The 144,179-nt window shown below is 37.8% G+C and overlaps 8 protein-coding genes across 15 annotated transcripts in view; 4 read left to right on the top strand and 4 right to left on the bottom strand.

The window, feature by feature from the left end:
• Positions 1-10,044: 10,044 nt before the first annotated feature.
• Positions 10,045-15,828, bottom strand: LOC139763061 (calcyclin-binding protein). The gene is made up of 7 exons (XM_071688647.1): positions 15,703-15,828; positions 14,532-14,633; positions 13,625-13,721; positions 13,105-13,201; positions 12,682-12,791; positions 11,517-11,692; positions 10,045-10,448 (listed from the first exon to the last, which is right to left on the bottom strand). The coding sequence occupies exons 1-7, from the start codon at positions 15,721-15,723 to the stop codon at positions 10,362-10,364; spliced, it is 690 nt and encodes a 229-aa protein (XP_071544748.1). The 5' UTR covers positions 15,724-15,828; the 3' UTR covers positions 10,045-10,361.
• Positions 15,829-16,002: 174 nt separating this feature from the next.
• LOC139763060 (glycosylated lysosomal membrane protein B-like) lies at positions 16,003-43,767 on the top strand. Of its 4 annotated transcripts, none has more exons than XM_071688645.1 (9): positions 16,003-16,076; positions 25,497-25,587; positions 28,797-29,057; positions 32,604-32,660; positions 32,985-33,182; positions 34,625-34,749; positions 37,188-37,353; positions 37,569-37,849; positions 40,745-43,767. In XM_071688645.1, exons 3-9 carry the CDS (start codon positions 28,854-28,856, stop codon positions 40,911-40,913), a joined length of 1,200 nt encoding a protein of 399 aa, XP_071544746.1. In that variant the 5' UTR covers positions 16,003-16,076; positions 25,497-25,587; positions 28,797-28,853; the 3' UTR covers positions 40,914-43,767. The 4 variants fall into 4 exon arrangements, with proteins under 4 accessions (XP_071544746.1, XP_071544747.1, XP_071544743.1 ...); XM_071688646.1 differs by having other exon boundaries at positions 25,497-25,574; XM_071688642.1 differs by lacking the exons at positions 16,003-16,076; positions 25,497-25,587 and adding an exon at positions 26,778-27,092.
• An 899-nt stretch (positions 43,768-44,666) lies between these two features.
• On the bottom strand, positions 44,667-58,485 carry Ppox (protoporphyrinogen oxidase). 3 transcript variants are annotated; one of them, XM_071688641.1, is made up of 4 exons: positions 58,463-58,485; positions 53,584-53,772; positions 47,511-47,625; positions 44,667-46,578 (listed from the first exon to the last, which is right to left on the bottom strand). In XM_071688641.1, exons 2-4 carry the CDS (start codon positions 53,757-53,759, stop codon positions 45,478-45,480), a joined length of 1,392 nt encoding a protein of 463 aa, XP_071544742.1. In that variant the 5' UTR covers positions 53,760-53,772; positions 58,463-58,485; the 3' UTR covers positions 44,667-45,477. The 3 variants fall into 3 exon arrangements, with proteins under 3 accessions (XP_071544742.1, XP_071544740.1, XP_071544741.1); XM_071688639.1 differs by having other exon boundaries at positions 58,385-58,480; XM_071688640.1 differs by having other exon boundaries at positions 58,373-58,473.
• Positions 58,486-58,637: 152 nt separating this feature from the next.
• On the top strand, positions 58,638-70,286 carry LOC139763062 (uncharacterized). Of its 2 annotated transcripts, none has more exons than XM_071688648.1 (6): positions 58,638-58,735; positions 59,277-59,435; positions 61,786-61,938; positions 63,619-63,845; positions 65,932-66,844; positions 68,911-70,286. In XM_071688648.1, exons 2-6 carry the CDS (start codon positions 59,302-59,304, stop codon positions 69,515-69,517), a joined length of 2,034 nt encoding a protein of 677 aa, XP_071544749.1. In that variant the 5' UTR covers positions 58,638-58,735; positions 59,277-59,301; the 3' UTR covers positions 69,518-70,286. The 2 variants fall into 2 exon arrangements, with proteins under 2 accessions (XP_071544749.1, XP_071544750.1); XM_071688649.1 differs by having other exon boundaries at positions 58,680-58,740.
• Positions 70,287-70,442: 156 nt separating this feature from the next.
• On the top strand, positions 70,443-91,418 carry Crz (Corazonin). 2 transcript variants are annotated; one of them, XM_071688651.1, is made up of 4 exons: positions 70,443-72,511; positions 87,996-88,090; positions 89,288-89,427; positions 89,578-91,418. In XM_071688651.1, the coding sequence occupies exons 2-4, from the start codon at positions 87,997-87,999 to the stop codon at positions 89,686-89,688; spliced, it is 345 nt and encodes a 114-aa protein (XP_071544752.1). In that variant the 5' UTR covers positions 70,443-72,511; position 87,996; the 3' UTR covers positions 89,689-91,418. The 2 variants fall into 2 exon arrangements, with proteins under 2 accessions (XP_071544752.1, XP_071544751.1); XM_071688650.1 differs by lacking the exon at positions 70,443-72,511 and adding an exon at positions 80,279-80,382.
• A 5,101-nt stretch (positions 91,419-96,519) lies between these two features.
• LOC139763064 (probable ATP-dependent RNA helicase DHX34) lies at positions 96,520-103,356 on the bottom strand. Its single transcript, XM_071688653.1, has 3 exons — positions 100,724-103,356; positions 99,704-99,849; positions 96,520-99,238 (listed from the first exon to the last, which is right to left on the bottom strand). Exons 1-3 carry the CDS (start codon positions 103,208-103,210, stop codon positions 97,786-97,788), a joined length of 4,086 nt encoding a protein of 1,361 aa, XP_071544754.1. The 5' UTR covers positions 103,211-103,356; the 3' UTR covers positions 96,520-97,785.
• Positions 103,357-105,886: 2,530 nt separating this feature from the next.
• Mfap1 (Microfibril-associated protein 1) lies at positions 105,887-122,229 on the top strand. The gene is made up of 12 exons (XM_071689400.1): positions 105,887-106,084; positions 107,430-107,701; positions 107,997-108,413; positions 109,858-110,031; positions 111,198-111,401; positions 111,639-111,737; positions 112,702-112,857; positions 114,285-114,458; positions 115,625-115,828; positions 116,066-116,164; positions 117,087-117,242; positions 120,682-122,229. The coding sequence occupies exons 1-12, from the start codon at positions 105,991-105,993 to the stop codon at positions 120,901-120,903; spliced, it is 2,271 nt and encodes a 756-aa protein (XP_071545501.1). The 5' UTR covers positions 105,887-105,990; the 3' UTR covers positions 120,904-122,229.
• A 1,078-nt stretch (positions 122,230-123,307) lies between these two features.
• The window catches only part of LOC139763066 (sodium/glucose cotransporter 4-like), a 32,132-nt gene continuing 11,260 nt past the window's right edge, over positions 123,308-144,179 (bottom strand). Inside the window, exons 2-14 of the mRNA XM_071688659.1 lie at positions 138,130-138,201; positions 137,898-138,002; positions 137,279-137,443; positions 136,731-136,932; positions 136,117-136,328; positions 134,968-135,211; positions 131,803-132,037; positions 130,604-130,718; positions 129,565-129,655; positions 128,543-128,685; positions 127,350-127,494; positions 126,208-126,361; positions 123,308-125,887 (exon numbers count right to left, since the gene is read on the bottom strand). Coding sequence (XP_071544760.1) covers positions 125,821-125,887; positions 126,208-126,361; positions 127,350-127,494; positions 128,543-128,685; positions 129,565-129,655; positions 130,604-130,718; positions 131,803-132,037; positions 134,968-135,211; positions 136,117-136,328; positions 136,731-136,932; positions 137,279-137,443; positions 137,898-138,002; positions 138,130-138,201 — 1,950 coding nt within the window. The 3' untranslated portion in view covers positions 123,308-125,820. The remainder of the gene's footprint in view (positions 125,888-126,207; positions 126,362-127,349; positions 127,495-128,542; positions 128,686-129,564; positions 129,656-130,603; positions 130,719-131,802; positions 132,038-134,967; positions 135,212-136,116; positions 136,329-136,730; positions 136,933-137,278; positions 137,444-137,897; positions 138,003-138,129; positions 138,202-144,179) is intronic.

Consider the following 144,179-nt stretch of genomic DNA (forward strand, 5'->3'; position numbering starts at 1 on the left):
ATACATAATTACAAGTCTCTCTATCTTCATTGCAGTCCCAGACTTCCTTTACCTGAGGTAATCAGAAGAATACAGTCTTAAAAAATATGAGCCTCGGAGAGTAAATGGATGGTCACACGTGCAGGTTCATTTCCGAGAGAGAAAAAAATTCTACACACCTCTGCCTATTGTTTTATTTCCGTTCGGAAGTCTGCACGGCTTTACCATCATGGTGAGCGACGTCTTCCACGTCCTTCCGTTTGGACTGTGGTGCTTCCACGTCCTTCCGTTTGGACTGTGGTAAGCCACAAGGCGACTCACACATCTGCTGGATCCCCTGTTCACCCGCTGTACCACACGACCGCGCGCCGTCCCCCCCCCCCCCCCCCAAAAAAAAAATAAGTCATGGGAGTCAATTCTAAATTGATCGGGTCTCTAGTGGGGTGCCGTTAGGTAAGCTGCTGTTCCTCAGTGTTCACAATTAACCAGAAACACTGAACAATCGCAACTGAAGACCTGTTCACTTGTCTGCTCTTACAAAACCAGAGCGGGCCAGGAAAACACACACACACAAGGAAATTGAACATACAAAAGCCAAGGTTCACGTACACCCTGCCCGTACTGTGTGGCCGTGATTACGTTCGTGTAATCAGTCTTGTCTGCTTATCAGAAAACAATCGACAAAAATCTCAATGCAATAGGAAAAGCATTTGTTTTAATTATCAAGTGTAGTGATCTTATCTCAGAAAAATATAATACAGATAAGAAAAATAAGAGTAAAATACCCCAATCGGCATATTCATCTCTATTTCTCACCTTGAAGACTACAGATCAGATGTGCTGATCAATGCATATATCATAACTGTCTTAAATGGTTTCATTATCATTGCTTTATTTCGTAAACTCCTTACCCGATACATCGCACTGGTAATGCTGGGGCGGGGGGGGGGATACCTTAGGGTCATGCAGGAGTTCAAAAGGTCAAAGGTCAAGGTCAGGTGATGGAATGATGTATGTGGTACACTAGCAGATGCCGCCTCTCACCTCCCACCCATCCCCCAAACACCAACACCTGCCTGGAAATGTCAAGCGACAGATCGGGCCATGACATTCCGCACATAGGCTCTCTCCCTCTGTCCCTCTTTCTGACATTCACCCTCATATTCAACCACTAAATTATATATATATATATATATATATATATATATATATATATATATATATATATATATATATATATATATATATTGCTTTTGATTTACCGAGTAGCTCCAGGAATAACCTTATCAGCAAACACCCAATTTGCAGCCGTGTCTTTATATATATATATATATATATATATATATATATATATATATATATATATATATATATATATATGTATATATATATATATATATATATATATATATATATATATATATATATATATATATATATATATGTATATATATATATATATATATATATATATATATATATATATATATATATATATATATATTAGAAATTAATCTGCTGATCCCAAAAGGACAGACAAACAGATAGGGTGGCTGTTAGCCAGACGACCCCAACCAAGAGTCGAACACGGGTCCTAGAGATTCGTGGTTCGCATTACTGAACTCTTTTAACTCCAGGGAGCAGTGGTGTCATTTACTACGTGGCCGTGCAAGGACCAGACGAGATGGAAATGATATGCAACTCTGCGAAACCCATTTTCCCGCATCGCCACCACCGCCGCCTTTTAAGTGTCCCGCAGACCTAGGGTTCTACTATATATAAAATCAATAATATGCAAATTTCGAGTAAGTCCATCCCCGACTCCACCTTATGCTTCAGTAGTCAATACATTTTACACCGAAAAAAAAGGCAAAACAATTCTAATTACACAGCAAAAAATGCAAAAACAAAAATGTATTACTTTTCCTCGTTACGTTTGATCATTTTTTTTCCCGAAATCAAACTTGACGTGGCCGCTCTTGGGCCAAGACTGGATCACGAACGCATGTAATGCTGCTTCGAAGTGATATCACCCGACAGGCGAGGGTCGAATACCCTACACGGCTGAAGCAACGCAGTAACGTACCCAAGGTCGACATCGGCGGGGCAACAGCCTCATCTGCCCTCACACTCCTCCGTCTCTCCACCTGTTATATGCTATATATATATATATATATATATATATATATATATATATATATATATATATATATATATATAGCATGGGGTCTTGGAGTAGCTCTGGTGGACCATTTCATGAGAGTGGCGGGAAATCATGTATTCATACAAAAACCTCAGGACCCCTCTTTTACGGTTCCTGCACTTCGAGGCTGCACTTCAAAAGGGAGAAGAGTTAGGTGGGCTGCTTTGGGAGTTGAAAAGTCTGTTCCTGGCGCTCCTTTGCTAACGCGGGTAAAGGCGAGCAAATACACACACATACACGCACACACACACACACACACACACATATATATATATATATATATATATATATATATATATATATATATATATATATATTATCCCTGGGGATAGGGGATTAAGAGTACTTCCCACGTATTCCCTCCGTGTCGTAGGAGGCGACTAAAAGGGGAGGGAGCGGGGGGCTGGAAATCCTACCCTCTCTTTTTTTTTTTTTTTAATTTTCTAAAAGAAGGAACAGAGGGGGCCAGGTGAGGATATTCCAAAAAAGGCCCAGTCCTCTGTTCTTAACGCTACCTCGATAACGCGGGAAATGGCGAATAGTTTAAAAGAAAAAAAGAATATATATATATATATATATATATATATATATATATATATATATATATATATATATATATATATATATACCTAATCAATGAAAAGCAGGAACACAACTGGTAAATAAGTGAATAAATAAGACCATAAAAAGGGTAGCAAGCAGCCATAAAGTTGCCACGGAGGAGGAGACGAGCCAGGTGCACCTGATGCATTAGCTGCCCAGAAAAAAAAAAAAAAATCGCAAGTTGCCGAACTTGTAACCCAGCGGGTCGCCTACGTAAGTTAAGGCTTAAAAAGGATGGGAAGTCCGTAGCTCAACAAGGTAATCTATGACTGAGGATAGGATTCTAGGAAGCTATGACGAGTCTTACGGTGGAGCACTTCTTGGCATTCACCCCTTACGGGATAGAAGATAAAAGAATTACGATTCTGCAAGAAACCGTGATACACTAAGCAGAATTTCAGAGGAGCGCATCGGCTCACCCATGACGCGAGATGATGGCGTGCGAGGCTACCGTACTAAGTGAACAACAATACGTCAACGAAACTTGTTATGTAAGGTAAATGGCAGTGAATACTCCCGCTTGTTTCACACGGCACCGGACAGTGAAAATGACGAACAGAGATTTCGGGGTATTCCCCCGTAACAACCTGGCAAATGAAACTTTTCATTAAAATCCCGACCGCGCTTTAAGAAACAATAACCAATTTTGTTGTGTGTTCTAAAAATGGAAAAAGGTTGACAAAAAGCTACTTATCACAGGAAAAGGAACATGGAAAAGATGTGGTAGACTGAGTGTTGGAGTGTCCTCAATATGACTCATAAGTAATTCTAAATATCCCCTTGGCCAATTGAATACAGAGGATGCCTTACATGTTTAAAAAGGAGAGTTAGATGCAGTGTTGGGGATAAAGAGGGAACTTAAGGAAAGAAAAGACATTAAAGAAAACAGTATTAGTAAAAACTGGTATGATGAAACATATATAAAGATATGTAAGCTATCTATATGAAAGGAACAGGCGTATAGATAAAGCGTTGGTAGGTAATGAATAAACTGTGGGAAATCAAATATGCATGACGTATTTTGCTGAAGGCTACACATGAGTATCATATTCCAGAATAAACTTACTTCGTCTAGAATGAGACATGGTAAATAAGACAACTAGGTAGACAGAAAGGACGTACTAATGTGGACATAATCAAAGATCTTCACATATCCAAATAATATAAATCGCTTGTTAAAAACATAAGCTTTTCTTGCAGAGATAATGATTGTTCTTTCATTACGTAAACAATACTTTTAATTCGGCACCATGAAATGACTCACTGAGAGAAGGTAGCGCGAGACATCGTTAAAATCAAATAATGTTCATCAAACACCGTTGAGGGAATAAATGGTAAAACATATGTAAATCAAATGAAGTTTACCAACAGAGGAAAGGTTTTGAATAAAAAGCTAAATTTCTTCTGATATATGGCTTCCCACCCACAGTTAAGCGATCGGTATAGGTAAGGATGGTGGCGCCATCTTCATTAAAAGAAGCTACTGATTTGTCTGAGTCGTTCACAACTCGTTCATTTTACGGTCTGGTACGGGATAATCAAGTCGAGGTTAGAATACTCGTGTAAAGTGTGTCTTTAAGTACTATAAAGGACGAATTATCTGAACTAACAACGCATGACTCTCTCACACTCCATCTACGACTATCAATGTGTATAATGTCTACCAAAAAGGTTCAAAAGTACGCTCTACTTACCCAACCAAATGACTGAGGTTGTAAGGGGATACATTCGATAATCTCAGACATGCTAAAGGCATCACGTTGCAGAGGCAATCGACGATTTGAAAGATATCAGAACTAAACAGCGTGCATCTTTGGCGAATGGCAGGTAGACGCGGACGACTCAATCGTGGATTTAGGAACATACAAACGTTTTCTGAAAGCATAATAGAAGTATAGAAAGATCTTTAAGGAGGAATCTGTGGATCTACAATTTGCCATCAAACGCTCATTTCACCTGTTAATTTAAAGTGGGGGCAACTGACGCTTTGCGTACTTCTAAACTTGGAATGTTAATTAGCAGCTCGGAGCTTTGCATATATCGTGAATGACAACCGTTTCCACTCATTGTAGATAATCGTACGTTATATATATATATATATATATATATATATATATATATATATATATATATATATATATATATATATATACATATAATATATATATATATATATATATATATATATATATATATATATATATATATATATATATATATATATATATCCGTTTGTAACTTTGCTGTCACCCAATTAAGAGCTTTTGTAATTTTCTTTAGTAAGTTTCTTCCCTTCTCTCATAACCATAGCATCATCTGCAAGCATATTTGAATTATATTCATACTGACATGTTCTTTTGTATCCCTGGGGATAGGGGAGAAAGAATACTTCCCACGTATTCCCTGCGTGTCGTAGAAGGCGACTAAAAGGGAAGGGAGCAGGGGGCTGGAAATCCTCCCCTCTCGTTTCTTTTTTTTTTCTCCCAAAGAAGGAACAGAGAAGGGGGCCAGATGAGGATATTCCCTCAAAGGCCCAGTCCTCTGTTCTTAATGCTACCTCGCTAACGCGGGAAATGGCAAATAGTATGAAAGAAATATATATATATATATATATATATATATATATATATATATATATATATATATATATATATATAATGGGGACTCATGCTCAAAAATGCTTTCACACCATACGAAACACCTACACCTAAAGTCGCCTCTCCCAGATACAGATAAAAAAATGACTACTTTATGGCCTATGGTCCCGACTGGGGAACGTGGCTGACTTCCTGAGCACTGCGGGCTCCCCATGAAAGGATCAACCTGAGGGTGGTGGGAAAGTTTATAAACTTCAGGAGTAACATGGCAGACCAAATGAACCTCTTATCACACTTCTTATTGGAAGGATTTCCATGACCATTATCAACATCCACAGGAAACAGTGGGGAAAATATTAGCACATACATCAGTTACAATTACTGGGATTGTTTTTTTCCAACAGAGGGAACACATTTCTCAGTACGCCCGTTATCCCGTCATTACTTCACTTACATATTTTGGTAGCCATAACGTAACGCAAAAAAGAAAAAAAAATAAAAACGAATGTAATATAGAAAAAAATAGAGACGTCATATGAAAATATGGTGACCGTCATAAAATTCAAATTTTACCATAAGTTGACTGAAAATGAAATACGATCCCAAAAGTCCAGACGATAGAGACAGTAATTAACAATGCCATGAAAACAATGAAATACATTTATTCATTATATTTTGGCTTAATTTGCCCTGACTCACCAACAAAAGCTATTACAAGCTTCTTGTGAATAATGATAATAATAATAATAATAATAATAATAATAATAATAATAATAATAATAATAATGACAAGGAACGATAAAATTATACAAAAAATGAAATTATATACACTAGCAGTTACCACTTATGGGTTCACCGCGATGGGCCTCATTTCCTGAGATTAAGAATTCATCAAAGACAAAGTTTATTTGCAGTGACTTCGAAGTATAATAATCTATCCATACCGCCTGAGTCTTCCCTTGCAACTACGCTAGTATCACTACTCATCACTTTTCTATTTCGTAGTTATACTTTGTGATGCTCTTGTTAATAAATTTCAGAACGGCGTCACTTTTCTATTTCGTAGTTATACTTTGTGATGCTCTTGTTAATAAATTTCAGAACGGCGCAACAATAGAAGGTAATCCATGTTTGTTTGTTTGTTTCGTTTGTATGCTCGAGTGATGACAAAATATTGTTAGATTTTAAAAGCAATGTTGGGAGGAGGATGGGGTAACCATTCGCTCGACGCTGGGGAAGATGTACAGATTTAAAGTCCCGATTTCCTGCCCAACTCGTGCAACGTTTTACCATGACATTAATATTAGAGGCGAGGGAATACATTCCGAAAGAAGCTGTCAAGGACGTTACTTATTTTGACTCAGGGTCAAGTGCAGGTCCTTCCAGATGCAAATGAATTATTTTGCTAAAGAGTGGTACTAAGCTAGTGACGTCAAGTCCAATATCCTAGAGAAAATTAAAATGGTTCATTGATATAAATCTCTAAGAGCAATGTGGCAATACACCATGTCACGACCTTTGGGAATAACGATTTGGCCTTTTAACCTAAAGGCGAAACCACCATTCCCAAGGGTCGTATCAAGTTCAAAGGTCGTAAAGTCCAGCTCAACCCTCGACCTGTCGTGCTCAAGGGTAGAACAGTCGTGTTCATGGGCCACAATTCATTCAGTACTGCTCAAATAATAGTACTGTCGAGCTTAACGCAAGACCTCCCGAGCAACCAGGAGCTGTGAGAAGGCTGCTTATTACCGTTGAGGATCACTACGCCCTCATATCTGGTTCACAAATACAATTTTAATCACTAAACCATTTTAACTGAGCGGCGTACGAAGTTGCCAAAAGCCCTTAAATGTGCTATAAGTGCATGAAGGACACGCTAACAAATTTCGTCTAGTTAAGGGAACGAGTGATGATACATTTTTATTCCCAGAGACATATTTTGGCAGAATCAAGGTGGGTTCAGGGAGAAATAATAAGTGCTGTTGTAATTCACTATACTGACAGAGACGGCAGGGCGTTGGCCGTGTGGAGGACCAGTCAGGAATGTTACTGACGTCATGGACCACGCAGCTGTTGCCATCAGCTGAGCTCCTTTACACATTATGAGAATTTATCGTCGAAACTCTTGGGGTGTTCGTTTCTTAAACTATAGTTGTTTTTGGTCAGTGATAATTCTACTTTACATCAACTAAATTATCTCTTGACACTGATATTTTTATCAACAGTTTTAAAGGTAAAGTAGAATATCGGAAAATACGTATTTGTATAAATCTAATGTCCTATCAGGAAAAAATAAAAAATCAATTGATGGACAATTAGATTCTATGACGGCCCTCACGCTCAATGCCTAATAACGTCAATAATTATCTCCAAGTATTTTCTTTTTTTTTTTTTGCGAAGCGTCGCACCTCTAACCATCCACAAATAAATCGTACCTTTTTTCCCTTGTGATGATCTAAACTCAAATGAACTCTGACTAGATGACTGTAAAAGTTTACTCGTGAAGTCGATGTCTAAGTTTAATCAAAAACCAAAATTAGCTTCGCTTGTAAAAAAAAAAAAAAAAAAAAATAGCGCTAAAAAGTAAAGGGGGGGACATATACGTGTTTCGTCTAAAGATACTAGAACATTCCACCGTAATATGGAGGAACACACTTGTACCAATATTAGTAAACATTCAACGATTATGGCACTAGCTCAGACGGTACTGGTAGCTGAATGCCCTGATCATAGTACATTTCATGTGCAGGGGAAAATAATAATGCCTCCTGCATGTCATAGAAGGTGTCTAAGTGGGGCAGGAAGGGTACTGAAAATCACCCCTTCTTGTGTTACTTTCCAAAAGAAGAAACTGAGGAAGGAGCCAAGAGAGGATTTTTCCCCTTCTGAGGCCAATTTATCTGTTCGATACGGCACTTCGCTCACGCGGGAAATAGCGAACACATATGAAAAAAGTGTGTATATGAATATATCCAGACTAAGTCTGGCAACAATTTACCTACCCGAGGGGATGAACAGCTGGGTTGGCTGTGGGCCAACTGCCAAGCCCAAAAGTCGAAACCTGGTGGGGCCTGCGCATAACTCTGTCAACCATGGTAACCACTAAACCAACCAAATCCAGCATACACCATATCAAAAATCCTAAACACAGACCCAATCACCCTCTCTTCCTGTTTGCACACGTGTCTTACTCTCCTGGTAAAAATTCCCCACTGCTAATATTTCAATTACCCTTTATTTCTTAGCACCTTCCACGAAGACTCTCTGTCAACCCCATCATAAACTTTCTCCACATCCAATATTGCCATGTACAATTTACTCTTTCTCTAGTATCTCTCACAGACACTCTCCACACAACCTCAACATTTCCCGTATCCTTCCCAGTTAGATGTTCTGTGCATCATGTCAACATCCTTTCAATCACCTTTCTCCCATACACCTTACCAAGTATGCTCAACAGACTTATGCCTCTGGAAATCAAGCATTTGTTTTGAATCGCGTGCCTTGTACATGGATATCTTAGGGTTTATACATGCATGTATTCTACTAACCAATTAACAGCACCCCTTCTTTAGAAACTCAACTACAATCCCATACACTCCTACTTTGCAATACTTCATTGTATGCAAGGTTAACATCATTGGCCAAGACTCTCAATTCACATGTTATGAGGTGACATCTACCACATTCAAGTCCTTTAAAATACTCATTCCATCTTTTTTCACCTCTTTTTTGCAAGTTACCATCTCCCATCCACTCTCCTCATTGTCATTCCCATGAGTTCACTTGCTCTCACACTATTCACCTTCTTCCATAACATTTTCCTACTTTCTCTTAAGTTCATCAGCACTCTGATGTCATCTCTCATTCGCCCTCTTTTTCAGCTCTCATATCTTTATACCCGGTGAATAAATGTCTTGTACTCCTCCCAATCAGTCTCATTTCATGCAAATACTAGTCATCCACTCTTTTTCTATCACTAGAAATTCAACTTCCATATTCCAACACCCACTATCCTTTCTCATGCACCTTCATCCTACTACTCACTATCCTTTCTCATGCTTGTACATCCTACTACTCACCAACCATTCTCATGCATATACATCCTAGCTTTTGCATGCCACACACTTCACCAGCATATATATGCACTTCCCTCCTAAATACCTTTAACTCCTGTTTTATTCACTCTCACCCTGTTGCACTCTTCACTTAATATCTGTTATCTCTCTGCACACACACTCTGTTATCTCTGCAAACCATATCTGCATCCAGTAAATCAAATGTGGAAGACTAATTTCTTCACTAGCAGGGTCTGAACATACATAAATGAACCAAAAAATTCATTTCAGGAGGACTAGTTTATCATAAAAATGGAAATGGACTGTATCATGTATTTAGGGCAACATTAGGTTAGCTTTCTTAATCAACCTCATTTACTTTGTGCTTCAAAGACCTCTATTGTTTTATTTTGAACCACAAGGAAAATGCGAGGTTAAATGAATAAAACCTACCTTTGCCCAGGAAGATGACTACAACATAGCCCTCCACACACCAATATATATGCCTTTTATATGATTTTTCCCTGTCATGTCCCATAATTACTTTCGTTCCAACTCCTACCAAAATATCTCAGTATGAAACAATGTAACACCAAACACTACATTCATATCAACAGATTTATTTACTGTAATTGAAAAATTTCAATCGTTATTTTCCAAGTCAGGCAGTTTTGCTACCAGTCCAACAATTTAGAAAGCATATGGAAAAATGTTTAATCAATGCTGTGCTTATCAGAAGAGTAAACATAAAGTTACAGGACTTTCCACTGATCTATGCTTCTAAATCACTGAAATAAAAGATATTGGTGACATACTGTCTTCTGTGAGGACAAACTACTCAACAGGCAACATAAGCCAACTATTACCTTTACCAATATCCTGACTTTTCCTCTTAAACTTATTTAGAGTGAAAACAGCAAATTAAACATCATAGTTGTCCATATCAGGGACGGTGTTTTCACCTCTCAATGTCTTCTGTTGACTTTCATACCATGTTTTATTCAGCATCTGTAAGAGAAGAAAAGGGAATAAATGGATATTCAGATGTAACAAAATATACTCTTTTAACTTAAAGATATTCACATTAGTGTGAGACTCAGAAATATCCCTTAAAAATGATTCAGACTTTTCTGAAAAAGTCCAATTTTGGGAAAAATGTAAAAAATGATCAAAAACTATAACAGTACAATGGATATCATATGAAGCAGGAACATCATCAAAGTGATTATCATTCCACCCACCTCCCACTGTTTCAGCTGACAAAAAGCGTTATCTGCAAACAACTGTGCAAGCTTCCCGTTTGTTCTATCAGTTCAGTTTCATATTGATATTAGCCCATGTCCCTTGCGTTGATTAAGGATGCAAGCAATGCATGGAAAGGAGTATATGAAGGAGACATGTAAGGCCAGGGATAAGTGGCCATCCCAGTGATGGGAGTTCCCAGAAGGAATGGGCATCAGAGGTATCGATAGATGGGTAGACATATGACGAGATTATCACTGGCAATAATACCAATGTTTAAGAAATTTTGGATTTTTAAGGAAAGGTAACATAAAGCAGCTGTCAACCAAGACAACAAATGTTAACAAGAGTAGAAATGGGTGAGACAGGAATGCAGAGCATATGTAAGCACCTGTTTAACTATGATAAACAGCTTTCTAAATTCCACAAAATTCTACACAGCTGGTACAGTGTGTTAACAATTCACTTATCTATCACTATGCAGTTCCAGCCCCAAGGGGTCCCATCTATCTTTACAGGCTCCAGTAGTGCTCAAGGAAACCAGCCACATCCACCAAACACAGCCACTGGTCATAAAATGCAGTTATGTTGTGTGTCTTTACAGGGAGACTGTAGGCAACGGTCAGCAGCTCTTCTACTTACATATAAGTGTCAGGTCTATATGACTTGGGAATCAGTGATCAGCCATAATGCCAACCACAATAGTCTTTAAGCTATGAAACAGGTGCACTTTAACCATGCCAAACTTTTGGGGAAAAATCTTTGGAAAGTTAATTCATCATTAATAATATTCAAATAAGTTTCAGGGAGTAAAAATGCCACATTTGAACATACCTGCTTCATCTTATCATCTCCTTCCTCATACATTTGCTTCATGAGATCCATCATTCCAGCACTAGGGTCATCATTGTTAACCTTGGGTTTGCGTGCTTCACTAGCTCGAACATCCTCCTGAGTGACACCCACCCACTTCTGTTGTTCACTCTTGGATAAAAACACAACTAACATATCTAAAGTGAAGTAGAGAAATAGTTATAATTAGCACACTGATTCTTTGACAAATAAACTATGACCAATAAATAAGAAAATGAACATGAACAACTGAAATGGGTTAAAAAATTCTGAAGCAAAAACTAACCCTTGTGGTGTTCAGAGAACCATTAATTAGAACTATGTTTGTCAGCACAGTGTTTCTAAAGGCTTCTACCTAATGTCCCTACTGACTACTTCAACTCACTGTCTACCTATTGTTCCTACCTAATATTCCAACCTACAACTTCTACCTAATGCTCCTGTTTAATGTTCCTAACAACTACTTTTACCTTATGTTTCTAACTAATGCTAACTAATACTTCTATCAACTGCTCCAACCATTTTGTTAAATGACAAGGCTAGAACACAGCACTCACTGCAGGGAAAACCTAGTTATAAAGAATGAGTTGTGTGAGTTAAGTGATGTCAAGTGTTACGTTTGACATGGGGAGAGTGTATGTTTGTGGAGTACAACATAACCACCGAAGTGCTAGCTCACACCACAGCCATCACTAACCCTGCCAGCATCCAGGTGGGCAGTACAGGTTATATATTCCCTGGTCATGGGCTACCTACCAACTGCTACCTACCTCATGACTATGTAATTACCAATGTAACAAGACAAGGTATTCAAATGAAAAAAGGAGAGAAAACTCTATTTAATATGCTATCAATTTCCACTTGTCTAATCCAGTGTTCACACCAAGGTAAGAAAAAATGGTAAAATAAAATTCACAGCAACTGATGATAACTGTAAGTTGCATTCAAAAACTGCTCTAAAAGGTTTCCAACACAAGATCACATTTACTTTGTGAGTTTTACTATAGCAAATTCATTTTCTAAAAGCTGATGGGCTCCACAGTCACCTGTCAGTCAGTACCTATATACTGAATCAAATCCGACCTTCTAAATTTTGAACAAAACCTCATATAAATCATTTTAATATCATCTGGACTTAATAACTAACCTGTTTTAACTTTGTGATAACTAGCATCAGGTTTAATGTCTCCTGCAAGTTTGGTTATGTTAAGATGATAATTTTTACCATCTAGCTCCTGTACCATCACCTGTACACTTCTGTAAATATAAATCAAACAGTTAAAAATAAACTCAAATCCACGGAAGAGCCCTGCAAACTTGCCATATGAAATCATATTCTGAAATACACTTCTTATCCTTAAGCTAAATTGCAAACAATAATAAGAATGAATAATTTCCCAGTACAGGAGTCAAATCAAGAAGTAAAATTTCAAACTTATTTACTTAAATATATGATGTAGCAAACACATATCAAAAGATTATTTTGTTCTCTGTTAGGGAACATAAAAAAGGCACTTAAACATTATCAAAAACTAAAACTTAGTATCAATTAACACACACGAAATTTTACCTCTTTCCAAATGTTGTCGTAACTGCATCTTTTCCTAAACCATGTATATTTTTCAGGCTGATATATATCTTCATGAACTTGTCTGACTGATCCCATGCTGAAAGGCAAATTTCTTCATTAGTCTGCAGCAACTGCCCATCTTAGTCTTTTATCAAAATCAAATGAAATCAATAACAAATAAAGGCTGTACACATATTGGCCTCCTAGCAGTATAATGTCAGCTATGATAACAAAAGACAGTAAGCAGGGGGGATATGGAGCTGTGGGTGAAACAGGCAAGAGAGTAATGAGTACAGAGGAAAGAAGAGTAGGGAGACACTTGATGCACTAATTGACACTCCACACACTGTAGCCACCATCTTTCATTAGAGGACAGGTATATATAAGGGTATAATTTCTGTAACACAGTCCAAAACCCTAGACATAAGAAATGATATTCATAACCTACATCTATTCTTTGGCATAAATTTGCACATTCACAGAAAACATATGGAACAAGCTTTTCAGTATCAATACTTACAGTAATTCCTGATGTTCACTGTATATGTAGTGTTGCCTGCAGGTTTCGGCTTTGGATCACTAGGTTTTAAGAGAGCTGCTTCCTGAAGCTGTGTAACCTGAAAAAAATATGAATTGAAAAGACAATTACTTGGGAAATATCTTTCAGTAACAACTTATCAATCTGTAAATAATCAATAATCTATGATTATTAATTCTATTCCTAATTTGACATCACTCATATATATCAAAATAATACAATAAAGCAGTAATGTTAAGTATACTTTAATTTCTAACATCTATGAATATCAATTCCACTCCTAATTTGACATCATAAATATCAAAATACAATGAATCGGTAATGTTAGGTATAAAGTTTTTTACAACACCATCAATGGCATTAACATAGGATCCTTAACATGTCTGCCAAGGGGAAAGGCAGACATAAACTGATAGGAGAAAGAAAGAGAATAAAATAAAACGATAGGTGTTCTCCAATCAAGAAGTACAACTATGAAGTGTTACAATAAAGGTAAGGGTGACCTTCTTTTGTCAGGGTATTGAAGCACTATGCACACTTTAAATGAAACTAAGAAAACTATCATATACATATATCTATCCATCTATCTATATCTCTGATGCCTGTTCCCTCCAGAAACTCCCATCAAAGGGATGGCAAAAAAAAAAAAAAAAAAATCCACTTATCCCTATCCTTGCATGCCTCCCTCACATACACCATTCCATGCATTCTTCCATTTCTCTCCTTCCAATACTCTTTCACTCTATTTTCCCATGTTACAGGTGGTCTTCCTCATATCAACCAATATGATATACAAGATTTGCATGGTAATCATCTTGCCACTCTTACCATACCTGAAAGAGAACATAAAATCACTTCACAAGCATAATTATAGTGTATGCAACTTTACCTCAATTTCCATTTTCCACAGCTCTTGGGAAATTATATCCTGAATACGCTTGCGTGTGGCAGAAGCCAATAGTGTGCGCAGTTCTTCAACATCTTTCAACACCTGCCAACAAAGCTATCATTAGGTATAATACAACTTAGTTAAATTAATCTAATCAAAGATTTCAGACTGAGAAAACTATTCTAACCATTCAAAATACAATATCTTTATATTCAAATATCATAAATTCTCATTTTCTGCTTAAGAATAGGACTGCTGACATGAATTCTAAAATCAAGAGTTTGATCAGTCTGTCTAATCAAGTTTTATAATACATTTAGGTCATCATTTAATGCATCTGTTTAAGCCCTGTTCCACACCAGCATCCAATGCGCATAAACACTGGCCAAGAGGAAAACGATGCAAAAATACTGTTTGTTGACCATTTGCAAGATTCCAACAAAAAAACTTGCAACTGCATCAGGTAAAATGTCAACTGTTGATTTTAAGTGTTTTTACCCCACTACTTCCTTCTATCTCAAATCCCGATCCACTTTAGGAACACTTATAACATAGAATTATAGAAGTAACGTAAAAAATCCCACACCCTCTATCACATCTAAATAGTAAAGATCCCTTGGTAGAAATACTAGTGGTTGCTATCATCTAAATAAATGGCGTCCGTTTTCTATAAAATTACCAAAACCGAAATGCAAAGAAATTAGAAAAAAAATAAATATAACTCTGAAATCTAACATATTATATAAAATGTGTTATGTGATTAAGTGTACATTGAGAAACATAAAAAATCAAAGACCTAAAATTTTCGTACTTACTGTAACTAATAAGATATGTCCATACAGTCATGGTTGACCCTCCCCGTCCACTCAACACCTTCCCACGCCACCATTAAGTCTACTAGATTTGGAGGTAATTTCAATGTGTTGAATTATATCATCATTCAGAATGGAATATAAGTATTTGTATCTGTATCTTCTGCGCACATGAGGATTAACAGGAGAGAAAATGCTGCTGTCTAAAGTACATAACTAACCACAAATTTGGATCACGTACCTGCATCACGGAGAGCCTTCAGCTCAATCATTAACACACACAACTTACGACTTCCTGAGACGTGCGTCTACCACCTAATTAACACCACAGTCTTCTCTACCATACAATACAACTTTACCTCTTCGATTTTGTTAGACATGATGTAGAGGATATTTATATAGTTCTCGTGGTTGTAGAAGCGTGTCGTGCCCTCAACAATGTCAGGCGGCTCAGGCCTATGTTTACCGGATAACAGACGCAAAAGAATTATAATATTGGTTTATTACCTTTTCTACATACTCAATAAAATGCAGATTTTAATTTTGGATGATGGCGTCGATATGATATTTGATATTAGTGTGATTTAATTTATTTTTAGATTCGTAATGTATCACTAAATTTCATAGAAGTTTCGAGAAATCAATGTGAGCGGGAAAAACATCTTGCTAACATCACAGTTCTTCATCTCATGTTCAGTTTTTGTACTAGTGTGTGTCATTAATTCCGTCCAGGGTGAGTACTATAATGCCATCATGTGCCCTGGTTTCATTCCTGTGCATTTGGATCACTTTCAAGGTTGTTACAGAGGCAACAAGTCTAATTTATATCATTAGTTCTGCATCACAGGCAGACATTCAAGCACAACCAGTGATATGTTCATTTTAGTTAATGTATAGATATCCCTATCACCAGGGATAGTAGTATCTGAAATATGATACCAAGTCCAAAAATCCAGTGTGGTCCTCATAATATACATTTATTTGCTTATTTATGGTAGATAATGGTAATAAGGGAGAACAAAAATACGGTTGAACTGGTTATAGTATATAACGATTTCATGACTGTTGGCAAATGATAAAGAGCTAAGCATAGTTATCATCACCCATGTAATAGAATTAAAAATTATTTCCCTATAAGTCATTTGCATAATCATTATACATCACCAAGAGTAACAGGATTTGAGATCCAGCTCTTGACAGACATAGCTCCTTTTTTTCACCGAGTTTATCTGTGCACTACTGACATGGCCTCTGTGAGTCTTTAGCTTAGAGATTATTATTTATTATCTCAGAAACAGTATCTTCTTACCCTTTATTTCTCTTATTCCATGAGCCATGGTAAAGTCTCGAGGAATATCTTTGTCCTGTGTCCTTTCATCAGTCTTTGCTCACAAGTGTATATAAATGTCCGCATGAATCATTGTGCATGTATGAGTATTTCCTTACTTTCCTCATGAGTTTATTTATATTTCCTTGTGATTGAATGAATTACATAATGTCAACATTATTTTTTTCTGCTTAGCTAGCAGCTGATTTTAAGTGTATTTCGAAAAAAATTTTATAATCAGCCATTTTTGTTGTATCATTGCTAGCAATTCTATAACTGATCATTGTCAGTAAACGCTATCATCATGATCTGTATATTGCTTTTTGGGTAGGGTATTTGTATAATTGATTACAGCTAGAAGTTAGAATATCCTTCCATGTGAAATACATTTGAATTTCGATTACGTTAGGAATGCGCCCTTGTAGTGTTGTCTGCTGGTATAGTTGTAAGCATTTATTCAACATGAGGAAGTGATTCCTTATCAGTTTTCTCCGTTAATGCAGAAGTAGGGATAGAAGTACAAGATCATATTAGGGGAATTTACAAAGTAAATTCATGCTGAGTATTCATGGCTTGCTATAGGATAGCCAAGGCAAATTTCTACGAGTTCTGCCACTAGTGATATCAAGGTCTGTGCTTGTTGCACACGCAGCTTAAAGGAAAATACAAGACACAGATATTTTCCGTACGATTGTATGTGTGTGTGTGATCATACATTTGTACAGTGAGAATAATGGAAGCTTTTATTGAATATTGTGTTATTACACGTTATTGATATGTACAACAGGAGGAGGTAGGTTTAGTCGTGGGTAATTAATACTATTTCTACAATATAGGGAGGAATTTATATACTCATAGAGGCCCATTCTCTCTCTCTCTCTCTCTCTCTCTCTCTCTCTCTCTCTCTCTCTCTCTCTCTCTCTCTCTCTCATGTCTATTATATATGATAGTGGTCATTTTGCTGACACATTCGACAAATGTTGGGAGATTGGGTCAGACATTGTTATGCTGACTTCGTGTATTTTGGTAATTATTTCCTAAAGGTGCATTACTCTACTACTGGATTTATGGAAATGTCCCTGGGATATGTTAGCGTAATGCAGGGTTACAGTGAGTTATGTTAGGGTCAAGAAGCCAAGGGGCTCTTCCTTGTGGGGTTAGGTAAGGATTATTGTTTGACTGTTTAACCCAATACTTTCCTTACATTTCAAAATAGAAATGGTAAAGAGTTCTCTAAAGCTCTCTGACGAGGCCTCTAGACTTGTTAAAATTGATATTAATCTTTTCATTCGTCAGTATTAAAATTTATATGGATCTTGGTATTTGACAAATTTTGATTTTTTAGGGAAAGTCAGTAAAGCAGAAATAAAGGATTAGATAATGGCGTGGTACTGTTAACCCATCATTGGTGGCACGGCAATATAATCCCAGCTTAATGTACTTTGTACTTTTACAGGTAATTCGTAATAAGAGAATGTTTCTTTTATATTTCCAGAAATATTAGTTTATTGACATTTACCATAAAGCACTGGTAGTAAACATGTCTATGTTAGGGTCTGTGCAAAGAACATTTACTACATCCTCAAAACAACTTGGTCGTTTTTCGTGTGAATCATTAGTCATCAGACACCCAAATCATTTGAGTGGCAGCCTGAAAACAAACAATGCTGTATATTCAAGTTCATCTTCTCGAGAAAACTTTATTAGTGAACCGGTTCATCAAATTTTGACTGGGAATGATTTAAGATATCCTTCAGACAGTGACACTTCACAAAGCAACCAGAAAACACCACAAGTATTGGAGAAAGTTCCTCAAATTCAAGATACAGGGATTTCTGTAAACTCATCACCTGTTTCACATACTCAAGCCTGTGAGCAAGCTGCTGCTCCACCTGCAGTACCTACCACCTGCTGTATGTCTGGGTGTGCCAACTGTGTTTGGATTGATTATGCAGAGGAACTTGGAAAATACTACTGTGATGGAGGGTTAGAGGCACAAAAAGCAATTGAGAGGGAGGTTGCTGACCCTAGTCTTAAAGCTTATTTGCTGATGGAAATTAGACTTAAAGGATTGGGAAAATAGGAATTTGAGTGTTTAATTTTTGTGTATGATCGTTAGCATTTTAATATCGATTTGTTAAAATCATGTCGTCTTTCCCTTCAAAGCTTGATGGCATATTCAGAATTCCCCTTAATTTTAGTGTTGTCCATATCAACTCCTTCAGGTGTCAAAGAATATTCATTTGTGCCTGAAACAGTTGCTGATGAATTATACATGATGGTTTGGTTATGAACTATTGAACAGGCAACACTTGCTTTTGGTAGGAACAGTATGAAAAAAGCACCAGGAATACTTCAGGAAGTACACACAGTAGGGGAAAGTATTGATTAGGAAGGCAGAAAAAAAAGTCTAAAAGCAAGGAAAATGCATTAATAAGGAAGGCACAAAGAAAGTCTAAAAGCAAGGAAAATGTATTAGATGCCGATGAGAGTAATCTCTAATAGTCTGGATCTTTATAGCCTGTTAGCCTAAAGTAAGAATAAACACAGAAGAAAATATTCACCAGTAGGAGACAGAATGCATTCACTCACAAGAGCACTGAAGAACATTTATAGATATCCTGTAATCTTTACCCACCAAAGTTAAAGTGCTAGAAACTCTTGAAGCAAATCTTGATGTCCTGTATACATCCTTTCACAATTTTTTCTTGTTATAGATAATAGATGAATGAAACTAATTAACAGTAATGATGAAATAACAGTTTTTTACCATGATTTGATCAGGTTAGAGTAGATTTGAGTTGTTAGGAAATGGAAGCTTAATTTGTGAAATGCATATGTATTTTTTTTTCTACATGAAAGCCATATGGCAGACAGTTTTAGTGTTATTATAATTTGATGAGTTAATGCTTAATTTGGATAAAATGTGAGCCCTTTTGTCATAGATTTTTTTTTTTCAGAACTTAGATTACTTATGAATGAAAAACTTTGGTTTTTGATACAAAAATTAATGATTAGGCATGGTTATGTAGAAAATTTGTGAATAGTTGTAATTAGATGTACATTACTGATTAGACATGTTATGTCTGGGAGGTCATTATTTGGTTCAACCTCACAAACAGCAAGTTTAGTCATTATTTGGTCTAATATCGTAATGACAGACACTGAACATAGCAGCAACCTGATTCACATAAAAGAACAGACTGATTCAGTAACTTTCACCCACCTTGTTGCTTAGTAAGTTTCTTGTCATGTGAGAGGGAAGAAAATATATGTTATAATGACATTTTACCATTTGCTGTAGACAAATAATTTTGATGTTTATTTGATATGGTATTAGATAACTATGTAGTAAAGATGATTTTTATGGTTTCAGTATATTGAAAGAGATAAAGTCACAGGTACATCAAAATTCCAGAATAACTGTGTAAAGATTTGTCAAAAGAAGGCTGGGCTTGGGCTCTTGTCAGCAACAGTGTGCTTCTGACCAGGACGTTCCTAAACTTTTTATTTTTCCAATTTTTTTGTGTACATAGAATGTATTTTAAAAACTTAACTGAGCATTATTCTGTATATGTATGTGTCCCATTGCTCATATTCGTGGAAGTTTGAAATCTAAGATTCCTCCGGGTAACAAAGGGTGCAAATGCATAGTTTGGGGTGGTCAAGTGTGCTGTTTTGATTTTGGGCGCATCTTTGTAACAGCTTCTTTTACTGGTTAAAGTTTTCTTCTGTATATTCTTTCTGGTTGAAAGTAAAAAATAAATACTAATGTGATTGATGTAGTATATATTAAAGATACAGAAAAAAAATTCAATGATGCAGTCAACTTTGTGAATCAAGTAGTTGTACAGATTTTGAATGTATCCTCAGACTGTATCCTTAGTTAATAAAAAATTGAATGTTTAAAGAAATTTGATTTCAAAATATGACCTGTTAACTTCTATAATAGATGATATTTTTTCTGGCATTTTTCTTGTGATTAACATGTTCCAGCAATAGAACACTGAGTGGTGCTGCAGTGTGGATGTAACCTGTAAATGTGAATCCTAAATAGAAAGAGAAATCAGATGAAAGTTTAATTCTTGGTTCATGATGCTTTTCACCTTATTTTGTCTCTTATTTCGCATCATTTCATATGGTTATGATGGAGTCAACTCAGCATGAACATATACATGGCATTGTGTCATGACACTGTATAGTTGCCTTGGTTATAAACTGATTTTTGGGAAAGTATTAAATAAGTGAGGTAAGGTGATTGTTGTGTACTGTTGAACCATATGTAAAATGTAAAAGTTACTTTAGTTGTTGTGTACATGTGTTGCAAATGTGATGCAGTAACATGCATGAATCAATTATCTTCTAATAGTATGTGTAGCCTCCTTGTAAACATAGAGTGCTTGAGCTAACAACTTAGTGCTTGGAAAGTTTGGTTCATCTTGTAAAATAAGCATAAGGGAATGAATAAACATCTCTTATCAGCTTACATTCTTTATTTTTTTATGTTTTTGTATCACATATAGTATTATCAAAGCGTAAAGTATATAAAAGGTAAACCAGTTATATGATATTAGAAAGAACAGAAAGTATAAAACATACATGATTTAATCCAAGTCAACAGAAATATATTTTATTTAAATCAAATTCAATAAAAAAAAAGCAGAGAAGCTTAGGATCTCATTTATTATTCCTGAAAAATATGTAATGCAATTATGTAATTTTGCAGTACCATACAGTATTATAATTATGAAGTACAGTACTGTAATTACAATTAGGTAGTACCTTTGACAGTACATGCATTCCTTATTTTCTTAGATTTTACTTAATTTCAAAAGGAAGAAAAGTCATTAAAGACAATATTTTAACAGCTTCCAAAAGAATTTTTTTGATAATATAATGAAAAGATTATTTAATCTTTTGAGAAAATAAACCATTTAAGATGTTACTGTATTATTTGTTAGTCACTTCTTTTGATAATGCTTATTTTAATACCATCCTAGGAAGTGATGGATTCCTTTGCAGGAAGGAGGTCCTTGATGAGATTGTATTCCTTTCCATCTATTTGTGATGACAGGCATTAGCTTTAGTTACTAAGGTTGTATGAGTTTATCATGAATGACTTTTATTTGGAACATGCTTTAATGAATTACATTATTGTTTATACGGTTACACTACTCAACATAAACGTCAAACTTTTCATCTAAGTGTTTCAAGCAAATGATACAACGCTTTTTCACTGGATATTTAAGAAAGACAGTGTGCCGACATACCTATAAATACCTATGATGAGATTCTGATGTGAGGTAGGGTTTGTGCATACCACTCATCTCTTGTCCTGCTTGCTTTACAATACTTTTGCTCTCTCCTGCCACACACATTGCACAGTTGTCTATATTTGGTTCCTCTTTTAAAAATTTTAATTGTGCCTACAGTTCTCATAAAAGATTCAGTATTAACTGGAGCTATAGAAGAGCCCTTCTTGCTGGGCTATCAAATGCTTATTTGTTTGTTTGTTTTTGTGTGTGTCTTTTTGATAAATTCCATGAAATTCATGTACTTCTCATTACCCTATTTTATTCTTATAATGTTTTATCCAAAAATTGTTTACCTCATTCTATTGATTGTTATGCATATCATATATATATTGCTCTTTGAATCTAGTGTTGTATTCTCCCAGTTTTATATGTAAAATGTTTCTGTATTCTTTTAAACTTATTGATTTCAACTTGCTGAGGGGGTGACCTTGCAACACAGCTTTTTTTTTTTTTTTTTTTTTTTTTTTTTTGAGAGAGAGAGAGAGAGAGAGAGAGAGAGAGAGAGAGAGAGAGAGAGAGAGAGCATGGGCAGCTGAAGCCCTAATCAAGGTCATCCAATTAATGCTATATATGTATATATTTATACTATGCCCTAGCCTGAGCCAGGTACCCATTTTATTAACCAACCCCTAGAGGGGGATGAACAACTGAGTTGACTGAGGACCAAATTGCTTCAACCAGAATTTGAACCTGTGTGCTGGACCCTGGGAGGCCCATGAATGCTTCACTCAGGAACGCTAACTGCTACACCACTGATCATATTCCTCAGTTTTATTCCTTGGTGAAAATTTTCATCTTCACACTAATCATTACCTATAATACAGTTTATCTGAGTACAAATAAAAGATTGTTATTTTGAGTAATCAATATATAATTAAAAAGTGATGCCACTTATACCATGTGAAGCATATTTTCAAATGGTGGTGATGTTCCCTCTTAGATCTGATTTATTTGAAGGCCTCTGTGATGGGTGTACCTTTGACCATATATTGTGAACACGTACCAGTGAGCTGTATTCCTTTCAAGAAGATTTCACAAACAGGCTGATTTGAAAAAAAAGAAAATGAACAAATATTAGTAAAATATTATTGAGAAGTGTATAGAATATCAGTAGATGTTACTTATTTTGCATTTTTAACATGAAAAATATGGTGAACTTACATTTAAACTTTCTACACATGCAGCAAATATGTTGAATATTATGTAGAGAAAGGCACAGAGACCTGCCACCCAAATGCCAATGAAGAGCAGAATAATGAGCCACACAAGAGACCAGCAGGCATTGCCATTTCCCTGTCCTGAACCTTCACCTGATCCTTCACCAACACCCATTGTGTTTCACCTGGGGAAAAATACAATATCTCAATCTCTTGTTACTTAAACCTGATTTATGCCAATGTCTTTCAAGGCATTCCATCCCCTTGGTCTCCTTTCCCCATACCTATCTGTCTGTCTGTCTCCATATCTCTGATCCCATTCCCTCTGGGAACTCACATCAAGAGGGTGGCCACAGCAAGTTTCCACTTATCCCCATCTGTGTATACCTCCCTCAATTTGCCATTCCACACATTTTTCCACCATTTCTCTCCCCTCAGTACTCTTCCATGTTACAAGTGGTCTTTCTGTAACATCACCCCTTTTAATCATACTATCATATACTCCTTGTGAACTCCATGTCTTACATTCTTTCCACAAGCCCAAACCACCTCAAAGTATTATGTTTTACCTGCTCTACCACTCGACAATTCGTTCCCTTTGCATACCTGGGCAAACCACCACTCATCCACCCCCCCTCGTTTCTTTTCTCATTTCATCCTCTCCCCTTTACTCCCTGTGTATTTGACATGTAGATCTTCTTAATCTTTTTTCATGCCTCTTCATAAGTTGGAATGACAATGGAACATCTTTTTCTCTCTCTCAAGTACTCAGGATGCAACAGATCCACACATCCAATTCCCTACACTCAGGTACTGAGTCTGAATCACAAAAAGCATGATCATAGATAAATATTCTGTGGTAAGAGCAACTGACTGCCTAGTTTTGAATTGTGGGTTTGTTGTGGTTATGCCAGCTCTAGGTCTGCCTCTGGTTCACTTAGCTGTAAGTGAAGGGAATCAATCTTAGCCATTTATTTCAATTTATGACTTAGGCTAAGAAGCTGTAATGTGCCAAAGAACTGGTTCAAGAACTTAAAGATATGAGTGGTAATGAAGATCAAGATGAGTACAGTGAACAGTAGCTCAGTGTAAACTCTACACACTTCAGCAGCAACTTCATAGGGGCTCCCTCCAGGAGCAGAAATACCATATTAACTCGGCAACTCCCCTATCCAGCAGTACAACCAAAGTACCCCGGTAACGCTTCACCTGTTCTGCAGCAACAGCACAAGACCAGGCAACGACTCACCCTTTCATGAAGAAGTAGCCCAGTCCTTGTGCTTCACTTCTTTTCTTTTTGCTGCACCAGCATTTGCCATTCCACCCTGAGGTGCACTTTCATCTATATATCTGTCTAATATTACTATCTTACCCATGTTTCTGTGTCCCTCTCTCAGTACTCACCCAAGAAAAGAGATTAGGTATTGACACCCACTAAGACCTTTTTTCAGTTATTTGTAATCCACCTTGTAAGTATTGTTTCTTTAGACATACGAGTTGGACAAGAATCTAATGTAATCCATATTAACTAAATGAAATTATATGTACTGCAAAAACTTGCCTGACTTGTAGTTTACAACAATATGTCACTGGTGCCTCCCAGAATACAATGCTGCAGTTTAACCCTTAGAATGAAATTAAATAGTCCCTTATCTTTCGTTATCAGGATATTGTTAGTCCTCTCTTACTGATACCAACGTGAACAATATTTTCTATTTGATTTGGTGATGAATTATTTACTCTACAATTGATAATATGTAAATAAAGCTGTGCACTTATTTCAACAACCGAAGTAGTTACGTGTGCCATGTGGAGCCTTTGCATCTTCAATCTTGACAAAAGGAGGAAATGGTTACTGCTATTCGTAAGCCGCGGATGAAGCGGTAAAGGGATTGAGTGTGCGTATCTATGGGAGCTATGGCTCATAGCGGATATAAAACTCATTGCACAACTTTCATGAACCATTTGAACTAGCCCAACGTACTCAACACAGCCCTAATTGATTTAGCTACATTAGCCTTGCATTTAATTGGTTTCGCACATGTTATGTTTTTTAGTTGGATTACGTTGTAATATGTTTTTAAGGATACTGATACGTTACATTATTTATTGAGGTACTACGTTTACATTATTTATTGGTACACAACAACGTTATATTAAATTAGGTTACTATATATTATTTACTGGAGTACTATTACGTTACGCTATGTACTGGAATACCCTACGTTACATTATGCACTGGGGTACTCTTGAGTCACTCGATATTTACTGGTGTATTAAAATTGAAAAGGGGTATTAATATAGCATCAGCTAAACCGAAGCGAACTCAACTAATTTCTTTTTCTGTTAACTAGGACTTGGACCTACTTCGATGACGGGAAAGATGTCATTTCTGAGATCTGCACCCAAACTCATGCATCTGGTCTTATAGTGTATGTATTTGAAGTACGTATTAATACTACTATGTGAAATATTTGTTGGCATTGTGGCTAGGCGTACGATTCAATAACTGGTGGTCGTATGTTATGGCTAATATTGGTTAAGCGTAGAATAAATTGTCAACACATCACTGATGTAATCGTGTTCCAATACTTAGGTAAGTTCATCATTATCCAAAATGATAACACTAGCATGATGTGGCCAGTGATTATTTGGCAGATACGTAGTTCTTGATATTGTTCCTCCAGAACTTATCCAGAAATTGGCTTATTCTCTTCAGACTTTTTTGTTCTTTGCAGGACTGCTCTGTATCTAGGAATCATATGTACCAAAATATGTTGCGAAAAGAAATCACTCCTTTTTTCCACCTAGTTTCTCAACCGTACTTTTTTCTTGCCCTTTTGCAATTGGAGTTCACTGGATTCCCTTGCCTATCGGGTACGGCATGTCTGTTTTATTGCTGATGCTGAGATTTGAAATTTTATTATTTCTTTTTCAGCTGTTGAGGCAAAATGTCTCCGTGAAAGATGTGGATTGTAAAGTAACAATGAATCCCTAGTAATGAGCGATTTTACGTTTGTTATCAATGACTGGTATATAAGTATTAAGTATAAGTTCGTCGTATTTGCTAAGATGATGGCTTGTATTCAAATTACGTGCATAGTCTTTGGCCTATCCATAGCGTGACATTCAGCCCTCCATTCTAAGTAGAGTATGCAGACAGGAATAATGACTAAAACAGTTTACTATGGAAAACAAATGGACGGAGGAGGAGAGGAGTGGAGCAGAGTTGCTTAATTTTAGGTGTTGCTTTGATTATTATAAAGAAGCACAAAGTACGGTGGCAGCATGAATTATGAGACATTAGTAACTGAGAAGTAAGAACAAATTAAAAGTTCAGGAGAAGGCAACTCGGGGCAAGATGAATGCGGGACAACTCGAGTTAGAATAAGGTAAGTTACTAGTTATCATGTTGGGCAAGATGAATTAGAGTGATAGGAGCGAAATAAGTGCAAGTTATAAGGATATATTTGGATTATTGAGTTAGCAAGTGTGTGCAAGATGTTTCCGATGTTTATGTTCATGTAACATGAATTAGTACGGGCACAGTAAATCTGAGTTATAAGAACGAATCATCAAATTTCGTGGATTCGAGTGTACGAACAGTAAATGCCGTTATATGAACGAATTATGAAAGTTCGTGAATTAGAGAGTACGCACTAATAACAAATCCCCAAATTTCGTAAAAGTATAATGTGAGTTACAAGAATAAATCGTATGATTCATGAGTCACCGGATCCAAACAATGTGAATCCGTGACAATCCACAGCAGTAGAGAGGGTTGGTGGCTGCTTATCGTGATATCATTATCATCTGACTACACATGACTCAGAAAAAGAGTTCATCTTGATACACCAGGAGTACAGCAGTCAACTGAGATGTCACGGCGGATATTGCTGCTGTTGGTCGTGCTGTGCGTGGGGCTGGCTGCTGCCGAGCCATCGAGAAATGTAAGCTGTTAATATTATCTAAGGTCGTGGAAAGATGGGTAGGCAGAGCTTTAGGATGAGGTTTGCGTTTTGTGACAGCCCTTAGGGATCTTGATGAGGTTGTTTGGCTTAAGTTTGGGGTGCCAAAGCCCTAAGCCGGGTGATGAGCTGATGTTTTGGGGTTTGTCAAAGTTTTAATGAATCTTGATAAGGTTGATGGGTGGAGGTGTCATGTGTGCCAGACCCCTAAGGGATCATGGAGAAAAGGAGAACAATTTACTTAGTTCTGCCCGGTACTATCCAGTACCTTCCCATTCCAGTGCATATAAGATATTACTATAAAACTTTTTCACCATATGAAAATCATCACAGAATTGTAGTATAAAATTTTTTCACCGTGTAAAAATCATCACTATTTTATGCCCTTTGAATAGTATATTGCCAGAGATTTCAACATTTTTTAAAGTGATCAGGTCATGTTGGGATAGATTACATTGGATGTAATTTAGCAAAGAAAAAAAAAAAATTCCAGTATTGAGGTTCCACAGGGAAAATGTATTTGAACGAAACCTATTAAAGGAGTTCTTATACTTAGTACAAGGGTAGAAGTGATTAAGACTGGAGGAGCATGATTTGGTAACTATAGATTAGTTTTGTATATATTTTTTGAAAATTGGGTGATTTTGTCTGTTAAAGGAAAACAGGAAAAGTTATGGGATGTGATTTGGAGTATCATATTTTACTGAACAGTATTGAATAAGGCAGTAGGGAAAAATGTGTGGTAAATTGAAGTAAAAGTTGTTAGTACTCTTGATATCAAGAGGACCTCAAAACAATACGTAACATCCCTACAGTCAAGAGTGAAAGTAATTTTCAGTGTTCTGGTCAAATTTGCAAGTTGCATTCATGTTTGAGCACAGCTAGGATGGTGCTAGATGTCAACAGATATGACCCAGTTGAAAGGCCATGCGATCTCTAGCAGCAGCTTAAATTTTCTCTGTTTTTGATGACATGAAAAATGTATTGATGTGAAGGTGATGTATACATTTAGTTGCAGGGAGGTTTGTTCACTTTATTTGCTGTCTGCTTATATCCTTGTAGCTGCAGAAAACTATAACTTTTCTTCTAGGGTTCATAAGAGCCCTAAGGGATGGGCTTTGTACTCCATCTAGTGATGGTTAGGGAAGGAGGTTACGTGTCCTGAAGTGTGGGTACCCATTAGAGACTTCAGGGAGGGCCAAGGGTCAAACTGTAAAGTTTGCTAAAAGTACATTACATTTGCTCCTTCATGTTGACTGTTTTTTGAAAATCTAGTTAATGTCTCAGGTAAAAATGTATTTTAGGGGGCATGTCATTATTTCTAGTATTGGCCTATTAAGGGAAAACTTATAGAACAAATTGTTTCACATGGATTCTGAGATGTTTTTTTAAGTGGATAACTGGGGCCACTCAGTATATGAACTTTATAATTTTTGCAACATTTTAAATAATGTAAGTCTTTTAGTTCATAACACGTGATTTACGATGTCTTATGCTGTCGTAGAAATATCATAATGTTACTTTCTTTATATGATAAAGTAAGTGTAACTGTAAAGAAAATAATGAATTGCATGTATTTGTTTATACTCAGTACTAATATTCTATGAAAGTAATAGTAATCCCTGTTTGATTTCCTTTTTAAGATGTATGCCTTTAGCAGATATTGATATTGGTATTTTTGATTAGGTATCATCCCCAGAAGTCAACCAAGGTTGCTCACCTGCAAAAGAGTGTGCTGAACCAATGTTGATGAGTGTTATTGCAGAAGGGCAGAATGATTCTCTATATCACGTATGGGGTGCTCATGGTGCACCAACATTCCTTGTGGCAAAAACTGATTTGGCCACAAGTCTGAGAGTGAATTGGACAGGGTTTCTTGCAGCAGAACCTAATTCATTGTTCTTTGAAGGAGGACTAAAACACATATTCGGTATTGCTATCCCTAATGTAAGTATTATAGATTTTTTTTCTTTTCTTTCAAACTATTTGCCATTTCCCACGTTAGCGAGGTAGCTTTAAGAACAGAGGACTAGGCCTTCGAGGGAATATCCTCACCTGGCCCCCTTTTCAGTTCCTTCTTTTTTTTTGGGGGGGGGGGGGAGAAGAGGGGAGGATTTCCAGCCCCCCGCTCCTTCCCCTTTTAGTCGCCTTGTACGACACACAGGGAATACGTGGGAAGTATTCTTTCTCCCCTATCCCCAGGGATAGATTTATAACGTACTATACTTTTTCTTTTCATCTCCATACTGTTAACTTGAGCTCACTCGTCATATGTATTTTTTTTCAGTATTTGCTATCTCTGAAATGGCTTTGCCATGACATGTATGGTTGTTCAGAGACAATTTTGGAGGTTTAATTTATGGAAGTTTTTCATATAGCCTATGTACTGACAGATGCTCATGAAAGCCTGTTGGTAGAAGCTGATAAAGTTCCTTTCTATGGCTTTTTTATAGTTTATTTTAGATAACATACTGTAGTCCTTTGTATTTTACAACTATCATTTTACAACCATTGTGTTCCATTTCTCTATCCCATACATCTGTCCATCTTATATTCTTTGTAATATTTGCTTTTGAAAGGGTGGAAAACCAGGCAGGTGAGGCATAGGTAATGGTGAAGTGGCCTTTTGATTGTAAAAGCATTTTTTATGTAACCGATGTACTTTGTTTTTTTTTAAGTGGTGATGCAAATTAATTAAAATACTTTGAGGTGGGTTGGGCATACAGAAAGAATGCAAGATGGGGAGTTTACAAGGAGAATGTATGATAGTGCAATTTACAGGATTGATGAGAGGAAGACCTCCTTTGATATGGGAACACAGAAGACTACTGGGGAGAGACAGATGGTGGAAAAATGCATAGAATGGTGAATGTGATAGAGGTATGGTAGTACAAGGATAAGTAGATGCTCATTTGCTGTGGCCCCCACCTTGATGGGAGTTCCAGGATGGAATGGGCATCATTATTACTATATATGAGATCTCTGTGTCTTTTATACACAATTTAGTAAACAAGCTAAACAATATCAATGTTAATTTTGATTTCAAACTAGTTAGCTTTGTTGTTTCCTCACTTTTCACTAAAGTTCCAGTTGATGACCTTGTAGAATATATATTTGATGTCTTGGAAGATATTCATTTACCTGTTTCAAAGTCTGTTTTCATTGAACTGATAAAATTAAGTATAAAGACTGTGTATTTCAATTCAATGGAGATTATTATGCTGAAAAATTTGGTATGGCAATGGGTAACCCTTTTTCACCTGTACTAAGTAATCTTTATATGGAATTTTTTGAAACAAAATTACTAAAGGATATCTTACCTTCTAATGCAGTTTGGTTTAGGTATGTAGATGATGTTCTTTGTGTTTGGCCAACAAATGAAAATGTACAAATATTTCTCCCCTTACTTAACAATTTAGAACCTTCCATCAAATTTACTTTAGAAAATGAAAGTAATGGTATGTTACCATTTTTAGATTGCATGATCCATAGACAAGGAAACAAGTTTAAGTTTAGCATATACAGAAAACCCACCAATGTATGCTCATATATCCATTATTACTCATCTCAACATGACAGTTAAATTATCATTTCAATCCATGTTCCTTAGGGCATTACCTATTTGCAGTCCAGAGTTTATTGATGATGAGTTTGAGAAGATATATTCTATTGGATCTAAGTTAAAGTACCCTAGATCTCTCATTGATAAATCCCTTAAGTTAGCAAAGAAATCATTCTATAGAGTCGAACCCAAACCTCCCATTGACACCAGGAATCTTTTAGTTCTCCCTTTTAGTAATAATTGCACCCTACTTCCCATGTTGCTTAAATCCTTTAATGTAAATGTTGCCTTTAGCAACAATGATACTATAAAGAATATCTTAATCAGGAATTCACCAGAAAATTCTCTTGGATGCATCTGTAAAGAACCTTGTGGAAATTGTGAAAAATTTTATGTTGGTCAGACTGGGAAGGATCTTTCTGTTAGACTTAAGCAACATAGATATAGTATAAGAACGGGACGAGAATCAAATGCCTTGTTTAATCACGTAAAAAACTATGATCACTGTATTGACTGAAGTAATGCCATCTCAGTTATTAACTCTAACTCTATTACCAAGAGAAATATCATTGAATCTTCTATTATTAAATACACAAAGAATTATAATCTTAATATTAGTGATGGTCTGTACAAATTAGATAAATTTATTGTTGATAAAATTTGTAAAATGATAAGTTTATGAACACTCGTATGTTTTGGACAATCACGTTTACCAAATGGTGTCCTAGCTTCATCTCTTCGATGTATTTCAACTGACTTATATTTCTCTCTTGTGTCTCCCCTGATGATGTGATTATTACACAAAAGTGCACTTTGGAACTTATCGTGTTTCATTTTCCCTGTGGACTCAGAAATATATGTATATGAGTGAGGAAAGATTGACAAAGAGGATATATGTGTCAGAGGCAGAGGGACCAAGGAGAAGTGGGAGACCAAATTGGAGGTGGAAAGATGGAGTGAAAAAGATTTTGAGCGATCGGGGCCTGAACATGCAGAAGGATGAAAGGTGTGCAAGGAATAGAGTGAATGGGAACGATGTGGTATACCGGGGTCGATGTGCTGTCATTGGATTCAACCAGGGCATGTGAAGCGTCTGGAGTAAACCATGGAAAGTTTTGTGGGGCCTGGATGTGGAAAAGGAGCTGTGGTTTCAGTGCATTATACATGAGAGCTAGAGACTGAGTGTGAACGAATGTGGCCTTTTTTGTCTCTTCCTAGTGCTACCTCGCACACATGCGGGGGGGAGGGGGTTGTCATTTCATGTGTGGCGGGGTGGCGACGCGAATGAATAAAGGCAGCAAGTATGAATTATGGACATGTATATATATGTATATGTCTGTGCCTTGAAGAATGTGTGGAAGTCGAGAACATTATCTCGGAAAGCAAAAATGGGTATGTTTGAAGGAATAGTGGTTCCAACAATGTTGTATGGTTGCGAGGCGTGGGCTATGGATAGAGTTGTGCGCAGGAGGATGGATGTGCTGGAAATGAGATGTTTGAGGACAATGTCTGGTGTGAGGTGGTTTGATCGAGTAAGTAACGTAAGGGTAAGAGAGATGTGTGGAAATAAAAAGAGCGTGGTTGAGAAAGCAGAAGAGGGTGTTTTGAAATGGTTTGGGCACATGGAGAGAATGAGTGAGGAAAGATTGACCAAGAGGATATATGTGTCGGAGGTGGAGGGAACGAGGAGAAGTGGGAGACCAAATTGGAGGTGGAAAGATGGAGTGAAAAAGATTTTGTGTGATCGGGGCCTGAATATGCAGGAGGGTGAAAGGAGAGCAAGGAATAGAGTGAATTGGATCGATATATATATATATATATATATATGCCCATACACTCACATATACATACACAGACATATACATGTAAACAAATGTATATATTCATACTTGCTTGCCTTCATCTATTCTCATTACTACCCCGCCTCACAGGAAACAGCAATGTTACCCACTCTTCAGCCAGGTAGCATTGGAAAACAGACAAAAAAGGTAACATTTGTTCACACTCAGTCTCTGTATTAGTTCCAAATACCATTCTCCACTGTTCATTCCATTGTATGCTTTGTGAAGTGACCACTATCTAGTTTTCCACCCTCATCCTTCCCATGTTTACCCTTATTTAAGGGCGCTGTTACTGCTTCTGTTTGGTAATCTAACACACTGCTACTAACGAAAGTAAAAGTGCATTTGTAATCACGCTGTTTTTATGTAATAATCTATGCAACATATTGGAAGTATTCCTGGTTGATCCATTTTTTTCCCTAGATATGTAAGTGTAGGATGTATTCCTGTTACATTTTGTTTCTTTTCCAGCTTATCCTGTTCAATGATACAGATGATTCCGGAAAGCTTGACAACCCAGACAAAGCACAGATTATAGTCCCCATGACAGACTTTACGTGGAAGTATGAAGTTGGCTCAAAAAACTCTGTCAGAGAAGCTCGCATTGTCTTGGAGACAATAACATTTCGTGGAGAGTCCCTGCCTAATGACACCAAAATTCATATTGAGGTAAAGAAGTCTCTTGAAACACTGTTTTGCACCAGAAGAGCAAAACTATAGAGGAATATATGGGTTTCATCTCAGGAAACTCTTAATATCAAAAGTTGTGTGCCATAAATTGTGGCACAGAGGGGCATTCTGTATTAACTTTATAAAAGGAGGAGCAGAAGAAGTCACGCAAAGATTTTTCTTCAAAGGTTCTGTCATCTCTTCCTAGCACTAAGTCACAGAAATAGGAAAATGTGTTCAGGTATAGATAGAAGATTATTATTTATCCATAGAAATACCAAGGGAAAGTAAACTCCTTCGGGGTATGTCCTTTACTGCCAAATTGCTTCTTTGGGAACCATGAACTAAACTTCTCCTCTGAGGATAACTAAGGTATGACAGTGCATTCATACTTAAGACTTCATGCTTTATTTTTTCTATATATCTCGGAAGGCTTTGCAAGTTGTTTTCACAAAGAATCTGTACTGCCTAATGCATGGATTTTTGTTTTTGTAGCAGTGAAGGTATTACAAGTAAAGATTGGTAGTACAAAATTAAGTCAGTATGGTATTAGATATGGTGAAATATAAGTGTAATGCAATGCGTGATACCAGCAGAGAACTTTTTGTTGATGAATTGGTTATATTCAAACAATTATTGTAATTCAAGCAGTATCATCTCGATATCTAGTATATCTGGAACAATGGGAAAGATAAGTGTTGTCATTAGTTTGTTTTCTTTTTTTGAGAGAATTCTATATTTATATGTCATTTACCTGTTTGTGTATACTGTATGCTTCATGTGTCATTTCATAAAAATGTCAGTTGAGCATAATGAAAAATGAATTATGGCAAGTCTTTTTTTTATTTGTTTTCATTTTCTGTCAGTGCGTAATGAAATGCTGTGTTTTTTATATTTCTTTCAAAAATTCTTGTGTATTGCATTTACATTTGTGGAATGATTCTGGCTTAAGGGTAATTTTCATCAGTTTCGGTTGAGTGTAAGGGAAATTGTTTTTTGGTAAAATTTCATATTTTTATCCTTTTCATTTGTACATTTTTTCTCAGTTTCATATAAAATGTGTTTATAAATTAGGAAAAGTGAACATGAATAGCTTGCAGTTACAGGATAAGTAGGGAGAGAACTGCAGAAACATTTTTCCACAACAGATTAAGCCCTATACCTCCAAGCACAGTATATATTCCATATCCTCATCCTTCTTCATGTTGTCAGTTTTCTCTTTCTTGTCATTTCACCCAAATTTTCACTTTTCTCTTGTCATTTCACCCAAATTGATGCATTCTTTATATTTGTATAGTTTATTTTATTCCGTATACATGGCAGGGTAAGCACATACCCTGCTGTGTATTTATTTTATCCTTTTGTTATGGAGGAAGTAGATTTCTGTTTGTAGGATTATAAACACACACTGCATATGTAATGCATGATTGCCATTTTTGCAGGTAACAGCCTATGGGAAGAATGGAAGAAGTTCAGTTTTACCTCACCTGATCAGAACCCCAAACTCCGCACAACTTGATATGGTTCTTGACAATCTTGTCTTTGATCTCAACTCTACTTGTAACGAGTAGGTTTTATTATTTACTTGCTTTTTGGGTGTAGAATCTAGACTATGGAAATGAGTTTTTTGAGAGGAGCATGTGATGTGATTAGATGGAATGAAGAAAGTATTGAGGGGGTGTAAGAGAGATTTGGTATGGCTAGGAATGCAAAGTTAATGAATTATAGAGTGGGTGAAATGTGATAATCTGAAGTGGTTTGGGTGTGTAGGAAGAATGCAAGACAGTAAGTTTATAAGGAGAGTGTATGACATGATTAAAGGGGTTGATGTGAGATGAAGATAACTTATGACATGGGGAAATAGGTAGGAAGAGTACTGGAGGGAGAGAAATGGGTGAAGAATATGTAGAATGTTGTATGCGAGGGAGGAATATAAGGATAGAGATGAGTGGAGACTTTTGCTGTGGCCACCCCCTTAATGGGTTTTATGAGGGAAGGGGCATCAGAGATGTAGATAGATAGTTTTTAATTATTTCACTAGTATTTAATCAGGACTTCAGAAGTTAATCCATATTTGCAGTGGTTTCTGTAGTGGACTGTATGAGTTTGTATAAAAACTTTAGATTGACCTGTTACTTGTGTTTTACTGTACCAGTGAAATAGAGAAACCAGCTGTAGTGATAACTTTTCAGGTATAATGAGCTACAGTTTAACGTCTTGTCATCTCACTCATTACTGTATCTCTACCTCCTAGTATTTCATATGATAAAAGTGTTACTGCACTAATTGATGTTTGGATGAGTGCAGTGATTTTTCCTGTTTATAAAGTTAAACTGTCCATTATCCTTTAAATGTTAGGAAGAAACTTTCATGGGATAGATGTTTGGATTGTTATTGACTATTAGGAGGATTTTTAAATCCTTTGTAGGTGAATAACTAGGTGGATATAAGTAGGGTAGAGGATACTTAGATTTTTGCAGGTATTGGAAAAAGGTTCCAGAGAAATAGAAAATATAACATGCAGCATCTACGGATATAGGAAAAGATGTGTTAAAGGCAATAGGAGGGGACATATTGAGGAGCTTTGACTCGTTTTGTATGCATGACAGACTCCAAAATACATGGAGATACTTTCACAGAGAGTAGTTTTTATATGAGGGTAAACTGTAGTATTAGTGGCAAGTTTGAAGTAAATCAGGGAATCTGTCTGTCAAGCCAGTGTAATATCACCATGGTTTTGTCTCATTATTTAAGAATGATACTGTAAAGGATATTGGTAGTTGTGGTTTACAGCTGAGTCGTAGAGTAACAATGGATGGTACTTCTGTTAATGTAGATTTGGTGCTATTCTGTTTGATGACAGAAAAGGAATTTAAAGGATTAGTGCTTTTGTGATGAGGTAAGAGGAAGGTAAGAGTAAATGGGTGTAAGAGTAAAGCTTTTGATTTTTAAAGAGACTTGCAATTGCAGAGTGATTTTATTTTGCATAGAAGAAAATAAGATGTTAATATGTATTATAATGGGAATGACAATCCATTTTTTAAGGTGCTATAGGTATTTAGTATGGCTGTTTACAAAGATATACAGTAAGGTTGTTGAAGGTTCAAGAAGGACTAGATTAGAGAAGAGATGGATATATGGATAGTGAGAATCAGTTAGGGTTAGGGATATTTGAGATGATGCCATAGGAATAATTTTGGGTGAAGATATATATCCATACACAAAATGATGTCATTCCTGCTCATTAGGATGGAATAGGGAAAGGACTTATTATTGTAGTGCAAATTATATGTCATCAAGACTGCATATGCAGAACATTATGTCATCATGCAACTGGTCATACTTTTCTCTGATACATTAGTACAGTAACTTTAATCATATGTATCCCACATGGAGGTAATGAATTGATAAAGTTTTAGGACAAGCAGTTGCATAATATTGGATAGGAATTAGAAAAAAAGTTTACTGCAGATAATATTCTGTAGTGGCAAGTAATGAGAAGTATAGATTTGCAGTTTCTCGGTTAGGTAAAAATAAATATCATGGCATACTGGTACAAATATGATTTTTATTTACATTTGACTCAAGTTTGGTCAGTAGGCAATGCAAATGTTTTGTTTTCCTCTTTTTTTGTTCCCCAGTCTAGGGCAAAACCTTAATTATCCATTGTTCTGGTTATCCAGAGCTATTCAGCTCACAATCAAACCAGATAATCAGGCTTGGACTGTAGTATGATTTCTAATAGAGCTCACATGGTTAAAAGTAATGTCTCAAGTTATTTTTAAGGCAAGTGGGATGTTGATAAAGTGATAAAGCAAAGAGATGTACTGAACAGTCAAGCACGTAGTATTTGGATTATAATTGTGAATGGCTTAAAGTGTTATAGATGTAAAGTGTTGGTGGTTCTAGAACTAATATAGGGAAAGAATTTTTGTAGTAGTATTCTTATGCAGGATACATTGATCAGATGAAAATTTTCTTTTGTTTTTGTTTTATTATAACAAGAACATTCAAGAAGGAAGACAAGGCAAATGGTGTGAGTGGCTTTATCAATCCCCGTTGGGCTATGGATCTCATCGTCTTTAGCTCAGAAAACATAACAGCAGAGGATGACATCCAACTATCAACTCAAAAGTCTTTAGATGATGAAAACACACCTGGAGTTTTTCATGTAAGAGCATTTGATGCATTATGCCTTCAGGTTTTTTTTGTAATCTTAAGCAATGAATTAACCTTCACCTTGAGGTTCTTATTATACACTTATTTAAGAATCTTGTCAAAGTAATGATTTTCACTTAATTTTTCCATGCTGCTCAATGTCTTCCAGGGGTGAATGGGAACAACAGCTTGCTTATTATGTTGTTAATATTTGTGTTTTGTTGACAGCTGGATGAAATAACCACACCTTTAACAAGAATGTATAATCATGGAGGCTATATGCAGTGGCGGCCTGTTAGCTATCAAAATTCAAAGCGGGAAATCAGCAAAGCAACTACCCCAAATGTCAATGCCAACTTTACTTCACTAAAGGAGATTTCAGTTCCTTTAAAAGAATCTTTAGCTTATGCAATATTTGGTGAAGATTTGAAGGAGATGACTGCAACAACTGTTATTTCCTTTGGTCAAAGCAAGGATGAATTTTATACAGCACATAATTATACCACTTGGTAAGGAAACTAAAATGTTTATGAAAGAGTTAATGATTAGATATAAGAGAAAGTTAGTTGTATATGCACTTTGGAAAATTAGAGCACAGTATGTGCTGGAAGTAATAGTGGATTGAGTATAATTATGTAAGGTTTAAGTGAGATGCATACTTTATTTATTATGAGTTTATTCTATACATTGGTTTGTGGAGAGAGAGAGGGGGGGGGGGTCTAAACTACTTGCTATCTATCTATATCTTTGATGCTTGTTCCCTCCAGGGACTCCCGTCAAGGGGTGGCCACGGGTTAAAGTCTCCTCTTATCCCTGTCCTTACATGCCTCCCTCGCACGCATTCTTACTCTTATTTCTATCCCTCCAGTATTCCACTCCGTATTTGCCCATGTCACTGGTAGTCTTCCACTCACATCAACCTCTTTAATTGTACTATCATACATTCTCCTTGTAACCTCCCAGTCTTGCATTCGTTCCACATGCCCAAATCACCTCAGAGTATTACGACTCACCCATTCTACCACTCCATAATTCATTGCCTTCGCATTCCATGACATACAACATTTCACATACACTTTTATTTCTTCCTTGATTTTCATCCAGTCACACCACATTCTCTTCTCAAATAGTTCATTTCTGCAGCCTGTATCCTTGACCTTTATGCCTCATTATACATCCATGTTTCTGCTGCATAGGTCAGGGTGTTGTTAAGACTAATTTGGTGAGGTGCAATATTGATTACTCTGAATCCTTGTACACCACACACACTCTTCCAGAGGCTAACACTTGCCCTCCCTCACCCTTTTTCCACAGTTCATACCTTTCCACTCATTCACTGAGGTTAACATACTCCCCTTAACAATGCTCTCCCTCCTTTCATTTACTCCTATATAGACTCTGATGCTAACATTCTCTGAACAATGTTTTTTTTAATATTTTTTATTATACTTTGTCGCTGTCTCCCGTGTTTGCGAGGTAGCGCAAGGAAACAGACGAAAGAAATGGCCCAACCCACCCCCCACATACACATGTATATACATACGTCCACACACGCAAATATACATACCTACACAGCTTTCCATGGTTTACCCCAGACGCTTCACATGCCTTGATTCAATCCACTGACAGCACGTCAACCCCGGTATACCACATCGCTCCAATTCACTCTATTCCTTGCCCTCCTTTCACCCTCCTGCATGTTCAGGCCCCGATCACACAAAATCTTTTTCACTCCATCTTTCCACCTCCAATTTGGTCTCCCTCTTCTCCTTGCTCCCTCCACCTCCGACACATATATCCTCTTGGTCAATCTTTCCTCACTCATCCTCTCCATGTGCCCAAACCACTTCAAAACACCCTCTTCTGCTCTCTCAACCACGCTCTTTTTATTTCCACACATCTCTCTTACCCTTACGTTACTCACTCGATCAAACCACCTCACACCACACATTGTCCTCAAACATCTCATTTCCAGCACATCCATCCTCCTGCGCACAACTCTATCCATAGCCCACGCCTCGCAACCATACAACATTGTTGGAACCACTATTCCTTCAAACATACCCATTTTTGCTTTCCGAGATAATGTTCTCGACTTCCACACATTCTTCAAGGCCCCCAGAATTTTCGCCCCCTCCCCCACCCTATGATCCACCTCCGCTTTCATGGTTCCATCCGCTGCCAGATCCACTCCCAGATATCTAAAACACCTCACTTCCTCCAGTTTTTCTCCATTCAAACTCACCTCCCAATTGACTTGACCCTCAACCCTACTGTACCTAATAACCTTGCTCTTATTCACATTTACTCTTAACTTTCTTCTTCCACACACTTTACCAAACTCAGTCACCAGCTTCTGCAGTTTCTCACATGAATCAGCCACCAGCGCTGTATCATCAGCGAACAACAACTGACTCACTTCCCAAGCTCTCTCATCCCCAACAGACTTCATACTTGCCCCTCTTTCCAAAACTTGCATTTACCTCCGTAACAACCCCATCCATAAACAAATTAAACAACCATGGAGACATCACACACCCCTGCCGCAAACCTACATTCACTGAGAACCAATCACTTTCCTCTCTTCCTACACGTACACATGCCTTACATCCTCGATAAAAACTTTTCACTGCTTCTAACAACTTTCCTCCCACACCATATATTCTTAATACCTTCCACAGAGCATCTCTATCAACCCTATCATATGCCTTCTCCAGATCCATAAATGCTACATACAAATCCATTTGCTTTTCTAAGTATTTCTCACATACAAATGTTTATGAATAAATGGACACGTCTACCTAAATGAGATGGTGTTGGGTGAAGATGTGAGGTACCCAAGGATCACCTGTAGCGAAGTTGCCTCAATAACTCGGTAACCCTTTCCAGTGCATACTGTGCAGGAGTGAAACCCATATGGAATTTCTTGGAGTTAAGAAACAAAAGCCACTTGAGTGAAACAGTGCATTCTGGGCCTATACAAAGGAGGGTAAGGTGTACTGTGAACATAGGCAAATGAGAAAAAGTGAATTATTTTTGCATAAGGCGATTGAGAATAAATAGGAAGGACGACTATATGTAAGGAAGGAGGATGGAGATATTAGATATTGGTGTGAGGAATATGACTGTGAAAGAACCTGTGGATAATTTCAAAGACCATATTGTGGAGTTGACTGACTATATTCTACCTTAGTGTGTTGCACCAGAAGACAGGTAAGATTGAGACATATATATTATCAATATCACATATTAGTGGACTTTGTCATTTTCACCCTTTTCTATTTTACAAACTTGTATCAGCACCAATATAAGAAAAAAAAAAATTGAAAAATGAAGAAATAAAGGTTTCCTCAGTCAACTCTGACAACCTTTATTTTATTCATATTTTTGTTTTATCTTTTCAGGACAGTGGCGTTAGGAGAGGGATATCCACCAAAGGAAACTTTCTCCACAATGGTCATCATTGTTATTAGCTTGGGAATAGGAATTCCTTCTCTAATGTTTATAATTGGAGGCATAGTAATAGCCCACCGTAAGTGTCACAGCTCATCAAATGTACTTATTGTCAATTAATTCTCATATTAGAGGTTTTAGTTTAATTAGTTTTAATTTATATTTATCAGTTATTATACAATTTATATTTATCAGTTATTATATAATCAGAGATTATATGATTGACCCACATTAGCCCATCTTAATTGGCTGTAGCATTGCCTTTGAATTCAAGACAAAAAATTTAAATCAGAATTACTGTTTGGGGGGAAAGTTTTATGGACTTTTATTTTTTTTACACCTGTGTTCCATTGATATTACTGCAGCCTCTCTACTCATACATATCCTTTCCTTTTATCCAGTTTTCTGCAGCATCCAAATTCTTCCACACAATAACACTGCTTTCACAATATGTTGAAAGTGGTGGTAATATGTCCATTCCCACTTCCAGACACTTGTACAAATGCCCGTTCATTTGAAACTTAAACTCTTGTGTTGTTAAACAGAAATTTACGGTTATTTTGTAAACATTACAAAATGGATAATTGAAGCAGGTAATGTAGTTCAAATCATAATGAAGCCAGTGTCAGATGCCACCCCATCAGAAATACATCTATCTGAAACCATACAAAATACTCACACTCGCTGTAACTGTCATGTATAATATATTGAAACCAGAGTCCACCATCCACTGTCAAGCCCCACATGCTTTATACTTAGTTCCTCATGTATCATATTGGTCCACATCATTCTGTGCTATAGCACACTGGTCACCCTTTTAAATGTTCAGACCATGATATCAACCTTAAAGCCTCCACTCCATCCTTTCAGAAGTTATAGTAGTCTTGATGGTGTTGGGTGCAAGTCTTGTGACTTTAATGCATACACACTGAAGAGGGTAGATGTAGTTTTAAGTGAAGTGTCTTAGGATAATATGTGGTGTGAGGCATTCTGATTGTGTTAGGAATGATCATGTAAAAGCAAGTTGTGGTATAAGTTCATTAGTTATGGAGATTCTATTGTCATGGCCACACCCTTGAGGGAGTTCCTGTAGGAACAGGCATCAGAGATATAGTTAGGTAAATAGGTAGAATAGCTGACCAGGGTGTACTAAAATGACTGAGGCATGTGGAAAGGATGAGTGAAGATTGACTAAGAGATAAAGGGTACAAGTTGGAAAGGGATTTATAGATGTATATGGAAGGATGGAGAGAAAGAAGCTTTGAATATTCAGGAGGATAGGAAGCATCCATGGGACAAAATGAACTGGAGTACTGTTAAATTAGGTAATGTGCAGTGAATGGACTGAACTAGGACACATGAAGTGATAAATGATAAATGTTACAAATGTCTGGGGCTTGGCTTTGGATGATGGGCTCCACACATATGCAGGGTAAGGTGGACTCCTTCTGGAGTTAGAATGACCTTGACAATGATTGACAATGCTTTACTCTTCTGTCTTTCATATTATAGTATTAAGGGGTGAAAGTGTGAAGAGAAGATAGTTGAAAAGGGTTCCCATGAATAATAAATCAGGATCGCTGGCAGTGTAAAATGGTGAAAATTAGTTTACCTTATACAGTGAAAAATCTTTTTGAATGATAATCATTGGATTATAAACAGTTTGAAGAATTAAGATTTTTATTTTTTTTTGCTATTTGTAAAGTGCCTTTAAGTCTAAGGAATTACTTTTTGTTTGGGATTACCGTATTTTGTTATATCGTATGCGATCCTCAGGTTATACCTAAGTGCAGGCTGTGAAAATGTTGTCTAGAGTATCAGTGCTGCAGATAACTATAGGATAACTATAGTTCTTTGATATGAATAATCTGGAACTTTGAGTCCTCTTTCATTATTGTTTGTGAGGTAGTGGTTAAACTGACATGGAGAGATGGTAAATGCTACCTTATATGCAAAGTTATGAGATCTTTTTAGGAAACTCCAGCTCAGTAAGAATTCAGGAATTGCTTACATTTCATATAATTTATGAAATTCAAGTCGATCCATATTTTATGTATGACAATTGACTGGGTTTTATTATCCATTTATCCATAACTTGAACTACATTCCACAATATCAGAACAGTTCTTCTTTGAGGAGCATATCCCTAGACATGCGTGATAGATATATCCCCAATAGTTCTATCTCGAATACCTTTGTATTTTATTTTTGCATACATCTGGTCTTTTGGTTGATTATCCTCACTCCTCGCAAACGCGGGAGACAGCGACAATGCAAAATAAAAAAATAAGATAAAATACCCTCACTCCAATTTCCTCCACAAATTCCATGCAATTTTATATGATTTTTGTTCTATTTTCTCCCAAATAATTTTTTTTCATATACAGTTGCTTTTACTGCCGTGGAGAGTATGTCTTGCGTATATGTAAATCAAACTGAAACAGGAGGCAGTCATCCACAGTCAGTGGTTCATCTTGATTGCTTCATATAGTTATAGGTTTCTATAAACGGGTATATGAGAAAAAGGATAAAAGTATTTTTAAAGTGTTACTGTATTTTCTTATATAAAATTTTTGGCTGTCTGAGGTTGCTAAGGCCCATTAATTGTATCGTCATTCCTGTGTAAATAATGATATGACTTTTATGACAGTTTCTGTTATTCCTGGTATTTGTATAGAACCAAAAGAAAAAAATTGATGGTATTGAGTGAGACTTGTATGTCAGAAAGTCACCCAAAATAGAGGGACATGTATTGATGTTTGATTGCAGGGCAAAGACTACATTATGCCAGAACTAAAGCTCACTTTATACTTTTGATACTGGTTATTTTCTCATCATAAAATCAGTTCTAATCATGCTCATGTATGTAAAAATCAGCAACAGTTCCCATAAAAGAATCATTTGTTTACAAGGAGGCATGTCTTAGCAGATTCAGCTGTCTGTGCAGGAGCCATCTGAAATGCACATTTCTGTCTGTCAATATAAAAAGGATTCAGCTAAAGAAGATTATGGGTTAGAATGGAGTAAGGTCTGAATAACTATATAGTCAATCCACATAAGATATTCTTTTCATTCTTTCAATCAAAAATGATGTAAGGTTAGTGCCATTTGATGTCCCAAGAATGTTGAAACCTATGGAGTTTCCAGGGGTGTCCTTCGCCCCCAATCATGTATCATCTTTTTTGGAATGAATCTGTCACATCCTTGTGTGTATATAAAAAAAAAAAATTGTTTTTGTGTAAAAGAATTGAACAAACATTATTTTTATGTAAAAGAATTGAACAAACATTTATACAACAGGTTGTGGAAAAAGACATCTATGTGATTGCTTTCAGTTTAACTCAATTATCAATTTCCTTTAGTGTTAGAAAAATTAGAAACCATATCTAAGGTGTATGATATGATTGTTGTTTATAGTAATAAAGGTAAAAGGAAAGTGTGTTCATAATAGTAACTTTTGTAATATTTTGATATTATAAATGCAAGATATATATATAATGTTTTGACCACTGCAGTACAATTTAAGGATTTCATCTTAATACATAAGCATTGTATGTGATAATAATTTATGTATTGTTTAAACCAAAGTTTTAGTTTTATTTTCAGTTATATTACTAGTGATATTTTGGAGATGCTTATACAGTAGTGTCAAAGGAGTGAATTAAATTTATGCAGTACTATTTCTGTGATTTTACTGGTTATTTTTGTATGATATATATTGCTTAAAGTATGTGCTTTGTAATTTTTTTCATACATATTTGCTATTTCCCACTTTAGCGAGGTAGCATCAAGAACAGATAACTGTGCCTTAGACAGAAAATCCTCACTTACCCCCCTTCTCTCATCCTTCTTTTGGAGAAGTAAAACAGGGAGTGGATTTATATAATATATTCTGCATAAAATCATCATCATTTAGTTCCTATTATTCATATTTTTATGGCTCATACACACATCAGTATTGCTGTCTCCTTTATCTGCTTACATTCGCCTTATGAAGTTACTTATTGCATTCGCTTCATTGTTTACTTTATTTTCATATTACATGATTTTTAGAGGCTTGTACTTGGGAATTTATTAACAATATTGATAGAAAATCTTCAGTCTGAATTCCTTGGCTCTAAGCAACGTTGAAATTATGGAGGATTTTGTATTTAGATACCAGTCTTTCTGGTGGGATGATTGTGTAATATATGTGACTATATACAAAGTAGAGCTCCTAAAAAAGAACATACTAAACTTACCCAAAATTATTCTATATCTCTGCTTTTAACAAATGTAATGTAAAGTTTGGTGATTATGAAAGATGAAGTATGGGGGATGGAAGCTTGTTTGTCACCATTTTAAGGGCAGAACAAGATAAATAATAAAAATAATTGAGATAAGCTGGGAGCACTACTGTCTCAAATTCAAACTTGTTGCAATTTTGTTAGGAATCTTAGATACACAGACATTTGGATTTTTCATGTCCGGCATCTGGATAACTGAATTATCGATCTTATACCTCTACTTTTAACCACAATTACATTTCAATTAAATCAGACCTTAAAAATCACTTAGAGCTGTAAATTATGTAACGCACACAGACAGGAGTGTTGGTGTCATTAATTGAGAGGATAGCAGCCATTAACCAGGTTTATAACTACCATATTTCTCTTTATATCTAATTATGATTTATTCCCAGCATTCATAAAACTGCTTTTCTGGCACTCATAATAGCATCATTAACTCCAACACCATCATAAGAATTTCCTGCAAGAGTTAGGGGAAGCTTTAGATCATGTATAAGTTTCCTTGAGTTATGAACTCTTTCAAAATGTCCAACATTATACTGGGGTATACAGTCTTTCAAGATGCTCACTTTATGGCGCACTGGTTTAATGCTAATTTTCAATGTCTCTTTAACTTCTTTCATAGCAACATCAAGTAGGCTTTCAAGAGGAGGATTATTTCCAAACAGGGACTCAAACCAATAACCTCCCATCATTACTGTCAATATAGTTCGGTCACCTTGGGGAAAGGTACAGGTATCAAATATCACGCCAAGAACTTTGTTGGGTTCTGAGGATGGCACAAGATAACCAAAGGCAGGTTCATTAAGTAAGTGACCTGGATACTCGAGGTTTACAACTCCAACAGTTGTGTATGGAATAGAACCGAGGAGAGTTGCCAACTCCAGACTAACAGAACTGACTATTGTGCTCAAATTTCTGGATGGCAAACACGACACAAGATTCTTAATTTCCATTTCCTCTTCTTCTGTTTGGACAACCAGTTTTCTGCCGCTTTTTTTTATTCCTTTCACAGGTGTATTTCTTCTGATTTCAATTCCATCCTGTAAGAGCTTTTCTTCCAAAACTTTAACAAAACATTCAAGGCCTCCTAATAATGACCATACAGCCCACTTCTCCTTCCTTGCTTGTTTGACTAATTCACACTTGGTCAAAGCTGAGTCAGGTTTCTCTGCATTTTTCCTATCTTTCAATAAACCTCCTAAAACAGAACCATATTGCTGCTCTACTTCATGCATTCTTTTAGCTAATGATAACACACTGAGGTCACGAGCATTGCCAGCAAAAATTCCTCTTGTCATTGGATCAATAGCATAATTTGCAACTTCTAAACCAAATCTACGATTTACGAAGCTAAAGAGACTCTCATCACTGTTGATTACCTTTTTTGCAAATAAATCTTTCAATGCATACAGAGCTAAAGGTTTTGAGAATGGTGGACTTTTTGTAAAAGCTGTCTTCAGACTGTTTGGAAGCTTATGTAATTTGCCATTTACCTGAAAAAAACAACAATGATTTAATTCAGTTTTTTAAGGATATACAATAAATCAAACATAGTATTAAAAGAAGATAGATGTACTTTATAATCCTAAATATGGGATATGTCAAAAATTTAGTATTGATTTTAAACATTTTGAGAAACTTTAAAAAAACATAAAGGTGAATGCAATACCAAAGTTCTTGTATCTCAGGGAATAAGAAAAACTCTATGAAATGTCAGTGTAAATGATGAAAATCTATAAAATATGAACAACTTTTGGTACATTGGAATGGTGTCCAATGTTTTTGCTAATGGGAAAGCAAGAGCTGAATTTTGTATAATGAGAGAAGTTATAACTGTTCTAAAGATCCACATATACTAATTTTGCTTTCCTGGACATGTATCCACTCCTTGCTTGTCTCCCTCAAAACAAAGAATCTTACAATTTTCTTCATTATGCTTTACTTCACTTGCTTAAGTAAGTTTTTCTACTTTTAAGAGTTTTTCATACTCTACCATATTTGAAATAAAATCTAGATTTTTTTAACCCCCAACACTATTTCTATCTATTTCTCCTACCATTCTGCCAAAAGGCAAGGCTAGTGCTTAGCACTCACCGCAAAAAAATGTAGAATTACAAAGAATGAGTTGTGCAAGTTAAGTGTTGTCAATTGTTAGGTGTGATAAAGAGAGACTGTATGTTTGTAGACAGAATGCCAACAGTCCATCTGTAAGTGAGGCAGAATTAAAGGCAGCTACCTGGGAAAGATGAGTGCAACTTTACAAACACTGTAGTGTTGGCTCCCTTGCAGCTGTCACTAACCCTCCTGATACCCAGGCAGGTGGTACCAGTAATATTCCTCCCTGGTCAGTGGCTGCCTATCAACCACTACCAACTATAAGACAAATGATGTCCAAGAAAATATATTTTGGTAGTTGTTACTGTACCTGTATCATCCTATTCTTCGTTGATGCATGACTGTAATTGATGCTAATGATTTTTTCTGTTAGGCCCAAACTTTCTGCCAAAGCAAGTGTATTTGCTCCAGCATTTCCTGCAGCTCTGTCGTACACAAAAAGTATATAGATAGAGGAGGTTAGCAGGAAATTTTAACTATTCATGAGCTGGAACTCTTTCTTCTTTATACGAAAGTCTACTACATATGCATGGTCCATTGACATGCAGTTAATGGACAGAACTATGGCACGTGAAGTGGCAGGAGTAAATCTCAGAAAGGTCTATGGGGCCTGGTTGTGGGTAGGGAGCTGTATTTTTGGGCATTACACAAGAGACCTAGAGAATGTATGAGAGCAAATATGGCCTTTATTTGTTCCTGCTGCTATCTTGCTAACACAGGATATGGCAATCAAGTATGGGGGAAAGAATTGCGTTCTGCACAACCAATTCTTTCTCCAATCCTCTTCAAACTCTTTGTATATGATCTACCATTAGCCCCTTCAGACTGTAGCACGAAGGTTCTCTGACATGTAGGTGACCTTACAATCACACCAAAGCACCCTGACAACCACAAGCAATAAACATGAAACGTTATATTATACAAATGGAGGAGTGCTTACCCAGAGCAGAATGTCTTTGTCTCCAATTACCCTTTTATCCCAAGACAGACAGGAATCCGACCTACACCCTTTCTTCACCTTGAATGGCCAATTGCTCTCTTTCAGTAACAAAAAAAAAACTATTCTGGGCATCAGTTAAGACAAACACAAGGCATTCACTCCTCACACCACAAACATCAAATCTAAAACAGCAAAATAAACTAAATACCCTAAGAACACTACATGGTACCTGATTTGGTCATGAAAAAGAACCCCTTAGTGTCCCATACGAACAATTCATCTACATCCTAAAGTATGCCTCACCTGCCTGGTCATCCTCCCTATCAAAATCAAATATAACAATGCTGCAAAAAAGCACCTTGGACAATCAACAGCTGCCTTGTAACCATTCACATTTAACACCTACATAATGAAATAAAGATTCTTCCAGTACACTCCCACCTGCAATAACACTAGACCCTTCCCATGTAAACCACCAACTCCCAAACAGAAATAAAAACTTTACTCATGCTTCACACTTCAGCAATCAAAACTCACGATCCCCCACCCCCAACATACACAAGTACAAACCAAAATGACCCAACAAGCACTAATGCCATCCCAGCTCAGCACTTAAAATGCCACCCCACCAAACACAACCATCTGAAACCACAATTTAGACATTTAAATTTTCTCATTTATCTAACATTTTCATGGTTTCCCCAGGACATTTCACATGCCTTTGTTCGGTCCATTGATGGCATCTTGACCCTAGTTTACCATATTGTTCCAATTCACTATATTATTATTTTGCTTTGTCGCTGTCTCCCGCATTTGCGAGGTAGCGCAAGGAAACAGACGAAAGAAATGACCCAACCCACCCCCATACACATGTATATACATACACGTCCACACACGCAAATATACATACCCATACATCTCAATGTACACATATATATATATACACACACAGACACATACATATATACACATGCACACAATTCACGCAGTCTGCCTTTATTCATTCCCATTGCCACCTCGCCACACATGGAATAACATCCCCCTCCCCCCTCATGTGTGTGAGGTAGCGCTAGGAAAAGACAACAAAGGCCCCATTCGTTCACACTCAGTCTCTAGCTGCCATGCAATAATGCCCGAAACGACAGCTCCCTTTCCACATCCAGGCCCCACACAACTTTCCATGGTTTACCCCAGACGCTTCACATGCCCTGATTCAATCCACTGACAGCACGTCGACCCCGGTATGCCACATCGATCCAATTCACTCTATTCCTTGCCCGCCTTTCACCCTCCTGCATGTTCAGGCCCCGATCACTCAAAATCTTCTTCACTCTATCTTTCCACCTCCAATTTGGTCTCCCACTTCTCCTCGTTCCCTCCACCTCCGACACATATATCCTCTTGGTCAATCTTTCCTCACTCATTCTCTCCATGTGCCCAAACCATTTCAAAACACCCTCTTCTGCTCTCTCAACCATGCTCTTTTTATTTCCACACCTCTCTTACACTTCCATTACTTACTCGATCAAACCACCTCACACCACATATTGTCCTCAAACATCTCATTTCCAGCACATCCACCCTACTGCGCACAACTCTATCCATAGCCCACGCCTCGCAACCATACAACATTGATGGAACCACTATTCCTTCAAACATACCCATGTTTGCTTTCTGAGATAATGTTTTCGACTTCCAAACGTTCTTCAAGGCTCCCAGGATTTTCGCCCCCTCCCCCACCCTATGATTCACTTCTGCTTCCATATATATATATACATATATATATATATATATATATATATATATATATATATATATATATATATATATATATATATATATACAACAACTGACTCACTTCCCAAGCTCTCTCATCCCCAACAGACTTCATACTTGCCCCTCTTTCCAAAACTCTTGCATTCACCTCCCTAACAACCCCATCCATAAACAAATTAAACAACCATGGAGACATCACACACCCCTGCCGCAAACCTACATTCACTGAGAACCAATCACTTTCCTCTCTTCCTACACGTACACATGCCTTACATCCTCGATAAAAACTTTTCACTGCTTCTAACAACTTGCCTCCCACACCATATATTCTTAATACCTTCCACAGAGCATCTCTATCAACTCTATCATATGCCTTCTCCAGATCCATAAATGCTACATACAAATCCATTTGCTTTTCTAAGTATTTCTCACATACATTCTTCAAAGCAAACACCTGATCCACACATCCTGTTTAATTTGTTTATGGATGGGGTTGTTAGGGAGGTGAATGCAAGAGTTTTGGAAAGAGGGGCAAGTATGAAGTCTGTTGGGGATGAGAGAGCTTGGGAAGTGAGTCACTTGTTGTTCGCTGATGATATAGCGCTGGTGGCTGATTCATGTGAGAAACTGCAGAAGCTGGTGACTGAGTTTGGTAAAGTGTGTGAAAGAAGAAAGTTAAGAGTAAATGTGAATAAGAGCAAGGTAATTAGGTACAGTAGGGTTGAGGGTCAAGTCAATTGGGAGGTAAGTTTGAATGGAGAAAAACTGAAGGAAGTAAAGTGTTTTAGATATCTGGCAGTGGATGGAACCATGGAAGTGGATCATACGGTGGGGGAGGGGGCGAAAATCCTGGGAGCCTTGAAGAATGTGTGGAAGTCGAGAACATTATCTCGGAAAGCAAAAATGGGTATGTTTGAAGGAATAGTGGTTCCAACAATGTTGTATGGTTGCGAGGCGTGGGCTATGGATAGAGTTGTGCGCAGGAGGATGGATGTGCTGGAAATGAGATGTTTGAGGACAATGTGTGGTGTGAGGTGGTTTGATCGAGTGAGTAACGTAAGGGTAAGAGAGATGTGTGGAAATAAAAAGAGCGTGGTTGAGAGAGCAGAAGAGGGTGTTTTGAAGTGGTTTGGGCACATGGAGAGGATGAGTGAGGAAAGATTGACCAAGAGGATATATGTGTCGGAGGTGGAGGGAACAAGGAGAAGAGGGAGACCAAATTGGAGGTGGAAAGATGGAGTGAAAAAGATTTTGTGTGATCGGGGCCTGAACATGCAGGAGGGTGAAAGGAGGGCAAGGAATAGAGTGAATTGGAGCGATGTGGTATACCGGGGTTGACGTGCTGTCAGTGGATTGAAGCAGGGCATGTGAAGCGTCTGGGGTAAACCATGGAAAGCTGTGTAGGTATGTATATTTGCGTGTGTGGACGTATGTATATACATGTGTATGGGGGGGGGGCCATTTCTTTCGTCTGTTTCCTTGCGCTACCTCGCAAACGCGGGAGACAGCGACAAAGTATAATAAAAAAATAAAAAATAATATATATATACACATAAATATTTTTCTATTCGCCATTTCCCATGTTAGCAAGGTAGCGTCAAGAACAAAGGACTGGACCTTTGAGGGAATATCCTCCCCTGGCCCCCCCTCTCTGTTCCTTCTGTATGTATATACATTTGTAAGTGGGTGAAATGGGCCATTCTTTCATCTGTTTCCTTGCACTACCTCGCTAATGCAAGAGACAGCAACAAAGTATAATAAATAAATAAATGAATATATATATATGGGGATAGGGGGAAAAGAATACTTCCCACGTATTACCTGCATGTTGTAAATGGCAACTAAAAGGGGAGGGAGTGGGGGGCTGGAAATCCTCCCTACCTGAGGAAAGGGGAGAAAGAATACTTCCCACATATTATCTGCAGGTCGTAAATGGCGACTAAAAGGGGAGGGAGTGTGGGGCTGGAAATCCTCCCCTTCCTCTCTCTCTCTCTCCAAAAAGAAAAAAAAAGAAGGAACAGAGAAGGGGGCCAAGTGAGGATATTCCCTCTGAGGTTCAGTCCTCTGTTCTTAATGCTACCCCACTAACATGGAAATGGCGAATATGTATGAAAACAAAATACATATCATACTTAATCACTGTTTCCTGCATCAGCAAGGTAGCACCAGGAAACGTACAAAGAATGGCCCATCCACTCATATACAAATATATATACATAAACACCCATACACGCACATATACATACACAAATTATACATATATACACATTATATATTCATACTTCCTTACCTTCATCCATTCCTGGCGCTACCCCGCCCCACATTTTCACTAACTTCAGCTTCCTTTTGCAAACCATCTCAAAATACTTGATATAGTTTGTATATCATCTGGCATATCTGCTGACTCCCATCATTAAACCATAACCTTTATGTGAAATATCCCTGACTTACTCTCACTGCACTCATTCCATACATGTAATCCTAACTGGAAAATCTGAATATCAGCATGGACAAAAATAAACAGCAAAAATGATACATCTTTCCAAGATGATACTCCGACCTTAATTAACTAATTGTTTCTAATGCTCTTCCTATAACAGAATCCTTCCACTAACTTGTGCATGATTTCTTTTACAGTACAAGATCCCCAAAGAGCCTGTATTCATACTCTAGATAATAATTTGTATATTTTCCCATTGAGGGAGGGGGTAGTGGGGAAGAAAGTGTCCAGCTGGAAGTGACAGAGGTAAGACTAGGATCTGAGGACCTTAAGGGGGCAGATATAATGCATGATCAGTGGAAGGAACCAGGAGGTAAAGAAATCAGAGAGCAAGTGTGTCGGAGGAGTGTTGATGTACGTCAGTAACAAGAAAAGTATTATCAATTTTAACGAGAAAAGAGGTGAAGACTGGATGGGTGTAAACATATATTTTTGAAAAAGTGCTCATCAGGGATGTATATAAAAAAGCCTGTATTCCTGATTACAATATTTTCAAGAATCCAAAGACTCTCCATGTTTGTTATTTAATTTTCTAATAGCCATAAGCTATACTATAGGAGTACTGGGATACACTCTTAACCATATATGGCTCAAGCACAAGGTGGTTACATAAAGTAAAAGTTCTTGTTGCCTGTGGCTGATCCATGGAGGAGTTAGTTGGGAGATAGGATAAGAAGGGTGGGAATGTTTTGCATGGCATATAAGTGATTGATTCTCAAAGATTTTTACTCTGGTAATCATAAACACCTGAACTTAAGCTCAGTAAAATGTGACAACACAACATACAAAGAGTACAGTTAAGATGTAGCCAGACAGAAGAGTCAGCTGTATGTTTGCATTCTGATTTTAGATTTAGACAACACAAGTGGAAATATTTCTCAAGTAACTAAGCAGGCCAACACCATTTATCTATTTCAGTGTGCAGTGGGGAAAGTCACAAAAGGAGAGGGGCAGATAAACAAGAGAGATTAACATCATAAAGTAATCTCTTCTTTGGTGTCAAAATCTGGTCATGCTGCTGTATAATGAAAAAAGACTCAACAGATACACAGATGACTTCTAACAAATCATAACGTTTTTCTCTTCAACACTAATCACAAGCTATATTGTAATACAATAGCTATATTGTAAATATTTTGCTACAAAAGCTATATTGTAATACAATACCTAAGTGTCCGAGGCCCAAGCTCATACACTGTTCCATCTTCATGAGTGGTTGAGTTGATCCATCCACCTAACCTGTGTGAGGCCTCGAACACCAGTATCCTGGATGATGAGCCAAGAGTCTTCAAATAATAGGCAGCAGCAAGACCACTAATACCACCCCCTAAAACTGCAGTCATCTCTTCTGGGTTTCTTAAACAAAGATACATACTGTTAGTTATAGCATACTTTATGACACCATTTAAATTATGAAGAAAAAATTGACATTTCTAGCATTTTCTCAAATTTTTCATTATACAAAACTCATTCATGTTCGCATGTACAGTATCAATGTCAGGTAAAAAAATATGTTTGGGGAATGGCGTTATATTGACAAAGATGTCCAGAAATGACAGTTTACACTTAGTACAATACTGTATATACTCATCTTAAAAATGGTGTTCCAAAATCCATGAGAGTGCTGGTGTATACTGAGATCTAACAGTTTAACTACCATGTAATCAACTATCGTTATCGTAGTTTAAAGTGTATTTGACTAAACTACTATTGATAAAGCTGTAGTAATTTCTAAAATTTATATAAAAGGGATATAAAACTCCTCAGGGTAAGTTATAATTTATTATATCCACTCAAGTCCTCCAAGTAGTCAGTGAAGTGTCAGTCATGTTTATGTAAGCCACCCAGCTAGAATAACGAGCAGGTACCCAAAATGATTCTGGAAATCTAAAGAAAAATTTTAATACAAGAAGCAAGTGAAACAAGAAAAAATGCTTACGAAGTCATTTAAGCCTTGTAAATCCTCAGGTAAAGAAACTCCAACCCCTTTGGCTGATGCTCCCAATCCTGAGTTGAGTTTTTTATCTTCATAAGTGAGTATGGTATTAATGATGAAAAAATTTGGGGTTTCAGTTAAATGAAGGAAACATGATAAATAATGAACAGCCTATGGAAATCTTGTAATTATGATACAATGTTTAAGGGCAAGGTACCATTTTACTGACTTAATGAAGAGGAAGAAAAGTACTTTTCAGTCAATTTACTAATAACACTGGTGACTGAGTTTGGTAAAGTGTGTGAAAGAAGAAAGTTAAGAGTAAATGTGAATAAGAGCAAGGTTATTAGGTACAGTAGGGTTGAGGGTCAAGTCAATTGGGAGGTGAGTTTGAATGGAGAAAAACTGGAGGAAGTGAAGTGTTTTAGATATCTGGGAGTGGATCTGGCAGCGGATGGAACCATGGAAGCGGAAGTGGATCATAGGGTGGGGGAGGGGGCGAAAATTCTGGGAGCCTTGAAGAATGTGTGGAAGTCGAGAACATTATCTCGGAAAGCAAAAATGGCTATGTTTGAAGGAATAGTGGTTCCAACAATGTTGTATGGTTGCGAGGCGTGGGCTATGGATAGAGTTGAGCGCATGAGGATGGATGTGGTGGAAATGAGATGTTTGAGGACAATGTCTGGTGTGAGGTGGTTTGATCGAGTAAGTAACGTAAGGGTAAGAGAGATGTGTGGAAATAAAAAGAGCGTGGTTGAGAGAGCAGAAGAGGGTGTTTTGAAATGGTTTGGTCACATGGAGAGAATGAGTGAGGAAAGATTGACCAAGAGGATATATGTGTCGGAGGTGGAGGGAACAAGGAGAAGAGGGAGACCAAATTGGAGGTGGAAAGATGGAGTGAAAAAGATTTTGTGTGATCGGGGCCTGAACATGCAGGAGGGTGAAAGGAGGGCAAGGAATAGAGTGAATTGGAGCGATGTGGTATACCGGGGTTGACGTGCTGTCAGTGGATTGAATCAAGGCATGTGAAGCGTCTGGGGTAAACCATGGAAAGCTGTGTAGGTATGTATATTTGCGTGTGTGGACGTATGTATATACATGTGTATGGGGGTGGGTTGGGCCATTTCTTTCGTCTGTTTCCTTGCGCTACCTTGCAAACGCGGGAGACGGCGAAAAAAAAAAAAAAAAACTTGAAGTGATTACACTGGTGGAATATGATTTAGATTTTTTTTTTTTTTTTGCTGTCTCCCGCGTTTGCGAGGTAGTGCAAGGAAACAGACGAAAGAAATGGCCCAACCCACCCCCATACACAATGTATATACATACACGTCCACACACGCAAATATACATACCTATACATCTCAATGTACACATATATATACACACACAGACATATACATATATACCCATGCACACAATTCACACTGTCTGCCTTTATTCATTCCCATCGCCACCTCGCCACACATGGAATACCATCCCCCTCACCCCTCATGTGTGCGAGGTAGCACTAGGAAAAGACAACAAAGGCCCCATTTGTTCACACTCAGTCTCTAGCTGTCAGGCAATAATGCCCGAAACCACAGCTCCCTTTCCACATCCAGGCAACACAAAACTTTCCATGGTTTACCCCAGACGCTTCACATGCCCTGATTCAATCCAATGACAGCACGTCAACCCCGGTATACCACATCGATCCAATTCACTCTATTCCTTGCCCTCCTTTCACCCTCCTGCATGTTCAGGCACCGATCACACAAAATCTTTTTCACTCCATCTTTCCACCTCCAATTTGGTCTCCCACTTCTCCTCGTTCCCTCCACCTCCGACACATATATCCTCTTGGTCAATCTTTCCTCACTCATTCTCTCCATGTGACCAAACCATTTCAAAAGACCCTCTTCTGCTCTCTCAACCACGCTCTTTTTATTTCCACACATCTCTCTTACCCTTACATTACTTACTCGATCAAACCACCTCACACCACACATTGTCCTCAAACATCTCATTTCCAACACATCCATCCTCCTGCGCACAACTCTATCCATAGCCCACGCCTCGCAACCATACAACATTGTTGGAACCACTATTCCTTCAAACATAGCCATTTTTGCTTTCCGAGATAATGTTCTTGACTTCCACACATTCTTCAAGGCTCCCAGGATTTTTGCCCCCTCCCCCACCCTATGATTCACTTCCGCTTCCATGGTTCCATCCGCTGCCAGATCCACTCCCAGATATCTAAAACACTTTACTTGCTCCAGTTTTTCTCCATTCAAACTTACCTCCCAATTGACTTGACCCTCAACCCTACTGTACCTAATAACCTTGCTCTTATTCACATTTACTCTTAACTTTCTTCTTTCACACACTTTACCAAACTCAGTCACCAGCTTCTGCAGTTTCTCACATGAATCAGCCACCAGTGCTGTATCATCAGCGAACAACAACTGACTCACTTCCCAAGCTCTTTCATCCACAACAGACTTCATACTTGCCCCTCTTTCCAAAATTCTTGCATTCACCTCCCTAACAACCCCATCCATAAACAAATTAAACAACCATGGAGACATCACACACCCCTGCCGCAAACCTACATCCACTGAGAACCAATCACTTTCCTCTCTTCCTACACGTACACATGCCTTACATCCTCGATAAAATCTTTTCACTGCTTCTAACAACTTGCCTCCCACACCATATATTCTTAATACCTTCTACAGAGCATCTCTATCAACTCTATCATATGCCTTCTCCAGATCCATAAATGCTACATACAAATCCATTTGCTTTTCTAAGTATTTCTCACATACATTCTTCAAAGCAAACACCTGATCCACACATCCTCTACCACTTCTGAAACCACAGTGATTTAGATACTATTCATTTATCTAAAGACAAATAAGTATGGAAGGCTACAAAATTATGAAAAATGGTTTACAGTTAAAGTAGGTGAAACAAAAAACTATACGAACGTACGAAAACCTCACGTAGGTACAGCCAGGGGCTATAAATTACTTTAGTTTTCATTTTTTGTTAAAAGTCAAAATATGCCTATATCAGTATAATCATTTTTCTTTTCATGACCTGGTGAACATTTTTAAGACAGTTTGCTATGATAGGGTTATGTGAAAGCAAATATGACAAATTGCCCAAACATACCAGCAACTGAATGTACATGCAATACCCAAACAATCACATTCATTTCAAATTCCACAGAAAATAAAGTGAATTTCCACTGTAGGTCGGGTTCTCCTAGTCTTTGTGATGCTCCTTTTCCTTTCTCTACATATTTTCTGACATCTTCTTAACCCTCCTTACTATCACACCATTATACCAATGTGCTTGCACATTATCTTATTATTGCTCCTCGAAATCATATGTCCAAATGTGAGGCATTAGTGAATATGCTTTTCTTCCGTACACTGGTCCTATGGGTGCCCTCAAACTACGTCTTTACTCAAAATCTCTTCAATCTTTTCCTGTGAACTACGATTTTCCGTCTTTTTAAGTGTTCTTACGGAAAGACACACCTGTTGATGTTATCTTTCATCCAGTTGGGACAGCCAAGAATAAAGTTGGAATCAAAGAAACTTTACATAAATTGCAAAACAATCTTGAAGCACAGTGGTTATTTTGCCTACTAGTCAGCATCTGTGGGTCAGATACTATTTTGCATGAGTATATATAAATTCAGTATTTGGTGTCATCAATGAATTAACATAGGTGCAACATGGATGATGGAAATTAAGCAAAAATCCCTCAAGAAATATTTGATGAATTTTCTAAATGTACGGTTCCTTATCATTCTAATGTATTAATCTCTTTTACATTACTTTCATTACCCTGTCAACTTTCGTGGACCTTGCTGAAAACTTCAAGTAAACTTGCATGATAATGATACCAGAATGGATGTATTATATATGTGAAGACAACCTCCTGATATGGATTTTATCAGAATATGTAAGTTATAACGCCATTCCCCTTATATAAACTAAATACATATGCAAGTATAAACACAACTGTCTTATTCACGGAAATATAGAGTGAAGTAGTGTCATCCGAGTGAAATAGTGTCATTCCCTTAACGGAGAGAAAATGACATAAACTTACATATCCTCTCGTGTTTCATCATCCCTTAGCTCGATATTTATCGCTAATCTACAATTCTTATTCTATATATTTATATGAAAATATCAAACTTTGTTATTAATTAATATATTATTTTTAGGAGCTCTAATTTACCTTAATTAAGGCAAAATACGTTCAAGTGATACCATATATAAATGTTTACAGTCCCCAAACAATAGCCCAACAGCAACATCCAAGATTTCTCTCTCGTATGAAGCAAATAAACCTGGCTTTATATGATACTGCAAACGGAAAGTGAAGTATTGAAATATTTTCTTTAAGTTAGGATTATGACTAGTTTATCTAGAGGTATACAGGTATAGTATTTGAGCTATGTTGTTGGGAAGTTTGTATCAAGCAACAGTCTAGTATAGATCGCTAATTTGGGATAATTATAACACTTTGGGGTGAGAGGCTGCTCATAGAGAAGAAAAAAGAGAAATGAGAGGATATGTTTGCTATCATGGGATTGAATTACCCATTGTTTTATTGTGAGGAGGCAGTGGTTATTTTCCTAAATTTATGGCTCTGGCGAGTCAAAAGTCATTATATTTATCGTTAGTTTCAGTGAATTTAGTAATGAAATTGTAAAGTTAAAACATATATATATATATATATATATATATATATATATATATATACTTATGGTTATACTGAAGTGAAAAGCCACCTTCAGTAAGGCTATAGCACGGTCAAGAATGTCTGAGGTGTTATAAAATGTCTTTAAGTTTCTCATATAGGCTGAATCACAGTCAAAGGATCTGTCCTTCTCTCTCAATAAATGATTACATTTCAGGTTTTATCAGCTGTAATATACCAAGATGGATGATCTGCTGAGGAAAATTGGAGAATTGGATTTGCGGAATCAGCAGAAGCTGTTGACGGCTATGGTGACTAATAATCCACCAGAGGTGCAACAAGCTCTTCTTCTTCCCACTGTAATGGCAGCATCCAGGTTGAGTCAGATAAGTTTTACATTTCAATAATGATTTTATTTTAAGTGAATGGATAGATATACTCCAGATAAGCATGAAAGGAAGTTCATTCATTACTGACTTCTTGGCTACTCTGCATATGCTTTGTTTCAATTGTGGTGGTTTGCTTCCATGTTTCTTTCTGTTGCAAAATTGGTGTCTTTCATCAGATTTTCCATAACTATCATTTATAGCCCATATGCTTCAGCTGATCTATTCTGGGAGGATATAGCATGAAATAGATTTTAAGCACTTTTCAGAAGGACATCGTGCATGAGAAAGAGATGTGTGTCTGTTATCGAATAATATTTGTTTCATTGTGATAAACAAAATAAAGTATGGGTCTCACTCTGCAACATGGCCAATATCACTTGAATGTAATGTTCTCAATGGCACTTTTTTGGCAAGCTTTTGCCTGCTGTTTTAGTCCTCAACCCACATTTTTTCCCCTTGTTTTCCATTTAGTAAATGAGCATCAGGAACAGTTCATTAAGCCTTAGAGGAAAAATCTTCATTTGCCTTCCTCCTGTGTAAACTATGGATATTTATGACTGAGATCTCCCTATGTTGTAAAATATTAATTTAAGCACATTTTATATTATTTTATCCCCAATTGATAACATAGTCTTCAGCTAACCATTGAAAGTGAAAAGTTACTGTATAAATTTGCATTGTTGAAGGCTTATTTTTTCAAACCTGAGCCAATAAGTGAGCATGGGGGTTGAGAACTACATAGCATCATCACATACTATTCTTTGGGTAAGCTCATCTTCAGTACCTAAGTACAGGATCACCTTGCTTGGAGATGCTGCTTGCCACCTTCTCTTTTGAGAGGAGAAGATTATCACAAGCTCAAACTCAGAGATCCACAAGCAAAAATAAGTTTAGTTACTGGTGACACCAGTTTTCCCTCATTCTTTGCCACTGCATGAATCCAATACTGTTTATGGTTAATCCTGTTGGTCATAACAGGTCCAAAAGCTCAGGTCAAGATGTTGCATTATTTGAATATTTTCTTATATATTTCAGCTCCAATATAGGGACCTCACTGCTGAAGCTGTCATCCATTACCTTATGTCTTCCAAAACTTACTGGTATCACTTGCTTTGGAAACCTTTCCAAGATTTGGGAAAAAACACCCCTTGAACTTATAATCTCGAAGGGCTTATGCCTTTTTATTACAGCTGCTCTATTCCATGACCAGGAAAAAGCTGCTACTCCATTGCTTACTAAAGCTGCACATTTATAAAACCCTATCCCTTTGGCATGGAACTGAACTTAGAAGGCCCACAGCAGGCTGAGTACAGCATTCCTTCCTCCTTCAGTGACCTTAAAGAGGTTGTAGATCTTTTCCTATCAAATTCCTTCCCCTTTAATTTTACAGCTGAAACCTTTCTCTAGAAGTTTCTTTCCTCATTGCATTAACCTTGGGATATAAAGTTGGCTGCTTTCATACCATCCCATATTGAGAACCTTCTTTATTTTCAAGATCTGGATTAACACCATACTTCTAGCCAAGACTAGAACATAATTCTGCTCACACAGATAGCATATTTTTCCATTTGGAAAGAGGACACATAGTATGTGTCCAATGAGTACCAAGGATTCTATGTCAGCATGAAACATCACTGCTTCTGTCAAACTCCTTATCTTAAAGACTTTGCTTGTCTCCGTTGTCTGTGCCCATGTTGTAATGTCCACTGTACTCTTTGCAAGGAATTCGCTTAAGATGTGTCATAAATGGCTTTCGAAATCTGGTAACACCTTTGTCCACCATTGCATGAGGTGGAATCGGAAAAGACTTGCTTAGTAGTGTTTAGGAGTTTAGTAGACACATAATCACCGCTTATTGATGCCTGTTAAGAAGAAACAACTTTTGGACTTCAGAAAAGTAATTTTTTCCTAAAGAGTAGGCTTGTGAGCAAGCCTTTTTTATCTTTTCAACTCTTCTTCCCCTCACTCTTCTTATAATTCCTTTAGTACAACTTAGATTTTGCAAAAATGAGGTAAGTCGTGCATATCAGTATTTAGGCTGTGATGATGGGCTTTGTCCTTTCGAGGAGATGGTGATAAGCAGTGGCTTCATGTAAGGTTATCCTGTCCTTAGAGGGACAAGGTAGGTTCATGCACAGAATGATATGGGTTAATGCTATATGTTTTCTAAAGAGACTGAAGCTCTCTAATTCCCCATGTTCAACCTCCATATCAAAAGAATATAGCTTTTCACACCTTGAATTTGATTTTACACATGCTTACATTACTTGCTAATGGAAGATGTTTCTTATTACCATAATCAGTGATTTTTTTACTCATCAGTTATATTTTCATCAGCTATGTTAAGTGGCGTTTGGCAACTTTTCTCAATGGCCAAGACACTCCAGACTTGCTGGTGCTCCTACCTCCAGAGTTGCAGCTTGTGGTGCTGCAGTATGTAGATGGCACCAGTCTCTTAAATGCATCTCAAGTCTCAAGAGACTGGAACTGGTATTTATTGTTTTTATTGTAATTGATTTGGGTAGAACAAAGAAACCAGAATGCATTGTTCCTTGTGTCTGGAAGGACTGTGCCTCAGAACTTACATCCATGGTAGATCACCTGTCTTCCTCTTAGAAGCCAAAACTTTATCTTCATCTTAGGATTGGGCATTGATACTGGCCATCCCAAAGAAGGGTGGCTATTCTAACCCTTCCAGCTATCATCCTATTGCTTTGACTTATACTCCCTGAATTATTTGAATCTTACAGTAACTTCCATAAAGTAGCTTGAATCTTACAGTCTTCTCTCTCATCATTCATATGAGCTTTACAAGTAGAAATTTACTTGTGATATCCTCTACAATACTACTGATGTCATAATATTACTTTGAGAAATGCTGGTGAATTTTATTTTGTGGCCATGATATTTCAAAAGCCAGTGGCTGAAAGGGTTTAGCATGGGTTCTGATCTCTAAACTTTCCTTTTTAAGCTTTACATCCTCACCTATTCTCCTATATTCACCTTTCTTTCAGGTTGATCCATTTCCATATTGAATGAATGTCATTTCCATTCTTTATGAATGATGATGTTTGACAAGGTTCTTCACTCTCATTTTCTCTCTTTCTTTTGATCTTTCTTTAGTAAATAAACCCATTTATGACTCAGCTTTCTATTTCTTCTTTATTTTTCAAATGAACACTGTATACTCTTGTTCAAATAATGTCTTAACCTCTTTTGGTATTATGTCACATTAAGATTGCTTCTGAAAGTTTTTTGTATAACTGGTACTGCTGTATGTAATTTTTAAAGATGTGGGCGACTGTAATGAATGTTTTCTTTTCTTTTGTAAGCTCTTTACCAAAAAGACCAGTGTTATTTACACCAGACTTTTTTCTACAGAAAATTTTCATGATGATTGAAGAAAACTATCAAGGTATTTATGCACGAAATTATGAATTTGCCATTTTCTGTTTCATTATTTTCTTCTAAACAGGAGCTAACTAGTACATAGTACATAGATTGTGGCAATATGAGGGAAATATTTCACATATGTCATTAAAACTACAGTATCTGACTTTTAAGATTTTCTGTTATAATGATGATAGCCTTGTAACATTACATAAAATTGTTCTGCTTAATTCATATAAACTATATATCAATACTGCTTAGATATGTATGCATCACAAATGCTTGTGTTTTAAGTTGGAAAAAAAATCTGAGTTAAACCTAAGTAGTCAACCACCACAGAAAGTGGTCCCATCATATGGTATTTGGATTTGCTCACTGGCTGGATCTTTTTAGGAAGAAAATTTAGTTTTGAACTTGAAGAAAGATTTCCTTTCTGCAGAGGAGGCAGTGAGTAATCCTTCCTTTTCCTTTGCAACTCTGTTTCCCCTCTTTACTCTCTTATATCCCATTTCTTTTAGTTTAGGGTTGTGCAGTAATGAGTAGGATGTGATTGTTCCTGTATATCTGGATTTAGGCTTGTAATGTCAGCCCTTTCTGTTGAGACGATGGTGTTGAGCAATGATTCCCACGACATGATCCTAACCTCAGGAGAGATGTTGGATTATCATTAGATAGTACATCATTATTCCCAAAGGAAGCAAGCCTCTCTCTCTTTCTCTCTCTGACCCTCTTATTAGAAGAAACAACTTTTCACAAGATAAGAATTCATGTTTATTTCAGCATTATCAAGAACCACAGTAAAATATGGATCAAGAAATGCAGAGAATTGGGAGTAAATGTTGATAAGATTAAATATGATACTAATTGGCATCAAATCTACGTGTCATCTTTACGGCAAAAGTTGTCGCTGAAGGCTGGGACTGCCTTCACTGAACGATTTATGCAACTTCAGAACTGCAAAAAGGCTGTCAAGGCAGTTGATTATCAAAATGGATTCCTCTGTACAGGTATACTGTGGAACTCATATTTTTCCTTTCCATGCATTTTTCTTTTTTAAGGATTGTAAGTATAGTGAATAGGATATAGTTAAGAAAGCATTTCATTTAATGTAGTCACAGATTTGAGAACATTGTAAAAGGAATGAAGAATGTTGAATTGTTTTTTTTTTTTTTTTTTTGCTGTCTCCCGCGTTTGCGAGGTAGCGCAAGGAAACAGACGAAAGAAATGGCCCAACCCACCCCCATACACATGTATATACATACGTCCACACACGCAAATATACATACCTACACAGCTTTCCATGGTTCACCCCAGACGCTTCACATGCCCTGATTCAATCCACTGACAGCACGTCAACCCCGGTATACCACATCGATCCAATTCACTCTATTGAATTGTTATATATATTTATTATTTTGCTTTGTCGCTGTCTCCCATGTTAGCGAGGTAGCACAAGGAAACAGACGAAAGAATGACCCAACCCACCCACATACACATGTACGCACATACACGTCCACACACGCACATATACATACCTATACATCTCAACGTATACATATATATACACACACAGACATATACATATATACACATGTACATAATTCATACTGTCTGCCTTTATTTATTCCCATCCCCACCCCACCACACATGAAATAACAATCCCCGCCCCCCTTATGTGCAGGAGGTAGCACTAGGAAAAGACAATTGAATTGTTATATATAATCTTTATATTTTACCAGGAACTCCCAAGTATTGAAAACACAAACGTGTTTTACTAGTACTTAATACATGAATAACTGTAATGGTATGAATAATGCAAGTTAAATGAAAGCAAAATCACTGTATTGGCTGTTGCACTGTAATATCAGTTTGAGTGCTAAAGATTTGGATTTTGTGAATGAATTTACTTATTTGTGAGTGAGGTTGGTGAAGAATGGCATGAGTAGGGAAGCTAAAGAAAGAGTTGTATATGGAAAAACTATGGAGAGTGCTTGTCCCAGCTCTGTTGTATGAATATGAAACTCTAATTGCCATTGGTTAGGATAGGTGAAAAAAATTATGAGTGACATGATAACTTGCATAATGTTTAAATGGATTTTGGAGAAAAAAGAGTGAGAGATGAAAGGATACGTGGAATGAGGAAATTATCAGAAAGGCGTGAGACAAGTTTTTTGCTGATGATACTGTTTCGATGTCTAAATGTTTTGTTCATCTCAAGATATTTTGAACCTGAGTTGTTAATTCAAGAGTCTCTCCTTTTGTTCTATTTAGTGTTTGAATACTCTCCAAACTGTTGATTGATCATGGGTTTGAAAGTACAAGAAGAGGTTGAGCTAAAGAGAGGTTGATAGATGTAATCAGTAAATTGATGTGGAAGCTTTTATACTTCAGCACATTAAAATAATGTATAATTTAAGGATGTACTGAAGAAAGTAGAGAGACTGTATGAACTTGATCCATCCCATGTTAATGAGCAAATGGTTAATGTTAATGGAATAGACAGAGCAGTGAGTTTCTCAAAATGTGAAAAAAGTACAGGGGATACTGAGGATGATACTCATTTCTTATCTGAGAATATATAACTGCCCACCGACTGTGAGTGTAATCTTAGCATTAGTTGATGACTGGGCATGGGGTTGGCATCCCTAATTAGTGCTGGTAGTTGAGATGGTAGCTTTATATACACTATGTCAGTATAACCACTGAAGAATAGTTGATTGGGATGTTTGATCAATGTTATTCATTTTTACAGAGCATTATCCATTTGACTGCAGGCAAAAGACTGGCAATATTTGAAAGTTCCTTGGCTCACCCTGTCTAGGTTCAAAATATAATGTTTTACTCTGCAAAGCACCTGAGGCATGACTTCTCAAACTCTGTAGGATATCAGCATATGATAAAGAATGAATCCTGCATTTTCATGAGTTAAACTGTCCTGCATTTTCATGAGTTAAAGTATTGGTGAGTACATTGCTAATAGTTTAGATTCTCTTTAAGTCTTAGGAGGTTACATTATAGCTATATGAAAGATTTAAAGATTTTTTGTGATTGAATGTTAGAACATACTATTAATTGCTAAAACTTTTTTTTCAGTGTCAGAAGAAGATTATGTAAACATCTGGCAGTTAGAACTCAACATCCCCTTGCTGACATTCCCAGTTGAGCGTGCTGTTTCATGCATTAAGTTCAAACCAAATTCTCTTCTTATCTGTGGTCATTTTGTTGGCATCCTGACTTCTTGGGATCTTAGGATGATGAGTCAGCTATCATGTACTGTATATAATGCAGCAAGTGAGGCTGCAGATGAAAACTCTCTCTTGAGATGCAAGTTCAAGATGCATGCTGGCCCTGTTTTCAGTAGTGACTTTAATGAAGATCTAGGCTTGTTAGTCAGTGGTGGGGCAGACGAGTGCATAAAGTTATGGTGCTTATCAACTGGTTTAGTGGTTAAGTCTTTACCCAATCAAGATCACTGGGTTTTAAGAGTCATTCTCCTTTCAGACTTGTCTTGCAACTTCAATCATGTGATAATATGTATGACAAGAGATAATGTCAGTAAAATCAGCTGGCCTGCTAGTAGAAACAGAAATTCTAGTCCTGAAGTAAATTCCTCAGAAAATGTGACAAGTGACAACAGTGATCCCAACTCTGCCTGTTTCATTAATAGATTTGGTGACTTAGATAAAAGTTCATTGAAATCTTTTATACGTCTAAATGAGGGGAACAATAACTTTTTTACTCCAGGTCTGCAGCATAGTACCAAGTTTGTTGGGTTAATAAAGCAAGATATTGATGAGAAACATGCAAATTTGTGTGTGTATGACATAGAAACATTTGAATTATTGTACAATATCATTCTGAACTTCAAAGTTAAAAAGCTTCTTGCTCTCGGAAATAGATATGCCCTTCTCCTCACAATCGGGAATGTGCTCTATTCATCAACACTCATTGCTGTGGATATCATAACAGGAGAAACTGCAGGTACTCATGCTGTCCCACATTCCAAGTAAGTTGTTGAATGCTTCAGGTACTCCTATGGAATTATGATAGTTTCCAATGTAAATTCTTCTTTGAGCCCAACAGCAGACCAAGGATATTTTTACATATGAGCCCTTACTAGGACTCTTTTTAGATAATATTCCTCAGAATCAAAACGTTCTTCTTAATCCTGACATGATAGCCCTATCCTTCCCTACAGACTCATACTTGCTGTCAATTTGTCATTTGATTACTCTGAGAGCAAAAATCAATCAGGAAAATGTTTTTCTCCTGAAATTTAGCCTTTTATAATATGGTTTTTAGAAAAACTGATATTGTGGAGTATTCAGATCATCAAGTTAAAGGTGGCTGAATATCTGTGTACTGAGATTTTTGCTTTCAGTCTTAGTGAAATGTCAAAGAACACAAATTGTTGGAGCTAAACAAGCTTTGCAAATGTCTCAGGTTTTGCAACTTTTGTATCTGTTATGGTACTGCAGGCTTCACATGTTGCATAGACTTCAATCCAAGCTGTAAAGCATCACTTAGATTTGTTTCTGGTAATGAGGATGGTGAGCTAACATCTCAGATGAATGCGATAACCGAGTTAAAGCAGATGTTCTTGGTCAACATAATGTTGAGTACTTCTTGTGATCCTGATGTTAGTAGACATTTTTAACCTCTTGTCTTATTGTAGGTAGGACAGTGATATTTCATGTTAAGTAAAAGTGAGTCATTCATAAGTCCCAGCTTCCAGGATAGTTCCTGTCTCAGATGGACAACAGAAGTAACTTAAGTATTCAGTACAAGGAAGAATCAGCCCTGATGTTAAGCGTGATTATGTGGTGGTGTGACTTGGAGGTGAAGACAGCTTTGATTTTGGTATCCTGATATATTTTATGATTGTATTGCCATTTGGCCTTACTATATATGCATATTAGATGAGTGAAATGGACAGTATTCTCTGTATGGAGAGCTGGTCAACAAAATTAATGAAAATATAGGCCATGCAAGAGAAAACCTCCTAACCTTTTTTTTCATGAAAGTCCACTCAGCTTCCTCACCAACCTTTTATTATTTGCTTCCTGTCTTTTAATGAAGTTGTAACAAATCTAGTTATATCTAATTCAGCTAATACATATGTTTCTCTCCTTCATAACTCTTTATTATGTGCGCATTCTATCAAGTATTTCCTTGTTCTTTGTACCCCGTGGACTCAACCTACAAAATTCTCTATAACATACTCTAACTTGCCAGATTTTCTCCCACATTTCATTTTCTTCCTAAAGCCTCCTAAGTTTCGTACTTGATAGCCTTCACACTTGATGGCCCTCTTTTTAAGAATGCTTTATACAGCTGGGCTTAATACTGAAAACAAAGTATGAATACATTTTATGTATCTGTCTGAATTATGCTGCCTCTTCCTATGCATAGAGCCAGAGGGTAAATACAGTATCTTCCAAAAAAATGTCTGCTGTAAATGGTATCTATACTTTCAGTCATTGGAGAATGAGTAGCAGCAAAATACAACATTACTGAAGAAATATGTATGCTGAGTTGGCTATGTTGAATATTCAGATCTGTTGACATCTGCTTGCATTAGATGGTATGAATAGAACTAAGGTTGTCATAGCAAGTTTATTGAAGAGGAAAAATAGGATTAAGAAAAGAAAGTGATATTAAGATAGAATTGGAAATATAAACATCAAAATAATGGAGAACATTACTCTCCAAAAGACAGTTCAGTGGGTTATTTTTATTTTTTTGCTCAGTGATGTGAATAACTCCATGGAATGTGTACGGTGAGAGTGTAGCTTAGGGAATCATAGGCTGGAGAGTACATTGAGAATATAGCTAAGAGAATCATAGTTTGGAGAAATAACAGGTAAGTGTTTACAGTGGTTACACCAGAAAGTGGGATTAAGGGGAAGGAGGATCCACCAGTGATTTTTGACAACTGTTTAATCTGTTCTAAACTACCTCCAACTTTTCAAGTAACTGAATCTTTATTTACCATTGTTTTTTTATGTTGGAGAAAAGAAATGAACGAAAGCCAATCTTTAATCTTACATGTCTGTATTGATTACCCTACAGAATGACAACCCCTGATGGAGCGCAGCTTGTAGTTGGTGACATTGATTGGCTTGATGGACTTGGAGGACAGTTGCCAGAATTAAAAGTCCCAGCTATAAGTGCTGAAACAAGTGGAAAGAGTGACAATACTGAAAGTTCAGTGTGTTCATTTAACAAAGAAAGTCAAGAAAACATCAACAAACCAAGCAGTGTATCATCTAGTCACTTAGGTCTTAAAGTATATGATCAAAACAGAAGCCCAGAATGTGGTGCACAGCATCACAGTACCTACCACCCAAACAAAGGGTGTATGTGTAAAGATTCCCAAGGGGAGGCTATTGCAAACATTGCTGCATCTGGAGATATGTGCATGGGTAATTATGGCACAGATCTTCATTATAGGAACAATAATGACCCTGCCATTACCTCTTCAGATGATTTGTATGTCCCAGAAACAAGCCTTCAACCTCCGTCTCATACCGTGCATCATACCAAAGAAACATATCGAGTAAAACTGGAGAGACCTGGTCACTTAGTTTTAGCTGCAGGGGTCCAGAGTGAACCTGGCAGACTATTTACTCTTTGGTGGACTCATTCCAAACAAACAGGAAAATATAAGGAGGAATAAAGAATGATAAACGTTTATGAATATTAAAAAGAAGACGTGTTCATCATGTGATGTCATAAAAGATTCTTTTTTAAGCACACAAAGCAGATAGCACTGAAATCATGAGAGTTAATGTGTGTGTCTGTGGTATCCAAATTCTAGATTAAGTTTCAAGAATTTATGAATGGGTGTGACATTCTGGCTGTAGCTAGATTTATATCACTTACAGATGGCTAAGTAGTCAGCCTTCAGAGTGTACAAATTTGAATATCATTCAGTCTTGTTTAGCATTCAATTAAAGTTAAGTGTTTCTGACAAATTATGCTAGAAAATAAAGCAAGAATCTTGGAAGATGAGTTGATAAGAATGCCTGACATGTAGTGGTACTCAAGAATGTTTTATTATAAACACTCTCACCACAGATCAATAAATAGATTTTGTACTCATTAACTGTGATGATAGAAACATATGAAAACTGGAACTTTTCTTACTCAGTATCTGTGATTACATCAGAAAAAATAAGTAAACTGGAGGTTAACATGATGGTAACAACTAATGTGTGTAGAGACCATGGTCAGCTCTTTGTGATTAGTAACTATGACATTTCATGCAATAGAATTAATTGCAGCTTTAGTTGTGAGTGTGCAGGAAATGTGATCGTGTAGATACAATATTTCACGACTGTATAGATTTTGAATTTTGTATATACTGTACCCACAACAAACTTGTTCATCAGCCTATATGTAATAGATCTATTTCACACTTTTGAATTAAAATAGGCCACAGAGATTCTCTAGATATTTGATTTCTTATATTTTACTGGTGTTGGACAAATGGTAACTCTTCTTGAAATAGTCTCATTTCATCCTTCTAGTTTCAAGCAATGTTCCCTGGAGACTTTATTAGAATGGCTATGTTTGGTGCAAACCACACTTAGGACATTGTTGAATATGGAGGTACATGATCAAGATGTTTAAGAAGATACTTATCATATACTTACACCTAATTAGACTGTACATGACTGGGGTGGTCTCCCTACTTAGGAATACAAAGAGAAGTGCTTGATGGAAGATCAAAGAGAGACCAGACTGCAAATTTTAGTTTATAGAATTGATGAAGATACAATGCAGTATTTTATACAGAATGAACCTTGTAACTAATGGATTCAACAAAAAAGCAAGCAAATTAATTTATAAAGTAAGTGGGAGAAAATACTTATAGCAATTTTACTGTGGCAAATAGAATAAGTGATGAAGGCAACGAAAAATATAAAAACCAGGAATAAGAGTTGGAGAAATTGATCCCTATTGCAAACAGGTAACTGCAGGCAAACAAAAAATTAAAAGATTTTAGCAGCAGTAAACAATGTACAAACTGCTGTAGTTCTTGTATTTGAATGACTAGGAACAATATCATATACTGGAAAGCCTTCAATATGATGCATGAGTATATCCAACCTTTTTAGTCTCCTATATTGTCTGTTGTATTGTTTCCTTGTATTTTAGTTTTCATTTTCATTTCTATATATAAGTTGTTTATGTATTTGATGTGTGTTTAGTGCTTCACAGGGCCAACACACAGAGAAAGGTATGAATCAACTTGATCATGAAATATATTAAGCATGTAACATTTCAACACAACAATCATGTTCAGCCTGAAAAATTTAACCAGTATATAGAATGTATAGGTTTAGGGACAGCTTGATTTCAGGGTTTAATGGTCCTCAAACAAGATATAAGATTTAGAACACAGTGTCTTCGTCAACATGAAATACATGACCTAATTGTAGATTTTAAAGCAAATCTGCACTACCCTTGTAACACTGCTTCATTACTGGCACTGTTTCATTACTGGCAACACTGACTTCTGCCCTGTTATACTACTGGTAACACTAGTTTCCCTCCTGTTGCGCTATGCACAACATTTCCATTTCTCCTGTTACACTACTGGCACCGCTGCGTTTCATTTTGTTACACTACAGCAACATTGGCATCTGTTTTCTGCGCATAACTGATAACACTGCATTATCCAGTTACATTATCTGTCTAATGTCAACACTATCCCGTCACACAACTGACAACACTGCTTTCTCCCGTTACACAACTGGTACATTGTCACCTTTCCCCTCACACAGCAGGAGAGCTAATTCTGGCAACAAAATTCCATTTCACTTCGGCAACTATATTAATTAAGGCAGAACGCCGTCTGATAATTGGCACGGCTCTTTAAGCTTCAAGCTGTTTCCAATCAGGTGTTAAATTTTCCCTGATCCTCCTCGCTAGCTGGCTGCTGGAATATCGAGCTCATTGACAGTATATAAGCAGAGCAGTAAATTAACTCAGTGAAATGGTAATTACCTTCAGATAGCTTTAGCTGATTAGCCCGTGAAAGGTCTGGGTAATGTGGGTGTTCGAAAAGCCATTAACAATACGACCATTAGCCGAGTGTTTGTACTATAAATTGCCAATAGTTTTATTCCATTTAATGTAAACTATGGGTGGCTTACCAAGGTACACTGCCATACACAGCTTATATAGATAAATAGAAGTGACCCGATGATTTATCAGTTAACACCTCGTGACTTGAACCCGGATCCTCAAGTAATAAGTAAACGGCTATCCTTCAAGACTACCATTTGCTCTACACTACGAGGGTTAAATAATTGAAAACACTATTTCTATTTGTTGGTCTGAACTATTGTATATGTTCATTAAGTTACCCAAATCCCCATCTAAGTGGAGAAATGGGAACCCCCTATACTTGCTGATACAAGAATAGGCTATACTAAACTTGCTTATTAAAAAAAAATAGTGTAGGGAAAGAACTACATTAGAACCGTAATTCCATTTTCTGTCGTTTCCCGCGCATGACAGAGAACGTACGTCAGTCGGTGTGTGTGACCATGGGTGTCCTCATTTGCTTCCCAGGTCTTGGAAGATGTGGTGTGTTCCTCTTCACTTAAAAGAATGCCTCGTGAAGTTTTCTCCGCTTCATTTCGCTTTTCTCCTCTTACCGGTGAGTGTTTTGCCTGGGAATAACAGGATTTATGGTGATTCCTTGTTCTCTATATAGGACTTGATTATTAGTGATGAAATCGCGTCTACTCCCCTATCTCCTGTGCTGGGACCCTCGCTGTTTATCCCAGTGTTTACTTCCCTTTTAATGTCATTTTTCTTTACGTTCGGTACTCCTCTTACACTTGGGTTTATGGGCCAGAGGTTAGGGGCCTAACTGGTTAGGTTCGTATTGCTGTTAGTTCGTTTATAACAACGTTGTTTCGTAGTTGGGGGTTAGAGTTCCGACTGCCTGCTTTTGCCACCGTCAGTTTCAAGTCGCTTTGGTTACGTTGGGTAGCTGGCAATCCCTTTAGGGATTCCCAATCCCTATCGTGTCCTTGGGACTTCAGGGAGGTGGTCGGGCATTTTGACCCAGATCCAGCACTTGCCTGACGTCTTTAAGCGAGGCAATTTTCACCCATCCTCACGCATTACACACACTGCCATGCTCTTACGTAGGAAGGGGTTTGATCATTCTCAAAGGGCCACAGTAACAATTACCGCACAATTAACTTTTTTTTTAATTGTCAAGCAAGATTTTATTTTTTCTAAGTGGGAAGAAATAGTCATGGATAGCCTTTGGATTCTTCTCTATATAATTTACATAGCGAAGCAGTTCCTGCTAGTAGTAATATGTAGATGTTTTTCTTATATTTTATAAAATTACGACGCTTCTTTAATATATAAAAGATATAATGATGAAGTTCTACTATTTGAAATCTTATTATCACCGAAATGACTGATTTTTACTGATGTAGTTTTAAATGCTGTTAAATTGATTACTGTTCGCGTCAGTTTTCCTTGCCAGCATGAAATTATGGATAGTAATATACCCCTGTTTTATTATGTGGCTACTGTCTTGTGTTTTGCTCCCCCTCATGTCTTCCTCACACCCCTACACCAGAATTACCTGATTCCACCCCAGAAGCTTAGACAAATCTAAGTGGAAAGGAGGAGTGGGAGTCTGTGTTCCCAGTCCGGTACTCGGTAAACTGGCCTCGATCCCAGTACACTAGCCTCAGCCACCATTATACTAGCCTCAGACCCCAGTACACTACCTCGGTCCCCGGTACACTAGCCTCAACTCCCAGTACACTGCCTCGGTCCCCGGTACACCAGCCTCAACTCCCAGTACACTGCCTCGGTCCCCGGTATACGCATCGCCACACCCGCTAACTACGTACTTAGCTCGCACCACTGCCTGACGTAAGATCATTAGGAAGGCATACGTGTCATTGGTCATTTTTGCGGAAGTCACTGTAGGAGGAAGACTGCGGTACTCAGCAACGCACACGTACTTGTAAACGTCCTCATTTATGTCTTAATTATCCATCTTGATTATCCCCGTAGCAAACTTACATATATATATATATCACAGTGGTTGCCATACAGTTGCATTATACTGCTGATCATTTGGTGAACAATATATTAAGTGAATTCATCGTTCTGTATATATGTTATTAAAGTACAAATAGGTAATTAACCTGACTAGGCTGCACCACACGACCCTCCCACCTGACCACACCCCTTCACATGTGCTACGCTGTCTCCTTGCGGGACGACAAGCCCCTCCGCTCCCCTCCCAGCCTCAAATAAGATCATGAATACACATATTTCCCTGAGGTTCTCCAGCAGACGGCGATCAGGTCGCCCCAAACGCCGCACTGGTGCCGGCCAGAGCGCCAGCCAGGAGCTGCGGCTGGCGTCCTTGTCTCGCCCCGTACATGATCAATCAAGCAGTTTGCTAGTTACGAGTCGTGGAAGTGAACGACATACCGGCAGATACGTGATCACTTTCCTCATCTTTTATCCTCATCTTACGGGAGGTTGATTGTCAGGGATGCTATATGTTTGGGTGTGTGTGTGTGTGGACCCGACCAAGTGAACTTGCCCAAGGTCTTGTTGACCCGTTCAGGTCTTCGACAGGCGTCCGAAAACTCTTGTCAGACCTGACTTTACACACCCGCCCATCAGCCACCACGTCTGTTCCCCAGCCAGCCTTTCGTCTGTAGCACCCCCCACCCCCCACCCAACCCCTTCCTGTACTGGTTTACGTCTCCAGGTGAGCGTCTGCGTCTCGTAGGTCCTCGTAAGGGTCGTGGTGGTGGTGCCTCCACGTGACTCCGAGGTCGTGTGTTTTTCCCTCGTGTTCTGACGCGTGGAGACACAGTCCGCCCACATCTGATGATCAAAGATGTTTCCTGGTAGCACTAGTCTGCTTCAGCCATTGCCACACGCGCCCTGAAAATACCACCGCGCATCCCTGACTGCCTATATGTCAAAGGAATTTAAAGTTTTCCCACAAGACTTGGAGTGTCATGGAATTTTCTGATGATATTTGGTGTCTTGAGAAAACCTTATGGTGAGATCGCGACACTTCATGGAAGATATTCGCTCTCGACCTACTGCCACGCCCTCATACAACACCCATGTATGTTGTATCTCGCGTTGTATACTGCATGATGGTGAATACAGTGTTGATATAATGGTACCAGCTTGAGGTAGCTGGGACTACACCTTCCACCATGTTTTCGGGTTCAATTTTAACATTTGTTTACTTAGATCTCTAGAGACCCACTGTACGACCCTTGGGTACGACAGTATTATGACGATGCACGACTGCACGCCTCTGAACACGACGGTACGACCCATGAGTATGAGGGACTAGTCTTTGACCTGACCTTTAATGGTAAAGTCAAAAGTCTTGGTATGATACAAAGCGAGTCGTTCCGTCGTGCTCAAGGGTCGTACCGTTGTGCGCAAGATCGTAACGTCGTGCTCAAGGGTCGTACTGTCGTGCTCAAGGGTCGCACCGTTGTGCTTAAGGGTCGTACCGTCGTGCTCAAGGGTCGTACCGTCGTACTCAAGGGTCGCACCGTCGTGCTCAAAGGTTGTACCGTCGTGCTCAAGGGTCGTACCGTCGTGCTCAAGGGTCGTACCGTCGTGCTCAAGGGCCGTACCGTCGTGCTCAAGGGCCGTACCGCCCTGCTCCCAAGCGTTTAAGGATAGAGTAACATAAAACCAAGAACTCCGTTTCCCACAACCAGTCGAGAACCACACAGGCGTACCACTTTAAAATAGCATTTCTAACTAACGAGACAGCTGGCCGTACATTTCTTATAGAATAACTCTGCAATAACACTGTGAAGTTCTATGTAAAAGTTCTTTTAGGATTATACGACATAGTTGTACACGATTTAAAGAGGTGATGATAAAAAGAAATCGACAAAAAATGTATTTGTAAGATTAAATATAGAATTAAGAATACGTCAGAATTGATGTGGTAATCCGTACAGAAAACGGTGATATACGCTGAAGAAAACGTGATTCCTCCTCTTACCGTAACCGATCGCGCCGCGCGTAAGAGATGCGCCAAAAACTCCTCAAAAGACGAGTTTTTTTTACCAGGATTTGTGTGAACCCTGGAGTTTACTGTTCTCCCGGGGGAGTGTAGCCAGGTGTGAGGGGTCGGCAGGTGTCAAGGGAAGGCAGGTATGGGGTCAGCGAGCACCTCCCAGAGCCGTCATGTCGAGAGCAACACTAAACACCTGTGGTCCACATTGACGATCAGGACTCACATCTTAACGCAGTCGGGGGCAAAATATCGTCTTTGAGGAACCATCCAAAGAAAACGCAAAATACAGACACTTCCTATACTTAACAGTATTACAGTACGTCATTTAACTAAGTACTTCGTTTTATAGGAAATCTGACAGTTGGACAGACAGAAGTGATTTGATAATGTTTTACGAAAATGCAGATGACTGAGAAAATGGTGAGTGGTTTTGATGGTTAGCGTTGCTGACCATGATCCACAGATGGGCCAGCTCAGGTTCGAATCCTTGGCGCGGAGTCAGCCCACAGCCATCCTAGGTATTCACATACACATATGAAATCATACATATGTACACTCTCAGTCATATACACAAACACACCCTGGATCTTGTCACCCCAGGGGTAAAAGTGAGGTTATTGACCATAAATAACACCGCTACCTTTCAAAACCTTCCGCCATCACATGACTTCCTTTTAGTCTTGTAACGGGAAATTGATAACCTAATACAGACACAACATCTTAGAGACGCTATACCAGAAGGGAATGAGACCGCATAGCGCCAACCGCCAATGTGATATACTGGAATGTCGAACTAGCAATGGTTCAAACACCGCTGCCACCAAGATCATCCATTAGGTAGTATTTGCCACAAACTCTCATTAATATCGTGAATTACCATTTCCCACCAGCTAACCACCAGCATCATCCGTTAATTAGTATTTTCCACTGGCTGCCAACAATATCATTCGTCAGTTCCTCCCACTGGCTGCCAACAATATCATTCGTCAGTCCATCCCACTGGCTGCCAACAGTATCATTCGTCAGTTCCTCCCACTGGACTTGGAATTGAAGGCGTCGTTGCTTAGATTAGAAAGATAACAAAGAATGAAATGAATCTACCTTCAAACTTCATATTCTGCCGCAAGGCTTGGTATAGAACGATAATGTATGGTTGAGTTTGCCTCCTGATAACGTAGAAAGATAACGTATAGTTCAGTTTGGCTTCTAATAACGTAGAAAGATAACGTACGGTTCATTTTGGCTTCTGATAACGTAGAAAGATAACGTATGGTTTATTTTGGCTTCTGATAACGTAGAAAGATAACGTATGGTTTATTTTGGCTTCTGATAACGTAGAAAGATAACGTATGGTTCAGTTCGGCTCTTGATAACGTTGAAAGATAACGTATGGTTCATTTTGGCTTCTGATAACGTAAAAAGATAATGTATGGTTCATTTTTGATTCTGTTAACGTAAAAAGATAACGTATGGTTCATTTTGGCTCCTGATGGTGCAGACATCATGAGATGTTTGCCGTTTGGCTAAAGTTAATAAGATTGAAGGAATACTAGCACCAGTAATACACCATTATCTATCAACAATAACCTACAATATGACTCAGTTTTCTAATCTGATCGACAGAAAAGTTGAATAACACATTTTTTTTTCAATTGCTGATTATAGAGAATTAGAAATGCCCATTGATCAAGTACCGAGGACGAAAAATATGGATTTAGTACAGAATGTAAAACAAAGCCAAATTTCAACAAGAAAATAACCATTTGTGAAGGTCTGAGCCTCACCATCTGAGTAAATTGGTCTTTACAATCTATGTCTAAGACTCATGCTGTGGGGTAATGACAATTTGCAAATGAGAATGAGCAATTAATTCATACATCTCACAAAATTTTACACGTACACATGACGTATGATGTATTCTCCGTTATCACCATTTTTCATAACATACATCAATTTTCCATCATTTATTACAGTCGCATACTCGAACAACGTAACTAAAATACATAGATAGTTAGGGTTACAGTGAGTCACACTGTATCGCCTTAAGGAACGCCATTATCAATACACACATTCTCTCTCTCTCTCTCTCTCTCTCTCTCTCTCTCTCTCTCTCTCTCTCTCTCTCTCTCTCTCTCTCTCTCTCTCTCTCACATACTCGTCTTGGATCATTATTATTGTCTGGAGGGGGAGGAGGAGGAGGAGGAGGTGAGATATGACACAGGTCCCTTTAATAATGTTATAACCTCTGGTGCAGGGGAGTGCCTATTACATCACAGCTCTTGCTGTAACGAACATTGAGACCGCCCTGCTCCACGTTTTCTTTCATGCTTTGATAAGAGAAAACGTAACGTCAAAAAGTTTTTTTTTCTCGTCAAATCATGGTTAGATAGCGCTATATTAAAAAACGGCGCGTATAGAAAGTTACAATATATTCATCAACAGAGAACAGACGTAGAACATATTGACGGTGTTGTTGAGGAAAAGCAATAAATGGTGGATAATGATACTTTAAATAAGAATAAAACACATATTTGATTACTATATTCTACCAGCAGAATTGTCGTCCTTTCGAATGGGCAGGGGTGACAAAGAGGAGGGATGGAAGGGAGAGGGGAAATGCTTAAAGTCCTCCTCTCCTGTATTATCACTTTCTAAAAGTACGAGTAGATCCAGTTCGAAAGTGGGCACGGATAAAGAATGAAGTGATTCCTGTCTGTTATAATTATATTTAGTTATATTAACGGTATTAAATCATCTAATAAATCATGTAATGATTTAAAGGGGACTTTATAAGATTATCCATTGCAGAATCTAATTACTGTATAACTGATTATGACGCTAATTACTATCTTATGTAAGGAGAAGTGTGTGTGGAGGGATGGGCAAGATTAAAATGTGGTAAATCTTTATGAACAAAAATTTTCCCAGTTTACAAGAAATGCGTAAAAGTTGCGTATGACTGGAGGCTTGGGAGGGATGATAGCGCTATACCACCAGGACACCTGTGATGACCTCAGAGGCGAAAAAAAATATACCTAATCGTAGTCTTTACTTGATGCCAGTTGTCACAGAAGGACCAAGAAAAGGAATTTTACAAGTGATGATTACATTAAGGTAATTCACGTGTTTTGATTACATCAACATTCTTTAAAATTTTCCCTGTGATCAAGAAAACATATTTATGATTTGATGTACATTTCTTGCCTAAAAAAAAAAAATGTACGTTATACTTAGTGAAACATGAATGTCTATAGCCGTAGAGTTTTTAAGGTTTTGAGTAACGTTAACGTGGGTTGAAAACCCCGCAGACTTTCTGCTTCGCGTCGGTAAATTTACACCGGTCGAATGACGACTCTCTCTCTCTCTCTCTCTCTCTCTCTCTCTCTCTCTCTCTCTCTCTCTCTCTCTCTCTCTCTCCCTCTCACTTACCCATTCCATCGTCCATCTCCGCTTGGTAAACCTTCATGATTCTAGACATGGCATATGAATGTAACAAACAATTGATGGTATTGGGGCGTCACTTGTACAAGACATGAATTATGTAAACTAGCGAATATTTGAATCTTTCGAGCTATGTCACTTGAAAACTGTGATCATATAAACGCAAAATCAATGAAGAGAAAAACAAAATCAATTTGGTAATAAAACACTGAAAAGTAAAGTAATATTTATTGATGCGAATTTCAGTACGAGAGAACATTATCTCTTGGGAAATGATACTAAATAATAAGCTTACGACTCACACATGTACATTGATGTGTCTCTCACATGATAATGACAGGGGTCGTTAGGTCTTGCCATGAGCAAGCAAGACGGAGCTCATCTCCGTCTCCCCTCGCCTTTGTGAGCGCCCTTCTGTGAGTAACTTTGTGATTGATTATCATCAAGAGATATCTAATGTTATTATTCATACCTCTATCAACAGAGATTTTTTATTTTTGATTATCTCTTTGACGTGAATGAGGAAAAATACAAAGATTGGCATTTAATTAGCTATATCAATGATCTATGTAATTAAAGTAATATTTTCTTCGTCTCAATAGTAAACTATTACCAAAGTATACCTATTTATGTAAACTATTCTTTCAAAGGTTTACATATAATACTCCCGTGTCCTATACACAGTAAAAACGTTTGTAAAAGTAGTTAAAAAATGCTGTAGTTTGGGTTTGTGTTGTGTGTTGGTTTGATTTGATTTACATTCTTCTCCTTCAGATGAAAATGACCCAGCTAACGTCCTCGGCTCCTACAGGAGTGTCAATGGGCAAGACCTGTGTGGGTGGAGTGGGCGGACGAGTGGTGATGACGGTGGGTGGAGGTGTGTGGACGCTGGGCGGAGGGAACAGGTGATGGGCTGGGGGTATATAAGGCGGTTCTGGTGGTGTGGTTGCCTCAGACCGGCAGCAGCGCGCCAGCCGACCATACCCCTCGCTCTCCACCTCCACTACCGTACTCCTCCTTCACCCGACACTCATGTGAGTTGGGCTGTAACCTGCTCCATATAGAGCCTGTGCTTCGTAATGTGATATAATACGTGTATTGTCGACTAGCCAGAGTGATTATTTACATACATATATAACAGACAGACTCAATTTATATTTACAAACTTACCACTCGGTATTTTCATACGTGAGAAGCTATAATAATTAAGAAACAAATAACTCTATAACTAGTTATAACTCTATATAATAACTATCGTTAACATTAACATTAGATAAGTCTTAATCAAATATCCAAGACCACCAACTTGACCTGCTGCTTTCCGTCTGCGAATCGAAATTGTGGATTAAAATTTTTATTGGACACCAACGAAGCCATTTTGTATTTCATATCAAATTTGGAGACATTTTTGTAACTAGACTACAAGGAATCACTTTTTTTTTCTTCTTTTTTCAGTGAGTCTATCTATCTATCCGAGGGATCAATAGATAATATGAAGATAAGAACGTGTCAGAAGTAGAAAAAGTCGATTGCATGACGCACGAGCGACGGTTAACTTACGTTAAAAGTAATGAACCAGGTCAAAGTGAACAACTTTTTTTTTATTAACAAGTATCAGGATGTTAAATCTTCGTGGGATCATTTAAATAAAACTTGGCTTACTGTTAAGACCTTGGTCCTAGGGGTCTAAAGCTAGGGCTAGGGTTAGGACTGGTCAAGCTAAGCCTTCTGGCTAGGTCTGGCTAGGTCTGGCTGACCGAGACTGACAACATGGGAGAAGGGAAGGTCATGATGATGATGATGACTTTGATGGTCATGCTGGGTTTGTTGGTCGTGGTGATGGCTGCAGTGATGTTACATATTTTTTTCAGCTCTGAACTAAATTCTGCTGCTTATGTGAACGTAAGTTATTATCATTATTTTTATTATTATTATCATCATTAATCTTGTTATTATTATTATTATTATTATTATTATTATTGTTATTATTATTATTATTATTATTATTATTATCAGTAGTTGTGGTATTATTATTATCATTATTATTATCATTATTATTATTATCATTATTATTATTATTATTATTATTATTATTATTATTATTATTATTATTATTATTATTATTATTATTATTATTATTATTATTATTATTATTATTATTATTATTATTATTATTATTATTTTTGTTATCATTATCATTATCATTATTTCTAAGGTGACGTAACGATTGGCCACCAATCTTCAGCTAGGCTGCTCTGACAACACCTTATGTTACAAACAAACAATCAATAACATTTCTTACAACTATAGTAACGCCGATGTAACGAGGAAATCCATACCATTTGTTATAATTCCAGTAACAGAAAACATTCTTACAATGACAATATAAACTTACAAACAACTCCATAAGACTTACATCATTTCCAACAGCAAAAAAAAATATGAATTTTTAAAAATGTTTATAACGTCAGCACGTAAAACTCCACAACAAACCCTTAAAGAAGTATGAAGAAAAGAAATATATTTTATTTTCGGTCTAGTCTCAGGGAAGAGCAATTCATGGTGGTACATTTTGTTAATGAGAACAGCAACAAACGATGTAAATTTCCCATTAAGAATATTACTGAGATAATGCCTTCATCGTGTGAGACTTGGTGGTTATATTTTGCCTAAAAGTGAGCAAGGATTACCTTGGAGAATTACCTTATACAGGTCTTAATGTAATTCAGGTGTGCATGTGTGTTGATGATTACATATTGTGACTACTTGTTTGTATTGTATGGGGAGGATTTTATACACTGAACGGGGAGGGTTTATACACTGTACGGGGGTTTATACACTGTACGGGGAGGGTTTATACACTGTACGAAGAAGGTTTATACGCTGTGCGGGGGTATATACATGTACGGGGGTTTATACACTGTACGGGGAGGGTTTATACACTGTACGAGGAAGGTTTATATACTGTACGAGGAAGATTTATACACTGTACGAGGAAGGTTTATATACTGTACGAGGAAGATTTATACACTGTACGGGGAAGGTTATACATTGTACGGGGGGTTTATACACTGTACGGGGAGGGTTTATACACCGTACGGGGAGGGATATATACACTGTACGGGGAGGGATATATACACTGATGGGCCCCTTATCTCTTGAACATTCTCTACCATCTTGCAATTATTGGTTAAAACTTCTGCATAATGTACTTCAAAACTCGTCATCAACTCCAGGGGTGCCCGTAGGCCGAACGCTCCTCCACTTGTTAACCTTATGACTACAGTGGGTTCGTTCCACTTGGACAGCTGTTCTCTCCCTCACTCTACACCACTCCAGCGATCTCATCTCCCACTACCTCAGGTACGCTGCTCCCAGCCAGCCACCAGTGCCTCTACACGACCCTCCACACAAATTGTCTCCCAGACACACACACACACACACACACACACACACACACACACACACACACACACACACACACACACACACACACACATTACCCAGGTACCCACCTCTGGTGGTTTGGGAGAGAGAGAGAGAGAGAGAGAGAGAGAGAGAGAGAGAGAGAGAGAGAGAGAGAGAGAGAGAGATAGAGAGAGAGAGAGAGAGAGAGAGAGAGAGAGAGAGAGAGAGAGAGAGAGAGAGAGAGAGAGAGAGAGAGAGAGAGAGAGAGAGTGTGTGTGTGTGTGTGTGTGTGTGTGTGTGTGTGTTCAAGGGTTGTACCGTCGTGTTCAAGGGTTGTACCTGTCGTGCTGTCACTATCAATTTTACTTGTATCACAATCATTATTGTATTTTTCTTTTTATCCCTAACTCATGCATATCACTATCACCTTCGTCATTATCACCATGTTCTCTTCACTACTGTCACTATCACCATCATGACCACGTCATGATCACTATCACTCATTGTACCACCATCATCATTAACCATAGCCAACATCACCATCACTCATTATCATCTTCACCTCTGGCACCATCACCACTGACCCTCACTATCACCATCGTCTTAACCTCTATCAACATCACTGGTATCATTATCACTCACCATCACCATCACTTACCATCACCTTAACCAGTCACCATACCCGCTCATTATCGTAAATCATCACCATCACAAGTATAACACTTTCATGAACACTTGTCACCATCACACTCACTATCACCATCACTATATCAAAAATTACCTCTAAGAAATGTTACAAAATCCTAATCCGCGAAGGATTTAAAGTAGGATTAACACCTTTGCCCAGCACAGGAGGGGATTTACCAACATGGCGGTGCAAAGAATTCGCTGATAAAAATTATAATTGCGAGACAATCGCTTCCTGTTTATACTTAGCGTCAGCTTAAGCACCATTTGATTACTCGTCTCCTGCAACAACAACAATTATATAAATAAAAAAATGATAATTAGACAGAATAAGAGACTTAGATCCCACCAGGAAAAGGAGGCAACAGAGTTGCATGAATTTAAAAAAAAAAAAAAAAAGGCGCTAAAATTGGTCGCCATGTTGAGGAAACAAAAGAGGATCACGTCTGGCCGGAGGGGAAACAATAGATGGGCCTCCGTCACCTCACACGGGACAATACAATGCTCTCAAACTATGCTGCCGGGAGCCGTCTTCACTTGTTTTCGTCTCTTATTCCCTCGCTTACGGAAAGGAAAATCTAATTTCGTCACAATGACGCACAGTTAGTACGACTTTACCGCTCAAATTGCTCTCTTTTTTATAATAGAATTTTATAATATAAGGTAACCACACGCAAGAACCCCCATCATTTTCTTTCACAGTGAACACTTTTTGCCTTTATGCTTAGCACCGTTTTCTGCATTTCTGTGCAGCACAACCTCTCTTAAACTCAGTACTTCTTTTTTTTTTCTTTTACATATTCCCGTACTTTATATTTCAATTACTTACCATCTCGTTAATCTCTACATATAAATCAAAACCCATATCTTAATGCAATGATAGGACTTAAAATAGTCTTCCATTACAAAAAAAAAATGGGGACGACTACAAAAAATGGGACCCACCACAAAAAAATATCGTTGAAGAAAATGGACGATATCCAGTTAAAGAAAAAGGGGGGTTGGAAGATATAGCCATTTCTTCTATCTTTATGTTCGTGTTTGTTCCACGTTATATTTTCCTGGTGAAATATAAGTGTCTACATCACTAATAGGGTAAGGGAAATTAATGATAGAAGGATATCGTACGTGTTATTGTAACTTATATGCATCAACACACACACACACACACACACACACACACACACACACACACACACACACACACACACACACACACACACACACACAAATGAATGTGATTATTTCCCCCAAAGAGAGGATGAAAAAGAAGCGAAAAGTGCAATGACAGAGGCAAGTTGAGGGAATAATCAGTAGACCAGCTGGTGATTTTCACAGTGTTTACACCGCGGGACAGAGGAATGCCACGGAATGAAACGGAACGAAACATGGCCTCTGATGTTTACGTTTGTTAACTTTAAATTTGATATGAAATCAAGGAAAAGAGAGGAATTCAAATAGAAATTCACAGAACTGGAGAGCATCAGGACGTAATACACGAAGTGGAATGAGACGTTTGTATAGAAAATAAAGCAACGTAACATACACACATCATCATCAATAATCTACTTCAGTATAAGTACGTAGTTAAATCCGGGGTACTGAAACGTAAATCTTGAAATGATATACTTATGTAAAGTACCGGCCTATTGTCACTTAGTTACTTATCACTTATTCTTGATGTAAATACCTATTTATGTACTGTATGGGGAGACGAAGGAAGGAAGGTGGGGGGGGGGGGAGTTTAATCCCCCTCCCCCCCGTGTGTGTGTATGTGTGTGTGTGTGTGTGTGTGTGTGTGTGTGTGCGATGTGTTCCCCTCCGTATCACTCCCCCCCCCCCTCCCGAATAACTCAGCCCTCCCACCACCAACATGGAGCCCACTCGTCCTCGTCAATAATTCAACAAAAGCCATTGAAGTGTTAATTATTTCCCCGCCTGATTATTCCTCACCGGGAATTTTCCCGTGGAGTTGACGCGTTCAACACACGACCCAAACATGTCTCGAACATATTCCGCGCCCTGTGTTGGTTATCTCGGGTCCTGATTGGCTGATATTGGTGTGATCTTTAGCCAATGAGAGTGATGGTATAAGATATAAACACGGGTAGACTGTAATTGGCTATGTTAGTTTTTATCAGATTCCCTTTAAAAGGTCAAAGGTCAGGTCATGACATGTAAGGGTTATACTAGCGTACTTAAAGGTCCATCGTCAGTAAGGGTCGTGCCGTCGTGCTTAAGGGTTGTACCACATTATAAGCCCTTGTTCCTCTGACTTTCAAATCACACATCCATGCCACTTTCCACTCACTATATCATCAGTATATCATCAGGATATCACTTTATCATCAATTTCTCATCAGTATATCAATATATCACTTTATCATGAAGATATCATCAATATATCACTTTATCATCAATATATCATCAGTATATCACTTTATCATCAATATATCATCAGTATATCACTTTATCCTCAATATATCATCAGTATATCACTTTATCATCCATTTCTCATCAGTATATCAATATATCACTCTGTCATCAATATATCATCAACACCTCCTTCAATCTTCCGTTGCTTAGCACAGTAACATAGCCTTACCTGCCCGAGCCTAGCTTAGTCCAAGCGACCTGCCCGAGCCTAGCTTAGTCCAAGCGACCTGCCCGAGCCTAGCTCAGTCCAAGCGACCTGCCCGAGCCTAGTTTAGTCCAAGCGAGCCTACTTTAATCTCCTGCAGAAGGACGTCCAGGACCATTTGCTAGAGACTGACCGTAAACACAGGCCGTGTGACGTGGCCATTTATGACAACTCAACTCTTTCTCGTTCATCTCCCGTCGATCTCTCTCTCTCTCTCTCTCTCTCTCTCTCTCTCTCTCTCTCTCTCTCTCTCTCTCTCTCTCTCTCTCTCTCTCTCTCTCTCTCTCTCTCTCTCTCTCTCTCTCCCATCTCCTGAGATACGCTAATGATCTACACTTTTCCAGATATGCAAATGACATCCGGGCGAATACTAATTTTCTCCACTTTTACCGGAGAGAAATTCTTAAGTCAATAGAAGAACGCAGTCGACTTTTTCACAGTCATATCTGTTGAATTCTGATCCTCCGAAGCTTCGTTGGGGTTTCGAACTGGTTCGCTTGAAGTATTCGGAAGTGGTTCATTCGAATCATAAGATAAAATGTGAAGGATACTTTTTTTGTGGAGAAACTTATCATTTTTTTGTGGCGAAACTTTTTATTTTTTTGTGGAGAAACTTATTATGCCAGTAAGGTATTCTGACGAGCTTTCAAAGACTTAGTATATACAAGAAGGTCATTTGCTTCATTTGTTCCAACCTTCTTGACCGGCCCTGAACCGACAACCCAGCCTTGAAGCAGCTTCATTCTGGGTCCAGCCCTGAGGCAACACCACCATCTTAGGTCCAGCCCTTATACAGCACTTGCCTAGGTCCAATCCTGAGGCAGTGTCATCCTAAGTCCAGCCCTGATGCAGGACCACGACGTAGTGTAACAATTACAATTACAATCACCTAAAATCCTCATATGCCAGAAACAAACGGTAACAAAATCACACACACACACACACACACACACACACACACACACACACACTACTCTAAGATAATCCAATGTTTTTCAATTGTCTTCTTTCCACCTGCAAGACTTCCTAAAGTTCTTGATCATTTCCTCCAGCGGCACATATGTGTGTTCTTCTGGTGGTTGCGTAATGTCAGACAAGATTCGGGTGCTACACACGATGACCTGTGGTAAGGCTACTGTGATATCAGTTCATAATCCCAGTCATGGACGGGGTTATCATAGTTGCCCTCAGTCGTCGGTGATATGAACAAGAACTTTTGGGATAATGAAGAACGGAAGGCATTAGAGCCAAACCTCATGACCTTAATCCCTGCCTCATACTGATTACAGTAATCACTCGTAATCATTCCCAGTGAAGCTATAGGCCAAGGCATAAACAGAAGAGGATATACGTGACATTTACCAGACCTTGCAGTACCCCACACTGTTTATATATTCGTTTTCTGTTGTCACCTTCTTTCACAACAGGACGGAGAATATCCTTCAGGTTACACTACCATGAGTGGTTCTCCTCACATTCTACAACTCATAACGATTGTTAAGATTATCTGTTCAGCTTACAAGGCCCAGTTGTGTTTTCTTATCATTTGGGGTCCACGTTGTCATGGTAGACCCCAGGCCATCAAGCTGGTCTCGTTGTTTTGTGGGGGATGGTATTAGATTAACGGGACATTTGAATAACGAGAGAGAGAGAGAGAGAGAGAGAGAGAGAGAGAGAGAGAGAGAGAGAGAGAGAGAGAGAGAGAGAGAGAGAGAGAGAGAGAGAGTCTACAACGGTTATCAGGAACATGAAGACATAATCATCTTTACTACCGTCCATTAAATGTATTCATTGACTAACTTCACCTCTAACGTACGACATTCCGTACCAGACTCGCCCACACAACACCACCGTATATTGACCTCCATTTACCAAGTGACGTATTTCAAATTATGTTTCTCTCCCGTGCAGGATGGTGAGATCCAGCAGGCACCAGCTACTACTGGCCTTCCTCGTCGTCTTCACCCTAAGCCTGGCTGCCGGACAGACCTTCCAGTACAGCAGAGGTGAGCCACGCACAAACAAACAAACACACAAGCAAGTGGGGATAGAGGGGGGGACGTAAACACGGACATATGTAGGAAAACAAAGACAGCCAAGGTGTCTTTAAAGATGACCGACTTTATTTGTCTTAGAATACATTACTTAATAAAGTTGGCGATGCACATTTCTTCACGAAAAACATTACTTAATAAAGTTCAACCAAACAAAATTTACGTACAGAAAACTACACATGTTACTTGACAAATTTACCCACACACTTTAATTGATAAAGTTGAATAAAATAAAGCATTATATATCTCTTCATAAAGTGAACCATAACTTTACTACCGATCGGTAAAGGTACTCGATCAAACACTTCAGTCTTCCATAGTCAGGATGTATTTCCTCAACATTTTCAAACATGTAGATTGCTTCATAAGACTTCACAAGCTTTATATGAACCTGCATTATCAACTACCCTGCTGTACGCCATTGAAATTCATCGTTGGGAAAATCGAATTAATTTCCCATTATGATATTTAGGACGAGGGAACATTTTTAGATCATCTACGTGGTAAATTGGAACATCCAAAAGGAGTTTAAGACTTCCTGTAGCAGTACGACCTGTAAGTATGGTGGGCGTAACCTTTGACCTGACCCTTTGGAGTCGTGTTGAGGGACCCCAAGGTCGTACGGTTGTGCTCAAATGGGTCGTACTGTTGTGCTCAAGGGTCGTGCCATTTGAGCAGTGTGGAACGTAACAAAGGACGTAATGAAAGTGGTATAATGTTCACTTAATTTGGACGCCATGTATACCTTCATCCACTTAATCTATTTAAACCTAACACGAACCAAATTAGACTAACATCCTTAACCTTGTACCATAGCCAACCTAACCTAATACAGCCTTATACCAGCACTAACTTCCTAATGTAATACAACCTTATACCAACACTATATTCTTATCACCAAAACCTAGTCAACTTCCCTACATCTAACTTAAACTAACTTCCTTACACGGAACCTAACTTACCTTCATTTTATAATGTCTCAGAGAATTCCAGTAACCTATCTTTAATCTATTCTGGCATTTAGAAATCTTCATAGCCTGGTTTCAATGTACGTAGCATTTAAATCTACTTCAATTCTTTCATCATCAATACGAACTACTTTGGAAATTGCTAAGCTTATTGGCCCACCTCATTTGCATTCAACTGCAGGATGGACGAATGGTCGTAAGCGGTCAGACCCCAGCCTGGGTGTGAGGAGGGTAGGCGTGGCCGAACTGCTGTCCACCCCGCCCCGCCTCTTCGCCCCGCCCCAGCAACAAGCTCACCCATCCTCCCACATCCTTCCTAAGGTCAGCCAAACCTCCCTTCTCCCAGTTCACGTCTTACCCTATTTCTTTACATAGTAATTTATATATATTTATATACATACCACTGGCAACGATTTATATATGATAGAAGAAATGCATAAAGAGTAACTTCAGACATATTTATTCCTGCAGACCATGGACGAGCGACTAGATGCCTTGGAGGCGGGACTCAACGCCCTCCTGAAGGCCAGCAGCGCCGGAGTCTCCCCTGGCGGCGAGGACGAGTACTACGCCGAAAAGTAACCCCCTACCTAGACTATATAAACCGTCTGGATCCCATAGAAATTATATATCAAGCGGAAGAATGTGATACTCTCATCGTCTAATTATTCCGAGTCTTAATTACAAGTATTCCAATATATTCCCAGTTATTTCAAGGATGATGCAAACTGACTTGACATTTTCCTGATATCAAGAAAATGGATCATTTTGTACTGATGATTCTCAACTTGTACTGCTGATGCCATAAATAATAGCAGGTGTAAATGACTCAATATTTAAATCCTTCGTTTACAGATGCTTCTCTTTGGTTAGATATTTACAATAAAACTGAACCCTGATCCACGTTATTACCTTCTGTTTCACATTATCCAATCATCTTCAGTACAACTTATATATACAAATTTGACACAAATCCCCAACTACTATACTTCATAATGATCCACTTTTTTAATATTTCTACCAAATATTTTCTATGGAATGATATATGTAGACATTCATGGACAAAGCTCAGAATGGGGCTACTTAGTATGACACAAGATACTGAATAACAAGAGCAGAATTCCATAAACGAAAATTACTTTATTGATACATCAGACCTGCGACATATTGGTGATTTTCGCTGATCCTCAGAATATATGAACAGACCACACGGACATGGCAAAGTATGTTAGGGGTATACCAAAGGAAATAATACACTTTAAAAAACGACAGTATACCAGTATACTCTGTAGTGAGGAGGACAGAGTATACACCAGTATAACAGAAGTGTAGAAGGAAGGTATAGACCAGAAAGTTTATAAAGACAGATATGATTTCATTATTTGTGATATCATCCAACTTTTTTGTCCCCTTTTTTTGATCAAAGATCTGCTGATGTCCCCTGACCTGATTTAGAGTGAAGACGGTCAGGGATGTTTCTCGTATGGCTTCACTTATCTTACCAGGACAACATCTGTATATATTAGAACTTTGATGTTAGGTACGATACAGGAACTGTGGACAGTGAGGTGCTTATGAATGTGTGGACACTGTGTAGGATCTGGGATCTGTAAAACTAACCTTATTGAATATATTTACCTTATTGATTCATCGGAGAAAATGCGTTATTGATTGTCGGTAATATGTATAGTAACTTGGCTACATGAAGACATAACTCCGTTTCAGATCTGTTCTGGATGATTTAATAGCGAATGATAAGATGTCTATGTTCAGTAGCTAACCTACGATATCAATACATGTTGAATATCTTCAACTGGTGAAAGATTTATCACTTAAGTACTCGCTTGGTGTTCTCACAGATTTTGCATTGAAGGCGTAAATGAATCTTTATAAACGTATTTGGAGAAATTCTGCCAGTGTTCTGTTTGAACAGATATTCAAAAGTCATGCAAGTATCTTAGCTGGAGGAAGAGTCCATAACTGTAAATTATGACTGTTACAGACATACGACAGATTAATACAACACAAATATGCATAGAAAAGTACCCCCAACGTATGCTCAGCTAACAGGCTTTCAGTATTACGAATCATATGAAAAACTTATATTACTATATTTATATATTCATCCTTTGGCTATATCTTAACGAGGCTGGTTACTATATATCTCCCAATTACCTAATTTCTTTCTTTTACCACATTTTCAAATCAAGGGATTCTTAGCATCTATATTGTAAAAATAGTGTTTTAAATTTCTCCGTCAAACGCAAGAACTCTAAGTTAACAAGTATTACTTATATGATTGAGAGTTATCAATAAAGAATATATTGAACAAAAAAGACCTTGTTTGTTTCCTTGTCTTTGATGCCTTGCCTTATCTATGCCTATTCACTACCCATATCATTAAGTCTACCGCAATCATTTTATTACCTATCAATCAAAACGACCTAAACACCTTCAGCTGTTCAGGATAATCATAACACCATATAAGCTCTCACTGTCAGTATGGTCCTTATGATCGAGAAAGTGTTGACTTATGTAAACATTATAAATGTTGTACTCATAGGACGACCTTGTTTTGTTTCTTTCCACGATAAACAAGTGCATTGTTGTTCCTTCTTCCTTCAGCATAGAAAAATATTCCTAGATGGTTCTGTTAATCCTTACATACAGCAACTCTTGACCATCAGGAAAAAACAGATGATAACCAGTCGCTTCTAAAACTCAGCCACTTTTACCATCTTTATATCACACGCTGTATCGTATTCATAAAAAACAATACTGTCTGTTTAGAATGTATGCTTGGTTGGTTAACTCTCTGCGATTTCATTAATGACCACTTTATGATTTTTCAAGTATAATCTACATGACAGTACGGTTCACCTTTCCAACGGAAAGTTAAGGGGAGCTCATGTTCTGAAATTCTATCTACAAATTGTAGTGGCTTGGGCATTCACTTGTGTACTTGCACTTTAAGGATCTCAAAGCCTCCTATCCTAGGAAGACAAATGATAACCCCATTATATCTATATTTTTGAAGCAAAAACAGGCTATGCAAAGTTACTTTACTGAAAGAGAAAGAAAGGAGTAAAGAAGGAACGACCACAGGACCAGTGTCAGTCACCCCTTAAATCGACCCCGTTTTCTATTGATGCATAACATGTGACGGCTGAGTTGATCGTGCCTCATTAGCTTCCCAGCTCTTGTTGAGTGTAGACATGTGCTCCTATTGCCCAAATGTAAGCTTCGTGACGTTTTCTCCGCTTCATCTCGCTTTACTTCTCTTACTGGTGAGTGCTTTTGCCTGGATATAACAGGATTTCTGGTGATTCCTTGTTCTTAAGATAGGTTTTTTTTTTTTTTTTTTTTGTAAATGATGGAAATTACTTGCCTCCGCCACCTTGTGCTGGGTCCCTTCCTACTTATGCCTTTATGTTTCCATTACACTCAATGTCCTTCTCATGTTCGGTTCTTTCTCTCGGGCTTAGCCGTATGAGCTAGAGATGGGGGATCCAACGGGTTTCGATGATTTGTAGAAGATTGTTCGTTTTCCTCAACTGCTTCGTTGATGGTTTAGGGTGTCCGGCTACCTGCTTCATAGGGGATCGGTTCTGCTTCGAATACCATTCACCTAATTTGCGTTTGCCAGCGGGCGCTCCTGTTTCTTATGTCTAGGGGCATCTGGGCGATCGTCGGGCATTCTGTCCCATTCCCTGCACTTGCATCTCGTCTTTGTTGAGGCACGAAAACGACGACAAGCAATACAGGCCGTTACGGTCGTTTGTCCAGCTTCTTGGGAACAAAGTGAACTGTTTTGGTTCTCAGTTTGGAACCGCCCAATCAGACAACGTTCCTCGTGAAAAACATGGGGAGGAAGGGAAGGAGGGATACTGAGTATTTTTCGGGCGTTGTCTCGACAGAGCTCTCGGCAACCAGGTGACGACCCCCCGTGGAATCCCTTTTAACATCATAGGCCTGGGTTCACTGCGGGGGTTCATCAGGCCTCCGTCGTTGTTTCCGCCAGACAGACCTCTCTGTTTTGGTGAGTACATAGACTACCCAGGAATATGTTTCATTTCACCAGTTCCACACGCTGTTTTGCAAAGTGGATTTTACTCAGGATGGCCACGAATTCTGTTGGTCCTCTTCCCCCTGCTCCAGGGAGGGTGTGTTCGACCCTACGCTGTGTCGGGAGTGAAACGCTCGAATCACTACCCTGTTTGCCCATTTTCAGATTGACAAAGATAGAAAAAAAATATTGGATCCTGTTGAAATATCCCTCGGGGATGAAGGTTAATACGAAACTACAGTGGTATGACGCGGAGCTGGAAGTATACCTCGGTATCACACGTTATGGAGGCGTCGAGGAAACAGTGTTGTCAGTAATACAACACAACAGCAGCTTGCATGGCAGGAGCAGCAGACAGACAAGTGGCAACGCCAGCCATCCTGGCTCGGGAGTTACGCTGGAAGCTTACACTAACAGGACAACAGACGCAGACCGACGATTGCAACATTCTTCACCCGTCGCCTATGGATGATCCTGATGGGCTCTTTAAACTTCGCGGCAGGTATGATCCCTCTCGGCCGCTTACAACACAGGCGCTTGACACTAGAGGCCAGCAGCACACTCGCGCTAATCAAGGATCGTCGTCAGAGAAGAAAGCCTGCCACGCTGCTTCGACGGCGACAGACACCGGGCGTTCTCCAAGCTAAGAGGATATGGAGGAGGGATTCTTCTCCTCCGCACTGTTTATATTGTCGGACGCATCAGGCTCGGGACGGAGAGAAGTGGCACATCGACGCCAGAGAGCAGTCACTCCTCTGGCTCTTCCCATACCGTTAGAAGAACCTTATGTTTGAGGATGGACAGTCAAATGGCAGTCCGATGCTTTATAACACGGGGCTCTTCCCGATCTGCTACGCTTCGCAGGAAAAAAAATCAAGGTGGCTTATCGGCAACGTAACCTTCGGGAGCGGAACACATCTGGACGGACGTTCTTTCGCGGGACAGAGCAACAGGAGTGCGTTCTAAGAATCGAAGGTATTCGCCTCTTTACAGAGGTGTGGTAGACCGGGGGTAGGTCTGAGTTCTTATCTCCCTCCCACGCACAGCTGCCACAGTACATCACTCGCTCACTGCCATCATATTGAACATAGAGGACTTGCTTTGTTGTTCGTCCTGATGCTTCCCGCAAGTCTCCTGTACTTGCCACTCGGTCCAGGTACACCAGTGAACGACCCAGGATTATAACCTATTTTTAACGATGGGGCGGAGCTAAAGTACTATCGTTGCTCGCTCCCTTTCCTTTCTCCTCCGAAAGTGGATCAGGTCATATAAGCTTGGAATACTTAGGACGGATCAGTTGCGATTTGTTCAAACTCAAGAAGCAACGACAGAAAGCAGAGTTAGGGATAACTTGCAGTTCCTGTAATGGTTCCTTCCTTGATTCATTCTTTTTCTCCCTCGGGAAAACTTCATTATACCCTATTCTTGCATTTCTCATAGCAGAGGGATGCTTTGAGGACCTTAAAGCATATGTACAATAGTGAACGCCCCCCTCCCCCATAAAAAAGTAAATCAATCTTTATAATCCTTCTTAGTCCATATAATCACGTTTTCATCTTATAATGTTTCAAGTGTATTTGCAATACAGCTCGAATCTGGTGCACATAACCTTCCATACACTTGGGCCCCCTTACAAAAGAACCTTGTATACATTACAACCTCCTCACAACAGCAGCTGGCATACGCTAAAACCTCACAACAGCAGCTGGCATACGCTAAAACCTTACAACAGCATCTGGCATACACAAGAACCTCACAACCATCTGGCATACACTAGAACCTCACAACCATCTGGCATACACTAGAGCCTCAACAGCATCTGGCATACGCTAGAACCTCACAACAGCATCTGGCATACACTAGAACCTCACAACAGTATCTGGCATACACGAACCTGGCAACTATCTGGCATATACTAGAACCTCACAACTGCACCTGGCATACACTAGAACCTCAACAACATACACCAGAACCTCCCCAACAGAACGATCCTATACTAGAGACTCTACAAAACAGAACTTTCCACACTAGCACCTCCTCTTAGAACCTCACATGCACAAGAACCTTCACTCAAAGCAACCTTGATTACACTTATAATCAAAATGGAACCTTCACTCCCAGTAGTAAAATCTTTAATATATGAAAACCTTCACAAAACCTTCAGTAACTGTGATGTTTGTAGTTGTGAACATCAGTGAAAAGATAAGCTATTTGATTATAACGAATTTACAAGATCGTTGGAGTCCCCACCCCTTTTCTAATTTTAAATCAAATTCGAAGGCTTTGGAAGCCTGCTGACACGGGTTGAAGGGCGACCCTTCTATTATGTTCAAGTGGCCCCAACCTCTACTGCTGCCATCTGTTGAGTCACTTTGCCAAGGGTTATCAACATTCTTGTCATTTAAAGAGACCCTTGTACCGAACTTAACTTTTACCTTTATTTATATATATATATATATATATATATATATATATATATATATATATATATATATATATATATATATATATATGTGTGTGTGTGTGTTTATGATATACCCATTAGCCTCTGTTTCAGTTAGGTAGTCTCAGGAATAAACGGATAACAGGCCCTATTTGCATGTATCCACTCTGCATTTATGATTAGTGTAATAAAACTTGAGCCTACTATCCATGAACGATTATATGGTTCTTGACTGCTTCACATGCCCTGGTTCAGCTCATTGACAGCACGCCCCCAACCAATTCATTCTATCCTATGCATGCCTCTTACCTACCTGAATGTTGAAGATCTTGCATTCTAAAGCCTCCATCACTCCATCCTTCGTATTCTACTTCTTCCCTCTGCCGACACCATACTTTTCATCAGTTATTCTTTGCTGATCTCAATATATTCCAACCAATTCAGCACACCCAGGTCGGATCTCTCAATCTGGCTGCTCTTATTACATCCCCCTTTTACATTGTCTTTTCATACATGATCAACCCACTTTACACAAACATTGTCCTCGGATATTTCATTTACAATGCCCTCGCCCTCTTCCTTTCTTTCTATTTCAAGGCACAAGGCTCATGCACATACAACAAAACTAATTCAACTTCTTGAACTCTGTTTATGAAACAGATTTCAAACTAAATATCTTATCAAAACCTCATTTTCTTTCATATAAAGTCCACTCAAAATCAACACAATAGGATACAAGGAGAGGTAACTATAAAAAAAGAATGATCAAGAAACATATGGTTATCACATACGTCTGAACATCTTTTTCTGAAACTGTTCTCTTGAAGGCCAGATTTGGCATGAAAAAATAAACTAAAAACTTGTTTTGACAAACATTTTTCAGAAAGTGATAAAGACATCAGTATAAATGAATGGGACTTTTTATTTTTCTAAACTGGCTAAAATTTCTCAAATAATAATTATCAATGTAAAATGTTCCAAGAAAATCTAAATATGAATAACTAAGGTATTTTACTTTCGTACATATTAGACAGAATCTCAAGTAACATTTCTGAGCATGATACACAAAAAAATTATGTATGGAAGTCATAGAATTTTCATCCATTGACAAATAAGGACCTAGGGATACATTCAGAAGGATGAAGAGTTGTAGGAGCTGAATTTTGGTTTCAGACTACTACACTGCAATAGTATCCTATATTAACTATTTACAAAAAAAAAAAAAAGAAAATTGTCACTTCATTGACTGAATAGGTTGCACACTATTTGCAGTTTCATTAGTCTTCATCAGACTATAACCTTAGTTCCTGGTACCATTATCAATATCTTGAGTACTAAGCGACAGCAAAGAAAGATTAAGAGAATTCTTTGATGCTCCTTTCACCCACTGATAACCACTTCTTTCTGGCCATACTCACAGCAATGGATTATGTACACAATATTACCTTACAGCATGTCTTTTTTTTCCTGTTACCTGTTCTATTCTTCCACCCTTTTTGGGTTACTTTTGCAATAGGCTCCTAAACTTTTCTTACATTTCATTTGCTAAACATTCATGAGCTAATTGCCTAATTTGAGCAACATTCTAGTTAACAACCATATGTTTCTGGTTAATAGTTCATGCATAGATTGTTTACGATTAAGGTGTCTAGCTATTATACATATCTTCTGAAAATATAATTATTTCATTGCCTGCCAAGAATTTTTCTCCTACTTATTGCTATTAGCATAGTGCATAGTCTAGCACTATTCCCATTCTAATTAGAGGAGCTACATCATTTACAAAATCTGTTTATACTACAAATGACTTAATGCTTTGGTAACAAGCTGTGATTCAATACCTGATTCAACTAATCTAGCTACAGATCATCAACTTTCTCATTACCAGGCCCCTATTCCATGTTCTCTTTTGTTATTACCTAATATTGTTATCTTACAAGATTTTTTCTTTTGGGTAAAATACATTAGGAAATCAATACTTACAATTCTAAGCACAAAAAAAAATCAACCAATATGAAAGACATTAAAATATATTAGATGGTGAATGATGGGATGAAATGCCTATTTCTAGTGAAAAATATACCTGTAATCACAACTTACTGGTTATTCACAGGAAAATATTCTTGTGTACAACATACACAAGTAGCTTGAAAACACTAGCACATAATACTCAATCCATGTGCGATTTCTTGTGTTTGAAAATATCCTTAATATTTAACCACATAGTTTTTTCACATATCTTACACTCATATTTCTTCTTTGTAGGATCTCCGTCATCTCCACCTTCAGTCTCATCATCAACTCCAGATGATTGCATTGCATATCTTAAACACTTTGTCAAATGTGCCAGACGTTCTAGAGTAGTAAGATGTAACTCTTGGTCACAATAAGGACAAATAGTATCATAGGAGGTGATAGTTGTGATCATGCATTCAGTATCAAGTAGGCAGTTGTAAGTGAGGAAGTCTGTTAAGTCAACTCCACCTTTAATATCATTGGGCTGACACAATTCCTTTGTATCCTCACTGAATGGATTTCCACTCAAGATGCAATCACCTGGTCCCGGCCCTGAGTGGAGGACTTTAACATCTGCAGCAAGAAGCCGACGCTGGGAGTAAAGTGATTCTTTTAAGAAAAAGTCAACCAGTCCAACAACAAGATCCTTCTCTAGCTTGTTTGCTTCTGTCACTAGTCTGTCTTGATTTTCAATTGAAGGTGTAAATGCCTGTATTCTGAGGTCTAGTAAATGTTTCCATTTAAGACGAAGTTGCACTGCTTGAAACAGAAGATTCTGAGCTGATGTAGAATCTGGAAATTTAAGTTCAATAAAGTTATCACAAACTATTACAGTCATATCAGCATTGGTATCCACATTGTGGGCAAAAAGAAGCAACATCTGAGCAGTAGGCACCCGCAAAACATCAACAAGATATGGTTTATTGGTCTCTAATAAGGATACATAGACCAGCAGCTGATGCTTTGTACTGGCAGGGTTCCTTGTTGTGAATCCTGGCAGCTCCACTACATCAGAATCAGCGACCTGAAGGACTTCTGGGTGGCTTGCAAATACACTATTTGGATGAAGAACTGTAAAAGGTTTTGATACTGTGTGGAAGAACTGCTCAGACCCAGGCTTATAATTATTATGATCATCGGCAATTGCCACGTTAGGATAAAGTCCACTGCATAGAATAATTTTCAGCATTATCATGTCCTTGTAAGACCTTACAGTAGAACTTCGATGTATTTCCTGTAGTTGTTTCTGATCATTCTTGATCCTAAAGTCAACATCCTTGATATCAGTTCGACTGTCCTCATCATCACTGGGAACACTCTCCCCTTGAGACATCTTGAGCACTTTTGTCTTCCTGGGTCCCTCCTTATGTAATTCTCTTTTCAGTTCATGAAGCTGTCGCAACTGACCTTTCCTCTGAGCTCGCTCTGCACTCGTTAAATGTGCACGAGAATAGCCAGCAATGTCCTGGAGTCCTGAATCATGTAGCAGTTGGGCAAATTGGTGCCGAAGTTTGGTCATCTCATAGAAGCGCTGCTCCTCTAATCCACGTCTTCTGCACCATTTACGAGAGTTCTCAGTCCCTTCCTGTTTCACTGACAGCCATTCTCTGTAAAGATAGGTTTGGAAATTATTATTACAGTATCTTAAAATCTACATCCATTGCACACAAGCTAATAAACCTGTAAAAATTTCCTCTATGCATCTAGTGCCTTACATAGTTCTTTACATTCCCCCATATCTATGCACTTCTCTACTGCAAAAGCTGCTACTCTAAATTTGCATATAATATGGTGCTCCTTTCAGCTTTTGAGCTCTACAAAATTTAATCATAATATATATCTTTCAAAAAATGAAACTTTTTCAAAGCAATACTCAAGTTTTCTTTAACAGAGTGTAGAATGTGAATGACTGTTCTCTGCATTTTTAGTGATGTCACAAATGTAACACATAATTACTTTTCCTACTATCAGCCACATATCATGTACTGAATTATTAATTGCATATCAAAAGTTTGTTGTATGCACATATCTTTGTAACAAAGAAAACTCTAGTGAACTGGAAACTACTGCACCTGTACGATGCAAGGAGAGTGATGGGATCACCATGATCTGACTCGAGGTTTTTGACAGCAATCACGCAGTCAGGGTCTCTGCGGGCCCGACTGGTGAAGGGACTCTGAACACTCATTGCTGCTGATAGTGAGAGCACTGGTTCAACCTGGTGATGGGAAAGGATACATTGAACCACTGCCAATGAAGAGGTCTTGGTTTGTAAACTACAGGAAGATGTGAATGAGAGGAGCCATGGCAAAGAATATATAAAGACAGTACATTACTATTATGCAATGTACCTATCAGTCTATAACAATATAATTCCAGGACCCCTTTTACTTTTACTAGAAATACCTTCTCTTGCCTCTTCTAGGTCAATTTTGTGTTGGAAGAGTCAAGGTCCATAAAATCATTCCACATGATCTGAAGATAGATCATCTTTGTCAAGTAGTTCAGTATGATTATCAGCCTGCTCCTCTAAATCTAGCTAAGAGATGCTCTATTTCCTTATTAGAAAACTTAATAAAATGTACTTTTATTGGTATGGCTGAAGGATGACAGACTGTGGGGAAAAATAATTCCACACTGCTAGCTCAGTAGCCACCCAGGCTCTGCGGACAGTATGAAACTGAATGAGTATACATATTTCTTGGGTAAATTGGCTCACGTAAATAACCATATACAGGAGTTATGGGGTAAGATAATCTTTCAAGCTTTTTTGTGGGACACTTCAATTTTCATAGTGTAGTATTACTAATATGTAAAGAATGGAAATGCAAAATGTAATGGTGATGGGCAGTAGATACTGAAGGGGTGATGTATTACGTGAGGGACAAAGTGAAGAAACACATGCAAGAGATGGTAGTATCAATGGACAAAACAACGGACATATGCTAAAATCATAATAAAAGTTTTATGAGAGCTAACCTCTTAAACAACAGATGTCTACAAACTACTAAAGGAATATATAGTTTATAGCATGATTTACAGGAAATTCTTATTTAACATTTTAATTGGTAAAATGCTGAGAAAAGTCTCACCTGATGGAAGAGAGAGCCCATTATCAACATCTTGCCAAGACTCACATCCATAGGTAGCTGGGAGAGGAGTTTACCTATTGTGGTCATTTTCTCATCCTCAGAAAGTGCAGCATGAGACTTAAGAGAAAAGAGAGCATTTTCTAAACTCTCAGGGGCTGGTGCTTCAATAAATGGGAAAAGCCTGATGTTGGGTAAACCCATTGAGATCATTTGCAGAACAATAGAATCTAAAGGCACACGCTGTATCTCTGGGGTACTGTACTGAGAAAATAATGAATAATCCTGCTCTGAGTAAAGGCGAAAACAGGTCCCTGGACCTGTTCTACCAGCTCTTCCTTTTCTCTGCTCTGCTGAGGCCTGGCTTATCCAGAACTCTTTCAATTTCCGCATCTTAGACTGGGAATCAAAGCTCATCTCCTTAACTTTACCAGAGTCAACAACAAAACGAACTCCATCAATGGTAACTGATGTTTCAGCAATGTTTGTTGATACAATACATTTCCGCACACCTTCAGGAGGAACATCAAAAACCTTTTCTTGCTCAGAGACAGAGAGAGTACTATGTATAGGCAAGACAATCCACTTGTTTGTCTGTTGAGCATAAATCTTAGCTGCCTCTACGACTGTTGAAATTTCGCTCAAGCCACTTAAGAAAATAAGTAAGTCACCCCTTTCATCCTCTGGATATTTTTTGTCTATCAGTTGAAGGATTCGAACATATGGTGCAGGATTAATCTTTTCCCTTTTACTAGCTTCTTCAATTGTTGGAATGGGGAAGTACTGGAGTTTGATTGGATGTAATCTACCTGGTACTTGGATTACAGGGGCTTTACCAATGAAATAATTACGAAACAGGTCAATGTTGATGGTTGCACTCATCAGTACAATTTTGACATTACTGCGCTGCATCAACAGACACTTCATAACTCCAAGGAGAAAGTCTGTATCAAGGTGGCGTTCGTGAATTTCATCAAGGATTATGACATCATACAAAGACAAAGAACTTTCTACAGATACCTGTCTGAGAAGAAGCCCTTCAGTTAGGAAAACTATTCTTGTATGTTCCGTTTTGTTTTTCTCAAATCGAATTTGATATCCAACCTTAGAACCAAATTCATTCAGGGTTTCATATGCCACTCGCTTTGATAAGGATATGCAAGCAATACGTCGAGGCTGAGTACATGCAATGTTAGAAAATCCAGCTGACAGAAGGTACTGGGGCACCTGTGTAGATTTCCCACAGCCTGTGTCCCCAGCAATTATTACCACATTGTGCTCTTGAACTGTAGAAATTATCTTTTCTTTGTATTCTGCAATAGGAAGGTTAGCCTGAGCATTCCGTAACTTCTTTAACTTTTCAAATCTTTGTTTCTGCATAAAGTCTAAATAAAGTAGAATAATAAACTTAACTTCAACAAGCTTCTTCCTGGAAAGTCTCTTTTTGCCATCCTCCAGATCTCTTGGTGGTAACCTCCTTTGCAAGTCATCAATATCTTTCAGATTGAGAGCAAAATTGATGTTGTACCTTTTGTCATAATGTAGCGGTAATTGATACAGTGGACTTGAACGTATTCCATCACTAAATTCTCTGTTGTGTTTACTTTTACACATTTCCCGGATTTTCTTCTGCTTTTGTAGTCCATGATACTTCTTCAGGAATTTCCAAAAGTCATCATATTCCTCTGTCCCCCTTTTGATAACATCATCGTCTCTAAAGAACATTTGGTTGAGTTCATATCGATGATACTCCCAATCAAACATGAGCTCATCCTCTGAATCGGCATCACTTTCATTCCAAACATTTCTGTTCCATGATGACATGGATGACTGAGGTTGTGTTTCTCTATCAAATTTTGGATGATATACGACAAACTTTGGCTCCTCAAGCTTATCCTGAATATTTTCTGTCTTAGTTCTAAGTACATCCTTGTGAAAGTCAGCTGTATATTTAAGAGATAGAGAACTTAATGTTTCTTTCATACACTGTTTTGGTGGAGATATTAATTGTGATTGATCTTTGAATCTATCTCGGTTCTTATATGCTTTTCCCGATGTCTTGTCAGTTTCATCTTTCTTGTACTGTGATGAGTATTTTGATATATCTTCAGAACAAGATCTTGAACTTGACTCTGAATCTGAAACTGAATCGGATCTAGATGATATGGATCTTGTACTTTCTCTCAAAGATTTTGAGTATGACTGATCTCTAAGCTTCTCTCTACTCATGTAAGCTTTTTCCCTTGCCCTATTAATATCCTTTGCTTTTAGCTTAGAGGAATATTTTGGTCTATAATCTGAAGTGCATCTTGATCTTGGCATGGAATCTGAGCTGGAACTACTTTCTGAACTTGATCTTGTTCTTGATTTCTTTTCTTTTTGAGACTTTTTCCTCTTGTGCTTTCCTTTATGCTTTTTTCTTTTTCTCTTCCTTTGTCTTTCACGATCAAGAGACCCTGAAGAGGATCTTTCCCTCTTAGAGTGACCCATGATCTGTATGAATAAATATACTGATTTGGGTAATGCACTTTTCTCTAATGAGTGATATCACTTTATCCTACATTATTTTCCTTTAATCTTAAAACAACATTCATTTTCTAATGTCACTCATATCTATTCCTTAAACTTCCACTCTTGTCGACACATTGGACACTGTTGGTGAAGCTGCTGTGACTGCAGCCACTTCATGATACAATGAATGTGGAAGCAGTGGGAACACTGACCCCACACTAAAGGGCAATCATCACCTGGCAGCCGGCAGTCTGAACAACATCCATCAAATGGCATTCGACAGATTCCACAGCTGTCATCATTTGCAACCCAACGCCAAGTTGCAACCCCTGTCCATGATTTGATCTTCACCTTCATGGCCTGTAAGTCAGAGGTGGAAAACATGGGCATCAAACAAGGCTTAATCTACACATATCGGGTAAGTTAACAGTCTGTGGCATACATTTAGTAATTAAGAGAATGGTAACTTTAACCCTGACAGGTGGGACCTCTCCTTCTGAGTTTCTAGAAAGAAAGGCAGAGATATAGAAAGTAAAGTTCAATATGGATTTACTATTATGTTATCAGTCTTAACTTTTTATGAATCATTAATGCTACTAAAATTGCAATTTGAAGACAACAAAAACTATCTTTTAAGTTGACCCTTCAGAGACAGCATTAAAAAAAATACTTCCCAAAAATCACTTAATATTTGCAGCTGCAAAAACCAAAGCATAAACATTAACCATATTTCAGTTTCTCTAAAGTATTTCTAATTGACTTGACAATTTTAATATTATTTTGATGGGCCCCGATAATTATCAACTCAACATATACATAACACAACAGAATTTCATGTGAAAATTTATATCATTCTTGGATTATATTTTCCCTTATGTATGAAGTAATGTTCCGAATCATAATTTGAGGGGATGAAATTGAATTAATGACTAGTTACTTAATGTATGGCTCTAAAGTACAAGAAAAGTGAGATTTAAACATTTTAACTTACGATAATGATAGTAATATTGTATCATGCATGACTATCAAAAGCTACTTACATTACCACAAGGGACAAAGATTTTTACTAAGATTCCTAATTTTCCTAATTTTGCTATAATGTTTGATAAGGCAATCTAAAGTTATGAAATTAAGGTAGCAGGGATGAAAGTCTATACCAGGATACTGGGGATCGAGGATTAGTGTTGTGGCTTCCACTCTGGCATAGACTTTGGAGGTCCCCTACCCCCATAACTGTTTTATGGAAAGTGAAATATGTAGTGGCAGCAGTGCTGATGTGATATGAGCTGAATATTTAGCAGTGCACTCTCCATATTACTTTATGCAGATATTTACTCTTGTCAATACTTATGTGGCTGTTAGCAATTCTGTGTAGTACTGTTGGCTATGTGCTTGTCTGCACAGCTGTAAGTAGGACACTAACATTCTTTATTTTTGTACTCTTATCTTTCATCTTTCTGAATCAATAAGAATTTTTTTTCATTTCTCAAGATTTGATTGGTGGTAAATGCCAAAAATCTGATTACGACTAAAAGAAATAAAATGGGTCCAGCATCCTTGTCTGTAGAGACCTCATATTGATGATTCAGCTCAGTTCCAGTAAAAGGATAGGCACTGAGCATATGGTTGTGGGTTTAAGTATTATGCCCAGAGATTCACCTGTAAAAGAAGGAACACCTGGTTGGTTAGGGGATAAGTTTGGTAGTTTAAGTTATGCTGTATTTCTCTAGCTTGGAATCTAAATTTCCTTGATTTTCTTTGATTGTTTTTAAGGAACTGATTTTTTTTCCAATCCCTGGTTATCTAATACCTTAAGCATAAAATATCTGGGATTGGCCTCCACATCTTCCTCTCACTTTCAAAACCCTTTCTACTTTAGTCTCCTAGTTTAACCAGTTATTGTTATTAAGCTGGATGTGATGATGCACAAGAAAGTCAGTACAGTTTTATGCCATAATGTTGGCAAAAATAACACCTTGCTCCTTTCACTGATATGATTTTTCGAAACTGACAAGTTCAAATGCTGCGTCATCATAAGAAAAGCCCCTCTTTATTAGTAATGTACCGTTTTATAAGTTTCTTATAATGGAAAGTGTGATGAAATCCCAAGTTAAATTGTTGACGTAAAGTATGTGTTCTAGTGGAGTTGACTTGTGAACCAAGAAAGTTTGAACGTTTATCTTAAAATCACTCTACAAATACTGATAGCAAAGTTTATTAAAGCGGCTTACCTATTTGTGCTGCTGGTATTGTGTCCAAATATTCAATTTCTTTGCTGGTTTCTAAACATTATCATTACCATACCCCAGTTCCTTACTTAAAAAGGTTTCCTTTCGCGTTTGTGCACTTCTAATGACGTCTGTCACCTTCAAGTAACATCCCCATTCTGGAACTTTTCCTATATTGTAATTTACACTTAAATTCAAACATTTCCAATAATATAATCCCAGACTGTGAGTTTGTTGACGTTTGGCGAGGGGGGGTTAGGGCATACTAATATACAAACATATAGATCTTAATATATATTACTGATTTAATAGATTTTGTATAAATCATAATTGTTTTACAAATTTGAAGACACTTAGAATAACTATGATTTATATGATTCTTTAAAACATTGAAATGATATTGTGATAAAGTTTACAGAAGAGATGCAGCCCATGTAAACATCGGAGAAGGTAAACATTGAGAAGAGGAATATTGCTGGGTTCGATTGTCCTGTTTCCCATATATATACCTGGTAATAGAGAAGCTTCACTATGGATAATTCGTCATGGACAGCTCCCCCAGGGGCAGCACAGCCCATGGGGATTCAGTCTACAGCAGGGGCCGTGCCAATTATGAACGATAAAGGTGAGTTTCTGTCATGGTAAATCTGGTTCAAGGGGAACTGCAACTCTGAAAACTTTATAGTTTTAAGCATTAAGAGCCATGGCCCTTATTATGCTGTGTAACTTTCATGAACAAGTCTCGTTCTTGCTGTTTGAAGTACAAACAAAAGTTCTATTTGGCTTAACGCTGGAAATAACTTTTTGATATGAGACTTTTTGCCATAGTAGTGTAGTTTGTGGATTATGAAACGAAGGTGGTGGATCATGATATGGTGTATTTTCATAATATTATTATAACTAATGTCGTGTTAGAAGGAAGGGCTGTAAATATCGGGAAAAATATGAGACTAGTTGATATGAGTAACAAATTGATATTCAAAGTTCGTATTTCTGCATTGCTAATCTGGTAAATTATCCATTACGTGAGTTCATTTGCACATTAGTCACCATATTGCCAGTGCATGAACCATTTTATAACATTCTTCACTGTGGTGTGAAATGCAGCAAATGTCATTACTTTTGGTATATTTTGACTAACATTGAAAACTGAATTAGAGTTCTGCTGTGGAACATGAGTGAGCTTTTTGCAGATTTTGTTGCTTTCTAGAAGTGTTTCACCAACTCTTACATTATCTGAGATATTCATATCCCTCCCCTCTATTAGTATATTTAATACTGCAAAGTAGAATATATACTTGTTATTCTCCACCACTCTTACTCTCTCATCCACATACTGCACTGCTATTGCAGAACAAAATTGCTTATAGAATTATTTCAATGGAGGAGCAAAAGTGAAACTTTAATGAGCTTCACACAAACTGGACAAAGTTAACCTCAGCCATTCTAGCCATATCAGGTGAAACCTAACCTGACCCAGCTCTCTTTGCATATCCTGCCTGACCCTGTTTTAACCTTGCCTAGGAAGCTGAGCCTAACTTCACTTACCCAAATCTAGCCCATCCTAGCACTGACACCTTTTGAAATTAAGTACATATGATACTTATACTGACACCTTTAAGAGTTCTTAATATCTTTATTTACAAACAGTACTTAACAGTATATTCCAAAACAGTATCCAAAGACACTAACATAAACACAGAAAGAATAAACTGATGAACCTGCAACTTTTCCCCAGTTTATATCCCAGAATTTGACCCATATTTTCATGTTATGCCATGCCATATGAGGGCCTTTTGTAGTACTGAATTGATATTGAAGGAATGAGGGTGCATAATTGTTTTAATAATTTTCATTGTACCTGTTTCATTCAAAAACTTTTAGATATTGCAAGAAGAATCAGTTATTGTATGTGCTTTCATGCTCTGGGATTGTTATATTCATTTTTTGTATCATGTTCTGCTGTACAGGTGAAGTGTCTATGAAAAAAGTCAAAGTACAGCGATACGTTAGTGGTAAGAGACCAGACTATGCACCAGCTTCTTCAGATGAAGAGGAAGAGGAAGATGAAGACTTCACCAGACCACGAGGAGCTGCTCCTCCCTCTCCTCCCCCACACAAGTCTCTCACTGAGGCTGAGATGGCTGATCCAAGGTTACGACGTCTTTTGGGTAACCGCGAAGAACCAGAAAAAGAGGAAGAAATGGAAATAGATGTACCTCGGAGACGAGTAATACACCAGGTAAATCTAGAGGACTGCTTCACAATTCATGTATTACTCTCAAGATAAGTTTGTCAGATGATATTAGTTACTGAAAACACATGATTCAAATTTCATTGTTTTTGTATGTTCTTTGGATATTTATTTATGAGAATTTCTATGTATATGTCTAATCTCTGTTGCCTAATTCTTCCTGGGAACTCCTCCCTGGCCATTGCTGAAAATTTGTTGTTCACATTGATAGTAGATAAAAAGATTGATTTTTGTAATGTATTAGAGGGCAATTGATATTTTGTTTTGATTTCCTTGCATACAGGCAGAGGTTGTAGATGTGAGTGAGGAAGAAAAAGAAGAGGAGGAAATGGAGAAAGAGAAAGAAGAGGAGGAGGAGGAAAGAGAAAAAGAAGAAATGGAAGAGGAAGAAGGAGAAGAAGAGGAGGAAGGAGAGGAAGGAGAAACAGAAGCAAAGGTAGAAACAAAAGCAGAAGCTGCAGAAGAGGAAGAAGAAGAGGAAGAGGAGGAAGAAGCAGTAGAAGAAGATGAAGAGGAGGAGGAGGAAGAAGAACAGAAAGAAAAAGATGATGATTTAGTGATGAGGCCAGAAATGAGGACAAGCCATCGATTAGCAGATTCTGACAGTGAATCAGAAGGTGAAGTGGATGAAGAGGAACTTGCTTTGCGTCGTCTTACTTTGCGTCAGCGGGCACTGCAGAAAATTCAGCAAGAAGAAGAGGTAAGGTGTATCATTTTGTAAAAAGCAAACAATGAATTATATTTTAGGAAGGAAGTCATGAATTTAAAGAAAGATACAGTTGTTGAGAGATGGATTGGAATAAACCTGAGACTAATATTAGAGGTGTATCTCTAATGTATGGTCGTGAGGTGTGGGCTATGGATAGAGTTGCACACAGGAGGGTGGATGTGCTGGAAATGAGATGTTTGAGGACAATATGTGGTGTGAGGTGGTTTGATCGAGTAAGTAATGTAAGGGTGAGAGAGATGTGTGGAAATAAAAAGAGTGTGGTTGAGAGAGCAGAAGAGGGTGTTTTGAAATGGTTTGGTCACATGGAGAGAATGAGTGAGGAAAGATTGACCAAGAGGATATATGTGTCAGAGGTGGAGGGAACAAGGAGAAGTGGGAGACCAAATTGGAGGTGGAAAGATGGAGTGAAAAAGATTTTGAGTGATCGGGGCCTGAACATGCAGGAGGGTGAAAGGAGTGCAAGGAATAGAGTGAATTGGAACGATGTGGTATACCGGGGTCGACGTGCTGTCAGTGGATTGAACCAGGGCATGTGAAGTGTCTGGGGTAAACCATGGAAAGTTGTGTGGGGCCTGGATGTGGAAAGGGAGCTGTGGTTTCGGTGCATTATTACATGACAGCTAGAGACTGAGTGTGAACGAATGGGGCCTTTGTTGTCTTTTCCTAGCGCTACCTCGCACACATGAGGGGGGAGGGGGTTGTTATTCCATGTGTGGCGAGGTGGCGATGGGAATAAATAAGGGCAGACAGTATGAATTATGTACATGTGTATATATGTACATGTCTGTGAGTGTATATATATGTGTACATTGAGATGTATAGGTATGTATATTTGCGTATGTGGATGTGTATGTATATACATGTGTATGTGGGTGGGTTGGGCCATTCTTTCATCTGTTTCCTTGCACTAACTCGCTAATGCAGGAGACAGCGACAAAGCAAAATAATATAATAATCTCTAATGTTATTGTATCCCTACCCCTTCCATGTAAATTGTTGTAGTAAACAAGGCTTCCTTTTAACCAGTATACCTTCAGAAGTAAAATTGTGCGTATGTAACACAGTGATTTTGTGTAGCACATAGTATGATTAACATTACCCCAGATAGAAAAATAGGGGAAGAGGGTGTTCCTGAACAGGAAGGGGTATTTCATATAAAGCCAAGAGTGCAAGTTTTTACTGTATATTTTTTGGCTTATACTGCCTGTTTTTAATGATAGAATAGTATAGAGACATATGAAGGTTGTGTTCTTAGTAGGATAGCTTACTGGTTGCATTGTTGAATTTTTTTTGGCATTTAAGCTGTCACTCGCACTCAATATTGTACCCTTTGATTTGTTTGTGGTCTTTTTGCTTATTATTCCAGAAGGCTTCAGCTAGGGATGAGTAATTTTTTATAATTGTGTTTTCATAGTTATTAGGTAAGGAGGAAGAGGGGAGTGAAGAGTCATCTGAAGAGGAGAGTTCAGAATATTCAGAAGAGACTGATTCAGAGGAGGAGGGACCAAGATTGAAACCTGTTTTTGTACGAAAGAAGGACCGTGTGACTATACATCAAAAGGAGCAACAGCAGCAAAAATTAAAACAGGTAAAGTTATTTTCTATAACATAGGAAATTGGATAAGGATTATTGACAACAAATATTTTATGGCATCATTCTCTACATGTAGTATTTAAGTCCACTAAGGATCTTAAGTGGTGATGGTGCAGTGCTATGAGGTGGAAAGTCAGAAAATGTATGTATAAAATGAAAATCGTACTGCAGTGTGTGCTTTCTCCTACAGGGAAAGATAGAGAAACCAGTGTGTTGATCTTAACTGTAAGTAAGGAGAGATTGGATGCAGTGCTGTAGCATGCTTTGTGGAGGGGGAATGTAAGTCTACAAAATATTTATTGCGTGTAAGCAATTTTCAGTATAAGTAAAGGTACCCATTTGAAACTTATCCACATTTTATGTAGAGAACTGAAAAGAGCATATCAAACAGATTGGACATATGGAGAGGATAAATAAGGAGTGGTTGACTAAGAGGGTATACATGTCTGAATTGGAAGAAAAAACAAGGTGGAAACCAAGGAGGAGTTGCAAAGTTGGAGTGAGGAAATACTGTGAGGGGTTGGGACCAGAAGAGTGACAGTCAATTTTTTATATTGGGCTGAGGTTGATGATATGTATAATTAATGTTGCAGAGGTTGTATGTAATTAAGCCTTCTCATTAAACTGGGAATGGAGTAATGATAATGATGTTTCATTTGACAGTTTAGATGAATAATTTTAGATTAGGTTCAGTTGAAAGATTTTGAAAATAGATGTTGTTTGAGAAGAAACATTGGTAGTCATCAGCAAATCAGCTTACAATGCAGAGAAAAAAGTGAAAATGTCACAAGTGCCTTTATGACTTTAGATGCTCACATTTCACTAAAACTCGCTTGGTAATTATTGAATTTGTGTCTATTCACTAAAACTCACTTGGTAAGTATTAGATTTTTGTCTGTGATTTAAGAAGCTAAGTGCACCAGATCTATCCCATGGAATTCAGAATGATGTTAATGATGATAGATAGAAAGGCTGATAGAATTAGTGCCTTGGCTTAGAAATAAGAAATATTTGTAGCAACCACATCAGATATTGTTAACAGTGCTTTTGTGATTTAGATTCAGCTTAATATTCACTCCTTTATATCAAAAGTAGATATTGCAAACCAAATTTTAAAAGATTTCCATTGTTTATTGACATAAAGCAAATCTTTATTTCAGCAAGAAGTAGAGAATCGAAAACGGATAGAGGAACGTCGCCGGGATACTCTCCGTTTGATAGAACAGGAACATCGCCAGGCAGTTGTGCGCAATGCCTTAGAAAATGCTGACCCTCTCAACACTATCAATACAGATGATGAAGCTGATGATGCAGAGTATGAAGCTTGGAAGTTAAGAGAACTGAAAAGATTAAAGAGGGACAAGGTACAGTTTTCATCAGTTTTTATGTAAACACTATAGCCAGCTTATGTAGACAAGTCAAATTATGTCTTTGCCATAGGTACATTATGAGCTGCTTCTTGTCTTGAACTTCTCTTTCCTAGTCAGCTGTTGATGAATGTCTTCGATTCCTAGTCTTTATTGTTGTGGGTGATTATTAACAACATATACCTTAAAAACATTTTCAGTTTCCTTTACTTATGCATGTTTCTGATTCTTCAGGAGGAGCGTGAAGCTGCAGAGAAAGAACATGAAGAAATAGATAAATTAAGGTTGATGGGAGAAGAAGAAAGAAGGATTGAACTCCGAAATAATCCAAAGGTTGGTAACTGGTTCTTAGGTTGTAGAGGGATGTGAAATATACTTGCAGAAGAAATTATGAGATTTAGGGAAAAAACTCTTCCTGATGCTACCATGCTCAGGTGAAAAACTAAGTTTTTTATTGGGGTCTTATATAAAACTATGTATTTAATGAAAAGAATTGTGGGTGAATTATATAAAACTTGTGTTCAACTGTTTGTAGACTTAATTCATGGCATTGCAGGAACTTGTTTGTTGTAGGGTTGTTTGTATTGTAGCAAAGAATTTTATATTGACGGACTTTTTTTTACTTTTTTTTTTTTTATTTTTTCATAAGTGTCAAGGATTATATTAAGAGAAGAGGAGGTGGTAGGTAAGAACACTGAACAGTTAAAGAGAGGAAAATTATCAAAGTATAGTATTTCTCGAAAAAAAAATTTACTTTTTTTCTCAGTTTAGCCAGTCTTTTTTTTTTAAGCCATCAACAACAAAAAACTCTAACGTTGCTTGTTGTTTTGGTGTCGGGTATACATCCATGCCAGATTTCTACAGTAACCTCATGTTTGTTTATGAACAGACTCGGCTAAGATTTTTTTTTTCTTTTTCTTTAAGCATTATGTACCATCATAGAGAAAAATAACATTCACTTGATTGTCTCTTCTCTTGCTCCATTAGCCCTCTGTAGATCCCTAACTAATGTAACTGATTCAACAGAGATATTTTTATGCTGTGTTCATTTTTCTTTCAGATAGGTTAAGAAAAGGACATTTATCGATAAAAAAGACAGACAGTGTATTACATGGTCCTTTTTATTACTTTTGTCTGTGTCCTTTCCCTTTGGTAACCAGTTCTTACCTGTTGTATTTTCAGGAGACAGGTGTAGTTTTATTTCATATATGCTCTTAGCAATTCTAAAAAGGAAAACTATTTTTTTTATCTATGAAGTGTACTTATTTACTGATTGTTCATATTTTTAACCTTGTAGGTAATCACAAACAAGGCCCAGAAAGGAAAATACAAATTTCTTCAGAAATATTACCATAGGGGTGCATTCTTTTTGGACACAGAAGAAGAAGTGTACAAGCGAGACTTTTCTGGCGCAACATTGGAAGATCATTTTGATAAGACAATTCTGCCTAAGGTAAGAAGTTACAGTATGAATTCCTTGTTACAATATTTTGGGCATTCATTCTTTCAGTGTTTTAGCTGGCAGCATGAGCAGTTTATATCAAATTTTGCCTGAAAATGAATAGTGAAAGTTCTATGGTTGCAGGTGTGGGCTATGGATAGAGTTGCACACAGGAGGGTGGATGTGCTGGAAATGAGATGTTTGAGGACAATATGTGGTGTGAGGTGGTTTGATCGAGTAAGTAATGTAAGGGTGAGAGAGATGTGTGGAAATAAAAAGAGTGTGGTTGAGAGAGCAGAAGAGGGTGTTTTGAAATGGTTTGGTCACATGGAGAGAATGAGTGAGGAAAGATTGACCAAGAGGATATATGTGTCAGAGGTGGAGGGAACAAGGAGAAGTGGGAGACCAAATTGGAGGTGGAAAGATGGAGTGAAAAAGATTTTGAGTGATCGGGGCCTGAACATGCAGGAGGGTGAAAGGAGTGCAAGGAATAGAGTGAATTGGAACGATGTGGTATACCGGGGTCGACGTGCTGTCAGTGGATTGAACCAGGGCATGTGAAGTGTCTGGGGTAAACCATGGAAAGTTGTGTGGGGCCTGGATGTGGAAAGGGAGCTGTGGTTTCGGTGCATTATTACATGACAGCTAGAGACTGAGTGTGAACGAATGGGGCCTTTGTTGTCTTTTCCTAGCGCTACCTCGCACACATGAGGGGGGAGGGGGTTGTTATTCCATGTGTGGCGAGGTGGCGATGGGAATAAATAAGGGCAGACAGGGTGAATTATGTACATGTGTATATATGTACATGTCTGTGAGTGTATATATATGTGTACATTGAGATGTATAGGTATGTATATTTGCGTATGTGGATGTGGATGTATATACATGTGTATGTGGGTGGGTTGGGCCATTCTTTCGTCTGTTTCCTTGCGCTAACTCGCTAATGCAGGAGACAGCGACAAAGCAAAATAATATAATAATCTCTAATGTTATTGTATCCCTACCCCTTCCATGTAAATTGTTGTAGTAAACAAGGCTTCCTTTTAACCAGTATACCTTCAGAAGTAAAATTGTGCGTGTGTAACACAGTGATTTTGTGTAGCACATAGTATGATTAACATTACCCCAGATAGAAAAATAGGGGAAGAGGGTGTTCCTGAACAGGAAGGGGTATTTCATATAAAGCCAAGAGTGCAAGTTTTTACTGTATATTTTTTGGCTTATACTGCCTGTTTTTAATGATAGAATAGTATAGAGACATATGAAGGTTGTGTTCTTAGTAGGATAGCTTACTGGTTGCATTGTTGAATTTTTTTTGGCATTTAAGCTGTCACTCGCACTCAATATTGTACCCTTTGATTTGTTTGTGGTCTTTTTGCTTATTATTCCAGAAGGCTTCAGCTAGGGATGAGTAATTTTTTATAATTGTGTTTTCATAGTTATTAGGTAAGGAGGAAGAGGGGAGTGAAGAGTCATCTGAAGAGGAGAGTTCAGAATATTCAGAAGAGACTGATTCAGAGGAGGAGGGACCAAGATTGAAACCTGTTTTTGTACGAAAGAAGGACCGTGTGACTATACATCAAAAGGAGCAACAGCAGCAAAAATTAAAACAGGTAAAGTTATTTTCTATAACATAGGAAATTGGATAAGGATTATTGACAACAAATATTTTATGGCATCATTCTCTACATGTAGTATTTAAGTCCACTAAGGATCTTAAGTGGTGATGGTGCAGTGCTATGAGGTGGAAAGTCAGAAAATGTATGTATAAAATGAAAATCGTACTGCAGTGTGTGCTTTCTCCTACAGGGAAAGATAGAGAAACCAGTGTGTTGATCTTAACTGTAAGTAAGGAGAGATTGGATGCAGTGCTGTAGCATGCTTTGTGGAGGGGGAATGTAAGTCTACAAAATATTTATTGCGTGTAAGCAATTTTCAGTATAAGTAAAGGTACCCATTTGAAACTTATCCACATTTTATGTAGAGAACTGAAAAGAGCATATCAAACAGATTGGACATATGGAGAGGATAAATAAGGAGTGGTTGACTAAGAGGGTATACATGTCTGAATTGGAAGAAAAAACAAGGTGGAAACCAAGGAGGAGTTGCAAAGTTGGAGTGAGGAAATACTGTGAGGGGTTGGGACCAGAAGAGTGACAGTCAATTTTTTATATTGGGCTGAGGTTGATGATATGTATAATTAATGTTGCAGAGGTTGTATGTAATTAAGCCTTCTCATTAAACTGGGAATGGAGTAATGATAATGATGTTTCATTTGACAGTTTAGATGAATAATTTTAGATTAGGTTCAGTTGAAAGATTTTGAAAATAGATGTTGTTTGAGAAGAAACATTGGTAGTCATCAGCAAATCAGCTTACAATGCAGAGAAAAAAGTGAAAATGTCACAAGTGCCTTTATGACTTTAGATGCTCACATTTCACTAAAACTCGCTTGGTAATTATTGAATTTGTGTCTATTCACTAAAACTCACTTGGTAAGTATTAGATTTTTGTCTGTGATTTAAGAAGCTAAGTGCACCAGATCTATCCCATGGAATTCAGAATGATGTTAATGATGATAGATAGAAAGGCTGATAGAATTAGTGCCTTGGCTTAGAAATAAGAAATATTTGTAGCAACCACATCAGATATTGTTAACAGTGCTTTTGTGATTTAGATTCAGCTTAATATTCACTCCTTTATATCAAAAGTAGATATTGCAAACCAAATTTTAAAAGATTTCCATTGTTTATTGACATAAAGCAAATCTTTATTTCAGCAAGAAGTAGAGAATCGAAAACGGATAGAGGAACGTCGCCGGGATACTCTCCGTTTGATAGAACAGGAACATCGCCAGGCAGTTGTGCGCAATGCCTTAGAAAATGCTGACCCTCTCAACACTATCAATACAGATGATGAAGCTGATGATGCAGAGTATGAAGCTTGGAAGTTAAGAGAACTGAAAAGATTAAAGAGGGACAAGGTACAGTTTTCATCAGTTTTTATGTAAACACTATAGCCAGCTTATGTAGACAAGTCAAATTATGTCTTTGCCATAGGTACATTATGAGCTGCTTCTTGTCTTGAACTTCTCTTTCCTAGTCAGCTGTTGATGAATGTCTTCGATTCCTAGTCTTTATTGTTGTGGGTGATTATTAACAACATATACCTTAAAAACATTTTCAGTTTCCTTTACTTATGCATGTTTCTGATTCTTCAGGAGGAGCGTGAAGCTGCAGAGAAAGAACATGAAGAAATAGATAAATTAAGGTTGATGGGAGAAGAAGAAAGAAGGATTGAACTCCGAAATAATCCAAAGGTTGGTAACTGGTTCTTAGGTTGTAGAGGGATGTGAAATATACTTGCAGAAGAAATTATGAGATTTAGGGAAAAAACTCTTCCTGATGCTACCATGCTCAGGTGAAAAACTAAGTTTTTTATTGGGGTCTTATATAAAACTATGTATTTAATGAAAAGAATTGTGGGTGAATTATATAAAACTTGTGTTCAACTGTTTGTAGACTTAATTCATGGCATTGCAGGAACTTGTTTGTTGTAGGGTTGTTTGTATTGTAGCAAAGAATTTTAAATTGACGGACTTTTTTTTACTTTTTTTTTTATTTTTTCATAAGTGTCAAGGATTATATTAAGAGAAGAGGAGGTGGTAGGTAAGAACACTGAACAGTTAAAGAGAGGAAAATTATCAAAGTATAGTATTTCTCGAAAAAAAAAATTTACTTTTTTTGTCAGTTTAGCCAGTCTTTTTTTTTTAAGCCATCAACAACAAAAAACTCTAACGTTGCTTGTTGTTTTGGTGTCGGGTATACATCCATGCCAGATTTCTACAGTAACCTCATGTTTGTTTATGAACAGACTCGGCTAAGATTTTTTTTTTCTTTTTCTTTAAGCATTATGTACCATCATAGAGAAAAATAACATTCACTTGATTGTCTCTTCTCTTGCTCCATTAGCCCTCTGTAGATCCCTAACTAATGTAACTGATTCAACAGAGATATTTTTATGCTGTGTTCATTTTTCTTTCAGATAGGTTAAGAAAAGGACATTTATTTACTTTTGTCTGTGTCCTTTCCCTTTGGTAACCAGTTCTTACCTGTTGTATTTTCAGGAGACAGGTGTAGTTTTATTTCATATATGCTCTTAGCAATTCTAAAAAGGAAAACTATTTTTTTTATCTATGAAGTGTACTTATTTACTGATTGTTCATATTTTTAACCTTGTAGGTAATCACAAACAAGGCCCAGAAAGGAAAATACAAATTTCTTCAGAAATATTACCATAGGGGTGCATTCTTTTTGGACACAGAAGAAGAAGTGTACAAGCGAGACTTTTCTGGCGCAACATTGGAAGATCATTTTGATAAGACAATTCTGCCTAAGGTAAGAAGTTACAGTATGAATTTCTTGTTACAATATTTTGGGCATTCATTCTTTCAGTGTTTTAGCTGGCAGCATGAGCAGTTTATATCAAATTTTGCCTGAAAATGAATAGTGAAAGTTCTTTAATGTTTAGTTTGGATCTAATTTAGTATGGTTAGATATCAATGGGACCAAAATGTTTAGGGAAGATTTTATATATGGCATCAAGCCTTGATTGTAGGAACAGGCTTATGTGATGAAAATTGATATATGGGTTAACTGATAGATTGTGGTAGGAGGTGGGAAAATTCTCTCATAGTTGCTCAGAATAGATGTTATAGAAATATTGCCACTCTCGGTGTTTGGTTCACTTAAGTTTCTACAGAATTCTTTCATGTAAAAGGTAATTGATTAATGGCTGTAAAAGATATTAACATCGTCATTGAACATTGTCTCAGCTTTCTATATGATTTCACTCAGCCAGGGATCTGCCTAATTAAAACTGATTGTGAATAAGCATGCTCAAAGTATCATATTAAGCCATAGTCATAGTTGCATTTGGGTATTTAATTTTCTTGAAAGGGGGATGTGGTTTTGGTGCATTACATATAACTGCTAGAGAATGGGTATGAGCGAATGAAGCCTTCCTCTGTCTGTTCTTTCTGCTACCTTGTTAACATGGGAAACAGCAAACAGGTACGGAAGTGAGTCATAGGTGGGGGAGGGGGCAAAAGTTCTGGAGCGTTGAAAAATGTGTGGAAGGCAAGAACGTTATCTCGGAAAGCAAAAATGGGTATGTTTGAAGGAATAGTGGTTCTGACAATGTTATATGGTTGCAAGGCGTGGGCTATAGATAGAGTTGTGCGGAGGAGGGTGGATGTGTTGGAAATGAGATGTTTGAGGACAATATGTGGTGTGAGGTAGTTTGATCGAGTAAGTAATGAAAGGGTAAGAGAGATGTGTGGTAATAAAAAGAGTGTGGTTGAGAGGGCAGAAATGGTTTGGTCACATGGAGAGAATGAGTGAGGAAAGATTGAAAAAGAGGATATATGTGTCAGAGGTGTATATATGTATATATCTGTGTATGTGTATGTAAGTATACGTTGAAATGTATAGGTATTTATGTGTGCATGTGTGGGCGTGTATGTATATACATGTGTATGTAGGTGGATTGGGTTATTCTTTCATCTGTTTCCTTGCGCTGCCTTGCTAACGCGGGAGAGAGCGACAAAGTATGATAGATATGTAAAGATATTTGTATATTTTTTTTTTTTTTTTTTTTTATACTTTGTCGCTGTCTCCCGCGTTTGCGAGGTAGCGCAAGGAAACAGACGAAAGAAATGGCCCAACCCCCCCCCCCATACACATGTATATACATACGTCCACACACGCAAATATAAATACCTACACAGCTTTCCATGGTTTACCCCAGACGCTTCACATGCCTTGATTCAATCCACTGACAGCACGTCAGCCCCGGTATACCACATCGCTCCAATTCACTCTATTCCTTGCCCTCCTTTCACCCTCCTGCATGTTCAGGCCCCGATCACACAAAATCTTTTTCACTCCATCTTTCCACCTCCAATTTGGTCTCCCTCTTCTCCTTGTTCCCTCCACCTCCGACACATATACCCTCTTGGTCAATCTTTCCTCACTCATCCTCTCCATGTGCCCAAACCACTTCAAAACACCCTCTTCTGCTCTCTCAACCACGCTCTTTTTATTTCCACGCATCTCTCTTACCCTTACGTTACTCACTCGATCAAACCACCTCACACCACACATTGTCCTCAAACATCTCATTTCCAGCACATCCATCCTCCTGCGCACAACTCTATCCATAGCCCACGCCTCGCAACCATACAACATTGTTGGAACCACTATTCCTTCAAACATACCCATTTTTGCTTTCCGAGATAATGTTCTCGACTTCCACACATTCTTCAAGGCCCCCAGAATTTTCGCCCCCTCCCCCACCCTATGATCCACTTCCGCTTCCATGGTTCCATCCGCTGCCAGATCCACTCCCAGATATCTAAAACACTTCACTTCCTCCAGTTTTTCTCCATTCAAACTCACCTCCCAATTGACTTGACCCTCAGCCCTACTGTACCTAATAACCTTGCTCTTATTCACATTTACTCTTAACTTTCTTCTTCCACACACTTTACCAAACTCAGTCACCAGCTTCTGCAGTTTCTCACATGAATCAGCCACCAGCGCTGTGTCATCAGCAAACAACAACTGACTCACTTCCCAAGCTCTCTCATCCCCAACAGACTTCATACTTGCCCTCTTTCCAAAACTCTTGCATTTACCTCCCTAACAACCCCATCCATAAACAAATTAAACAACCATGGAGACATCACACACCCCTGCCGCAAACCTACATTCACTGAGAACCAATCACTTTCCTCTCTTCCTACACGTACACATGCCTTACATCCTCGATAAAAACTTTTCACTGCTTCTAACAACTTTCCTCCCACACCATATATTCTTAATACCTTCCACAGAGCATCTCTATCAACTCTATCATATGCCTTCTCCAGATCCATAAATGCTACATACAAATCCATTTGTATATATATTTGTATATATATATATATTTGTATATATATATATATATATATATATATATATATATATATATATATATATATATATATATATATATGTATATATATATATATATGTATATATATATATATATATATATATATATATATATATATATATATATATATATATATATATATATATATATATTTTCCCTGGGGATAGGGGAGAAAGAATACTTCCCACGTATTCCCTGAGTGTCATAGAAGGCGACTAAAAGGGGAGGGAGCGGGGGGCTGGAAATCCTCCCCTCTTGTTTTTTTTTAATTTTCCAAAAGAAGGAACAGAGAATTGGGCCAGGTGAGGGTATTCCCTCAAAGGCCCAGTCCTCTGTTCTTAACGCTACCTCGCTAATGCGGGAAATGGCGAATAGTTTGAAAGAAAAGAAAAAGAAAAAGAAAAAGATGTATATATATATATATATATATATATATATATATATATATATATATATATATATATATATATTTCTTTTCTTTTCTTTTAAACTATTCGCCATTTCCCGCGTTAGCGAGGTAGCGTTATGAACAGAGGATTGGCCTTTTTTGGAATATCCTCACCTGGCCCCACTCTGTTCCTTCTTTTGGAAAATTAAAAAAAAAAAAAAAAGAGAGGGGAGGATTTCCAGCCCCCCGCTCCCTCCCCTTTTAGTCGCCTTCTACAACACGCAGGGAATACATGGGAAGTATTCTTAATCCCCTATTCCCAGGTATATATATATATATATATATATATATATATATATATATATATATATATATATATATATATATATGATGTACTTATAATGATCATTGTTTTTCTGCAGGTATGTTTAATCCTTTGCACGTTTTTGTAGGTTATGCAAGTAAAGAACTTTGGCCGATCTGGTCGCACCAAGTATACACATCTTGTTGATCAAGATACGACTTCCTTTGACTCCCCATGGGCTGCAGACTCTCAAATGAACCACAAGTTCTTCAATGCTAATGCAGGAGGGATGAAGCAAATGTTTGATCGAGCATCACTGAAGAAGCGGGCTGCAGCTGCTGCAAATACCAATGCTAGTGCACGGAAATAGAGTTAGTTGTATATGGTTAAAGAACTTTTAACTGTTTATGGTGTCACAGCCAGTAATTACTGTGTAAAGTATGCTTTGTTAACAGGTTCACAAAATAGACCAAGTAAATTTTATTTGTTAATGATACTAGTGAAGTCATAAGTAAAAGTACAATATTCATTCTTCACTTGAATCTTTCTTTTCATGTAGTTTTCATTGTAGTATTTTCAGTTCCTAGAATCAGGTACAATTTCATTCAGTTTTCTTTTATTCCCTTGCCATTATGTTCTGCATAATCCATATTCAGAGTTATCTTTGGTCGTGTCAGTCATTAGAAAATGCCTCAGAATTCATCTTTAACTTTGTAGTAATTTCTCTATCATCTAACTCACATTCTTGTCATCAGCAACAGTCTTTATTCATATCAGTAACATTTTTAAAAAGGTGAGGTGGCATGGTGGCCTGACATAGCACAGGTGCAAACATTAGTGGATCCTACACAGTGGGTCATTTTGACCTCAGTATTGTGACATTGTGACTTATTTGCATTGTATATATAAATATATATTCTTGCGCTACCTCGCAAACGCGGGAGACAGCGACAAAGTATAATAAAATAAAATAAATATTATAAGGAGCCCACATATGGGATCATAGGCATCTTTAAGTGACTATCAGGCTAAAACAGATAATCCTTTCATTCTTCAGAATTGTTTTTCTATGCAAGCTTTGTTTGGTATTAGTGGATGTGAAGTTGCTTGGCATCTAATATGTTTGACTGGTGCTACATGTATTAAAACAAAGATATTTTGGGCATATATATGTTGCACTTCTGCATGAATTAGAATTGAATAAGAAATGGAGGTTTTGATGGATATTTATACTGTGGTAAATACTAATTTTCTTCGTTTTCATACAAGATCTCATTTACAGTGCATTGTAGAGGAATTCTCCTGTGGGATATGTTCTTTTTACATACATTTTATGATTGAAATTGCTGAACTTATTTTAAGACTAAGAAAAATCATATGAATAAATATAAGGGTTATTGTCATATGTGAATATCCTCACAGCTAAGGAGCATTCACAAATATTGAATCTTACAGTGAGACATTTCAGCCACAGTAGGGAAAAAAGTCACCCCAGTAGAGTACAAAGTAAGAAAGAGGGCAAAGGATGAAAAAAAAAATTCTGAATAATGCAGAAATTGTAATCTCATGAAGCCATTTTTCACTCCTAAGGAGTTCATTATTTTCCTATACCTGATAGGAGTATAGACTTGAAACTACAGGAACCCTATAAAAGGGGTCCTGGGTTTGTATAGTTGAAATACATACATAATGCATTTTTATTATTATTATTTTCTTCATACTTGACTTGTTTCCTGCATGAAAGAGCTAGCACCAGGATCAGAAGAAAGACCACATTCACTCATATTCATTCTCTAGTTATCATGTGCAATGCACCAAAATCAAAGCCCCCAATCCTTAGCCAGGCCCAACAGACCTTTCCATGGTTTACTTCAGTTGCTTTGCACACCCTGGTTCAGTCTGTTGACAGCATGCTGACTCCTGTATATGACATTGTTCCAATTCACTTTATTGTGTACATGCTTTTCACCGTCTTTTATGGTCAGGCCCTGGTCACATAGAATTTTTCTACTCCAGTCTTCCATTTCCAATTAGGTCTTCTTGTCCCCCTCCACTTCTGACATATTTATCCTCTGGCAACCTTTCCTCACTCATTCTCTCCATTATTATTACATAAACCCAGGATCCCTTTCACCAAAGGGGCTCCTGCAACTCCAAGTCTACTCTGCTTACCGTAACAGGGAAATGATGGACCCATTTGCGGTGGGAAGTTCCTCAATAAGTCTATACTTCATCAGCTGACAATGATATAACCTTGCCAAAGGTCACTCTTCACATGAGGTGTAACCTTAAGGAGGCAGAATTCAGTAATATGATGAAGTGGTCAGGAGAAACCACAAAGGTTTGTAGAGCTTGGCTTAGATAAGAGGCTTTGATTTCAGTGCAATACTGGATAGTGGATTTGAGCAAATGAGGCTGGTCTTTGTCTGCTTGTGGGAAACGGTGAACTCCTGCCCCAAGAGTCCTTTATTTCTGTATGTGGCTCCCAAAGGGATACCTCAATTAATTTTTTCTTGTAGCCCGACTATATTTTGATACTTTTTTTCCATTGGATATTTTTATGCTAAAAAATAAATACAAAAAATTTCAAAATCTGTTACTAAGTTCAAAAGTCCAATTTGAGAACAAGCAATATGCACCAGCACCTTGCTTTGCCTGTTTCAAATGCTCTTCTCATGTCCATGCTTACAGCAAAGGAGCTCGTCTCCCTCCTTGCAAATATAAAGATAAGCTTGAACTTAGCATGACAGGGAATATATTAAAGTACTCATATATTAAGTTAAAATATTTTATTCCCTTCAAAAGAAGAGTCTTGAAATAATATTACAATAGTAACATCAACAATAAAATGCCTCTGTTAAAGCAGTACCAATAAGAGTATTTAAAAATTTTATATTGAAATAATAATTATCAAAAATATATATCAGATAATTGACATCATATACATTACAAACAGCATGAATTTTATTTAATGAATTAATTTGAATCGATGATTTATCACCGATATATATGTCTTTGACAATTTCAAGTAAAATGATCATGCCCAAGAATTATGTACATTTATTGATCATTTTAATTCTATAGATTCAGCATTGCTGATGGCCACTACTTTGAATATGAATATTTTTACAATATTTTTGTACACTAAGCTGATTTAACCAGTCTGACTTGCTGTTTCTCAAGTTCACTGAAAAAAATTTTCTCAATTTTTAATTCACATCTCATACATCAATACATTATGACTGCAGAATTCCATACAGTATTTATCCCCATGATGGGGTTCTATGATATGCTTTATGACAATTTTAGTCTGACAAAAAAATTGTTGCACAAAGATAATTGACAGACCAAGATTTTCTTTTAGAGTTAGACTGAGGTTGACATATGACTGTATATGAGCCAAATATTTTACACTGATCAAGTAAGGTGTAAAGATAAATCATGGTCTGTGATGTATTTATTCGATAAATGAATAATGTAAACTAAAAGTGTGGGACTAAATAGAACATAACCAGCATGAGGAAGCATCAGTGGAAAAGCTGGCTCCTTGAATTATGTCCATGAGAACATGCTTTACCAACATGTCAGTGAACAAACTAATCAGAAATGATGATATTCTATCATCTTGCATTCATGTAGAACATACTGGACATTGCAAACCTCACCTATGATAACCATTTAGGGAAAGAGCTCACCCAGATTTGAGTCAAGAGTGTGAGGTTAGTGAATACAAGGGAACTTTACAGAGCTGAAATTTTTTTCGGGAGTGCAAGCATGGTAGAGTTCTACTGATAGCATGGAACATCAGTTTCTATGCTAAAATAATTAGTAATAAACAGTTTGTCATGCATTCAAAGGAACCTTTAACTGGGCCTCTTACAGCTTCATGTCTGTGCCTCATGTGGGAGTAAACTTTGTAAAGTTGGTGTGCAGCACGGCTGAAGACTACAATAATTTTGGAAAGAAGATGACTGAGATCACTTAATGAGACAGGACTGTCGACATCACTACTAGCAGACGAGGGAGAGCATCAACGCCAGTTTTCTCAGGCATGACAGAACTATCACATCCAGATAAATTTACAAGTCTGGGAGTGGGTGATACCCTGAAAAAGCTGGTGATAGTGAACTGTTTTGCCAGCTGTTGCTTCACCTTATAAAGTTCCTTGTATGGAACCAAGAGAGATGCTATTACCTGTTTTTAATTTCAAGCTCCTATCAAAGTCTGGGTCTCTGTTAATGAAAGACTAAGTTGGCTTGTCAGCCAGAAAAGAAATTGGCCAGCTTATTCACTTCAGCTCTCAAGGATGATGTTTTCCCACCCTTTTATTGCTGAAACTCCATTAAGTCCTCTACAGACCTAGGTGCCACATGCTCCTCCTTTACGTTGCATATCTTGGAAAGGATACAGGCATCCTCTTCCAAAAGGGCCTAGTTTCACCGATGATAAATATCTGCAAAATTCTGAAGACTTGGGCTTCCATGAACTGTAAACTCCTCAAGGAAGGATGAAGCTGCAGTTTGGTCAGCACTAGCAGCACTTGGTGGTGAGACAGTGAAGATTCTGCTGTTTCTAAAGTCAGTCAGTCACACCAATGCTTACTAGTTAGAAATGGCTCCTTGGTAAATGAGGAACTAGTGCTCTGCTCCAGGTGTTGGTATAGCTGACGAGCCTTCTCTTGGAGAATAGAACTGATGGGGACTTAGTTTCTTATTCTGATCCACTGTCTGTACTGACAACATCTCAACCTTTTCTTACAGTGGATTTTGTGCATGGGATGTGAAAGTTTCGGAAACTACTTTAGTCTGCTGTTAATGAAAAAGCCTGTCTCAAAACCACACATCTTAATGTAACACAAATGGAGTGTTGGGTGTATATATTTATGGTATATAGATGGAGAAAAAGATGACATATTGACATATTAATGGTGTAATAGTTAGTAGACTATAACAACTGTTTTATGTATTTACATACATTTTCAGCCTTCGGCAGACATTTCTTAAAGAAAACATGGATTACTTTTTCATTATTTTGTCATCACTGCTCTATTATTTTCACAATTATTATCAACACTATATTATACCAATATTATCATTATGTGAAGTAGCAAATTATTCGTAAAAGTTATGAGAGATTCACAAGTAGACTGTCACTTAAATACCGTACATCCTGAAATTCAGTCAGTTTTAAAAGGATATAAATTTGATCATATGTAAAAGAACACTGAAAGACATGATACACAAAACTATATACAGTAACAAGTGCAATTTCATTTGATAAGCACTTGCTATGCGAAAAAGCCCCATACAAATGTGGTCAGAGTCAAGCAGATGATGGCATTGTAGTTAACAAACCTGTATGGGAGAGAGAAAAAATAAAGCATGGAGACTTCTCTGTGAACGAAATGTGAAATTCAGAGATCTATACTTTTAACATATTTTGATGAATAGCCAAGGTTAAAAATAGAGGCCAAGCATGTCAGAGAAACAATTGTGACACTTTGGTTGGATGTTTAACTAGATGTTTAAAAAAAACAGGGATGTGGAACTCAGACTGATTGTGATGTTAATACATAAGAAAAACACAAATTAAATGAGATAAAAACAAAAGGTTATGTAGATCAAAGACTGAGAGAAAGCTGCATAGAATAAAACTATGAAAATACCATACTTACTCTCTCCAAAAGGGAGGTTCATCAAGAAATGCTGCAGCAGCTTCTGCTTTCTCCTCTTCTGATACTCTTGACTCTGGGTTATTCTGCACTGTACTATTATTTGCAGCCGAGTTGCCACAAACGATGTTCAGATAACGTCTCCAACTTGGCAGTGCTGAGGACAAAATGATGTGAATGTACTGATGTTGCAATGTCAGTGCGAGAGCTTTGGCAACAAGCATCAGTCCCTAAAATCCCCACTGACCCCAGTGCACAACAGGTCAATACAGTGTGTAAGGACAAACATCCCAGTAAAAAGCTGTTTTTTCTTTGGTTGCAGCAGACCTCCAGTCGCTTTCTACAAGATGGAATGAATGGGTTCAGCATACAGAATTTTCATGAAGGGACTAGACTTAGGCACTCGTACTTCTTATGTTGAAAAGGGCTAGAAGTAAAGTATGAGATAGCTTAAATATTAACCTAAGAGAGTTGCATGTGATATGTGATACCAGTCCAAATGCCTTCAGTCATGTATACCCTTCAAAGCAGTGCTTGAAATTAAGTTTCTGAGGTATGGCAGTTAACTAAATGCCAAAAGAACTCATCCTCATTGGGTTACAGTTCTTACAAGCCAACAGACATCATGAAATAAACTATTTTAAGCATGGAAACCTTAGGTAATCTTGTCATTCACTTTCTCAGATTTGCAGTATGTTGCTGATGAAAAGCAATAACAACAGTTTGCACACAACTGTAAAATGTTGGCTGATCTAGCTGAAGACTGGTAGACCAGTTTCAGATGCATCCACAGCAAATTTTTACGTACACTCTTTAATGATCTTCAGGCTCAACATTATTTAACAATACGAAAAATGCATATGAAACCTAAGCACACATGAGTTCATTCTTCAGATTATGATTCTGATACCATCCTTAGTAAATCATCTGTGTTGTGAACACACATAAGAATGGCTGATTGCAGCCTCCTAAGAAGGGCTTGAGGTCTGCTATTAGTGATGCTAATGTTCTGTTTTGGCCATGTGAGGGTACAGATTGAATTATTTGCAACCTACTGAAGCCATCCCGTTTCATTTTATATAGGTGGCCCCACTTTATACTAACATTATATTAAATAATCCTTCTAACAGAAATAATCATTATACCTGGCTCAGCATTTTCTATATCCATTTGTTCTGGTGATATTCCATTTTTGATGTCCCCCTTTAAAGATTCATCATCGTTTTTGACATCCTCTAGTTGCTTCCGTACCCGATTGTCCCTCCTTGTCCAAAAAGTGAGTCGGTAAAGCTGGAAGAAGGATTACATAGGTGAAAAGATCAGATTAATATGATTTCAAAGCCTGTGTATTGTTTATAACTTCAAATAAACTTCTTTTATTTTGTCAGTTTTGTGACAAATTGTCATAGTGCTACATATTCATATGCATGATTGAGTTCCAGTATTTCACAGTCTACAGAAGTGCTCTTCCTGCAGGTAGATATCAACATTCATTTTCAGGATTTAAACACTTGATCTAATATAATAGTTCATCAAGCAAAATCAAAAGGTAAAGGAAAGTACATATGTTCTACACTAAAGATACAGACACTTTAAAGGTATAAAAGATCAAAGTACAAAAGAATAAGGATGGAAGAGTAAAGAAAAAAAAATGGGCAAGGCAAAAACCCTAAACTTTTGCAGAGGTTCATTAATATCATTAAAGGATTATGTAAATTCAAGGATCCAAAGGTAATGGTTATGGAAGTAAAGAAGTTAACATATAATGAGCTGAATGCTAAATTCCAGAGAGTATTCACAACTGGAGACAAAGTTCCTCCAAAACTAATAGATGGTTAAAGTATTAAGAACACTTGAGATATGAATAAGATCATATAAGATCTAGATGTATGTAAACCGCATAGTTCTAATGATGTCTTTTCTTACATACTCTTCTGAAGAAAGACCAGTATCAAGGGAGAGGAAGAGATGCACTAAAATACCTGAGAAATAACACGAATCGCACAGAATGGAAGACCACTTGAAGACCTTACACCAAGAAAGCCTTATTGGTAATGAGAAGGAAGTGAATGAGATTCTAAGCATTTGAGAAGATGAGAGTTAGGGAGAGTTTCAAAGACCAGTGAGAGTAATGGGGATATGGCTGGGTGGATTAAAGCATTCTCCTTTCTTAGAGATGTGCTGCACCAAGGCATGCTTCTAAGAAGAGGGAAAATGTTTTGGATTTTAGACAAAAAAATTGGCAAGCAAGGAACATAGCTAACTCAGTGTTTTACAACCTCACTTGCCACCATGACTAAATTCCTCCCTCCCTAGTGCTAGATATTTGCATACTCACATATTCCTCAGGAATGGGCTCAGTCATGAGTGAAATGCCAATGGTGACCACCCCAGTGATGATAAAGAGGATACAGCTGAAGTGTAGGAAGTGTACATTTCCAACAATCATTTTGATAATCTCTGGTCGAGGGTCAGGGTCGCCTGTAGGAAAATAATTTCAAGTGTCTGGTGTATAGAAAGAAGACAATGGAGATCAAGTGAAAGCAAAGACTAGCTATCTGCATGATCAAATAACCATGGATCAGTCGGTACAAAAGAATTAGCTCAACATGAAGGATCTCAATGCTGATAGTGGAATATAAGCAAATAAAGGAGGATAACATGGTACTGAAGATCAAGTGACAGCTCAGAATCACATGATAATCACAAATCCCACAACTGAAGGAACTACAGTTACTTGAGGATCACACAATGTAATTGGGTGAGATGGTAATAAAGAATAAGTTGTTGATATATATATACGAGGTATCATTGGTAAAGGAAGATCATTAAGGAATGAAAAATCAGCTAATCTGGAAAAATAATCGTAGTGATAATTGATTGACAGGGTAGGGTCAGCTGACTGTCACAAGTCACATGTTCACAAAGGACCAGCTTACAGTGGAGGGTCAATCAATACTGGAAGACAGAGGGTTCAATTCTAGGATTTCTTTAAAGATGATTCAGTCTTAGGTTTTATTTGTCTTCCTAACTAAATTTAAAGGTTCCCAAGATTCAAAGCCAAACAAATCTACCCATCCCCCAGCAAGTTAACACCTCCAGAGAAATTGCAAATACTAATGACAGGAGAAATTTTTGGCAAAGGTTTTTGAATTATAACTTCACAAGAAATTCATGGTATTTTCATACAGAATATTCACATGATGCCTCCTTAGCAGTTGCACTGTAATGTTATTATAAGCTTATGTGTAAAATTGCATTGTCATATACACAAAGATATTGAACAAAAAAGAATATAAAAACAAAACAAAATATAATAAAATAGCAAAATGAAATATTAAAACAGCAGTGCAAACTAACCTGAGCCACAGGGAGGGACGATAAATGATAGTTCGAGGATGAATCTCAATATCCCGATGACCAATCCAACCATAAGACCCCAGAATGCTCCCTGAGGTAACGACAAAGGACACAGTGAATATTTACATATCTGTTTCTGTAGTTGTCACTACAGTGCAGAAAACAAATACAATCAGGTCTGCCTATAATCCAGATGTATAGAAAGTTAACAAGGCAAAAGTCACATACATCTAAAATGCACTGATACAAAACTGACTTTATAGGAAAATGACACTTATGTCAATTTTCAATTAGTTACTGCTGGTAACACATGAACCCAAGCAACTAAAAACACATGCAAGAAAAAAATTAATTACTAGTTAAAAAAGAAATGCAAAATATAAAAAAAATTAATGTAAAAAAAGATTATCATAAAATATTCACTACCTAATTATGTCTCTACCTTCCTTGCCCTAGGACCCCTTCTATTTAGCTCCTGCAATGGTCATGTCCACCAGATGGGACCAAAGGTTAATGAGTGTGGGGATGTTGTGAGGTAAGTTGAGGACAATGTAGGAGTAAGCGTTCAGTGTCTTCAGTATGGAAGTTGCATTTGGGAATGAAGGGTCTTGAGATAAGATGAATTGGTGTTCGTAATGTTGTCACAATGGGGGATGTTCATGGCACAAACAAGAAGGTGTAGTTCATATATCTCATGGGATGTGGTTTCAGATGGGTATATACAGGGTGGGGTGGTGTTTAAGATTGAGTTGAGAGGTTGCTTAATAAGTAATTGTCTGGCTAAGTCAATGTGTATGTGTTTGGTCAGCATTGTGTTTGCTAGGGGTGGGGGATCTGAGAGTATAGGTTCGTGAAGTGTGAGGCTGGGATGAGCTTTTCATTTCTACTTCATTTCTAGTGATAAGTTACTTGGTGGTGTAAGTTACATTGTGGTCTGGATGTAAATGGTTGAATTCTCTTCCAAAGAACTTAGTACTGCACACACTGAGTTGGAATTGTATTGGAAACTTTATTTCTACATAAAAGCTTATGTACTAACTGGCTCATTGGTTCTGCCCCAGAACATGGCAAGAAGGTAGACAGCACAGATGGGTGGAGCAAGCATAGATGAGACAGCCTGGATGTAGTCAAACAGCTGTGAGTTACCTGTGTTCCTAAGAAGAAGCAACATATCATCATTCATGTCAACAAAATTTATAGGATGTAATTAACATAATAGTATCCCAAATTCATGAATCTTATTTACAATCATATAGGGAATATGATGTATAAAATATAGTCATACTAATTTGCCCATAATTCTGCTGTCTTTTCTAAAACTTTCATGTGCTTCAGGGTTATATGATTATTACAAAATGTTCTGAACACAGTTTTATCTTACAAACAGTTCAAATAAATAATTTTTTTTGTTTTCTTTCATTCTTTTTTGCCATTTCCGACATTTGCTCACATCCATTCTCAAGCTGTCACGAGTGATGCATCGGAATCAGAGCTCCCTATTCAAAACCAGGCCCCATAGACTTTTCCATGGATTACCCCAGCCACTTTTAATGCCCTGGTTCAGTACAATCAGCTGTCTTACAAATGAAGATCCTTTGTTCTTTTTTGAGGTGCTTGCCACACCTGCATACTTAGAATTTCCATATACCTCTCCAAAACAAATAATGAATGTCATACCTTTCCATTTTTTGTTCTCTCGGTATAACATCATTGCCACGAATCTTTTCTGCCTCTCAATGTGTAAACTTAATGTTTGAAAATACAAACCTATCACAATTAGGAACATAGAAAAGTAATGTTTAAGTCAGCAGAATCTTCTTCATATATTATTTTTACCCAGAGGTACCTATATTTCTGATTATGTGAGAAAACTTCTGAATACGAAAATTGAAAAATATTATTTTATATTTTCCTCTCCTCCCTCCCTCCTTAGCTCGCAACCTTCTTTCCCTTTATTCCCTCTATCCCTCAGAGCAGTTGTCTTCCTCCCTCTAATCATTCTTACCATCCCCTAAAAGTCCTTCTCTCTTTTCTCCCCAGCACTTAGTTGACTTGGTCAACTATACTGAAGTGAAAAAATACAATGTCCTGTGAATCTTTGTTAAAGAAAGAAAATAATTCTTTCTTTCCATTCCACCTTTTTCCTTTTTTTCCATTTGTACTTTCTTCTCTCTTTCCATCCACATGTTTCTCCTCCCTCTCTTTATTTCTTTTTCTGTAATATTCTTTGTTGCTTACCTTATGACAGGAATCCACACGACAGAGATTACAACTAGCACGACGACAAACAGACGACCTACGATCAGTAATTCAGCTTCTGAGGGATTGACTTTCTTGCCCTTTACAGATGCAAACTTCTTCCTAGCCAATGTCCACACATCAATGGTGAAGATTGTGGAAGCAGAATTGAAGATGGAGGTAAGTGAGGACATGAGGGCAGCCAACATCACTGCCAGCATCAGTCCAGACAGACCTAATGAGAATGATAAGAGAGGATGAAGGTTAGATGGTCTGTATCATAAAAGAAATTGAGAAAGTTAGTATGAAATGAAGCAAGAAAAACTGATGGACAAAACTTAATTTAAGTTTCAATCATTTCTTTTATTGGATAAAATGGAATTAGAAAAACTGAAAGCAAGAGTAATGAATGTACTCCTTTTAACTAGTTATGATAAAATCATAACGAAAACAGTAATAAATCCTGACAGGTACACAAGCTTTTATATATAACTGATGACACTAGAAAATGGATGCCGAGAAGAGTTGCTACCTATTTGGTTCATTACTGACACTCATTTGGTGTAAACAATATTCCCTCTAAGGCTCAGTTCTCTGTTCTTGATGCTATCTCACTAACGCAGGAAATGGCGAATATGTATGAAAAATAATATATATAGTTTTTATCGAGGATGTAAGGCATGTGTACGTGTAGGAAGAGAGGAAAGTGATTGGTTCTCAGTGAATGTAGGTTTGCGGCAGGGGTGTGTGATGTCTCCATGGTTGTTTAATTTGTTTATGGATGGGGTTGTTAGGGAGGTAAATGCAAACGCGGGAGACAGCGACAAAGCAAAATAATAATAATTATAATAATGATTCATGGTGAGGTGCCTGAGGACTGACAGAATGCTTGCATAGTGCCATTGTACAAAGGCAAAGGGGATAAGAGTGAGTGCTCAAATTACAGAGGTATAAGTTTGTTGAGTATTCCTGGGAAATTATATGGGAGGGTATTAATTGATAGGGTGAAGGCATGTACAGAGCATCAGATTGGGGAAGAGCAGTGTGGTTTCAGAAGTGGTAGAGGATGTGTGGATCAGGTGTTTGTTTTGAAGAATGTATGTGAGAAATACTTAGAAAAGCCAATGGATTTGCATGTAGCATTTATGGATCTGGAGAAGGCATATGATAGAGTTGATAGAGATGCTCTGTGGAAGGTATTAAGAATATATGGTGTGGGAGGCAAGTTGTTAGAAGCAGTGAAAAGTTTTTATCGAGGATGTAAGGCATGTGTATGTGTAGGAAGAGAAGAAAGTGATTGGTTCTCAGTGAATGTAGGTTTGTGGCAGGGGTGTGTGATGTCTCCATGGTTGTTTAATTTGTTTATGGATGGGGTTGTTAGGGAGGTGAATGCAAGAGCTTTGGAAAGAGGGGCAAGTATGCAGTCTGTTGTGGATGAGAGAGCTTGGGAAGTGAGTCAGTTGTTGTTTGCTGATGATACAGCGCTGGTGGCTGATTCATGTGAGAAACTGCAGATGCTGGTGACTGAGTATGGTAAAGTGTGTGAAAGAAGAACGAAAAGAGTAAATGTGAATAAGAGCAAGGTTATTAGGTACAGTAAGGTTGAGGCTCAAGTCAGTTGGGAGGTAAGTTTGAATGGAGAAAAACTGGAGGAAGTAAAGTGTTTTAGATATCTGGGAGTGGATCTGGCAGCGGATGGAACCATGGAAGCGGAAGTGAATCATAGGGTGGGGAGGGGGCGAAAGTTCTGGGAGCCTTGAAGAATGTTTTGAAGTCGAGAACATTATCTCGGAACGCAAAAATGGGTATGTTTGAAGGAATAGTGGTTCCAACAATGTTGTATGGTTGCAAGGCGTGGGCTATGGATAGAGTTGTGCGCAAGAGGGTGGATGTGCTGGAAATGAGATGTTTGAGGACAATATGTGGTGTGAGGTGGTTTGATCGAGTAAGTAACGTAAGGGTAAGAGAGATGTGTGGAAATAAAAAGAGTGTGGTTGAGAGAGCAGAAGAGGGTGTTTTGAAATGGTTTGGTCACATGGAGAGAATGAATGAGGAAAGATTGACCAAGAGGATATATGTGTCAGAGGTGGAGAGAACGAGGAGAAGTGGGAGACCAAATTGGAGGTGGAAAGATGGAGTGAAAAAGATTTTGAGTGATCGGGGCCTGAACATGCAGGAGGGTGAAAGGAGTGCAAGGAATAGAGTGAATTGGAACGATGTGGTATACCGGGGTCGACGTGCTGTCAATGGATTGAACCAGGGCATGTGAAGCGTCTGGGGTAAACCATGAAAAGTTGTGTGGGGCCAGGATGTGGAAAGGGAGCTGTGGTTTCGGTGCATTATTACATGACAGCTAGAGACTGAGTGTGAACGAATGGGGCCTTTGTTGTCTTTTCCTAGCGCTACCTCGCACACATGAGGGAGGAGGGGGTTGTTATTCCATGTGTGGCGAGGTGGCGATGGGAATGAATAAAGGCAGATAGTATGAATTATGTACATGTGTATATATGTATATGTCTGTGTGTGTATATATATGTGTACATTGAGATGTATAGGTATGTATATTTGCGTGTGTGTGGACGTGTATGTATATACATGTGTATGTGGGCGGGTTGGGCCATTCTTTTGTCTGTTTCCTTGCACTACCTCGCTAACGCGGGAGACAGCGACAAAGCAAAATAACTAAATAAATATATATATATATATATATATATATATATATATATATATATATATATATATATATATATATGGACGTGTATGTGGGTGGGTTGGGCCATTCTTTCGTCTGTTTCCTTGCGCTACCTCGCTAATGCGGGAGACAGCGACAAAGCAAAATAAATAAAATGTGTGTGGGAAGTATTCTTTCTCCCCTATCCCCAGGGATAGTGGTAATGTATCCCTGGGGATAGGGGAGAAAGAATACTTCCCACATATTCCCTGCGTGTCGTAAAAGGTGACTAAAAGGGAAGGGAGCGGGGAGCTGGAAACCCTCCCCACTCGTTTTTATTTTTTTTTTTCTAATTTTCCAAAAGAAGGAAATAGAAAAGGGGCAAGGTGAGGATATTCCCTCAAAGGCCCCGTCCTCTGTTCTTAACGCTACCTCGCTATCGCGGGAAATGGTGAATAGTATGAAAGAAAAAAAAAAAAATATGGTAATCTTACCTGGTGGGAGCAAATTCAACACCAACTCAGAATAGGCAACATTAGTACACCCTCCACGACTCCCACAAAGTTTCTGACACAGAGCTGGACTAGCACATGCCACTTTGTCTTTGTATAAAACTCTTGCAGCCATCCCAGGAAATACCAGCAGCCAAAGTGGCAGGAACTTGAGATACGAGGCCAGGATACAGCCAGCCTTTGCGTGGATCATGTTTTTACTAGCCAATGTCCGCTGAACGATTACCTAGAGAAGAAAGAATTGTAAGAACTGTTTCATGGAAACGTGAGAGATGGTACAAATGGTCACATATGAGGGAAATCTGCTCTATATATTTGAAAGAATATTAAACCAGAGTAAAATATCTTACAAGTTTTAGAATTTGACTCTGGAGTGTAGATTCCAAGTTAGATAATTATGAAAAAAAATTTAAATGACACGTATATGAGTAAGAACAATCAGTTTTATGTCTTTAAGCAATGACTGAAGGATCCCCATTTGTCAAATCATAGTACAGTGTATGTCAACAAGCTTTCATCAGAGAAAAAATCAAAACCCTATAAAGTTAGTTGATTAATTTATATATTCTCTGGATTGGTCGAGCTGCTAGCATTCAATGCATCTAATTGGTTTTAGAATATACAATGTGACATACAAACTATTATCATTACAAATGTACTAGTATGTGTGATGATGCCTCCTGCAGTATCTATATAAATTTACCTCATGCCTGATTAACTTTTCAAGAAAGTAAAAACTGTCCTTTTGATCACACCTTTTTATATAGTCTCATCTGTGTCTAAATTCAGCATGAAAATTAGTGGTTTGATTAGTGTAAAAAGTGAAGTTTTATCAATGAATTTAGTTGTGTGGAATTCTTTTTTTTTCTCTAATGCCAAACTTAGTTTAAGGGTACAAAGAATAAGATGTGAAGGTGTATGAACTTGATTCACACAAAGTCAGTGGGAATGGTGACAGCTTATATGGATCTAATAATAAAGCCTTAATTGTATTAGAATTATACACTCTTAGTAAATGCACTAATATATATACATTTTAGTAAATCACATATTTGACCATGATTAAAGACAAAAATATGTCTATTAATTTCATCATTACTTATATCAACAAACCCTTTGAATTATCCTCACCTGATCAGTACACCAGTACCATATGGAGTTGATTGCAAGGCCGAATGTCATGCCAGTCCAGGGATAAGAGCTGTCTATAGATCTCAGAAGGTTCATGTACTCACTTGTGGGCTCTCCACATGTTACATTGTTAGCATCCTTTGCCCTGATACTTGCCGTGGCGTAAGGATATTTTTCAATTAGGGACTTAAGTCCCCCAACTGCATTGAATGCTGCCAGAAAAATAATTCTTTATAATCACAGATAGAGGCTAAGATACGGTGAATATACATTAATTCTCTTTATGAAAGTCTACAGTTTATTACAGTTAAATGAAACAAGGATACTTGGAATCAGTCAACAACTACATCAATAGGAGCATGAGCATTCTTAAGGTAGCAATGGTCAGCTCACAACCTGTGGGATGTAGTTTCAGAGCTGTAGCAAACTAAAGCTGACAGGGTGTGGTAGAGTTGGGATACATATGAACAGTAAATAGTTCTGATACTAGGTAATTCTTCCACCCTAGCAGGTGACGCTGTAGGAAATTAGACAACTATGATGGTAGCTTTTTGCTTAATCAAAAATTACGCTAATACATCTCACTTCACATCTACTAAATTACATTTACTTACACATGGCCATGAGGACCAAAGCCCCGACAATCATGAGGATAGTCTGAACAAAATCTGTCCAGAGTACAGCCGTGAGCCCTCCAGCAATGGTGAAGATGGCAGCAATAGCAAGGAGAAAGAGGATGCTCAGGTACAACCATGACTCATCTGAGCTCTTATTGAGTGCTTGCTGAATGAACAAAGCCCCTGCAAACAAGTCAACCTGCAGGGGATAATTGATATTAGATAAAGTTAATGTGAAGAATTCCAAGTATTATGGGTGTGTTCTCGTCTGAAAGTTCATGAAATCCATCTTGTATTCCTTATATGTCATATTTGGACAAGCAAAGGAACAATTTTGAATACGTTTATGAACTTCCAAACAACTGATCATAATGAACAATGAAAATATGGTTACAGTCAACCCATTGATGATAGGTAATGACGTCGTCGCACCAGTTTATATTTAAACGATTCTCTGTCTATATACATTATAGTCACAAAAAAAAGGGAATTTTGCACCCATGAATGTTATAATATTGTACTGCAGTTGACAGAGCATTACTGACGGAGATCTTAGTGAAGATATAGAGGAGGAGCGCAAGGAAAGATAGGTAGACTCGGATCCTTCGGCCACCGAACCTTTCCCTGAGGTACTCTGGCATGGTGTACACTCCTGAACTCATGTACACAGGCACAAACAGCCAGCCCAGCAGCATCAGGATGTAGATGGCCTAGAAATGAATATGGATATGTTAATTACATGAACGCACAGGAAGATCAAGTAACATGTACATCAAATTAGTGTGAAAGTACTGAAAGAGAACATTATAATTTCCCCTCACGAGACTGTATGACTGAAAAGAGGTTAAGATACAGACTTACAGGGGTTCCAAATTCCCTATTTGTCTGTAATGAGAGAAAATCTTTAGTAAGTTTAAACTGAAGATGAATGCTATGGCTATTACCACATCTTAGAACTTTTATGCTAGAAATAAGTTTAAGCGACAAGGTCTCACATTTTTAACCCCCCTCCTTTGCATTAGACAAGATCTTATCTATTTCTCTCGCTCTTCCTTTGATCTATCACCCCTGAATAACACTCCCACTGAATTCTTTACTGTTTGCAAGTTTCTTAACCGGCCTGAGTACCATAAAAAGAAAGAACCTGAACCCAGGAATACCTACACTTTGTTCATAGCCGGCCACGCCAATACCCGAGGCAGCCCCAGAACCAGCTAGCCCAATGAAATGTCCTGACCCGATGTTGCTGGCGAACAGCGAGGCTCCCACCTGGAAAGAGAAACAGTGGATGAGGATAATGTAAAGGGGAAGAAGCATTCATAGAAAGAGAATCATGCATTATGAACAACTAATCACTTTATTAGACAGAGAAGAGGGATACTCATGCAAAACTCACGGGTATCCAGTGCATGTTGCGAGAGGCCAAGAAGTATCCAGCCACACTCCCTCGCTGGCTCTTCCATGATGACTGTAAGACACAACAAGATATCAGTAAGTTATGATTAGGCATTATGAACTGAATTCCTTCACTAATGATAAGATAATACTCCTCATTCTCCCAGTAATTACCGTAATTACCGAAGTATGTTCAGGATGCATATTAACATATGCAGTACAACAGTAGTTCAGTAGTTAGAAAAAATACATGTCTACTATTATATGATTAATTCTTAACCAATGTTTGATGTCGATTTTGTATAAATCTAAACCTTCTCTGCCTTGTAGGTAGCGATCCTTTGGATATTAGTCAAATCAAGATAAAAGTTCCACAAAGAATCAAACCATAGGAGTTAAGTGATATAGATTATAAAGCATAAGCAAAGTCAAGCGTCCAATAAAATCCAAAGACTATACGCGAAAGATAAGACTGAGGTATATCTTAAAGTCTCATTTGATCAACCAACAAACGACATTTGTTTTCTTTGAAAGCCAATAGATGGCTCTGCTGAGGACTATACCGGCAGGACGTAACAATTGTGTCATGTGTGAGAGGTGGAAACAAACTCTTCCCGTTTACCGCAGATGTCTTGAGGATGAAGAAAGGTAATGTCTTATCTCCTCTTCTATGTATGTAGTATTAATATTACTCTGAAATTTATTCACGTAGGCGTAAATTGTTGGTAGAAACTAGTACGTGTTAGGCCTAGAACAGTCATTTGGTTGGTGGGGTATAAGTTTATAATAGCTCATGACGAGATCAACTCTAATAGATAAAATCTATTTGTAGATATCGATGATCATGGATGTTAGATATATCTACTGGTGGTAGACATTTAAGAAATAGTACTTTTTTAAAGAGCATCGTCAGCCTGACATGGGGGTAATTTATAACATTTGGATTGTATTCCACTTGTCTGGATGTGGGTGTGTTCATATAAGCATATGCAATGATTGTCGCGACACATGCTTGCAGGAACATATGAATTCGAGCATCTTAGAGCATTAAACAGGTTATGATAAGATCCGCCAGGAACTACGTGATGGGTAGTTTACCGGAGAACGGGTTCTTTCATGGATCTGAGATTATAGGGAAACAATTTTTGGTCGCACTTTGAGAAATAGCTTAAATTTCATTGATATACATATAACTGATAATGTTATCGGCATACTATGGTCACATGCCTTTATCTCGACGATCTATGGTTCAGAAAAAATACGTATGCCTAGTTCGGCAAAATATCGACGGTTCCAAAAATTGCCGGTATTCGTAAATTAGGAATTGCCCTGTTAGAAGACCCAGTCCACTTAGATTTTTTTTTTCTTTTTAGATATGAAGTTTATTGCTTTTCTGTATATATTTGAATGAATTTGTATCGCGATCTCAAGCCTATATCATTCGTGCCAAAGCCATATTTGCGATATTTGGAAGATGGATATTTTATAAGTGGGAAAAAAAATCTGTCTTTCGAAGTGACAGAATGTTACATAAGGAGAATGAAAAGACCAAGAAAAAAGTAAGATAGTCCTTAGCTTACCAAAGCAGATATATCAAACTTTCAGTAACAACGTAGGTTAAGATTGTATGATACGTTGCACCGTCTTTAAGTGCCGGTAGACTAATTTTTATGTATAATACCTCGTATATAAATATTTACCGTTGATCCATATATCTGATACTCCTGAAAACGTATACATAATGTAGTGTGATAGAAGTTTTCAAAATAGGCAGGTAATATCTTTTAATTCAGTTTTCTTTCCTTATTGGTGTAGATGGTATTCTTATACATTATATTATTGTACTGTATAAATGTATGTGCTATTGAATACCAGTGAAATGCTATACTCACCCATAATTTAAGATTATTCTTAGATTTGAATTTGAAGGAAAGAAATATATGTATGTGTATGATGAATACTCGTATATGAAAATATTTGGACGGGGAAGAGAAGAAATAACCAGTTTTGTAAATGCTGAAATTTAATTCGCTTATACCACCCATTTTTTCTATATGCACAATACCGTACTTCAATATTGTGCATATAAATGCTGATAACATAACTCGATCTAGTTCATTTTCACCATAATATGGAACATTGTTGATTAACAATTGAGTCGATGTTTTCATCGTACATGTCAACAGTTATATAAAAGCTTTTGACCAGGGTGCAAAGTATCGCCAACTAGATGGAAGTATGTGGCAGTTGTTGCTATATTGAAGCATCAGCCTGCATATCCTAGCATTCGTAAGGTAGTCGAGCTTCGCTGAAAAGTCAATAGATGGCGCCTCGATTCGACCCAAAAATTTATGAATGGTTTTAGGAATCAGTCACCCATCTTTCGTGTACAGTGTTTAGTTAGACCGGAAGGTGATCCTTTGTACCCGTTAATATTTCTTGTGCATTCTCGTGATACACGGTAGTCGACACTAAATACACGCTTGAGGAGCGTTTATAATTGCCTCGCTGAGTGGCTGATGATTCAAATTACGGATGGCTAGGCGAACTGTTGACTAGAGTTGATCGACTGCTCGACTGACTGTATTACAGTGTGAATTAGTGGTTAATTAACGACTTGCTTATCGTAAATGATTGATTGCATGACTAGTTGACCAAATGACTGCCGTTCTGTTTGGGTTAACAGTCATTTATAAAGCTTGTTGCACCCAAACGTCTATATCCTCTGACTGGAGGTTTGTCTGCGCGCACTCGAGTGCAAATATCCTGTGAGGCTTGTCCACCAGCAGCCTTGAATGTGAGAAAACAGGAAGAATCGTGACAAATAAACGCCTCTATGATGACGTGGTCTTCCTGTGTCATTATGGTTGAATGCGCGTCAACCATTAACCAAGGCAAAGTTCCTGTCTTCTGTGCGCATCTGCTTATTCTCCCTATAATCACTAGAATAATATAAACTTTAACTTTCTCGGAAAGTAACGTGTCATTTACCCTCGTTCTGATGAATTGCTGTACTTAGGGGATAAGCCAAACTCGTACTGTACAGGCTGTCATGTTCATCATGGGTTAAATAGTTATTTACTGAAGGGGGCAAACATTTGTTAAATACAAGGCGACAGATGCCGAGGATAAGTGCATTTGTGGTCAGCCAAAGGGATAGCCAAAGCATATCAACAAGACGCTTTTGATTAAAGATAACCTCAGCCACTGTCAGTTATTATAAATTGAAAACTGTGTAACGAGAAGCACCATTTTATCAGCCGTGTAGGTAAAACATGTTTAGAAAGAAATTAAGGGTCAATCTCAGGTACGGAAAGGACATGTTATGTCTGATCAGCTTCCTGTAGGGTAAACAAGACTGTGGGTTTATCTATCGAAGGTCGTCATGGGGAACGACGAGCATATTATTCTTTAGAATATTTTTTTTTTACAGTACTGGAGTAACGTTAGAGAGGATATGGAGCCTCGCACACAGTTGTTATGGAATGTACTTCGGGATATCTTTTAATACATGGAGGAGAGGCATGTTACTATGCTACTGAGAAAAAAAAAAACAACAGCGGTATTTATGAAGTTATTAAACATCATTCACCGTATATTTTGGAGCGAATAAGTTTACAACAGAGTATTTCACTAACGCCATGAATCCAAGCAAAATATAAATCGTCAGAGAATTGTCTAGAGGATTTTAAGATGGCAACACTGCTGCCTTGTGTCGGTGAATTTCCGTCTTCTAAACTTAACAAAATCGTAATCAAACGACCTTGGTACATATTTGTGCATTGGTGAGGAGGGATTAAAGCATTGACAGGCCATCCATGGCCTAGAATAGAATCGCTTGTAATAGCCTAGTCCAAATTACAGACTTATACTTTCTTACAACTAAGACGGCCACTGGAGTTGCCATGTTACATATTCTTGTGTTAGCTGACAGCCCTCTCTTAAAAACTAGATGCAAAATACGTTTGCCATACAAACACTCGCTAAGAGACGTGACACCCTGCGCGTACAACTCTCCTTGTACTGTGCGATTTGGTACAAATGATGGAATAATTATGTCGGTACTTTCGCTTGCCCGGCCAGTGTGACCCACCCATCTATCAAGGACGGCATTAGATGATGCACAAGACAAGCCGAGTCGCAAACAAAGCAAAGCCACCTGTTCATCAACACTTTGGAGCTGGTCGATGCATGGGTACCTGGCGTATGTGTGTATGTATCTATGATACAGGGAGACATCTTTTGCTCTTTTAATCTCATGTGTCTCATGTGTTTACTCCTGTGAACGTATGTGCAGTCTCCAGCATAAGCCACATAGCCATATTTAATAACGAGCATGGATGTCTGGTTGGGGGAAGGGACGATTTCCACCTTCAGAATTAAAATCTGCGTATAAACGACCCTGGCTGGTCCGTGTTAATTTTTATGGTCGTTAATTCTAACCACGTAACTATGTGTGTGTGTGTGTGTGTGTGTGTGTGTGTGTGTATGCGCGATAATTCTAACCACGTAACTATGTGTGTGTGTGTGTGTGTGTGTGTGTGTGTGTGTGCGCGCGATGAAGACATGATAGACATATAAGGTTGAGAGACGATGTAATACGAGTGAGAAATCTTTTGAACGCAGCCGTATGAAATACCATACATCGCTACAAATACAGATTTCCAAGTACCCGCATATGCATAAATGATACATATACACCAGAGTGCACACGAACATATCGGCAAACTGCCCATTTGCACATACTGCAAAAAAATACATCCACAGCAAACTGTTGTGAAGGGTGGGATGGCGACTGTACTCGTGTGTCCGAGATTTTATGTAGAGGGAAAGGTCTTCATTAAATACAAGGATAAAGCTGTGGAACAAAGACACAGGGGCTTAGCCAAGAACATGCTTGACGGGGGGAGAGAGAGAGAGAGCAGAGCAAAGTGTTGCCAGCAAGTGTTGCGTTTTGTGTTGCAGTTGATCATTTGACATCAAGGATTAGGGGTTGGGTTATGCAGTCAAGCGAATCTAAGTACTTGTCAGAGAAACTTAAAAAATTGCTATTTGAGAGCGATATACGTGGAATTTAAATAAGGAAATTACACGTTGAAATCAGTTGGCGAACAGGCAACTTTATCATTAGGGCGGCCGATCGTCGGTCGTGTTCAATCTGTCACAACAGGCGAGCCCCCAAGGTCTTGGAATTTAATTCAGTTCAGCACCTGAAGAGGATGTTTACAATCTTGAAGTTAACGGGTACGACAACGTAGACGACCTTCATTTCCCTGTCAGTCGGTAGGCCATAAAGCCCAAAACCAACTGCCTAAACACGCTTGTGATTCGTCAGGCAACTCAACCTTTAATCAGGTTGGATGTGTTGCAGGATGCGTTAGTACGGATATGCCTCGATTTGCCATGGATGGTGAGGCGAGAGACCACCGGAAGTTGAAATGGACATCAGGACGCCCGACATGGGAAGCCAACCATCGTAGCCTAGCTCCGGGAACCCACTCCTGTTACACCAGCTGCCTGTAGAGAGGAGTTAAGTCTCCTGGCCAACCAGCAGACTCGATCTGCCTCTACCACAAAGACAACATCAGTTTAAAACAAGACGATTTATTGATATAAGAAAAGAATTAGATATTACAAGCAATAATGCGTCGAAGGAGCTTAAATCACCATCAGTTGCTGGTGAGGACATACAGAGCTGAACGTTTAAATTACGACTGCCAAGTAGATGAAAAAAAAGAATATTGTAAAATGGTACATCTAGAACTTGTGAAAGGGGAGTAGTAATATTGGAACAAAATAGGGTGTCGCCGACCTGTCTGTAAATCTATGAAAGCTTTGTTGATATTGTAGAAATACACAAAGCACGTTCTAAACTGGGGCACCTTTGCAATCTGCAAACTAGAAAATAGCTCTTTGACAATGGACTGTCTGTGCCGTATTAATAGATGGGTTGGCTGCGGCCGCATGCAATGTGACTGACAGCCTGAAGGGACTAAATTGCTCGAGCGAAGCTGAATGAACTCGACGGCATGAGCGTGAATGATTGCTTGC

The sequence above is a fragment of the Panulirus ornatus genome, chromosome 46 (assembly GCF_036320965.1).
Source record: "Panulirus ornatus isolate Po-2019 chromosome 46, ASM3632096v1, whole genome shotgun sequence".
In the NCBI taxonomy this organism is placed as follows: Eukaryota; Metazoa; Arthropoda; class Malacostraca; order Decapoda; family Palinuridae; genus Panulirus; species Panulirus ornatus.

Excerpts from the sequence above, each read along its gene's own strand:
- LOC139763060 (XM_071688642.1), top strand. The coding sequence starts at position 27,021 with ATGTCACGGCGGATATTGCTGCTGTTGGTCGTGCTGTGCGTGGGGCTG. Across the intron at positions 27,093-28,796 it reads CTGCCGAGCCATCGAGAAAT|GTATCATCCCCAGAAGTCAA; the intron begins GTAAGCTGTTAA and ends ATTTTTGATTAG. Across the intron at positions 29,058-32,603 it reads TCGGTATTGCTATCCCTAAT|GAAACAGCAATGTTACCCAC; the intron begins GTAAGTATTATA and ends CCCGCCTCACAG.
- Ppox (XM_071688639.1), bottom strand. The coding sequence starts at position 58,410 with ATGACACTACTTCACTCTATATTTCC. Across the intron at positions 53,773-58,384 it reads CTACTTCACTCTATATTTCC|AAACCCAGAAGAGATGACTG; the intron begins GTGAATAAGACA and ends TCTTTGTTTAAG. Across the intron at positions 46,579-47,510 it reads CGAAGAATAGGATGATACAG|GTAAATGGCAAATTACATAA; the intron begins GTACAGTAACAA and ends TGTTTTTTTCAG.
- Mfap1 (XM_071689400.1), top strand. The coding sequence starts at position 105,991 with ATGGATAATTCGTCATGGACAGCTCCCCCAGGGGCAGCACAGCCCATG. Across the intron at positions 110,032-111,197 it reads AGCAGCAAAAATTAAAACAG|CAAGAAGTAGAGAATCGAAA; the intron begins GTAAAGTTATTT and ends TCTTTATTTCAG. Across the intron at positions 114,459-115,624 it reads AGCAGCAAAAATTAAAACAG|CAAGAAGTAGAGAATCGAAA; the intron begins GTAAAGTTATTT and ends TCTTTATTTCAG.
- LOC139763064 (XM_071688653.1), bottom strand. The coding sequence starts at position 103,210 with ATGGGTCACTCTAAGAGGGAAAGATCCTCTTCAGGGTCTCTTGATCGT. Across the intron at positions 99,850-100,723 it reads TGGGCTCTCTCTTCCATCAG|GTTGAACCAGTGCTCTCACT; the intron begins GTGAGACTTTTC and ends TCCCATCACCAG. Across the intron at positions 99,239-99,703 it reads ACTCTCCTTGCATCGTACAG|AGAATGGCTGTCAGTGAAAC; the intron begins GTGCAGTAGTTT and ends CTATCTTTACAG.
- LOC139763062 (XM_071688648.1), top strand. The coding sequence starts at position 59,302 with ATGGATGATCTGCTGAGGAAAATTGGAGAATTGGATTTGCGGAATCAG. Across the intron at positions 61,939-63,618 it reads GTCTCAAGAGACTGGAACTG|CATTATCAAGAACCACAGTA; the intron begins GTATTTATTGTT and ends TGTTTATTTCAG. Across the intron at positions 63,846-65,931 it reads AAATGGATTCCTCTGTACAG|TGTCAGAAGAAGATTATGTA; the intron begins GTATACTGTGGA and ends CTTTTTTTTCAG.
- LOC139763061 (XM_071688647.1), bottom strand. The coding sequence starts at position 15,723 with ATGTCTAACAAAATCGAAGAG. Across the intron at positions 14,634-15,702 it reads TGTCTAACAAAATCGAAGAG|GTGTTGAAAGATGTTGAAGA; the intron begins GTAAAGTTGTAT and ends CTTTGTTGGCAG. Across the intron at positions 10,449-11,516 it reads GAGATGATAAGATGAAGCAG|ATGCTGAATAAAACATGGTA; the intron begins GTATGTTCAAAT and ends CTTCTCTTACAG.
- Crz (XM_071688650.1), top strand. Across the intron at positions 88,091-89,287 it reads GACCTTCCAGTACAGCAGAG|GATGGACGAATGGTCGTAAG; the intron begins GTGAGCCACGCA and ends ATTCAACTGCAG. Across the intron at positions 89,428-89,577 it reads CCTCCCACATCCTTCCTAAG|ACCATGGACGAGCGACTAGA; the intron begins GTCAGCCAAACC and ends TTATTCCTGCAG.